Raw genomic sequence first — 139,742 nt, 5'->3', positions numbered from 1 at the left:
CTGCAGTGGAAGTGCAGAGTCCTAACCGCTGGACCAGCAGGGAATTCCCTTAGCTTTCTAATATACTTAGAAGTCACATATATTTCTTTTCGTGTGTGTGTGTGTGTGTGTATTGCTCATGTCCGTTGCCTAGTTTTCTATTTCTATTTCTCTTTTTTATTGCTTTGTAAAAGCTGTTTGTATCCTAGGTAAATCAGGCCTTTGTTATGTGGGTTGAAATATATTTTCTGAATTTCTCCTTTGGCCTTTGATTTTCTTTTTGCATTTTTATGGCAAAAAATATATAACACAAAATTTACCATTTTAAAGTGTACAATTCATTGGCATTAAGTACATTCACAATGTTGTATAATCTTCACCACTATTTATTTCTAGAACTTTTTCATCATCCCAAAGAGAAACTCTGTACCTATTAAACAGTAATTCTCCACTGTCCCTTCCCAACAGCCCTGGTAAACTCTATTCTACTTTTTGTCTTTTTTTAAATATAAATTTATTTATCTTTATTTTTGGCTGTGTTGAGTCTTCGTTGCTGCATGTGGGCTTTCTCTAGTTGAGGCGAGCGGGGGCTACTCTTGGTTGCAGTGCATGGGCTTCTCTTGTTGTGGAGTGCAGGCTCTAGGCATGCAGGCTTCAGTAGTTGTGGCACGTGGGCTCAGTGGTTGTGGCTTGTAGGCTCTAGAGTGCAGGCTCAGTAGTTGTGGTGCATGGGCTTAGTTGTTCCACGGCATGTGGGATCTTCATAGACCAGGGCTTGAACCCGTGTCCCCTGCATTAGCAGGCGGATTCCTAACCACTGCGCCACCAGGGAAGCCCCCTTTTTGTCTTTATGAATTTGCCTATTGTACGTACCTTATATTAGTGTAATTGTACAATATTTGAACTTTTCTGTCTTTTTCATTTAGCATATTTTCAAGATTCATATTTATTGTAGCATATATCAGAATGTTATTCATTTTAATGGCTGAATAATATTCCATTGCATGTATATACCAAATTTATTTATCCATTCATCTGTTGATGGACACTTGGGTCATTTATACCTTTTGGCTATTTTGAATAATGCTGCTGTGAACATTGGTGTACAAGTATCTGTTTGCATCCCTGCTTTCAATTTCTTTGGGAGTGGAGTTTTTGTATCATATGGTAATTCTATGTTTAACTTTCTGAGAAACCACCAAACTATTTCCCCCAGTAGCTGCAAACATTTTTACCTTTCCACCAGCAATGTACAAAAGTTCCAATTTCCTTTTTAAAAAAAACTTATTTAAGCTAAAAAAAACCCCAAACAGTTCACACATTTCTCCCACACCTACTCCCCACCTCTTGAAACCCCTCTTTGCCTCTTGCAACCACCAGTCTGGTCTCTGTATCTGTAAGCTTGGAGATTGTTGTTATTGTTTTCAGATTCCACATATGAGAGAGATCATATGGTATTTGTCTTTCTCTGTATGACTTATTTCACTTAGCATAATGCCCTCGAGATCCATCCATGTTGTTGCAAATTGCAAGATTTCATTCTTTTTAATGACTGAATAATATATATTTCTTTATCCATTCATCCATTGATGGACAGTTACATTGTTTCCATATCTGAGCTATTGTAAATAATGCTGCAATGAACACGGGGGTGCATATATCTTTTCAAATTAGTATTTTTTGTTTTTTGGGGGTAAATACCAGAAGTGGAACTGCTGGATCATATGGTAGTCCTATTTTTAATTTTTTGAGGAACCTCCATACTGTTTTACATAGTGGTTGCATCAATTTACATTCCTACCAGCAGTGCAGAAGTGTTCCCTTTTCTCCACATCTTTGCCAACAATTGTTATTTCTTGGGGTTTTTCTGTGTGTTTGTTTTTTTATTTGTAATAGTCATTTTAACAAGTGTGAGGTGATATCTCATTGTGGTTTTGATTTGCATTTCTGTGATGATTAATGATGTTGATCATCTTTTCATGTACCTGTTGGTCATCTGTATGTCTTCTCTGGAGAAATGTCTTGTTCAGATCTTCTGCCCAGATTTTTTTTTTTTTTTTTTTTTTTTTGCTATTGAGTTGTATGAGTTCTTTGTATTTTTCAGATGTATGATTTGTAATTATTTTCTCCATTCAATAGGATGCCTTTTCATTTTGTTGATAATTTCCTTTGCTGTGCACAAGCTTTTTAGCTTGATGTAGTCCCACTTGTTGATTTTTACCTGTTGATTTTTGCCTTTGTTGCTTTTGCTTTTGCTGTCAGATTCAAAAAATCATCACCAAGACCAATGTCAAGGAGCTTACCACGCATATTTTCTTCTAGATGTTTTATGGTTTCAGGTCTTACGTTTAAGTCTTAACTATTTTGAGTTAATTTTTGTGTATGGTGTAAGATAGTGGTTTAGTTTCCTTCTTTTGCATGTGGCTGTCCAGTTTTCCCAACACCATTTATTGAAGAGACTGTCCTTTCTTCATTGTATATTCTTGTCTCCTTTGTCATAAATTGACTAGAGTTCCAGTTTCTTCACATCCTCACCAACACTTGTTATTTTCCATTTTTTATCATAGCCATCCTAATAAGTATGAAGTTGTATCACATTGTGATTTTGATTTGCATTTCCCTAATGACTAATGATGTGTTGAGCATACTTTCATGTGTTTATTGGCCATTTGTATATATCCTCTTTGAAGAAATATCTATTCAAGCTCTTTGCCCATCTTTTTTTTTTAATATTTATTTATTTGGCTGCGCTGGGTCTCAGTTGCAGCATGCGGGATCTTTGTTGCCATGTGCAAGATCTTTGTTGCAGCATACGAGATCTTTAGTTGCGGCACGCGGGATCTAGTTCCCTGACCAGGGATTGAATCCGGGCCCCCTGCATTGGGAGCCTGGCATCTTAAGCACTGGAGCACCTGGGAGGTCCCTTTGCCCATCTTTGAATTGGGCTGTTTGTTTTTTTGTTCTGAGTTGTGGGAGTTCTTTTTCTATTCTGGATATTATTCCCTTATCAGATATATGATTTGAAAATATTTTCTTACATTCCATACATTATCTTTTCACTTTCTCAATAGTATCCTTTGATGCACAAAAGATTTTAATTTTGATACATTCCAATTATCTATTTTTTGTTGTTGTTGCCTGTGCTTTTGTTGAAAAGCCTGTCAATTTCCTATTGAATCTTCTGGCATCTTGTTGATAATCAATTAACTGTATATGTGAAGGTTTATTTCTGGGCTCTATGTTCTATTCCATTGATCTATATTTCTTTCCTTATGCCAGTACCACACGTCTTGACTACTGTAGCTTTGTAGTAGTTGGTAGTTTTGAAATATGGAGGTGTGAGTCCTCCAACTTTGTTATTTTTTCAAGACTGTTGTGGCCTTCAGGGTCCCTTCAGTTTCCAAATGAATTTTAGGATGGATTTTTCTATTTCTGCAAAAAATTCCATTGGAATTTTGATCAGGATTGTACTGAATCTGTAGATCACTCTTTTCCCTACAACTGTGTGTATGTGTGTATACATACATAGATATATAATTTATTGAGATGATCATGTGATTTTAAACCCTTTATTATGTTAATATCATATATCACATTGATTGATCTGCATATGTTGAACCATCCTTGCATCCCAGGGATAAATCCCACTTGGCCATTGAATATGATCCCTTTAATGTGCTGTCGAAATAAGTTTGCTAGTATTTTATTGGGGATTTTTGCATCCATGTTCATCAGGGATGTTGAGGTCAGGGGATGGAGGTCAGGGGATGGGGCTGAAAGTTCCAATCCTCTAATCACATGGTTGGTTCCCCTGGCTGTCACCTCCCGTCCTGAGGCTATCCAGAAGCCCCGAGCCAACAGTCATCTGGTTTATAGTCTTGTTCAAGTCTTCTGTTTCTGTATTGATCTGACTGGTTGCTTGGCTGATCAAGTTGTCCTTGTTCCTTTTTTCCCCTCTAATTCTAGCTCTTATTTCTAGTCAATGAGTAATAACCCCTATATTAAAAACATGTTTAAACTTATACTTTTTCTGTACATAGCAATAATTATTTAGTACCTATAGTTCTCCCCTCATATTTTTTTCCCACCTCTAATGTTTTTGTAAAATTAGTTGAAATTTTGGTTCTAGGCTTATTAAAATTCTTGGCTACATTATACCTTTTATTTTAGGAATCCTTTTTTTTTTCTCTAAAAAAATTTTTTTAGGAATCCTTTCTTAACAATTGTACAACACTCAAAACCATAATATCAGAAATTATTTATTTTTAGTGTTATTTACTTTTTGAATATTTACATAGTTTCAAATTTTCAAACGTTTTAAGAGGATATACAATTTTAAAATCTCCTTCTCACTCTTGTTCCCAAGCCGTACAGGTTCTCCTTCTAGGAAACAACTAAAGTTATCAGTTTCTTGAGAATCTTTTCAGAGATATTCTATGCATATACAAGCAAACATTCATGGTCTTTCTTTTAATGTTTTTTCTTATCCAAATTATAGCATACCATCCACATGTTCTGAATCTTGCTTTTGTCTTAACGATATATCTTGGACGTCATACCAAATTATGCATTTTTAAACCTTTAATTGTGGAAAATTTCAAACATATACAAAGAAGAGAGAATAGTATAATGAGCCCCCATGAACCCATCACCCATTTCAATGATAATGAACACTCTGTTATAATTGTCTTATTTATCCCTCACATTTATTATTATTAATATTATTATTATTATTATTTTTTTTTTTGCGGTACGCGGGCCTCTCACTGTTGTGGCCTCTCCCGTTGCGGAGCGCAGGCTCCAGAAGCGCAGGCTCAGCGGCCATGGCTCACGGGCCCAGCCGCTCCGCCCAGACCGGGGCACGAACCCATGTCCCCTGCATCGGCAGGCGGGCTCTCAACCACTGCGCCACCAGGGAAGCCCTTAATATTATTATTATTAAAACTTTGCTGGAGTATTTTATTTATTTATTTATTTATTTGTTTGCAGTGCTTGGGCCTCTCACTGTTGTGGCCTCTCCCGTTGCGGAGCGCAGGCTCCGGAAGCGTATGCTCAGCGGCCATGGCTCACGGGCCCAGCCACTCTGAGGCATGTGGGATCTTCCCGGACCGGGACACGAACCTGTGTCCCCTGCATCGGCAGGTGGACTCTCAACCACTGCGCCACCAGGGAAGCCCTGCTGGAGTAATTTAAAGCATATCCTAGACATCATATCATTTCACTTTTAAATATTTTGGCTCATATCTTTAAAAGATAAAGACTTAAATACAACCACAATAACATTATCACACTCAATAAAATGTATAATTTCTCAATGTCATCTAACACCTAGTCTGTATTTAGTTTTCCTTTAGTAGCTCAAAAATGTTTTACTTTGCAGCTGTCAACCTTCAGATTTTTTTAAAATTTATTTATTTATTTATTTGGCTGCTGTTGGGTCTTCGTTGCTGCGTGCAGGCTTTCTCTAGTTGCAGCAAGCAGGGGCTACTCTTTGTTGTGGTGCTCAGGCTTCTCATTGTGGTGGCTTCTCTTGCTGTGGAGCACAGGCTCTAGGTGCGCAGGCTTCAGTAGTTGTGGCATGCAGGCTCAGTAGTTGTGGCTCAGGGGCTCTAGAGCACAGGCTCAGTAGTTGTGGCGCACGGGCTTAGTTGCTCCATGGCATGTGGGATCTTCCCAGACCAGGACTTGAACCTGTGTCCCCTGCATTGGCAGGCGGATTCTTAACCACTGTGCCACCAGGGAAGCCCCATCCTTCAGATATTTTTATTGACAATTTCAGAAGCTCTGCCACTCCCACTCCTTGTTTCCCTTAAGCTCTTTTTCCTATTTGACACTGTTGGCTATTCCTGATAACTTTTAAAGCTATTCTGCATGTTCTTCTGTTCTAAATCCTTCTTTTCTTATTTTTTATTGGCTCCTCTACTTCCTCCTACCTGTACCCTTGAGGCCCAATGTTGAACTCTTCTCTTTTTCTCTAGCTTTCCTTTTCAGGTAACTAATCTACATTACTGTTTCAACTATCACCTTTGCTTGAAACTAATATAATACTGTCAATCAACTATACATCAATCAAAAAATAAACATCACCTTTGTTAATGACTAAAATCTTCATCTCTAGCCCAGGCCTCTCATCCAAACTCCAGTTCTCTATTTCTAACTGCCTACAGGACACTTCTGCATGAAAGCCCTATTGTAAACTCAAACTGAAAATATCTAAAATTGAGCTTACTATTTCCCCCATGCCAAGTAATTCTCTTCATTTCCTCATTTCTGATAATGGATATTTCATTCTCCCTGTTCCTAAGCTTAACATCCTAATTATTTCTAACCTGTGTTTCTCTTTCATTCCCCTTATTCAGTTAGTTACCAAGTTCTGTTGATTCTTTCCTTGTAGTGACTCTAGCTTCTCTCCAGTCTCACTGTTATTCTCCAAAATCTAATCTCGGACCTTCATAGGTAACTTAGCTACCATTTAGCATTATGCTGGAAGTCTTGACCAATGCCATGAAATGAGAAATCAAGATAAGAGGTATAAATACTGGCAAGGCAAAGACAAAACTGTCAGGACTTCCCTGGTGGTGCAGTGGTTAAGACTCCATGCTCCCAATTCAGAGGGCCCGGGGTTGATCCCTGGTCAGGGAACTAGATCCCACATGCATGCCACAACTAAGAAGCCTACATGCTGCAACTAAGGAGCCAGCAAGCTGCAATTAAGGAGCCCACCTGGTGCAACCAAATAAATAAATATTAAGACAAAACTGTCATTATTTCCAGTTGATATGAAAATCCAAGAGAGTCAACTTACAAGTTATTAAACAAAAAAGAAATATTTACATGCAAGATGGCCACTTATAAAATATATCTAAATCAATAACTTTCTATATAAGCAATAACTAAGTAGAAAATGAAATTTCATTCACAACAGTAACAAAAGCTATAAAATATGTAAGAATATAGGCAATGTTCTCTTATATAGGAGAGGATGAAAAAAAAGCACTAAGCATAAAAGAAAGATTTGATTGGACATCATCAAAATTAACTTCTGTTATTTTATTTAAGAAAATGAAAAGGCAAGCCACAGAGTGGGAGAAAATATTCACAATACCTGTGTCTGATAAAGGATTTGTATCCAGAATATATAAAGAGCTTTTACAACTCCAAATAAGAAAACAACCTAATAACAAAATGGGCAAAAGATTTGAACAGACACTACACCACGAAAGATGTATCAATAGCAATTAAGTAAATGAAAAGCTGCTCAAATCATTGGGCATCAGGGAAATGCATGCGAAATACCATTATATATACCCACTAGAATTGCTAAATTAAAAAGACAATACTAAGTGATGGTGAAGATGTGGAGCGCCGGGACTCTCATACATTAGAGTTGTAAATGGTACAACCACTTTACTGTACTATTTGATGATAGTTTTTTAAAATGTTAAACATACAAAGTTAAACATACACCTACCCAATGACCCAACAATTCCACTCTTAGGTATCCGTCAAGAGAAATGAAAACATATGTCCACAAAAAGACTGATTGATGAAAGAAATTTTCAAATATTGAGGTATGGGGAAGTCATTCTGACTTGAGTTAACTTGAATTTTATGCACACAGCCTGTTTGTGGCCTAACAAACATAGATTGTAACTCTGCTTTAATTATTAAAGAAAAGGACGCATTGACCAGAAGTAAACAATGTCCATGTTAAAAATAAAGATTAAATGCCTCCCTTCCTGAGATGCCAATACTGATACTCCTTCCATGATAAGACTCCCTTCCCAGGTGCCAAGGCCAGTACTGACTAGCTGTGCACATGCTGATTTGGGTTTTGGTTTGTTTTTGGAAACCTTGAAAGAATGTATCCATGACTTGTTTGATGTTCTTTGCTCTGACCAGATATAAAATTGTGAAGAAAACCATGCTTATCTTGAGTAGTTCCTCAGGATTATCTGAGAGGCTGTCTTCTGGGCTACAGTCCTCAGTTTGGCTCAAATAAAACTCTTTTCTCTTCCTATTATAGATTATTTATTATTTTCGTCAACAAGACTTATATACAATATTCATAGCAACTTTATCCATAATGGCCCCAAACTAGAAACAAATTGCTATATATCCTTGCAATTGAATGTAACTAAGCAATAAAAGGGAATGAAGTACTGTTATGCCCCACAACACGAATAAATCTCAGAAATATTATGCTGAGAAAATAATCAGCAGCTCATGGTTTTTGAAAACTCAAAATACTTATACAAGTTAAGAAGGTAACTATCAAGCTATCATATACAATGTGATGAAAGAAATTTTCACATATTGAGGTATGACGGCAGTCATTCTGGTTTATACATGATTTAACTTGAATTTTATGCTAGCTAAAACAACCTGCTTGTGGCCTAACAAACATACATTGTATACCTGCTGTAATTATTAAAGAAAAGGGTACACTGACCAGAAATAATGTCCATATTAAAAATAAAGATAAATGCCTCCCTTTTGGGATACCAGTGCTAGTACTCCTTCAATGATAAGACTCCCTTCCCAGGTGCCAGGGCCATAGAGACTCACTGTGTATGTACTGATCTGCTTTTTTTTGAAACTCTGAAGGAATGTATCCCTGACTTGTTTGATGTTCTTTGTTCTGACAAGATATAAAACTGTGCTGAAAACCATGCTTCTCTGGAGCAGTTGCTCAGTTATCTGAGATATCCTATTCCAAAAAAAAAAAAGGACACAAAAGAGTAAATGCTCTATGATTCCATTTATATGAAGTTCTAGAAAGGTATAATTAATCTTCAGTGACAGCAAGCAGAACAGTGGTCCTCTGGGGCTAGGGTTGGTAAGGATTGACTGCAAAGGGGTACAAGGGAACTATTTTGGGGTGATGGAAATGTATGTCTTGATTGTGGTAGTAATTACGTGGTGCATACATTTGTCAGAAGTTATCAAGCTATAAACTTAAAATGAGCTTATTTAGTGGGATATAAATTATACCTCTATATATTTGATTTAAAAAGAAAAAATATAATTTGGCAATAGAAAGGGATGAAATAGTGATATATGCTACATTGTGGATGAAACTCAAGAACATTACACTAAGTGGAAGAAACCAAATACAAAAAGATGATATACTGTGTGATCCCATTCATGTGAAATGGTTAGGAAAGACAACTTTATAGAGACAAGTAGATTAGTGGTTGTTGCCTGGGGGTTGGGAACAGGGAGTGTCTGTAACTGGGCATGAAGGATCTTTTTGGGGTGACAGAAATGTTTTAAAATCAGACATAAAAAAAATTAAAAATTAAAATCAGATTGTGATGATAGTAGCACAATGTTGTAAAGTTACTAAAAATTATTTAATTGTACACTTAAGGTGAATGAATTTATGGTATGTAAATTATATTTCAATAAAGCTGTTTTAAAAAGATAATTGACCATATGGTCCAGCAATCACGCTCCTTGGTGTCTATCCAAATGAGTTGAAAACTTATGTTTGCACAAAAACCTGCACTTAGATGTTTATAGTGCTTTATTCATAATTGCCAAATCTTGGAAGCAACCAAGATGTCCTTCAGTGGGTAGATGGGTAAACTGTGGTACATCCAGACAATGAAATATTATTCAGCACTAAAAAGAAATGAGCTATCAAGCCAGGAAAAGACATGGAGGAATCTCAAATGCACATTACTAAGTGAAAGAAGCCAATCTGAAAAGGCTACATATGGTATGATTCCAACTAAGGCAAAGCTATGGAGACAATAAAAAGGTCAGTAGTTGTCAGATATTGGGGGTAGAGGGGAATGAATAGGTGGACCACAGAGGATTTTTAGGGCAGTGAAACTATTCTGTATGATACTATAATGGTGAATACATGTCATCATACAGTTGTCAAAACTCAGAATGTACACCACCAAGAGTGAACTCTAATGCAAACTATGGACTTTGGGTAGTAATAATGTATCAGTGTAGGTTTATCAATTGTAAAAACTGTACCACTCTAGTGTAGGATGTTGATCATGGGGGAGGTTGTACATGTGAGAGGGCAGGGAATATATGGGAATTCTCTATTTTCAGCTCAATTTTTATTTGAATTTAAAACTACTCTGAAAAATAAACTCTATTTTTAAAAAAGAAGAAATGAGCTATAAAGCCATGAAAAGCCACGGATGAAATTCAAATGCATATTACTAAGTGAAAGAAGCCAATCTGAAAAGGCTAAATATTGATTACAACTATATAACATTCTAGAAAAGGCAAAACCAAGAGACAGTAAAAAGATCAGTGGCTGCCAGGCGTTAGGAGGGAGGGAGGGATGCATAGGCAGGCCACAGAGGATTTTTAGGGCAGTGAAACTATTCTGTATAATACTATAATGGTGAATACGTTTGTTAAAACTCGTAGAATGTACAACTCCAAGAATAAATCCTAAGGTAAACTGTGGACTTTGGATGATAATGATGTGCCAATGTAGGTTTGTTGATTGTAACAGACATATCATGGGAACTCTCTACCTTCCGCTCAATTTTGCTGTGACTCTGAAACTTCTCTAAATAATGCAGTATTAAAAAGTAACTATTTAGGGCTTCCCTGGTGGCACAGTGGTTAAGAATCCGCCTGCCAATGCAGGGGACACAGGTTCGAGCCCTGGTCGGGGAAGATCCCACATACCAGAGAGCAACGAAGCCTGTGCGCCACAACTACTGAGCCTGTGACCTCAAGCCCGTGAGCCACAACTATTGAGCCTGCATGCCACAACTACTGAAGCCGGGGCGCCTAGAGCCTGTGCTTCGCAACAAGAGAAGCCACCGTAATGAGAAGCCCGTGCACCACAACGAAGAGTAGCACTGGCTCGCTGCAACTAGAGAAAGCCCGAGTGCAGCAACGAAGACCCAACGCAGCCAAAAAAATTAAAATTAAAAAAGTAACTGTTTATACAAAAATAATAATGTATCATGAGACAAAAGTATACTTCCATTCTCTCTTCCTGCGGTCCAGGAAGAGAGAATGGATGTATAATAATGTAAGGTTCTTATACTATTTGTGAAGTGGTATAATAACACTTAAAGGTAGACTGATAACTTATACATGTACACTATCAACCTTTAAGCAACCACTAAAATAAAAAAAACAAAGATGTATAGCTAGGGACTTCCCTGATGGTCCAGTGGTTAAGACTCCATGCTTCCAATGCAGGGGGCGTGAGCTTGATCCCTGGTTCGGGAACTAAGATCCCACATGCCGCTCGATGTGGCCAAAAAAAAAGGGGGGGGGTAGCCAATAAGCCAACAAAGGAGATAAAATGGAATAAAAATAATATTGATTAATCCAAAAGAAGGCGGAAAAAGAGAACAAAGAAGAGATGGGGCAAATAGAAAACAAATAGCAAGATGACAGACTCAAACCTAACAATCACAAATCAACAATCACGTTAAATGTAGATTGTCTTAACACCCCAGTTACAGGGTAAAGATGATCAGATTGGGTAAAAAAAAAAGCAAGACCCAACCGTATGCTGGCTACAAAAAATACTCCTTAAATACAAAGACACAAATAGGTTAAAAGTATGTAAAAAAAAAAGATGTACCATGATAACAGTAGTCAGAAGAAAGCTGGAGGGGCTATATTAATATTGGACAAAGTAGATTTCAGCGCAAAGATACCATGAATAAAGAAGGTAATTTCATAATGATAGAGGGGTCAGTTAATGACGAGGACATAACAATTCTAAACACTTGTGCATCTAATATAAGACCTATAAAATACGTGAATCATGGACTTCCCTGGTGGTTCAGTGGTTATGACTCTGCACTTCCACTGCAGGGTGTGTGGGTTTGATCCCTGGTCCGGGAACTAAGATCCCACATGCTGCGTGGCTCAGCCAAAAAAAAAAAAAAAAACAATCCGTGAATCAAAAACTGATAAACTTGCAAAGAGAAATAGACAAATCCACAATTCAAGTCAGAGATTTCAATACTCTTAATAACTGATAGAATGAGTAGGCATAAAATGAGCAAGGATATAGTAGAAGTAAATAACACTATCAACCAAATTGACCTGGTTGACATTTATAGAACAGTCCACCCAATAGCAGCAAAATACCCATTCTTTTCAAGTGTACATGGAGTATTTACCAGGACAGGCTATATTCTAGGCCACAGAACAAGTCTCAATGAATTTGAAAGAATTCAGGTCACACAAAATATGAATAATGGAATTTAAATTACTTATCAATAACAGAAACATATCTGGAAAATCCTCAAATATTTGAAAACTAAATAATCCACTTCTAGACAACACATGGGACAAAGAAGAAATCAAAAAAGAAATTAGAACATATTTTGAACTGAATGAAAATGAAACCACACCATATAATTCATGACATTCTGCTGAAACAATAGTTACAGGGTAATTTTTAAGCACTAAACACCTATATCAGAACAGAAGGAAATCTCAAAACAATAACTTCAGCTTTCACTTCAGTAAAAAGAAGAGCAAATAAAACTCAAAGAACAAAAATAATGAAGATCAAAGTGGAAATCAGTGAGATAGAAAACAAACAATAGAGAAAAATCAACAAAACCATATTCTTGTACACCAGTGTTCATTGCAGCGTTATTCACAATAGTCAAAAGTTGGAAACAGTCCAAATGTCCATCAATAGATGAATAGTAGCTAGAAAAGTCGAATTCATGGAGACAGAAAATAGATTAGAGGTTGGTTTTCAGGGGCTGTGGGAAGAGGGGAATGAACAGCTGTTGCTTAGTGGGTACAGAGTTTCTATTCGGGGTGATGAAAAAGTTTCAGAAATAGACAAGGGTGATGGTTCCACAGCATTGTGAATATACTTAACGCCACTGGATTGTACACTTAAAAATGGTTGAAATGGCAAATTTTGTTACATATATTTACCACTATTTTTAAAAATTAATAATGTAATATATCAAAAACTATTGAATTGTACAATTTGAGTGAATTGTATGGTATGTGAATTTATATCTCAATAAAGCTGTTTAAAAAAGAGTGCATACTGTATGATTTCATTTATATAAAACTCTAGAAAATGCAAACTAATATATGGTGACAGCTACCTTAACTCACTACCACATTTTCTTTTATCGCCTCCGTTTTTTTAAATTTATTTTTATTTTTTATTTTATTTTTTATTGTTGAGTCTTCGTTGCTGCGTGCAGGCTTCCTCTAGTTGTGGCGAGCAGGAGCTACTCTTTTTTAAAAATAATTTATTTATTTATTTATTTTTGGCTGTGTTGGGTCTTCGTTTCTGTGTGAGGGCTTTCTCTAGTTGCGGAGAGCGGGGGCCACTCTTCATCGCGGTGCGTGGGCCTCTCACTATCACGGTCTCTCTTGGTGCAGAGCACAAGCTCCAGAAGTATAGTCTCAGTAGTTGTGGCTCACGGACCTAGTTGCTCCGCGGCATGTGGGATCTTCCCAGACCAGGGCTCGAACCTGTGTCCCCTGTATTGGCAGGCAGATTCTCAAAACGCTGCGCCACCAGGAAAGTCCTCGCCTCCGTTTTTTACTAACACCTTTTCAGTTGCCTGACTGCCTCTTTATGTTAATATTTGTCTTGAGAAGAAAACAGCGGTCTGGGGAGGAGGAGGCGGCCTCACTTTGTCACGGGAAATGTGAAGCTCGGGGACCTCCGAACCGAGGAACTTGGGACCCCAGAGATCCTTGATTACCCAAAGGTGTAGTGTAGAAGCCAGTGACTTGCAGAGCACGCGGTGGGCGCTAGAACTCCATTTCCCAGGAGGTCGCGGGGCACCGGGTGGAGACTGCGTCCGACGACGGGGGCGGGACTCGGTAGCTGCCCGGATGTAGCGCCGAGCCCGCCGAGCCTGCCCAGCCCAGCGAGAGACGCCTCGGAGGGTCCGCCAGCTGCGGTTCAACAGCGCGGGAGGACGACTACTTTGCCGGGTAATCCTTATGGAGAACCACCCCCTAGGAGGCCCCCTCATCCACTCTTTTCTCCTCGAGTCTCCCCACCCCCGGGACGGTTACCTTAGTATATGAACCACTCCTTGGATGGAAGGGATTTGAGAGTGGGATGAGTTGTATGTACAGCCGGGGAGATCAGCTCTTCTTATTTGTGAATCCGACGTGAGGCACCTCTCTGTCCCAGGCTCACGAGTCCATCTGAAGTCCCAGAACCAAGGACCCTCGGTGGAAAGGATGTGAGGGAAGGGCCGAGCGGGCTTGCGGTGGCTATCGATGGGTCACTAGAATTGCATCTCTGGTTAAGTTTCCAAGCGCAGGATAGTCTCCCCTGGCTCCGGGTTGGGGAGTGTTCACATGGCTTCCTTAGCCCTGGGGTGTCTTTGACTGGACTTGAACCAAAAAGTCAGTCTTCAATGTGAAAAAACTTCCCGGATTTAGTAGATAGCTAAGTTGCAGAAAGTAGTAAATAAAAATGAGGATCTTCTGCTGAATTGTTTTAGTTTCAGAAAGTTAGAGTGATTTCAAGTGGGTTTGACTTTTGGAAAGGGTGAGACTTGGGGGGAGAATGTGCTAGAAATAGTAATACTCTGAGCTGCATTCTTGTCTTTACTGCTACTGGGTCTTTTTTTAAAAAAATATTTATTTTTGGCTGCGTTGGGTCTTCGTTGCTGCTCACGGGCTTTCTCTAGTTGCTGGAGCGGGGGCTACTCTTCTTTGGGGTGCGCGAGCTTCTCACTGCAGTGGCTTCTCTTGTTGCGGAGCACGGGCTCTAGGCGCCCCGGTTTAGTTGCTCCGCCACATGTGGGATCTTCTCGGATCAGGGCTCGAACCCGTGCCCCTGCATTGGCAGGCGGATTCTTAACCACTGCGCCACCAGGGAAGTCCAGTTATGGGGTCTTTTATGTTGTGCCTCTAACCTAGGAGAAAAGTGACTGCTGGGAAATGTACATGTGAAGAAGGATGCTTTGTCAGATGAGAATGGAAGATTTAGAAGAAACTGTAATTCCAGGGTTAAAAGTGAATGCCTTCTGAGGTGTTGGTCTCTGCAGCTCCAGGCCTCTTCCAGTTTCCAATCCTAGAGGCATATTTAATGATCTCTGAGCTGAGGTGATGTCTACTTTACAGTGCTACTATGAAGCTTAAATAAGATATGTGAAAGTATTTTACACAATGCCTGTAACAGGCTCTCAGTTTTTAATTTCCCCTTGTTTCCTCATAGCAACTTATTTTTCTCTGGACCATGCTTTACTGTGTATTATTGTTTACCTTTTTATAGAAGTCCTGCCTTTACCCTAAGACTATAAACTTCTATCATCGTTCTTTTTTTTTAACCCTTTTTTTGAGTTCCTCCTAGCAGTGCATTGTGCACAGTAGTGCCTGGGAGAGTGTGTGGATAGTGGTGGTGATGAGGGGAAAGCTGTGGGTGATCTGTAACTGGACAGCATTGTGCCGGATGCTGGAGCTGAACGAAACAAGGTTTTCTCATATTGATGATAAACAGAATATTTGCCTCTCTCTTGTAACTCCTAGCCTTCTCTCAGAGTTCCCAGCCCTTTAAAAAGTATTATTTTTATTTTTATTATTTTTAACCATTTTAAAGTGTACAGTACAGTAACTATATGCACATTTTTGTGCAATAGATCTTTAGAATTTTTTTATCTTGAAAAACTGAAAGGCTATACCCCTTAAACAACTACCCATTTCCCCCTCCCCCAGCCCCTGGCAGCTACCATTCTACTTTCTGTTTCTATGAATTTGACTATTCTAGATACCTCATATAAGTGGAATCATGCAATATTTGGCTTTTTGTGACTGGCTTATTTCACTTAGCATAATGTCTTCAAGGTTCATCCATGTTGTAGTGTATGAAAAGATTTCCTTTTTCTTTTTAAGGCTGAATTATATATATATATATATATATTTTTTCTTTTCTTCTTTATCCATTATCCATTGATGGACATTTAGGTTGCTTCCATCTCTTGGCTATTGTGAATAATGATGCAGTGAACATGGGTGTGCGATTGATTATCTCTTTGAGATCCTGTCTTCAAATCTCTTGGATTATATTTTTTAGTCTTATTTTTAAACTTGTTAAATATGGAGAATTTCAAATATACACACAAGCAGAGAAAATCATATAATGAATATGTGGGCTGAATGAATAAGTCAACTGTATAAAGCACACACACACACACCCCGCTTCTGCTGAACCTTCCCTTTCTTTGAGAGTTTGCTATAGGTGAGGATGTTTGGGTTTTGTTCAGACCTGGGATGTTCTAGGTGCATTTCATCATGTAGGCCTGGTATTTATTATATATACCAGGAGTACTGGTAGACGTAAACAAGTAGAAAAGAGTGTAGATGGCTCTTCCTAGTTATAGAGGTGAGGAGCTGAACTTGGGATGCAAAAGTCTTTGTGCCTAAGAGTTTTGCTGTGGTTTAGCAACCCCCTCAGATGCACTATTGTCCTGAAAGCAGTCACTTTGAGCAGAGACTCTGAATGATACCTAGAGGCGGCTGGGAAGATGAGTTGTACAGGCAGTGATTGCTATCAGAGGCAAAAGAAATTAATCCAAACTGGGAAAGTCAAGGAAGGCTATTCTCAAGGAGTGTGGTGGTGACTTTGCCCTGTTTCCATTGACCTTGTGTGTTTGATCCTCATGCGTATTCCTAGATGGAAAAAGACAGCTATGGTCAGTGAGTCTTCTGGGATGATTGCCTACTAGAGCTGAATCAGGCTCTGGACTTTTAGCTGTGGGACCTGTGCCAAGGAAAGGAAGGTTTCTAGGTGGAATGCCTCACTGGGCAGAGCTGGCTGTGTGAGGAGAGAGCTACCCCTAGCGGGCCTGTGTGAAGCATGCTGAGAAGGCCAACTTTTTTTTACCTTGACCCAAAATGAGCTGTTTTGTTTTGTCTGGTTTTTGTCTATGATATGGACCTAATGTAGACCTTAGCTAATAAGACAGCAGGGTGGGGGAATGTGTCTATTCCCCCACATTCCCAAGATGAGAAACTAATTGATTCTCAAATTTTTTTCCATAATCAAATACATATGATAATATGTCCCCTTTCCTCCATGTTTGGACACTTGAAGTTAATTCGGTGAGGAATGAGTCTGAAATTAGGGTACTAGTTAAGAAGCTAAAGAAAATGGAGTGGGCTTCCCTGGTGGTGCAGTGGTTGAGAGTCCGCCTGCCGATGCAGGGGACACGGGTTCGTGCCCCGGTCCGGGAAGATCCCACATGCCGTGGAGCAGCTGGGCTCGTGAGCCATGGCCGCTGAGCCTGCGCCTCCGGGGCCTGTGCTCCACAACGGGAGAGGCCACAACAGTGAGAGGCCCGAATACTGGAAAAAAAAAAAAAAGAAAGAAAAAAGAAAATGGAGTGCTGTGGAGGCACTGACACAGTAGGGCATTGACAGAATATTAATAAGGGGATACAGACATGGGGGCTCGTAGTAAACATGCTCCTTGGAGATCATCTGTGTTGTACCATTAACTCGCAAATACTTGATTCATGAAGAAATGGACGAGAATACAGTGGTGTTATGACCTGTAGTTTTACTCAGATAAGGTCGGAAGGGGTGAGACCCCCTGGTTTGTCTAGCATTGTACTCACATTATAGAACTTTTGCCTTCCCCGGCAGATTAGTAATTTCTGTGAAGTCATAACTAGCTTCTAACACTTAATGAGTACTTCCTATGTGGCAGGCACTAATAAGTACAGCACATGCATTCTTTCATGTAAGCTTCAGGTTAAAAACTTGTCCGAGTTCACAAAGCTTAGGAAAAGAGAGGACTGGTTTTCGACTCCAGGAGGTCTGACTTCAGTCTGGACCTTTAGCCTCTTCTCTATATGGCTGAGTCTGACTGGCCTACCTTCCTCTCCAATATTATGATGTCACTGTTTTTCAGGAACAGAGTGTTCCTTTGCTGAGTCTATAGCCACAGACCCAAAGTAAGAGATGTGTTTACTTTCGTTTCAACCTTGGGAACCTTCTTTCTATACCAATTGTTTTTGTTTTTTAATTAGTTAACATTTATTTAGCATCTGCTATATTTTAGAACCTTTGATACTGTGTATGCAGACCTTATGACGATACTGCAACATAAATACCTATCTTGTTGGGCTCACAGTCCTTTTTGAGAGTCTGATGACAGCTTTGGATCTTCTTTCCAGAAAAATTTCCTTATGCACATAATATTGCACACAACTGCAGAGGTGGCTTCTAGAATCTACTGAAGCTTATCCTTTAGCAGTCTATGGACTCCATGGTAAGAATTCTTGCCCTCTGCAACCTTTTGCAGCTGACTTTTCCATAGTGTTAAGAGGCCAGGCAAGTGGCGGTGGTGGTGGTGGGGTCTCACCTCCTTTCTTTCTCCTCAGAGAGAAATGTTTATATGGCTTAGGCTCTCTAAATTAACCAGACGTCTGTGAACATTCTTTCTTTCTCTCTTGTCCGTAGGACTTCAAGGGAAGAATGCAGACAATTAAATGTGTGGTTGTGGGAGATGGGGCTGTAGGTAAGACCTGCCTCCTCATCAGTTACACAACAAACGCCTTTCCCGAGGAGTATATCCCTACTGTCTTTGACAACTATAGTGCCCAGACATCTGTGGATGGCCAGATCGTCAGCCTGAACCTGTGGGACACAGCTGGCCAAGAGGAGTATGACCGACTGCGAACACTCTCCTACCCCCAGACCAATATCTTCGTCATTTGTTTTTCCATTGGCAACCCATCTTCTTATGCCAATGTGAGGCATAAGTGGTACCCAGAGGTCTCCCATCATTGCCCCAATGTACCTGTTTTGCTGGTAGGCACCAAGAGGGACCTGCGAAGTGACATTGAGACAGTGAAGAAGCTGAAGGAACAGAGCCTAGTGCCCACAACTCCTCAGCAAGGCACTTCCCTGGCTAAGCAGGTGGGGGCTGTGAAGTATCTGGAATGTTCAGCCCTGATGCAGGATGGAGTCCATGAGGTATTTTCAGAAGCTGTCCGGGCTGTGCTTTACCCTTCTACAAAGAAGAACAGCAAGAAGTGTGTCCTCTTATAGCTTTTGGGGTGCTGCTTGGGGACTGCACCTAAGGAGAATAAGGGGGAATTCCTTTGACAGCATTTAACAATGCCAGCGTGAGCCACTTATCTTGTCCCCTGGAAACCCTAGACTCCAGGTTATTCAGCTTTTGGAGGAACAAAGAGAGGCTAGTTTGCACTTGGCTGCTTTGAAGTTTGGTCTGAACCTTTTGGAGGAAGTTTGAGAGAGTGAGAGTGTGTGTGTCTCTCCTGTCGAAGTGGTAAGAGGAGATGCCACCAAGTGCTGTTCTTTTCTGTCCTGGCCAGGCCACGACTAAGCAGAGCAGCCTAGCACTGTTGTTTGTAGGCTTTTGCTTGGCTGTTTGAAATCTAATTTCAGCGTTCCTGGCTGTGTTTACCATTGAGCAAGTGCCTCACAGAAGGACAAGGTTCTCCAAGTTTTCAAATCATTGCCTTAAGCTTTCTGATATACTAATTTTTGGAAACCATCTTATGTGTGATTCCTGGGTGTTCCCAATGTTGACATGCTCTTTCCATTCTTGAGAGGATATTTTTGCAGTAATGGTTAAGCAGCATTTCTAGAGTTCTGTGAGATGGTAATAGATGTTTCATAAAAGGGTTCTGTGGTCAAATAAGGCAGGAACCAGTGATTTAAATAATGCCGAATAGTTTCTTCTACTGCAGGAAGTTATAACTTTTAATAAGTATGCAATATTTCCCAAACTTATTTCACTGAACTTTTGTTTTCTGGTCCCATGCAACACCTATTAACATCTCTGGGAACACAGTTTCAGAGATGCTGGATTACAAGGGACTGGGAATTCTCATGGCGGAGACTGTGAAAAAAGCTTAATGTGGTCCTGTTCTTTGTGCTGTTTCCCTCTTCATGCCTTTGAGAGGAATGTTTACCAGCCATGGCCTTGTTATTGGTTCCTTTTCCATCCTCAGGAGGTGGGTTTGGCACTTAGTCACGATAGCATATTGGCTGTGGGATCTGATGTTCAGATCTGCTCTTGAATTCTGCTAGCACAATAGGCACGGTGATGTGTAATGAACAGTCCCTCTGAAGAGCTGTGTCTCTGAGGCTTCTGTGTGGCTCTTTTTTCTCTCATCATCCTTCCGCTGGAAGGAAAGACCACTGAAGATTAACCCCCTAAATAAAACCAATGAAACGACCAACGAAATAAAATGTCCTGCCAGTCACTGTCAGGGGGTTCTGTGATTCCCTCTGATATTTCTCTTCTGCTGTCATTCCTCTGAGTCACTATAAAGACCACCTTGCTCTCTTCCTGTTCCTCCTTCCTCTGTGTATCTCCGTGTGTGTGTGTTCAGCCCTGTGTGACTTTTGAGGTTGCTCCAAGAGAGCTGGGGTACGTTGGGTTTCCAGGCCGCAGGGCTGTCGTCGCCCTTGTGCTGGTGGTGCTGGAGTTGCTCAGCCTGCTCTCGGGCTGGAAGGGGTCAGATTGCATATCCCAGCGGGCCTGCTGCTCCTTCTCCCTACTTGTATTTTTGACCTTCTTCATTTGCTATGGAAGGAAACCTTAACTTCTCTACCTGGCAAATAGTGGTTGACAACTCCACTGCGCACATATCCTCTCACCCTGCCAAGATAGCATGGGATTTTTGAGAGTTTGGGAAATGGAGCTAAAAGGAACACATACCTCCCCTTGGGGTGGGTGGAGCGCTGGAGCTTCGCTCTGTGATCACCTTGCTGTTGCTCTTTGATGGGATATGATCAGAGTAACCTCAGGCTAACTGAACCTCCTGGATAGGGTTGCCAGATAAAATACCATAACTTTTTAGTATAAGCATGTTCTGTGCAATATTTGGGACACACTTACACGAAAAAATTATTTGCTGTTTATGTGAAATTCAAATTTAATGGGGGACATCCTGTATTTTTATTTGCCAAATCTGGCAACCCTACTCTTGGAGAACCTGGAACCTGGACGTCAAATATCAAGTATTGATAGAAGACAAAAGGTTATGTAGGGACTTCCCTGGTGGTCCAGTGGGTAAGACTCTGCGCTGCTGATGCAGGGGGCCCAGGTTTGGTCCCTGGTCAGGGAACTAGATCCCACCTGCCACAACTAAGAAGCCCGCCTGCCTCAACTAAGACCAGGTGCAGCCAAAATAAATAAATAAATAAATAAATAAATATTTTCTAAACATGGTTATGTAAATTCTCTATTCTTCCTCCTTTTCTTCTGGTTGCCTTTTCCCTCACGGTGGACTAGTGTTTTGTTTTCTTTTTCCTTCATGACTGTACCCTCCACTTCATATAGTACTTCATTGGTGTATATTTCTACACTGCTGATTGTCTAAAGCTGTGGGGGATTCAGGATGAATACTGTTGTCCAGCGCTTGCCTCCTATCTCAGGTCCAATGTACTGTATCTATTTTCCAGTGTGTGACTCAGGGCCTCCTGGGGGTGGCAGGGATTCTGTATGAGAAGTGAGTTAACTGGAAGAGGGTAAGGGTGGACCTCCTCAACTAAGGCCCAGTAGCACTTTGGAAAGTGGGGCTGCTGTTACCGTAACATGGCCACCGTAGAAGTCAACTGGCTTCTGGGCACTGTGCCCACTGCCCTTGGGTAGAGTCACTGGATTTTCCCAAAGGCAGCCAAATGAAAGTGTATTCCAGTCTCAGGATGTTCTGATTGATGCCACCTTGGGTGCTCACAGGACTTCATGGTTCAAAGGGGTTAGAAACATGGCTGTCACCTGGGTCTCTGGGAACTTTCTATTTAGCTACTGAAATTTTGTAAGTTGGCTTTTAATTTAATAGTGCCTCCTGCTCTCCCTTTGCCTGGCAAATTCCCAAATGTAAGCCTGGGTTTGGTTTGGGCAAATTTGTGTCCTCTAATAAATGGAGGTGTGATCCACAAGTCTGAGAGAGTGGTTTTGTATTGGTCTGATTTAATAGTCTTAAGCATACATTGACATCTTGGTTTTTATACTTGAAAGGAATTTGTATGAAGACTAACATGCTAATATCACTTTCAAATTATTCATAAGGAATAGTAATAAACTTTTCTGATTTTACTGGGTCCATTGCTTTCTAAAAATCAAAGCAATTCCTCATCACCACCCCTTTGCTTTGAGTGGTTTCTAAATGCTTTTCAGCTTGCAAAGGATGAAATAACTATAATTGTCATATTGCACATGGCACCTATGTGTAGCTGTGCTTATTTCTCTACATCAGATAATCAGGGTAAGGAATTGTCTGCCCTGCTAACATTGATTGTCTAGTTCTTGCCCACCCCCTACCTATTCATCCCCAGGATTTAGCTTCATTTCCTGGTTTTCAATAATGACAGACCAGTTAGTTCCCTGTTGGTGATTTTCCTCACTTATTACACTACATTCAGTAAACAGTTATCAAGCTCCTACTGTGTTATAGGCTTGACTGTGCCAGGGGCTGGGTTGTGAAGATAAGATTTATCATTTAATATTTTTTGCCTCTTCCAGTTATCTCAGAAAAGTCTCCTTGCCGTTTGTTATAAAAATGAACTAGGGAATTCCCTGGCGGTCCAGTGGTTAGGACTCTGTGCCTTCACTGCTGAGGGAGTGGGTTCGATCTCCCCCCCAGTCCTGGCTGGCAACTGTAAATAGCGCCGGTACACTAGTAAGTGCACGAGTAAAGAAGTGCAAAACCATGGTTTTTGTTTTTTTAAAAACAGCTTTATTGAGGTATAATTTACATACTGTACAATTCACCCATTTCAAATGTACAATTTAATGATTTTTAGTAAATGTACTGAGTCATGCAACCATCACCAAAATTAAGTTTGAGAACACTTCCATCACCCCAAAGAGATCCCTCATGCGGTTAATCCCCGTTCCTGTCCCCAGCCCTAGGCAACCACTAATCTTTTTCTTTTCTGAACATTTCATATAAACGGAATCAAACAATACATGGGTATCTAACGAAAAAGAAGAGATAAGAACATACTCATTTGCATATATTTGCAAAAAGAAACACAGGAAATACAAATAGCGAATCATGCTGTACACCTGAAACTAATATGTTAATGTCAATTACGCCTCAATTGAAAACGATAATGAACACAGGAAGGATAAACCAGAAATTAACGAAAATAGTTACAGGGAGTGGGTGACAATGGGGCAGAGAGCATAGGCATGGGAGCAAGATTTCTCTGGAAATAGCTTTTTATATTGTTTTGACTTTGAACCACGTAAAAGTTTACATTTTTAAAAAATAAAAATTTTATAAAATTTTTATCCTTTTTATTAAAAAGAACAATAAAAGCAAATCCTAAAGTTGAATACAAACGGAAACAACACAGAGGAAAAAAAAAGATTCACGTAATTTTTAATAAGATATAATATTAGGACAGAAAACTGCAAAGAACTTCTGAACTTAGGTTAATTGTTGGTAGTGGTATTGGTCTTGTAATTCTGAAAAGAGTAATATATTGGTGTTAGGAACCAGTTTTCATTGTAAGAGAAGCAAGATACAAATATGAAATGGGTAACGGCGAGGGAGAACCCTGTGATATTAGATTTGAATCGAAGGTATTACTATAAACTCATTCATTTAAAATTTTTTATCTCCACTGAAAGGGCCTACAAGCTGATGCCGCAGTTTTTTTAAAAAAATATTTATTTATTTATTTGGCTGTGGCGGGTCTCAGTTGCGGCACGCAGGGATCTTCATTGCGGCGTGCGGGATCTTTAGCTGCAGCACGCGAACTCTTAGTTGCCGCATGTGGATCGAACCTGGGCCCCCTGCATTGGGAGGGCGGAGTCTTAGCCGCTGGACCACCAGGGAAGTCCCTATGCCCCAGTTTCTAAACACCATTCCCCACTAAAAGGAACCAGGGCTCCTTGGAGAAATGGCTTATATCAGATCCAGGACAGGGAATGCACAGAGTGAGCCTGGAATATCTTGTGCCAAAAAGCAAGGAAGTGCTCAAAGACTAATTGGGGTCATGTCAAAAGGACACAGGAACCTGAGTGAAGTGGTAACCATTGGACAAATTTGTAACAGTTTGAGGATCAAAAAGGATAATGATGGTGTAAGATTATAACGCATTAAAATAAAAATACAAGAAAGGAGATAAGAAAAGGGAAAGTTCTTTACTGAATAAGTCCAGTTAATAAATGTAGAAGGAATTAAGAATTAGAAAAATCACCCTTTTGCACTCTTCCAATATAATTGATTCAGGCAAGGATCATCGACGGATGCTAAAACCTTTGGGTGCAAGGGCGATAGGGAACAGAATATTCACAGAATTTCAAAGTACCACCCCATAGGTTATTTACTAATACAAAAGGAAAAACGTGCCATAGCGATGGAGAGATCTGGTGGACACCACTTTTTGGAAGTGATCAAATTTAGCATCACCAACATTGGGACAACCTGACATTGTGCCTTCTGATGACCGGTAAGATATTTAATCGGAATCACTTTGAAGAAAAAATTAGACGAATTCAGCATATAGAATATTTTCAAGACAACTTCCCTGGATTCTTCCAAATACGTAGTGTCATGCAACACAAAGAAAAATGCTGGTGGATTCTGGATTGAGACTCTAAAGGGAGATAAACAAATACAATGCATGAACCTTGAGTGGATCCCGGATCGAAATGTAAAATACTCCAATTAGGACAATTGGGGAAATTTAAATACGGACTGTATGTTAAATGATATTGAATTAATGTTAAGTTTTAAAGATGTGCTAATGGTATTGTGGTTGTGTAGAAAAAAGTATATTTTTAGGGGTGAAGAATCACGATATCTGTAACCTACTTTTAAATGGTTCAGGAAAAAAAACCTAGCAAAATGTTAAAATTGTGAATCTAGGTGAAGGGTCGCCTGTTCGTTTTACTTATCTTTTCCTTTCACATTTCCTGAAAAAAAAAAGGGGGGGAGGAAATCCATTTCTAAGGGTAAATGTCAATTCAGAATAACTAACCGCAAAGGTACGTTTGGCACACTGCCAGTTTCTCTTTGGAACGAAACAGTACAGGAGGAGACAACACGGACGAGAAAAACCGGTTCTAATCTTTACTTCCGTGTCCTGTGGCGTGGTTACGTGCAGTTACCAGGACGTAGATCACGTGACCTAGGAAGCACTCTCCCCCAGTGCACTGAGACAGCTCCTACTTAGATAAGTGGAAGGGGGCGGGACCGAACATTTTCTTTGACTAACCGCTTTTCACAGATCCAGCCTCCTGATCGCGTATAGTCCAATCAAAAGCCTCTAGTAAGGTAGTGACACCAATTCCCCTTTCTCGTAGGACTGGCGGCCTTTCCGGTTCTTTTTTTCTTTATTCCGCATCCGGTAAGGCTGGTAGGGTCACTGAACTCTGTGAGTCACTTCTGGGCGACACGGATCTTTACTTCCGGTCTATGGGGCTAAGCAGGGATTTGCTGTCCACCCGCGTAGCGGCTGCCGGCACCGACACCGCCATCATGTCAGACACGGACAGCGACGAAGATTCCGCTGGAGGCGGCCCATTTTCTTTAACCGGTTTCCTTTTCGGCAACATCAATGGAGCCGGGCAGCTGGAGGGGGAAAGCGTCTTGGATGATGTGAGGGGGTGGGCGTGGGGATAGGGCTGGGGGTGGATCGGCTAAGGAAAAGGTGGAGCGAGGAGAGTTGAGTGGTCTTAGGAACCGGAAAAAGAGGGCGATGCGGCCCTCCCTCAGTGAGAGGGCGCACTTAACGTACGCGAAAAGGACCAGAGAAACGGTTGCCATGCTAGTAGATTGTGCAGTAACGGAGAGCGAGGGGGCTCAGTTTGGGCGAGGGTGGAGAAGAGAGGAGAACAGTAGGCAAGCTGTGGGACGTCAGCGGCGCTGACATGGGTGGCGTTGGAGCTAGTTAGATGGAAAAATAGCAGCTTAACCTAGTGAGAGTGCTTTCAAACCTTTGCTACGAGAACCTTGGAGATTCCTGAAACTGCGTTTGTGCCATCGCTGACTAGAAGTGGCTCTAGAGCGAGAGGACAGGACCTGCACCAAAATCACGTGGTTCAGGTCCCAGTTCTTAGAACAGCCAGTGTTCAAACCATCCGGGGAAGACCCCTTCTGGTCCCAGTGCACTTCTTACATAGTTTCCCCACCGTTCACTGACATTCATGAAATAGTTTCTTGTGCCTGACACTCACCTATCTTCATTTAAGTTTGTCTCCTCAAGGAGAAAATAGTGACCAATATTCCTCATTCCCTGCAACACACAATAAAGACAGCAGTTAAGTTCTTGCCTTGCTTTCTCTGATCGGAATGACCACAGTTTCCTCAGCCTTTATTCAGGCAACTGCTGTTCCATTTATTTAGTCTTGGTGGGGGTTGTTTGAATAATCTTTCCTTACATTAGTTTAAAGGATGGTGATGAAATTGGACATGATGTGTTAATAAAGATCTGATCAATGTGGAGTTTAGTGGAAGATGTACTTTACAGTTCTCAGATGTGATGCTGCTTTTAGCACGCTGCCGAGTCGTTTTTCAGATGGATTTATAGCTTTGTCGTGGATCTGGGAAATAAGCCTTGTGGTGTGGGAAACTTAGGTTTAGGTATTGTCTTTGATTCTGGTGCTGTCCCTTTTTCAGGAGTGTAAGAAGCACTTGGCAGGCTTGGGGGCTTTGGGTCTGGGCAGCCTGATCACTGAACTCACAGCAAACGAAGAATTGATTGGGACTGACGGTGCCCTGGTAAATGATGAAGGTGAAGTCTGGGTCATGGGGAGTAAGGTGGGGGAGGAGGCTAGCCATTTACTGTACATGTACTTTTCAATGGGAATTATCTAAGGGAGTGAACGTTTCTTGCTCTTTGTTTAGATCTACCCCCCCCCCTTTTATTTATAGGATGGATCAGGAGTACAGAAGATGCTGTGGACTATTCAGACATTAATGAGGTAGCAGAAGATGAAAGCCGAAGATACCAGCAAACAATGGGGACCTTGCAGCCCCTTTGCCATGCAGGTGATTCTTTGGTGTCATCAGTAAGAGCACTCCAGTACATTTTCTTGCTGTGTAGTCCATTTTGTTTCTGTCCAAGCTTTCTGTCATTGTTTCTGCTCTTTATGTGTTTGCTTCTCTCCCTTTGTCAGCTCAGTTCCAAGTAGCTGCTGTCCTCTTTTGTGTTCTGGGGCAGCGTTACTATACTCAGGCTTTTATTCCTCATACTGGTTAGTCCCAAATTCTTGGTGAATGTCAAATAAGGATGATAATTCTTTTCTCCTTATCATCTGGTATTTGAGTACCTATGGGGTTCACAGTACTGTTTTAGATGCTATTTAAACTCAGTCTTTGCCCTCAAGGAATTGGTAGTTCAAGAAAGATTAAGTATGCTATGTTGTATATAAACGAGCACATGTATTTATAGGCTCAACTTCTGTTAATCACTCACTACTTGTATGCCAACACAGTGCGCTTAATGCTTGCTCACAACATATGTTTTCCTCCCTGGTATAAGGTGCTACATTATAGAATCAAAATGTCAGAGTTTGAAGGGGTTTGAGTGATTATTTATTCTTAACCTCATCATAGATATGGAAACCTGGAACTTCAGAAAACTTTAGTAAAATGTGGAACTTTATCAAAAGTTCAGTAGTTAGCTAGTGGCAGACCTTGACTAATTCAGCATTTCAGTTTATTAGGCATTGAGCAACCGTTATGTGCTATAAACTGTGATAGTAAAGTACAAAGATAATAAAATCCATTTTCTGATTTTTGAGGAGCTCGGCTCTGTGGTCTGGAACCTAGACTTGCTGATCCTAGTTCATTCTTTCCACTGCTCTATGCTACCTTTGACTGTTTGGGATTTTTATATGAAGTTGTTCACCGTTTATTCATTATCCATCTCTTTGAATTAGATTTCAGGCTGCTGAGAAGTATAGATAAAACTTTGGTAAAGAGCTGAACTTAGTTTCTTCAGAGCCAGTTAATAGATTTGGGTGCTTCTTATATAAAGAGAATTAACTGCACCACATACACAAGAAGTAACCTAGAAAAATAGAAGATACAGGCCTTACTTTCAGGGATATTGTTATCATTTGGGAAAGGTGAGGTAAATGAATGCAAAACATAATTATTCATAATAAGAAGACATAAACCAGTTGCCAGCTCATATTTCTGTATAGAGTGTTATACTTAATTTTGAAGGGCTGCCAGACTAACTAAGTCAAATAGCATAACTATTTGTTTGAGCACCCTGGCTTAGGCTGAGCGGGAGGTGGTAGCAGCTCTGATTTTTCAGGGCATGTTGTAATATTCAGTTTTGGATTTGTTGTCTTGGCTAGGGATGGTAAGGAAGAGGATAGGTGGGGAGTTCTTAGTTGGGTTGTGTGAGCTGACCTGGAAAAGGGGGATGCTGTATTTGATAGAGTCTCAGTACTGTGGGAAGCTCATTTCCAAGTTCTCTTGTCCTCTGAGGGTACCTTCCTCTATGCCATTAGCTTCCTCCTTCCATGGCATTGGCCCCTTCACACTGCTTGATTGATAAGGGTGTTTCTTGGAATAATTAGAAGTAGATGGAGGTCATTAGAAGAGGCTTCATGGAGGTGAATTTTGAGCAAGATTTTGAAAGATAAGGTTTGATGAAGCGGACACAGCAGGGTACTGTGGTTTGGAAACATGGCTTGCATAACGGTTTGGAGATAGAAATAAGCAAGTAGTGTGGGGGGAATTGGCCAGCAGGTTTTCTTGGAAGGAGTGGAAAACATACACCAAATAGTAAGAACCAACCATAGAGCAATTTGACAGCACCTTTATGTACGCATTACTTGGGGTTTGCTGCCATAAAGAATTGTAAACTGATATAGATTGTTGAGTAAGAAGTAGGATGGTATAATGAAAAGAAGATGGAATTTGGAGTCAGAATGTCATAGGTTCAAGTCCCAACTCCATATTTAGTTTGACCCTGGGAAAGTTGCTCAGTCTCTGAGGCTTGGATTTCTCATTTGTAATAATCCGTCAGGTTTCTTTCTGCAATAAGTGTATTAATACCTACCTAATTAATAGGACTTTGGTGGGAATTCAAGTTCATTATCACATGGTATGAAAGCACCTACATAGAACAGTGTCATGGTGGATGCTCCATAAATGTTAGTTGTCTTTCCTTCCTAAATGAAAATGAAAAGTGATGCTTGTTGATTTGGGGTTTTGACTAGAAAAAGGGTAAAGGGGAAGACTAACTTGGAGACAGTTCTTGTGGGCTAGAAGTAAAGTTATCAAAAGTTATCAAGGTCTGGAGTAGGGTGACCATTGTGGAAAATGATAGGCAGGGTCAGACTTGAGAGTTGCTGATAAAACATCAGTAGGACTTGGTGAGTGAGGAAGCGTGTTAGAAAGACACTTTGTCGTTAAACCAGGCTTGAATTCTGACTTTGTCACTTAAAACTGTATGACCCTAAGTCACTTCGCTTCTGTATCTCAGAATAATTCCTACTTTGCAGCATTATTGGGAGGATTATAGATAAAATAGCTAAAAGTACATGGCACATAATGAGAGCTCAGTGAATAGAAGTTGCTATAATGACTACTATTAATGATTGATTGGAAAAGGTGTGTTGGGGGTAAGAGATTGATGAAGGAGACAGGAGGCTAAAATCATAAGCTGGGTAAATGAGGATGGAGGTGATATTGATAGTAACAAAAGGGTTGAAGGATATTTCAGTGTGATATGGAATGCAGTTGTTGAATATATGAATGGAAACGCTCTTCAGGCAGCAGAACATGCAGTGCAATTGTAGAGGGGCTAAGTCAGGGCAAGACAACAGATTTGAGTTTAGTCTGGATAAAGGTGATTCTTTAGAAAGGGAATGGAGAGTGTATGGAGGAATAAAAGCAGAGTGTTCAGGACTGAGTATTGAGTGATGCTACTGGTTAAAGGGTAGTGAAAAGAATAACAGACTACAGAAGGTAGACAGAAAAAAAAATTGTCACAGACTTAGGAGGTGAGAAAAAAGTCCAATCTTAAGCTGACAGAGGAAAGAAGAATGTTAAATTCAGTTATGAGATTGAGTAGCATGAAAATAAAGGAACAGGGTTTGACCAGGAGAAGGAGCAAAGGTTTTAAACAGTTCTTGGGAGCTTCCTAAATTCCTGTATGAGATATACATGGTGTTAACAGCACTTGGTGGTATGGTGTCATCTCTTTCTGAAGGCAGAAGCTGTATCTCTTGTGTGTTCTCAAGGCATCTGCCTAGTTCTTTATGTGGTGCTTTAAATTCTTGAATGACAAGGGAGCTCAAGGCTGTTGTGTGACATTCTGGATATTGAGGAGATCACTTTCTTGGTTTTATTAGATTATGATGAGGATGACTATGATGCTGATTGTGAAGACATTGATTGCAAGTTGATGCCTCCTCCACCTCCACCCCCAGGACCAATGAAGAAGGATAAGGACCAGGATGCTATTACTGGTGGTAAGTAGAGACTGTCTATTTTTGTCTAAGGAGCAAGTTCCATTCCTGGTCCAAATTTTTGGCATGCTCATAGGGGGCTATTGAAATTTAGCTGCTAGGAAAGGACACAACTTCTAGAAGTGATTCATACAATTTTCAAATTTCAGTATTAAAGGGAAATTTTACTTTTAAAACATTTGACAACAGTATTTTAACATGCGCTCAAGAAAAGGTAGTTTAGGTCAGTGTGGTTCTCAAATCTGGCTGCCCATCAGAATCACCTTGAGTCTTTTTAAAAAAAATACAGATTTCTGACTCTCACCCTTGGAGAATCTGATTCAGAAGATCTGAGGTAGAGCTCAGGGATTTCAGAGAATTCCCCCAAGTAATTTCTGATGCAACTGATCTGTACTGGTATTTGGAAACTACCTGTTTAGATGACTCTCTTTAAAAGAAATGATTAAATAGGAAGGCATCTAGAATGTGTATAAATCATTTAGAGCCAGCTGTCAGAGTCAGAGATTTCAAATGCAGGGTCTTTAATGATCATCTCACCTATTCCTATGTCTGCAACAGCAGTAAGTAACCCTGTTCTAGGCTAGAAGATTGGGGAAGAGCAGTGTCTTTGATCTCCTGTATTTTGAGGCTTATGTCAACCTAAGTGTCTCCTATTAGAGTTTTAAGCCATTTCCTTTTTAGTCTGCAGGCTAAGTAGCATTTGGTAACTTTATGGCATAGATCTTATTTTATGCTAAATAATTTCATTGTTACCCTGTGGGCTTAAAAAATCTCTCCAGTTTATGGGTCCCTGAATCAGACATAAGGCCTGACTGGTATAAAAGTGTTATGTAATTTTTCTATTGGTCACATTTCTTTAACCTAATATACTTACAGAAAGTAGTAAATGTAGTAATAGTGTTTGTTTTCTCTCATCACAACCCCAGGGTACCGGGTACAAGGTGAGTTGGGGATGGTGGGAGATAATGAGTTGGAATGAGTTTTCTGGGTTGCCTACTAGTAATCTGGGTGCTTGGAACTGTATCCCCTGCCATTGAGCCATGCTTAAGCCTAGAGTGGGTGTTGGCTGAATTTGAGGAAATATGCTCACAGTTACATGCCAAAGGGGTTTCTCTTCCTTGTTGCAGTGTCTGAGGATGGAGAAGGCATCATCTTGCCCTCCATCATTGCCCCTTCCTCTTTGGCCTCAGAGAAAGTGGACTTCAGTAGTTCCTCTGACTCAGAATCTGAGATGGGACCTCAGGAAGCAACACAGGCAGAATCTGAGGATGGAAAGCTGACCCTACCATTGGCTGGGATTATGCAGCATGATGCCACCAAACTGTTGCCGAGTGTCACAGAACTTTTCCCAGAATTTCGCCCTGGGAAGGTACTTTCTATGGAGAATGTCCACATTGCAAACCACTGCTCTCTTGTAGATAGTGAGTTGTGTTGTTAAGATACTGAATATGGAATTGGTAGAATCTAAAGGTTTCCTTTTTTAAAGTTTTGTGCATTCATAGTACATGTGATTTATATAGTTCTCATTAGAAATTGTCCTTTCTGTTTTAAAAGAACTAGTCCAAATTATTAAGGAACACTTTACTTTCTTGGCAGATGTTATAAATCTGAGTTCAGCATTTCTTGATCCCTCCCTCACAGTTGAGTAGAATCCTCAAGGGAGTTTCCAGACTCAGAGCTACTGTTTTCCTATCTGACATTGAGTCTCTGACATAGAAGCACGTTTTGTGTTCTAGGTGTTACGCTTCCTACGTCTTTTTGGACCAGGGAAGAATGTCCCATCTGTTTGGCGGAGCGCTCGGAGAAAGAGGAAGAAGAAGCACCGTGAACTAATACAGGAAGAGCAGATCCAGGAGGTGGAGTGCTCAGTAGAATCAGAAGTCAACCAGAAATCTTTGTGGAACTACGACTACGCTCCACCACCACCTCCAGAGCAGTGTCTCTCTGATGATGAAGTAGGCAAAGTAGAGATCTGGAATTAAGACCTAAGAGGGGAACAAATGAGTTCTCCCTAGCTTATGTCTATATTGAAAATAATACCTTAGCAGGCAGTGTCCTGTGCTTATTATCATTAAGTAATCACGATTTCAATCCCAGTGGCTGTCCTTTCCCTGTCGTAATAGAAAAGTATTGGGGGCAGGCAGATGGTGATACACTGATGAGTAGGAAAGTTGAATGATAGAGTATGCCATGATATACCTCCATTGCTTACATTCGAACTCCAGTCCTGTTCAAGAATCATCCTTATGGCTCCTCTAAGTTCCCTGCCTGCCTGTTAACTCCCTGTAGCCTTAGGGCATCTGGGATCAGGATATCTTCCTCCCCTTCTACTTTATTCTGTTATAGATCACAATGATGGCTCCTGTGGAGTCCAAGTTTTCCCAGTCAACTGGAGATACAGACAAAGTGACAGACACCAAACCAAGAGTGGCTGAGTGGCGTTATGGTCCTGCTAGACTGTGGTATGATATGCTGGGTGTTCCTGAAGATGGCAGTGGGTTTGACTATGGCTTCAAACTAAGAAAGATGGAACTTGAACCTGTGATGAAATGTAGAATGATGGAGGTAAGTAACACTGGTGTGTAAGAAAGGAATCACTGTGCCCAGAGCCCCATCAGTTTTACTTTACTTTTCAACTGGGGAGACACTGGGTAGGGTTTCCTTGGTGGGAGATTGAGGTGTCCAAGCCTTTTGTTTGGTGTGGTATATCACCCTGGCAACTTGGCCCCACTGCAAGGATTCTGTTTGTGAGATGAGTGCTGCGCCAGACTAGGAGTGGGAGGAGGCAGATACCCCTTTGTTATCAGGTTCTTCTCTCAAGTCAGGGACCACATTTGATGTATCTGTTGTGGCATTTGGAGTGGGAACTCTGACGAGTGACCATTCAGGGATTTGTTGTTCCTCTCCTACTTGTGTAGGACTTCAGGAAACTTGAGGAAAGCAGTGGCACTGATCTTCTGGCTGATGAAAACTTCCTGATGGTGACACAGCTGCATTGGGAGGATGATATCATCTGGGATGGGGAGGATGTCAAACACAAAGGGACAAAACCACAGCGTGCAAGCTTGGCAGGCTGGCTTCCTTCCAGCATGACTAGGAATGCCATGGCTTACAATGTTCAACAAGGTATGCATCTATACCCTCTGTGTCCAGCACAAACTGTCCTTTATCTCAGTCATCTTAAGTAGGCTTAGCTGTGATCTTGGCTGCTGAGGGACAGTGACATGTTTTGGATCTGAGCCCTGATTCTAGTCTGTAATGTTTTGTTTTACACTGTTAATGAGCTACGTTGGACTCTGATTTCTCATTAGAAAAATGTGAAAACTAGTTTGAAGTTAAAGATCTTTCTGAACTGTAACAGTGCTTTTATCTTTATAGTCTACTTTTGTTTCCAAAGGCCCTTTATCTTTATCTTTCTAGAATTTGCTTTTTTCCTCCTTAAATACACGTGGACACTCAAAAAAAGGTATGCTATGCTTAATGTAGAAAACTTTGAAGATACAGTACAGTGTCAAAAATCACTGGTAATCCTACCATCTAGAGACTATCAGCTTTAACTTTTTGGTGTATTTTTCTTTCAGTTTTCTGTCTTGGGTGTGTATGTAGCTGAGCTCATTCCTATAGGTACAATTTTACATGTTGTGCTTTTCACGTAATGTAATATTATTTTACATCATTTAAAGCTCTTCATAAAAATATTTAATGACATGGGAAACTCATTTTAAATGGAAAAAAAACAGATATGAAGTCACATATTTGATACCCTGTTTGCATAAGTGAAAAAGAAAAACACACTATAAAACAGAAAGTTTACTAAAAGGGAATATACTATGGGATTCACAGTGGTTCCTTCTAGTTTATAAGATGACAAACAGCTTCGCAGTTTTCTTTATACCTTTCCTGTATTTTCCAAATTTTCTTGAGTTAATCTGGATTTCTTTTATAATTCAGAGGAAAACCAAAAATGTCTTAAAGAAATCTTTTTTTTTCTTTTTCCTTCCCTTCTATCTAAACATTTTATTAGTTACATAGCAGTCATACATGGATGTTTTCATAATTTACCAATAATTATTGTATTTTAAATGTAATATATTTTACTATATTTATTGGTAGCATATTTTACCATATCATTTATTACCATAATTTATTTAATCAGTCTGTTATTAAACATTTAGCTGTTTAAATTTTGACTATTATAAAAAAACATTGCAGTGAACATTTTTGTCTGCAACATTTTTTTAAATACACTCTATCCACTAGATTCCTTTTCAGTAGCCACATGGGTAACTACTAGCATTTGCTCCTTTCCCCTTTGCTAGAGTTGAAGGGGGCATAAATGTTTTGTTTGTTATTGTTTCCTCATGTTTTGACTAGGTTTTGCAGCAACCTTGGATGATGACAAACCTTGGTACTCCATTTTTCCCATTGACAATGAAGAGCTAGTGTATGGACGCTGGGAGGACAATATCATTTGGGATGCTCAGGCCATGCCCCGGCTCTTGGAGCCTCCTGTTTTGACACTTGATCCCAATGATGAGAACCTCATTTTGGGTATGGTACTGGCTGGGTCAGTGTTTCTCCTCCATAATTGACAGCTTGCTCTGCTAATGTTGGGGGCAGGAGCAAATCAGAAGGGTTGGGAAGATCAAGACTAGAAGCTTCTTGATAGCAGTTTGAGACAGCAGAGTTGTGGCTGTCAGTTTCTAGTATTTGTGTATTGTTTAGGGAAAACTCATAAGGTAGGAATGTTGGAAAATAGTACCTTGGAGATGTCAGGAGTGTAGTTTGGTTAGAGTTGATTATGGACTAGAAGTGGTCTGGAGAAGGATGAGAAATCTGGTTAGGAATTGCAAAGGTGTCAGTAGGAAAGGTGAATCTTCAGGGATAACAACTCCAGGGTGACTTGTTTCCTCAGAAATTCCAGATGAAAAGGAAGAGGCTACTTCTAACTCCCCCTCCAAGGAGAGTAAGAAGGAATCATCTCTGAAGAAGAGTCGAATTCTGTTAGGGAAAACAGGAGTCATCAAGGAGGAACCACAGCAGGTCTGTGAAGGGAAAAGGGGTTTGGTGTTTAGAAGAACAAAAAAAGGTAATGGAGAAGGGTAGTCTGACTCAAGTTTGATGATCTATTATTAGAACATGTCTCAGCCAGAAGTGAAAGATCCATGGAATCTCTCCAATGATGAATATTACTACCCTAAGCAACAGGGTCTTCGAGGCACCTTTGGAGGAAATATTATCCAGGTAAAAGTAGCATTTTTTCTGTGGTGAATGGGAACCACTGCTTTCTTCTGATGGAGGGTATGGGTAAATCTTGCTTAGGCTGGAGTTTAATTTGAACCCTTACATTTCTGTCTTAGCACTCAATTCCTGCTGTGGAATTACGGCAGCCCTTCTTTCCCACCCACATGGGGCCCATTAAACTACGGCAGTTCCATCGCCCACCTCTGAAGAAGTACTCTTTTGGGGCACTATCTCAGCCAGGTCCCCACTCAGTCCAGCCCTTGCTAAAGCACATCAAAAAGAAGGCTAAGGTATGATTGAATCTTGGTTAGAAAAAAAACAGCTATAAAAGACATTGAAGTACAAATGGGGGAGATGGACTGGATATTAGATGATACTAGAAAATTATTTATTTTCTTAGATGTGATAGAATGTTATTGTGGTTATTTAGGAGAATGTCCTTATTCTTGGGAGATGCATGTGAAAATGCAGTGAAGTGCCATGATAACTGAAACTTTGAAAAACGGTTCAGCAAAATCTACTGAGAGATAGTTACAGATAAAACAAATATGGCAAAATATAAAGTTACATTAAGTGGTGGGATAATAGGTGTTCATAGTTTTGACTTTATGTTTGAAAATTTTTGTAATGAAATTGGAAAAAAAAAGGCAAGTAAAAGTTTTTGATGTCTCAGTGAACAACATCACTCTGTAATTATTGTCCTGTCAGTAGCTGTACTGTATTGTCTTTGTTCTCGGCAGATGAGAGAACAAGAGAGGCAAGCTTCAGGTGGTGGAGAGATGTTTTTCATGCGCACACCTCAGGACCTCACAGGCAAAGATGGAGATCTTATTCTTGCAGAATATAGTGAGGAAAATGGACCATTAATGATGCAGGTTGGCATGGCAACCAAGATTAAAAACTACTATAAGCGGGTGAGTCTGCTCAGAAAATCTTTGTTGTTAGTATAGCTGTAGTTAAATATCCAGTGATCATATGTGAACGTGTATTTTGTTATTTTATACTAGAAATTTATTGGGAGAAAGGAATGATATCCATTTTGCAGGTAGTACTATTAGTATAAAATGCTATGCTCATGAAATACTTTGTGTAGACTTATTGATTATATTCTGGGATAGTAACTGAGTCTGCTGCATTCCTTATAGAAACCTGGAAAAGATCCTGGAGCCCCAGATTGTAAATATGGAGAAACTGTTTACTGCCATACATCTCCTTTTCTAGGCTCACTCCATCCTGGACAATTACTGCAGGTGAGGAATTATTTCCTGTTGTAACTCTTTCCTAAGGAAATTGACAGATGAGGAGCTAGTCAGCCCAGAAAGGACCAATTCTAGTTGATTGAGATACTATTTATACATCAAGTATGGGAAAGAGCAATATAAACTAAAAATGATTATAATCCAAAAAATTTTTGCATCTTTTTATTGAAACTGGCTCCTTATGTTATTCAGTAAGTTAAATTTGAAATAGTTTTTTGAAAATACATAATGATAAGAAGTCTAGAAACATCTGGGTGGCATAGGGAGGTCAACCTGGGATTAATAATTTACTGTAGGGACTTCCCTGGTGGTCCAGTGGTTAAGACTTCACCTTCCAATGCAGGGGGTGCAGGTTCGGTCCCTGGTTGGGGAGCTAAGATCCCACATGCCTCGGGGCCAAAAAACCAAAACATAAAACAGAAGCAACATGGTAACAAATTCAATAAAGGCTTTAAAAATGGTCCACATTAAAAGAAAATCTTAAAAAAATTTACTATAGTTAATTTATGAATGTTTAATTTGTATGTGTAAGATGGGTATGTTTTGATTATATTAGTTGTGGTCATTTTGAGTATTGAATCACCCTGAACTGTGCTACTTACAGTCCCCAGCTGTAGTGAAATGGTTTTTCCCCCTCTTTGTTCTGATGATTATAGAGATGCTCTCTGGTAACCTAGCTTTTACATATTTTGTTAAGGGAAGGTACAGATGTCCACAAATGATGTGAGGAAATCTTTAGCACTCTTCTACCTTGTTTCCCCCCAACTCCCACCCCACTTCATTTCTCTTGGCAATCTTAACCATTTTATCTGCTCTTGTACCTACTTTATTCCATTGTTTCTATTGCTTATCCTCTTAAAGCATCTACAAAGCACATTTTTGTTTTATCCTTTACATCTGTAGTCCATTTCCCACCAGATTTTGAGTATCACCTTCATACTGTTCCTGGAGTTCCTATCCCTGTAACTTTCTATTGAGATTTTCTACCAGTCCATCCCCTTCTTTTGTGGCTACTTTTGTAGTCTCTCAGAGAGATCCTTTTTTACCTTCCCCTGTAGCTCTTTTTCACATTTAGCATTTTCTTTCCATACCTATCTATTGAAGATCCTCCCTCTTTCTACTTTTCTGATTTTTTTGAGAAGTCTTTCCTTAGAATCACAGGTTCTTGTGATAGTTGATCCTCATCTGGCTGCTACTTAAACAAGCTCAAATGTTTCTGTCCTGCATGTTTAGTCTGTCTTTTCTAGCACACTTTCTAATTCATTAGTTGTTTTTGTTGTTTTCTTTTTTTATTAATTTACTTAACAAATGTTTTGATCTCACATATTATGTCAAGGGCTATGCTAGGTCTAGGGCAGTAGTATGGTACTTGTTAGTTTATAAACTGATTTTCATATGCAGTCTTTATAGCAATCATGTGAGGTATAGGCGTTTTAAATATCTCTGTTTTATAGATGAGGTAAATTAAGCTCATAGATATTAAGTAATTTATGTGATATCATACAGTGAGTAGCAGAGCCAGTGTCATCTGAATCCAAATCCTGTAGTTTCCCCACTACTGACTCTTAAAAGTAGCCAGTGGGTAAAAAAATTATCTGTCTAATCCCATTTGATATTCCACGTTATAATTTGTTTACGTTATTCGATAGACCTTAGATGGCATAATGGGGATAGAGAACAAACAAGCTTGATTTTCCTTTCTCATTAGTTTACTAAATTTCCAGGGTTTCTCTGTATATAACTTTTGTGTTTTTATTTTTGTTAGGCATTTGAGAACAATCTTTTTCGTGCTCCAATTTATCTTCATAAGATGCCAGAAACTGACTTCCTTATCATTCGCACAAGACAAGGTTACTATATTCGGGAGTTAGTGGACATTTTTGTGGTTGGACAGCAGTGCCCCTTGTTTGAAGTCCCTGGGCCCAATTCCAAAAGGGCCAATACACATATTCGAGACTTTCTCCAGGTAAGAATGAGAGGATAGGGAGGGGGTCTGGGTGTACGTTAAAGGATATGTGGATTTGGGGGCACACCAGGAAAGATCAAAACACATAGGGGATTAGCAGGGGAAGGGGCCCAGGGGAGGACTTTTATCCTTACTTTGCCAAATTAAAAAAAAATTCGGTTTGTTGGGCAGGTTTTTATTTACCGCCTGTTCTGGAAGAGTAAAGATCGGCCACGGCGGATCCGAATGGAAGATATAAAAAAAGCCTTTCCATCCCATTCAGAAAGCAGCATCCGGAAGAGGCTAAAGCTCTGCGCTGACTTCAAACGCACAGGTTATCAGTTGTGACTGATTATATGTCATCTCTGCCTCTCTCCAAGAAAGGAATTAGGGCTTCCAGTTAAAAGGATAAACATACAGTTAATAAAATAGAAAAAAAATAATAAAGTCATCAAAAGGAGGTAGCAAATCTTCTAATTATGGAGGCTCTGATTACTATTTAATTTTTTTATTTTTTGCTATTTAATCTTGCCTGTCAGGAAATTCAGTGTGATTGTTGGATGTCTACATGAGATATAGGAAACCTAGCAGCAGGGCTTTTCTTTGCTGGACAGTCAGGCTAACTGTGGCTAGGCCTGATACCTTCTAGGACATTGCCTAGTTCAGTCTTGTTTTGCTATCCCTGTTGCTGTCAATGAAAGGGCCTTTGGAATTCAGAATGGTCTCATTTTCTCTATCTTTTCTAGGCATGGACTCAAACTGGTGGGTGCTGAAGTCTGATTTTCGTTTACCAACTGAGGAGGAGATCAGGGCTATGGTGTCTCCAGAGCAGTGCTGTGCTTATTACAGCATGATAGCTGCAGAGCAGCGGCTGAAGGTGAACACCTTCCTCTTAGGCACTACTTATGCCTATGGTTTTTTTTCAGAGAGATGAGGATGAAGACTTTTCTCACTGGCTTACAAATGGTGGTTACTAGATTATTACCAATTATTTATAAAGTCAAACTGTATGATGTACTCTGTGTACATCAGTTCTGGGGTACACTGCATTGTAGCTAAATACCAGTGGGAAGGCTTAGTGAGGGACTTAGGGCATGTTGTTTTGCTTTAAAAACGGTTGCTCATTCATTTGGGGGGTATTTTTTTGTTTTTGGTGGGTGGTGGTTTTAATCTCTGTTCTTTGTAAGACAGGTGTGTTAGCAGGGAAAGTACTTAGTTGTTTTCCATAGCCTTCCAGGTGGGCAGAGATGATGATGGTGCTGGACATGTGGTTTAGAGAAGCATCATGTCCTTACCAGGCCAAAATAGGAAAGATCTAGCTGGGGTGGGATAGCACAACTCTGTCCCACTGAGTTAATGAGCATCTCTATTCCGCTTCCTTATGGGCCTTAACTATCCACATGTATTAGCCTAAGGATGTAGAATGGTGATAAGTATGCCTAAGACTTTACAGAATCCATTCTCTATGCAAAATGGGCTTTGGTGTTCTGTACTTGGTATTCAGTGAAACTTGGGCTTTGTCTTACGTATGGATTTGTCCTCTTCCAGGATGCTGGCTATGGTGAGAAGTCCTTTTTTGCTCCAGAAGAGGAAAATGAGGAAGATTTCCAGATGAAGATTGATGATGAGGTACGGCTTTAATCTTTATTAGTACATCCCATTTATCCTTTTTTAAAAAAAACAGCTTTATTGAGATGATTGACATACAATAAACGGCACATGTTTAAAGTGTACTATTTGGTACGTTTTGTTTTATGTTTATACCTGTGAAATTGTCGTGACAAGATAATGAGTGTATCTGTCACCCCCACAAGTTTCTTTGTGCCTCTTTGAAATCCCTTTCTCTGCTCTCCTCCTTTCTCTCTACCCTCCCTGTCCCTTGACAACCACTGATGTGCTTCCTGTCACTATAGATTAGTTAGCACATTTTAGAATTTTAGATAAATGGAATCATACAGTTACATGTACTCTTTGTTTTTTAATTGTGGTAAAATACATGTAACACAAAATTTACCATGTTAACCTTTAAGTGTGTAGTCAGTAGTGTTAAGTACATTCACATTGTTATACAACCAATCTCCAGAACTCTTTTCATCTTGCAAAACTGAAACTCTATTACCCATTAAACAGTAATTCCCTGTTTTTCCCTCCCCCAGCCCCTGGCAACCACCATTTTACTTTCTGTCCCTATGAATTTTACTACTTTAGGTACTTCACCTAAGTGGAATCATACAGTATTTGTTTTTATATCACTGATTTATTTCATCTGGGATAATATTCTTAAGGTTCATTCAGCATGTATCAGAATTTCCTTTGCTTTTTTTTTAGAGAGAGTTTTTGTTTTGTTTTTTATTATCTTTGGCTGTGTTGGGTCTTTGTTGCTGCACGCGGGCTTTCTCTAGTTGTAGCGAGCGGGGGCTACTCTTTGTTGCAGAGCGCGGGCTTCTCATTGCGGTGGCTTCTCTTGTTGTGGAGCATGGCCTCTAAGCACGCGGACTTCAGTAGTTGTGGTGCATGGGCTCTAGAGCGCAGGCTCAGTGGTTGTGGTGCACGGGCTTAGTTGCTCCATGGCATGTGGGATTGTCCCGGACCAGGGCTCGAACCCGTGTCCCCTGTATTGGCAGGCAGATTCTTAACCACTGCACCACCAGGGAAGCCCTTCCTTCCTTTTTAAGGCTGAATAATATTCTGTGATATATATATATATACACACACACATATACCATGGAATACTATTTTGGTTATGCATTCATCCATTGATGGACATTTGCATTGTTTCCACCTCTTGGCTGTTGTGAATAGTGCTGCTATGAACATGGGTGTGCAAGTATCTCTTCAAGACCTTGCTTTCAATTCTTTTGCGTATATACCCAGAAATGGAATTACTGGATCATATGGTAATTTTATTTTTATCAGTAGTTTTTTGAGGAACCTCCATAATGTTTTTCAAAGCATCTGCACTGTTTTACATTTATATCAATGGTGTATAAGAGTTCCAACATCCCCACACTTTCATCAGCATTTGTTATTTACTGTTTTTTTGATAAGTAGTTATCTCAATGGGTGTGAGGTGGTATCTTAGTGTGGTTTTGATTTGCATTTCCCTGATGATTAGTGTCTTTTCATGTGCTTGTTGGCCGTTTGTATGCCTTATTTTGATAAATGTCTGTTCAAGCCCTTTGCCCATTTTTGAATTGGGTTGTTTGCTTTTTGTGGTTGAGTTGCAGGAGTTTATATATTCTGGGTGTTAACCTCTTTTCAGATATATGTTATGCAGATATTTTCTCCCATAGGTTGCTTTTCACTCGGTTGGTTGTGTCCTTTGTTACTGAGAAATTTTAAATTTTGATGTAGTCCAGTTTACCTAATTTTACTTTTGTCGCTTGTGCTTTTGGTTCCGTATCCAGGAGATCATTGCCAAATCCAGTGTCGGGAAGCTTTTCCCCGTCTTTTCTTCTAAGAGTTTTACATTGTTAGTTCTTACATTTCAGTGTTTGTCCCATTTTGAGTTAATTTTTGTATATGGTGTAAAGTAGAGGTCCACCTTCATTATTTTGTATGTGGGTATTCTGTTTTCCCAGCAGCATTTATTGAAAGTATAATTTTTTTTATTGTCTGTGTTCTTCACTCTAATTATGTTGAGATTCATCCAGGTGGTTGTGTGTATTAATAGTTTGTTCCTTTTATTGCTGCATAGTATACCACAGTATGGATGTACCACAGTTTGTTTAATCACCTGTCAAAGGGCATTTTGGTTGTTCCCAGTTTTTGGTTATTATGAATAAAGTGGCTTTAAATATCCTTGTATAAATCTTTTTATGGACATACATTTTTTTGGGGGGGTTAAATACCTAGAAGTGAAATTGCTGGGTTGTATGGTAACTGTTTTACCTTTGGAGGAACTGCCAGACTTTTCCACAGTGGCTGCACCATCTACATTCCTGCTAGCAGTGTATGAGGGTTCCAGTTTTCCAACATCCTTATCAACACTTGTTATTTTCTATTTATTATTATTACTATTATTATTATTGCCCGCCTATAGTATGAAGTGGTCTGTCATTGCAGTTTTAATTTGCATTTCCCTGATAGCTAAAGATGTTGAGCATCTTTCTATGTGCTTATTTGTCATCCTGTTATCTTCTTTGGTTTAGGGCCTGTATCTCTTTTGCCCATTTTTATTTTTAATTAGTTGTTTGTTTTCTTCTAAAGTTTTGAGAGTTCTTTATGTATTCTAGGTCCGAGTTCTTTATCAGGTATGTGATTTACAAAGATTTTTCTCCCAATCTGAGGCTTGTGTTTTAATTGTCTTAGCAGTGTCTTATGAAGATCTGAAGTCTAACTTGTAAATCTTCTCCTTTGTTGCTTGTGGTTTTGGTGTTGTATGTAAGATATTTTAATCTAACTCAGGGTTGCAAAGTTTTTTTCTTATATTTTTTCTAAAGGTTTTATTGTTTTAGATCTTATGGTTAGATTCATTTTGAGTTAATTTTTGTTTAGGGTGCAAAGTGTAGATTAAGGTTCATTTTTGTGCATATGAATGTCCAGTTATTCTAGTACCATTTGTCAAAAAATTAAATGATCTTTTAAAACAAAAATTTGGTCATATCATTCTCTTGCCCAAAGACTTCCTTTGGGTCCTCATTTCTTTTAGGAAGAAATCCTTAACATGATTCATAAGGCTCTACATGATTTTGGTCTTGTAATACAGCTCTCACCTCCTCTCATCTGTCACTGCCCATCTTATACTCTAAGCTCCAGACATACTGAAGTTCATTCAGTTCCCTTAATTTCTTTTTGCTGTCTTCTAGGATTTTGCAACTGCTATTCCTTCTGCCTAGAATGTTTTCTCTCCACTCCTCTGTCATCTGACCTTTATCTACAAGTTATATTCTCCTGGAAGCTTTCCCCGACTCTTGCCCTCACTCCCACCCTTCATTCAGATTGGATCACCATCCTTTCCTTGTGTACATACAGCACTTTTTACTTTCCTATCATGGCACTGATCATGCAGTATTGAGAAAGTAGTGCTTGACATGTGGTAGATATTCCATAAATATTTGTTAAATGAGTGAATGATTGTCAGGTCAGGCAGAGTGACCAAAGAAGCATTGTTGTACTATTCTTTTGAGGTTGGAGTTAACAATGAGTGGATGTCTAAGAATTTCCAAAATTAAAGATTCTGTTGAATGTCCTTCAAGATTGAATCTCGAGTAGAAAATTGCCCTCTTTCTAGCTAATAATATATACTCTTGACTGGTCTGTTTGGACAAGCACATTCCCCTTGTCTTAACTGCCTGATTATTTAATGGGGTCAATGAACACTATTCAGGGTCCCAGGAGAGGACAGGCCTTTTTGACCAAACCAGTGACAGAGGTAGAATACACTTTGATTTATTGCTACTGGGATTGGGGCCAGTTCTTTTGTAAAGCATGTTTATCATCTAATTGTGAGAGTCATTCTGAAGAAGACGTTTGAGCAATTGGGCAATCAAATGTGGTCATCAATCTAACTTAACTCTTTGAGCATCGTGAAGGTGGGGGCAACACTGTCTTTGAGAACTCTCAGTCAAACCCAAGGGATATGGGGCTGAAGGGGGTACCACTGTTCCACATATTCCTACTTATACTGACTGAGATCTTGGCCTCTACTATCATGATTTAAGTACCATAGGAAAGAACAGCAGGCTGAGTACTGGGCAGCTTTATGTAACTATTGATCTCTGTGGACAGTTTAAGAAAGTATCAAATTGTACATTATTGTAATTATTCCCACCTTCTAAGTATGGCTAGACATAGAGCAAATGTTTCCCACCACCCTTTGAATCTTTTTCTATACCTCAGGTTCGCACTGCTCCTTGGAACACCACAAGGGCCTTCATTGCTGCCATGAAGGGCAAGTGTCTCTTAGAGGTGACTGGGGTGGCAGATCCCACAGGGTGTGGTGAAGGATTCTCCTATGTGAAGATTCCAAACAAACCAACACAGCAGAAGGTGAGACTGTCTGAATTTCTAAAGGTTAAAAATCAAGGGAGGAAGAAATAGAGGTTAAGGAATGGAGATGAATGGATGGGGATCTGGAAAGCCATTAAAATGTTGACAGGATGACTTAAATGCCTACTATAAAGAGTTCAACTTACTAGTATTCTCTCTTGTTTTGTTTCTGAGGTAGGATGATAAGGAGCCTCAGCCAGTGAAGAAGACAGTGACAGGAACAGATGCAGACCTCCGTCGCCTTTCACTAAAAAATGCCAAGCAACTTCTACGTAAATTTGGCGTGCCTGAGGAAGAGGTGGGTGTGGAAGAAGAAGACTTACAGGCTCCTAGAGGCTTTGTATAGAGAGGGAAAAGCTTGGAGGCAGATGTTAGGAGCTAATCTGGAGAATTTTGTAGGGTAGGTTGTGGTAAACTGGATCTTAGATACTTTTTCAGGAGTTAGCTTTCCCAAAGCTTTCTGTTTAATCTGCTTTGGGCGATTTCATTGTTGTTGTGTTTTTTGTTTTTTGGGTTTTTTTTGTTTTTTTGGTCTAACTCTATAACCGTGTACCCTGGTTTGTCCTTTGAAATTCCTGAATGATTTGTGTGTGTGTGTGTCTCTTGTAGATAAAAAAGTTGTCCCGCTGGGAAGTGATCGATGTAGTACGCACAATGTCAACAGAACAGGCCCGCTCCGGAGAGGGGCCCATGAGTAAATTTGCCCGTGGATCAAGGTTTTCTGTGGCTGAGCATCAAGAGCGTTACAAAGAGGAATGTCAGCGCATCTTTGACCTGCAGAACAAGTGTGTTGTTTTAGTGCTGTAGAAAATCCAAGCTGGAAAGGGGAGGGGTCCCAGACATTATTTTACAGTGAAGAGAAGGTCACCTAATAAAGTGACTAGTGGTCAGGTATCTGAGATTTCAGGGTCGTGTCTATTCATAATACTGCTGGAGTACCTACTCCCTTCAAAGCAGCTTGGCAAAGGTTTTAAATGGCAAGAACTGCTAGGTTCCATGGCAAATTTTGTGGCCTACTCAGGCCTGGCAGCCATTATAGTGGTGATAGGCAACAGTAGGCTTAGTGGTTAGAGGATGGTAATGCCCTATTAAAAATGACCAATGTACTTTTTCCAGGAATTGTGAAAGAGTTGCAGTACTATTTCATATTTTGAACTTGCCTTGTGACTAAATTTCTGGGAAAACTTTGTAGAACTTCTCTGTTCAGGGTCCCATGTCTTAGTGGGTTTTTTTTTTCTTAATGGGTTTTGAATATTTCTTTTTTAAGGTTGATTTCTCAATTTCCTACTCTTGCCTAAACTAAAACTGTATTTCTTCAGTTGTTTTACACATTTATGTTTCCCTCTTCTTAACATTGATTTTTCTTTTTAGGGTTTTGTCATCAACTGAAATCTTATCAACTGACACAGATAGCAGCTCAGCTGAAGACAGTGACTTTGAGGAGATGGGAAAGAACATCGAGAACATGTTGCAGAATAAGAAAACCAGCTCTCAGCTGTCACGTGAGCGGGAGGAGCAGGAGCGGAAGGAACTGCAGCGGATGCTACTGGGTGAGGGTAGTGACTTCACAGACAGACAGACAAGAAAAAGAAAGATGGAGAAAGTGTAAATAACCACGCTAATAACTGAGGTAAAGCTGGAGGCAGAAGAAGTAGGGGATGAGTGTAGAAAAGCCTATAGATGAGGTAGAGAGATTCTGCAAACTGGACTCTAGGTTTATCTGTGGGGCACAAATTGAAGAGATGTTGCCAGTCCACTACTGCCTCTGTCCGTATTAGGCCTGGCCAAGCCAGGGCTATCAGTGCTATACATCAATTCAGTTTTCTGGGCATTCATCCTAGAGGGTAAGAGTTTTTGATACAGAGTCTGTGGATGAATTGGGGGGGTTGTTCATGAACCCTCTGAAATCACATGTACAATTCTGTGCACATGTGCCTTTTCTGAGAAGATCCATGGCTTTCAGAAGATTTTCAAAGGAGTCTTAGACCCTAAAAAGTTTAAAATCACCAACCCAAAATTGCATAAGTTGACGGTGGGGATGAGAAAGGCCTAAACTGGTTTGGGATTTGGTCACTGGGAATGAAAAGAGGAGAAAAATCAAAGGGACTTTAAGATTTCACTCTTGCTTGCTAGAAAGATGGTGGTACCATTGATTAAAGTAGTAAATTTCAGAAAAAGAAGCAGGTTTGAGAAGGAAAGGTTTAATATGTGGTGTTTGAGGTCCCCATGATACTCCCAGTATAGATGTCAAGCAGGCAATTGAAAACTTGGATGTAGATACTGAGAGAGAGGATAAAGGCTGAAGATGAAGGTTTAAATGACTATTTTCACTCACAGTAGTCTTTCCTTTGTTTCCTCTCTGTAAAAGCTTTGTGTAATTCTGTTGTTCTGGCTACTTTGTAAAGATGTGATAAAGCCTTTCCTCGAGTGTGGTCCTGGACCAGCAGTATCTACATCACATAGGAGCTTGTTAGAAATGCAGCATCTCAGGTCTCACCCCAAACCTACTGAATTAGAATCTGTATTTTAACAAGATCCTCAGATGATTCCTATTCATTCATATTAAAAGTTTGAGAAGCATACTCTAGGCCTTGAGACTCTGAATTTTTTCTGTGGTGCCATCTTTTTCGCTTGGGTGCTTTTCTATAATGTGACCATCAACTTCTTCCTGCTTGGACTTTCTTCTTGCGCTGTTGTTCAGAGGAATCAGAATACAGCTACTGCTCTTCTGTCCCCTATATAACAAACGTGTTTCTTTGAGATTCTTTCAGAACTTTCTGTACTTACAAAAATGAGAACACTGACAGTGGTAAAATGAAGTCAGGAAAGGACAACTCTGTGTATTCTTGGGGCTGGTGGTGACTGATGCTTTTTGTAGAAACATAGTTCTGTGGCATGTTGAGCTTCAGTGTCTCCACTTAACCCCAAGAAAATGGCCATTTGGGTGGTAGGGGGAATTTGTGGAAATCTTTTTCTGCCTTGCAGCAGCAGGCTCAGCAGCATCAGGAAACAATCACAGAGATGATGACACAGCTTCTGTGACTAGCCTTAACTCTTCTGCCACTGGCCGTTGTCTCAAGATTTATCGCACGTTTCGCGATGAAGAGGGGAAAGAATATGTTCGCTGTGAGACCGTCCGAAAGCCAGCTGTCATTGATGCCTATGTGCGTATACGGACCACAAAAGATGAGGAATTCATGTGAGTTTGACTCCCTCCCCACTTTCCAGTGTGTTAAGGAGAATGATAATGATGGGGAAGGGAGTGGGGGTGGATGCTTGAGTTTTTATATTTTTAATTTTTAAAAAATTTTTTGAATATTCTTTTTTTTCACACACACTGTATTTTATTTATTTATTTACTATTTAACATCTTTATTGGAGTATAATTGCTTTACAATGGTGTGTTAGTTTCTGCTTTACAACAAAGTGAATCAGTTATACATATACATTGTATTTTATTTTTACAAGAGATAAACTGACACTAAGCATTGTAAATGAATGACCACACAAAAGCAACAATGATTGCAATTACCAAACACAAAACACACTCATACTATGTCATAATATTGACATTCAGTCCAGTAATCCTCCACTGTAACAGCTCCTTTACTTTGCAGTGAAAATTGATTTGTATATTTTTTGCCTCTGAGTCCTTGTGGGATTTTTTTTGGGGGGATTTTCTTTTTATTCAAACAGAAAGTCACAAAAATTATAATCATCCTCATCAGTTCACTCAGTCCCATGTAATTAATTTTTTTCATCTTGATCTTTTTTTCAATATTTATTTATTTGTTTGTTTATTTATGGCTGCATTGTTTTTTTTAACCTCTTTATTGGAGTATAATTGCTTTACAATGGTGTGTTAGTTTCTGCTTTACAACAAAGTGAATCAGTTATACATATACATATGTTCCCATATCTCTTCCCTCTTGCGTCTCCCTCCCTCCCACCCTCCCGATCCCACCCCTCTAGGTGGTCACAAAGCACCGAGCTGATCTCCCTGTGCCATGTGGCTGCTTCCCACTAGCTATCCACACTACATTTGGTAGTGTATATATGTCCATGCCACTCTCTCACTTCGTCACAGTTTACCCTTCCCCCTCCCCATATCCTTAAGGCCTTGCTCTAGTAGGTCTGTGTTTTATTCCTGTCCTACTCCTAGGCTCTTCATGACATTTTTTTCTTAGATTTCATATATATGTGTTAGCATACGATATTTGTTTTTCTCCTTCTGACTTACTTCACTCTGTATGACAGACTCCTGAATGGATAAAGAAGATGTGGCACATATATACAATGCAATATTACTCAGCCATAAAATAAATGAAACTGAGTTACTTGTAGTGAGGTGGATGGACCTGCATTGGGTTTTTGTTGCTGCACGCAGGCTTTCTCTAGTTGTGGCGAGCAGGGCCTACTCTTCGTTGCAGTGCACGGGCTTCTCATTGTTGTGGCTTCTCTTGTTGCGGAGCTTGGGCTCTAGGCGCGCAGGCTTCAGTAGCTGTAGCACACGGGCTCAGTAGTTGTGGCTCGCGGGCTCTAGAGCTCAGGCTCAATAGTTGTGGCGCACAGGCTTAGTTGCTCCATGGCATGTGGGATCTTCCCAGGCCAGGACTTGAACCCGTGTCCCTTGCATTGGCAGGCAGACTCTTAACCACTGTGCCACCAGGGAAGCCCCATCTTGATCTTTTATTAGCGCTTTTATGAATTCATCAGTTTTCCGTTAGAGTTCTGAAAATGCTTATTCATTCAGTTCAGCAGTATAGTCAGTTACCAGAAACGTGTACTTGTCAGAGTCTTTTCCGTGAATTCCTTGAAGATGAAACCCTTTTATAGGAACACTTTTGCAAAAGCATCAGAGTATACCCAGAACTGTCTGTAAATGACAAAAGACTTAAAAATGACCACAGTTAAAGATTTGATCAAAGTTCATAATACTGCAATTGACAAGGAAATTTAGTTATTTCTGAGATATACATTTAAAAATAACTAGAATTATGAATTATAACATTATAACAGAACATATAAGATTTTTAGAAATTTCATGTAATGTCTGAAACATTTATATTAACATATTTCCGTACAAATAACCCAAAGAAAGTTTAGTATTAGTTGTTTTTTTTTTTTTTTTTTTTTTTTTTTTTTTTTTTTTGGTGTTACGCGGGCCTCTCACTGTTGTGGCCTCTCCCGTTGCGGGGCACAGGCTCCGGACGCGCAGGCTCAGCGGCCATGGCTCACGGGCCCAGCCGCTCCGCGGCATGTGGGATCTTCCCGTACCGGGGCACGAACCCGTATCCCCTGCATCGGCAGGCGGGCTCCCAACCACTGCGCCACCAGGGAAGCCCTAGTTGTTTTTTTTGTTTGTTTGTTTGTCTGTGTCTCAACTTCTGCCCTGCAAACCAGTTCATCTGTACCATTTTGCTAGGTTCCACATACAAGTGTTAATATACAATATTTGTCTTTCTCTTTCTGACTTACTTCACTCTGTATGACAGTCTCTAGATCCATTTATGTCTCAACAAATGACTCAATTTCATTCCTTTCTATGGCTGAGTAATATTCCATTGTATATATGTACCACAACTTCTTTATCCATTCATCTGTTGATAGGCATTTAGGTTGCTTCCATGACCTGGCTATTGTAAATAGTGCTGCAGTGAACATTGGGGTGCATGTGTCTTTTTGCATTATGGTTTTCTCTGGGTCTATGCCCAACAGTGGGATTGCTGGATCATATGGTAATTCTATTTTTCATTTTTTAAGGAACCTCCATACTGTTCTCCATAGTGGCTGTATCAGTTTACATTCCCAGCAACAGTGCAAGAGGGTTACCTTTTCTCCACAGGCTCTCCAGCATTTGTTGTTTGTAGATTTTCTGATGATGCCCATTCTAACTGGTGTGAGGTGATACCTCATTGTAGTTTTTTTGTTTGTTTGTTTGTTTGCTTTGCGGTAGGTGGGCCTCTCACTGTTGTGGCCTCTCCCGTTGCAGAGCACAGGCTCCGGACGTGCAGGCTCAGTGGCCATGGCTCACGGGCCCAGCCGCTCCGCGGCACGTGGGATCCTCCTGGACCAGGGCACGAACCTGTGTCCCCTGCATCGGCAGGCAGACTCTCAACCACTGCGCCACCAGGGAAGCCCCCTCATTGTAGTTTTGATTTGCATTTTTCTAATAATTAGTGATGTTGAGCAGCTTTTCATGTACTTCTTGGCCATCTGTATGTCTTCTTTGGAGAAATGTCTGTTTAGGTCTTCTGCCCATTTTTGGATTGGGATGTTTGTTTCTTTAATATTGAGCTGCGTGAGCTGTTTATATATTTTGGCGACTAATCCTTTGTCCGTTGACTCATTTGCAAATATTTTCTCCCATTCTGAGGGTTGTCTTTTCGTCTTGTTTATGGTTTCCTTTGCTGTGCAAAAGCTTGGAAGTTTCATTAGGTCCCATTTGTTTATTTTTGGTTTTATTTCCATTACTCTAGGAGGTGGATGTAAAAAGATCTTGCTGTGATTTATGTCAGTGTTCTTCCTATGTTTTCCTCTAAGAGATTTATAGTGTCCGGTCTTAGATTTAGGTCTCGAATCCATTTTGAGTTTATTTTTGTGTATGGTGTTAGGGAGTGTTCTAATTTCATTCTTTTACATGTAGCTGTCCAGTTTTCCCAGCACCACTTATTGAAGAGACTGTCTTTTCTCCATTGTATATCTTTGCGTCCTTTGTCATAGATTAGTTGACCATAGGTGCTTGGGTTTATCTCTGGGCTTTCTTTCTTGTTCCATTGATCTATGTTTCTATTTCTGTGCCAGTACCATATTGTCTTGATTACTGTAGCTTTGTAGTATAGTCTGAAGTCAGGGTGTCTGATTCCTCCAGCTCTGTTTTTTTCCCTCAAGATTGCTTTGGACATTTGGTGTGTTTTGTGTCTCCATACAAATTTTAAAATGATTTGTTCTAGTTCTGTAAAAAATGCCATAAGGATTGCGTTGAATCTGTAGATTGCTTTGGGTACTGTAGTCATTTTCACAATATTGATTCTGCCAATCCAAGAACATGGTATATTTCTCCATCTGTTGGTATCATCTTTAATTTCTTTCATCAGTGTCTTATAGTTTTGTGCATACAGGTGTTTTGTCTCCCTAGGTAGGTTTATTCCTACGTATTTTATTCTTTTTGTTGCAGTGGTAAATGGGAGTGTTTCCATACTTTCTCTTTCAGATTTTTGATCATTAGTGTATAGGAATGCAATAGATTTCTGTGCATTAATTTTGTATCCTGCTACTTTACCAAATTCATTGATTAGCTCTAGTAGTTTTCTGGTGGCATCTTTAGGATTCTCTATGTATAGCATCTGCAAACAGTGACAGTTTTACTTCTTCTTTTCCTATTTGTATTCCTTATATTTCTTTTTCTTCTCTGATTGCCGTAGCTAGGACTTCAAAACTATGTTGAATAATAGTGGTGAGAGTGGGCATGCTTGTCTTGTTCCTGATCTTAGAGGAAATGATTTCAGTTTTTCACCATTGAGAATGATGTTTGCTGTGGGTTTGTCGTATATGGCCTTTATTATGTTGAGGTAGGTTCCCTTTAAGCCCACTTTCTGGAGAGTTTTTATCATAAATGGGTGTTGAATTTTGTCAAAAGCTTTTTCTGCATCTATTGAGATGATCATATGGTTTTTATTCTTCAATTTGTTAATATGGTGTATCACATTGATTGATTTGCGTATATTGAAGAATCCTTGCATCCCTGGGATAAATCCCACTTGATCATGGTGTATGATCCTTCTAATGTGTTGTTGGATTCTGTTTGCTTGTATTTTGTTGGGGATTTTTGCATCTATATTCATCAGTGATATTGGTGTGTAATTTTCTTTTTTTTGGTAGTATCTTTGTCTGGTTTTGCTATCAGGGTGATGGTGGCCTCATAAAATGAGTTTGGGAGTGTTCCTTCCTCTGCAATTTTTTGAAGAGTTTGAGAAGAATGAGTGTTAGCTCTTCTCTAAATGGTTGATAGAATTCACCTGTGAAGCCATCTGGTCCTGAACTTTTGTTTGTTGGAAGATTTTTAATTACAGTTTCAATTTCAATGTTTGTGATTGGTCTGTTCATATTTTCTGTTTCTTCTTGGTTCAGTCTTGGAAGGTTATACCTTTCTAAGAATTTGTCCATTTCTTCCAAGTTGTCCATTTTATTGGCAGAGTTGCTTGTAGTAGTCTCTTAGGATGCTTTGTATTTCTGCGGTGTCTGTTGTAGCTTCTCCTTTTTCATTTCTAATTTTATTGATTTGAGTCCCCTCCCTCTTTTTCTTGATGAGTCTGGCTAATGGTTTATCAATTTTGTTTATCTTCTCAAAGAACCAGCTTTTAGTTTTATTGATCTTTGCTATTGTTTTCTTTGTTTCTATTTCATTTATTTCTGCTCTGATCTTTATGATTTCTTTCATTCTGCTAACTTTGGATTTTGTTTGTTCTTCTTTCTCTAGTTCCTTTAGGTGTAAGGTTAGACTGTTTACTTGAGATTTTTCTTGTTTCTTGAGGTAGGCTTGTATAGCTATAAACTTCCCTTTTAGAAGTGCTTTTGCTGCATCCTATAGGTTTTGGATCGTCGTGTTTTCACTGTCATTTGTCTCTAGGTATTTTTTGATTTCCTCTTTGATTTCTTCAGTGATCTCTTGGTTATTTAGTAATGTATTGTTTAGCCTCCATGTGTTTGTGTTTTTTACGTTTTTCCCCTGTAATTCATTTCTAATCTCATAGTGTTGTGGTCAGAAAAGATGCTTGATATGATTTCAATTTTCTTAAATTTACTGAGGCTTGATTTGTGACCCAAGATGTGATCTATCCTGGAGAATGTTCCGTGCGCACTTGAGAAGAAAGTGTAATCTGCTGTTTTTGGATGGAATGTCTTATAAATATCAATTAAATCTACCTGGTCTATTGTGTCATTTAAACCTTCTGTTTCTTTGTTTATTTTCATTTTGGTTGATCTGTCTATTGGTGTAAGTGAGGTGTTAAAGTCCCCCACTATTATTGTGTTACTGTCGATTTCCTCTTTTATAGCTATTAGCAGTTGCCTTATGTATTGAGGTGCTCCTATGTTGGGTGCATATATATTTATAATTGTTATGTCTTCTTCTTGGATTGATCCCTTGATCATTATGTACTGTTCTTCCTTGTCTCCTGTAACATTCTTTATTTTAAAGTCTATTTTTTTCTGATATGAGTTAGCTACTCCAGCTTTCTTTTGATTTCCATTTGCATGGAATATCTTTTTCCATCCCCTCACTTTCAGTCTGTATGTGTCCCTAGGTCTGAAGTGGGTCTCTTGTAGACAGCATATATATGGGTCTTGTTTTTGTATCCATTCAGCAAACCTGTGTCTTTTGGTTGGAGCATTTAATCCATTCACATTCAAGGTAATTATCAATATGTATGTTCCTATGACCATTTTCTTAATTGTTTTGGGTTTGTTTTTGTAGGTCCTTTTCTTCTCTTGTGTTTCCCACTTGGAGAAGTTCCTTTAGCATTTGTTGTAGAGCTTGTTTGGTGGTGCGGAATTCTCTTAGCTTTTGCTTGTCTGTAAAACTTTTGATTTCTCCATCGAATCTGCATGAGATCCTTGCTGTGTAGAGTAATCTTGGTTGTAGGTTCTTCCCTTTCATCACTTTAAGTATATCATGCCACTCCCTTCTGGCTTGTAGAGTTTCTGCTGAAAAAGCAGCTGTTAACCTTATGGGAGTTCCCTTGTATGTTAGTTGTTGTTTTTCCCTTGCTGCTTTCAAGAATTTTTCTTTGTCTTTAATTTTTGCCAGTTTGATTACTATGTGTCTCGGCATGTGTCTCCTTGGGTTTATCCTGTATGGGACTCACTGCGCTTCCAGGACTTGGGTGGCTATTTCCTTTCCCATGTTAGGGAAGTTTTCGACTATAATCTCTTCAAATATTTTCTCGTGTCCTTTCTCTCTCTCTCCTCCTTCTGGGACCCCTATAATGCGAATGTTGTTGTGTTTAATGTTGTCCCAGAGGTCTCTTAGGCTGTCTTCATTTCTTTTCATTCTTTTTTCTTTATTCTGTTCTGCAGCAGTGAATTCCACCATTCTGTCTTCCAGGTCACTTATCCGTTCTTCTGCCTCAGTCATTCTGCTATTGATTCCTTCTAGTGTAGTTTTCATTTCAGTTATTGTATTCATCTCTGTTTGTTTGTTCTTTAATTCTTCTAGGTCTTTGTTAAACATTTCTTGCATCTTCTCGATCTTTGCCTCCATTCTTTTTTCTAGGTCCTGGATCATCTTCACTGTCGTTATTCTGAATTCTTTTTCTGGAAGGTTGCCTATCTCCACTTCATTTAGTTGTTTTTTCTGGGGTTTTATCTTGTTCCTTCATCTGGTATATAGCCCTCTGCCTTTTCATTTTGTCTATCTTTCTGTGAATGTGGTTTTTGTTCCACCGGCTGCAGGATTGTAGTTCTTCCTTCTGCTGTCTGCCCTTTGGTGGATGAGGCTATCTAAGAGGCTTGATGGGAGGGAGTGGTGGTGGGTAGAGCTGACTGTTGCTCTGGTGGGCAGAGCTCAGTAAAACTTTAATCCACTTGACTGTTGATGGGTGGGGCTGTGTTCACGCCCAGTTGGTTGTTTGGCCTGAGGCAACCCAACAGTGGAGCCTACCTGGGTTCTTTGGTGGGGCTAATGACAGACTCTGGGGGGAGGGCTCATGCCAAGGAGTACTTCCCAGAACTTCTGCTGCCAGTGTCCTTGTCCCCACGGTGAGCCACAGCCCCCCCTCCCCCCGATCTCCGACTCTGCAGGAGACCCTCCAACACTAGCAGGTAGGTCTGGTTCGGTCTCCCCTGGGGTCACTGCTCCTTCCCCTGGGTCCCATTGCACACACTACTTTGTGTGTGCCCTCCAAGAGTGGAGTCTCTGTTTCCCCCAGTCCTTTCGAAGTCCTGCAGTCAATTCCCACTAGGCTTCAAAGTCTGATTCTCTAGGAATTCCTCCTCCTGTTGCCAGACCCCCAGGTTGGGAAGCCTGATGTGAGGGCTCATAACCTTCACTCCAGTGGGTAGACTTCTGTGGTATAAGTGTTCACCAGTCTATGAGTCACCCACCCACCATTTGTGGGATTTGATTTTACTGTGATTGCGCCCCTCCTACCGTCTCATTGTGGCTTCTTCTTTGTCTTTGGATGTGGGGTATCTTTTTTGTGAGTTCCAGTGTCTTCCTGTCGATGATTGTCCAGCAGCAGCTAGTTGTGATTCTGGTGTTCTTGCAAGAGGGAGTGAGAGCACATCCTTTTACTCCGCCATCTTGGTTCCTCCTGATGCTTGAGTTTTAGTGACAGGATTCTGCACAGTTGTCCCTGGAATGCTGTGTTAATTGGGAACCATTTTGCCTTTAGAATTTTGGGTTTGAACAAAGCCAAATCACAGGGAGAATTCCAAATTTGCTGCAAAATAAAGGCATGTTTTTAGTTCCAGTGGGTCCTTTGTGTTTTCATTGGTTGGTTGGCAAAAATCTTAGGGACTCCTCAGGGCTTCTCATTCTGAGAGGTGCCTCTCTGCACGTGGAAGAATAATGAGCTGGGTAGATGGGGATGCCAGGTAGCCCCTTTTGTTTCATTTGTTTGTTTGTTTCATTCGTGATGGATTACTTTAGTTCTGAGATGTATGCTATCAGGACAGTCTTGGTTTAAGTTTGCTTATGGATCTGTGATTTTTTTTCCCCATTATTTAGTCGTAAATTTGCCCTTTTTGATGAACAGCATCGAGAAGAGATGCGAAAAGAACGGCGGAGGATTCAAGAGCAACTGAGGCGGCTTAAGCGAAACCAGGAAAAGGAGAAGCTTAAGGGTCCTCCTGAGAAGAAGCCCAAAAAAATGAAGGAGCGTCCTGACCTAAAAGTAAGTATATGAGGTGTGATCATAACTAAGAAAGCATACCTTTTCCCTTAGCTTTTGGCATCCTCCCTTACTGGGAATGAGGGCAGTATTGTGGAAAACTAGTTTGAATTGATGTGGCCATTTGGGTGTTATTAGTACTATTGTGACTGGTACTGACAACACCAGACTTGATCTGGTGTCATTGGGTGTCATTTATACTTCATCCGTTGGAAATATTTTCTGTAAGTTGAGATAGGTGTGGTGGATTCTTTTTAACATGTACATGTATGTACATATATGAACATATCTTGTTTTTAAATTGCATGTATTAAAATAAGCAACAGAAAAAAAACATACAGTACAGGTTGCTTTGTATAACTTACGTGGGATTCCAGATATTACTGTGCAGTGTAACTGTAACGTGCATCACAAAATGAGGCAACTGTGGTACAGTGGAAAGAGCCATGGACTCAGAAACAGAAGATCTGGGTTCAGGTTCTTGTTCTGCCATTTAGTAGCTCTGTGATTGTAACCTCTCCAAACCTGTTTTCTCTTCTATAAAATGATACCTGTCTCACACTGGTATTGTATTAAAGTATATAATGCATGGGAAGCACTTTATAAACTGTAAAATTCTCAACAAATGTGAACTGCTATTAACACATACTGAGGTCATTAAGTATTTTAATGTTTCTTTCCTCTGTGTGATATTATATAAGTATTGTATGATACAGTATTGATCCATTTTACAGATGAAACGGAGGGCAGTTGCCAAAGTAAAATGGAGACATGGGTGTTTTTTTGGTTTTTGGGGGTTTTTTTGCCACACTGCACGGGTTGTGGGATCTTAGTTCCCTGACAAGGGGTTGAACCCAGGCCCTCTGCAATGAGAGCACAGAGTCCTAACCACTGGACCACCAGGGAATTCCCAGAGACTTGGTATTATTAAGCCTTTTCCTTGAGGCTGGGAATACACCCATGCTGGCTGCCTGTGAGGCTGAATGCAGCCTTGAGCTTCCAATAGCCCTTCTTAGGCATATTTAATATTTTCATAGTTTACAACTTAAATTGGGGGTAGAAATCCTCTCCCTTTTCTCCCTTACTTGGTTTTTAAAGTAATGTTCGGTCTCTGGATTTCATTTTGTTTTTAATGTGTCATTTCCATACATGCACTTTTGTCCAGTGCCTTCTGGTTGAAAGGCATATAACAATTCTGTTAGAATAAAAGTTCTGGGCCTGCCTTTGTTTCTCTTTTACCGTCTATATATTTCTTAAAGCTGACACGAAGAAGCCTGCTTACCTCTGACATGTTGATACTTTCCTTTTGCAGCTGAAATGTGGGGCTTGTGGTGCCATTGGGCACATGAGAACAAACAAATTCTGCCCCCTTTATTATCAAACAAATGCTCCACCTTCCAACCCTGTTGCCATGACAGAGGAGCAGGAGGAAGAGTTGGAAAAGACAGTCATTCATAATGATAATGAAGAACTTATCAAGGTTGAAGGGACCAAGATTGTCTTAGGGAAACAGCTAATTGAGAGGTAAGAGATAGCAGGTGGGAGAGATCTGTTGGAGGTTGGTGATATCGATGGGTGGCAGGGGTGGATGTGGTGTGTTCTCTGAAGTGCAACTGAGGACATAGGAACTTTGTTGGATTTTCCTCACTAATTGTTGCCAGTAATGAAAATTAGTCTTGTGAAGCACTCATTAAGCTCCACCACTTGCCCTTGGGCATGCTACCTAACTTTTCTGAGTCTTAGTTTCCTTATTTACAAAATAAAATCACCCTTACAACAGTAGTTATGAAGGTAAAATGAGGGAGACTGTATAAAAAATGTAGTATAGTGCCTGGCATATAGTAGATGCCCTTCCTATTCTACTTCCAGGCACTTGTAATATTTGTAAGGTCCCTGATCTCAGATGTTCTGATAACGGACCATCCAGAAAGATTAAGGAGACAAACTATGCTTATATTTATCTGTCTCTTGCCCTCAGATAATTTGATAATCAAGTAGAAACGTTTTTAAATAAAAAAAATTCTCCCCTAAATTTTTAGTTTGAAAATTGCAAACCTACAGAAAAGCTGAAGGAATAATAAAGTTTGTTGTTCCTCTAAATTCACCAGCTGTTAACATTTTTCACATTTGTTTCATCTTTATATATCTAAAACATTTTCTTTCTGCTGAAACATTTGGAAGTTTTAGGCATCATGGCATTTCACTCAGATTCTTTAGCACTCATCTTCTAAGAATAAAGACGTGGCAAACATGATACTATTACTACATGTAAGAAAATTAACATTAATTGAGTAGGATCTAATATTCAGTCCTTGATTCAAATTTCCCCAGTTGTCTCAATGTCCTTTATTGCCTGCCCCTCACCCCCCTTCAGGATCCAATTCCAGTTCAAACATTAAGTATTTTGAGTCTCTCTTAATCTAGAACTGTCCTCCCCACCTTTTTGGTTTTCATGACTTTGAATGTTTTGAAGAGTCTAGGCCAGTGGTCTCATAAAATATTCCACATTCTGGATTTGTCTGTTTTCGCATTGATTATATTCAGAGTAAATGTCTTTGGCAACATTACAACATAGGTGGTATCATGTACTTACTGCACCACATCAGGAAGCAGATAACATCAGATTTTCTCAGTATTTTGATTATCTTATTAAAGTGTTAATCCCCACATTCCTCTATAATAAAGGTATGTTTTTTTCATTGTAATTAATATGTGGGTGAATATCCTGGGTTTTTAAAAATTTTTTTTTTTTTGGCTGTGTTGTGTCTCTTGCTGCACGTGGGCTTTCTCTAGTTGTGGCAAGTGGGAGCTACTCTTCATTTCAGTGCGTGGGCTTCTTCTTGCAGTGGCTTCTCTTATTGCGGAGCACGGGCTCTAGGCGTGCAGGCTTCTTCATTAGTTGCAGCATGTGGGATCAGTAGTTGTGGCACGTGGGCTTCAGTAGTTGTGGCGGTCAGGCTCAGTAGTAGTTGTGACTCGTGGGCTTAGTTGCTCTGCAGCATGTGGGATCTTCCTGGACCAGGGATCAAACCCATGTCCCCTGCATTGACAGACGGATTCTTAACTACTGCACCACCAGGGAAGTCCCTTTTTTTTTTCCAGGAGCTTGAAACAACATCAATTTATTATCTCACAGTTTCTGTGGGTCAGGAGTCTGGGCACAGCTCAACTGGGTCCTCTGCTCAGAGGCTGCCTTCAAGGTGTCACTAGGGACTGTGGTCTATCCTGCTAACAATCTTTCTCTCAACAGTTTTAACATCCATTGATGATCATTACCTGATAACTCAGTTATTACATTGGGGGTTGCTTAATGGTGGTTTTTCTAACTCTTTTCATTCTTTCTACGTTAACTGGCATTCTGTAAAGAGCTTCCCCCTCCCTTTTTTATTTGGGTATTACTATAGATTCTGAATTTTTTTCTTTTGGAAACTTTAATATATTAAAATCTATTAACATCATTATTAATTTTTTTTGTGTGTGTGGTACGTGGGCCTCTCACTGTTGTGGCCTCTCCTGTTGTGGAGCACAGGCTCCGGACGCGCAGGCTCAGCGGCCATGGCTCACGGGCCTAGCCGCTCCACGGCATGTGGGATCTTCCCGGACCGGGGCATGAACCCGTGTCCCCTGCATTGGCAGGTGGACTGTCAACCACTGTGCCACCAGGGAAGCCCATCATTATTAATTTTGATGGCCAGATTGTCCCAAATTTGATCCCTTCAAGCCTGACCTGTGTCCTTTTGAAATGACTATAAATTTTGAAAACTTCTTTGCTTTTTGGCACGAGATTTTCCAGGCTGTCCTTGAAATTTCCCTGTCCCAGACCCAGAATCAGGAACTCAGGGAGTCCTGATTCCTTTTATTGGGGAATAGCATTTAGAAACCAATATCTAGGTGTTAGGTATGCTCATTGCCACTGAGATGTCATTGCTTCTAGGCTCTTAGTAGGCAGAACTAGGAAATATACATATATTGTAAATCACAACTTCATATCAATACCTCCAATTCAAATTGTACCTACAGCTTCTTCCTCATTTTCCTCCATTTCATATTTGTATCCATTCTTTGGTTCCCAACATCTTGCTCTGTCCTATGATATATACAAAATAGTTTGAGAATTACAGTATCAATACTACTACCAACAACAAATCTGTACAGTAGGTTCAAGGTGTTTTCTGTAATTTGTTGTCCTTGGATTATATGCCACTGAAGTTGTACAGTCAGGGTATTATATTCAAAATATATTTGAATTCTTTTTTGAGTATATAATTTTTAATTAATTTGATATGCAGTTATATTCATTTGTTTCTGTTTAGATTTGAGGGTTGTTTTCCATCCTCATTAATTTAATTTATCAATATCTATAGTAGTCGTGTCTTGAAGCACATTAGAAAAGGAAAATGTATCTTGATCCGATATGATGGAAGGGAAAAAGGTGGATGGGCTTTTAATGATTGAGGGAGACTCAAATTAGTTTTTCTTTTCAAACCTGCTTTAATTTCTTCCTTGTTTCTATTCTGAGTAAGTTAAATTTCCTAGCCCTTTAACCCAAAGATAGAGTGTTGGAGCTGGGAGGATTCTTGAAATTCCTTTAGCCTAGTCCCCTTATCTTCCAAATAGGAAACTGAGGTGAAGTTGTGGCTTGCCTAGTTCTTTATTAATTTGGAGATCCTATGAGGCCTTGCCTGATCTGAGCCTTAGAATGTGGATGTCTGGCCTTTGGTTTGGCTTTTTCCTCCCCAGGCTCATGCTCAGGTACTTTGGACTTTTTCATTGTAGTTGCTTTTTTTCTGGGGACTAGAAATAGAGACTGCACACTATGAAAGTGTTATTGATTGCAGTGCAGATGAGGTTCGCAGAAAATCTCTGGTTCTCAAGTTCCCTAAGCAGCAACTTCCTCCCAAGAAGAAACGGCGAGTTGGAACCACTGTTCACTGTGACTATTTGAATGTGAGTATTGGCATTGCTGCTTTCTGACCAGATAGGGTTCTCATTAATTCCCCCAGCCCTCTAAGCCATGGCCCTGATATAGCCTTAGATTCTCCCTTTGGCCTTGCCCTGAGAATTACGTGTACTGTTCATTACAGGGTTTCCACAATATATATGTACTGTGTTTATTTTTTTTTTAATCTAAAGAAGCATTCTGGTTTCTTGTTTTTCCTTAGAGACCTCATAAGTCCATTCACCGGCGCCGGACAGACCCCATGGTGACATTGTCATCCATTTTGGAGTCTATCATCAATGACATGAGAGATCTTCCAAATGTGAGTTCATTGCATTCAGATTTACAGTATGGATGGCAAGGCTGTTCTTTGTGATTTCAGATAGATGGCAGTAGAGTACAGTCCTAGGAACCTGGAACTCCTAATTCTTTGGGATATAGTTTTTCATTTATTTTTTAACAGTTTAGTAGAGGAAACAGACCTGCTCCATCTAGAGAGATTCCTTTGAGAGTTGATGGCCAGGTAGAGACAGGTAAGATGTGAGAGTCTTCAGGAATTGGTCTGGCAATTATTCTTTGCTCATGGATGGTGCTGGCTCTTGTTTGCACAGACGTACCCTTTCCACACTCCAGTCAATGCAAAGGTTGTAAAGGACTACTACAAAATTATCACCCGACCAATGGACTTACAAACGCTCCGTGAAAATGTGCGTAAACGCCTCTACCCATCTCGGGAAGAGTTCAGAGAACATTTGGAGCTAATTGTGAAAAATAGTGCAACCTACAATGGTAAGAATCACCTGTTCTTTGACTGCAAAGGTCACCTTTCAGGTCCTTATTTATCCCTTACTAGTCCTAAATTTAGACTAGATTGGACTGACTGAAAGGACCTACAATGTATTAGTGCATTTTGGGGTTATGAAAATCAGGTAATATACATTTTAATCACTTAATAAGTATTGCTTCTTTTTATTCGCACTTTTTTATGTATCCTCTAGAACATTTAGAGAATCTGTTGAAATGAAACAATTGCATGAGAAGCAGTGGGAGATAGGAGTGAGCCTAAGTAAATAGAAGGGAGAGGCATTCAGTGTGGATGGAACCCTCGCAGAATATATGCTTATTGACCATATTTGTCTTTGATTTTGTCTACAAATCTGTTATAGGGGCTGTTATATGTCTACTTTGCTCAAAAGCTGGAAAGGCAAGGAGGAAGAAATCTTTTTTTCTGAGTCTTAAAGAGTTCAAGAAACAGTATAGCTTCTGCATGTAGAGGATAAAGTTTTCTGGTTTCCAGTTGTATCCTTAGTGTAGGGATTAAGGTTACATATAGAGTATGAGCTATGGCTCTGCCTCTTACTAATTGAGTTACCTTAGACAACTTATTTAACCTCTCATAGCCTCTTCAGTTTTCTTACCTGTACACATGGGACAATAGTAGTACCTAGATTTTAATGTTTCACAAGCAGGCCTGACCCATTTATCTAGTCTCATCTCCAGTGACTGGCTCCCAGACCTACTACAGATAGAGACTCCTGCTATGCTCAGTGTTGTAGTTAACTAAATATCCTATACCATGTCTTCATGCCTTTGTACAGTCTTTGCCCTTTGTCTGGAGTGCCCTTTATTCCATTTCCATTCATATTTCCAGACCAACTCATATCATCTCTTCATGAAGACTTATTCAGATTGCCCAAAGTACCCATTTTTTCAATCCTCTGTGCCCCCCAACACAATTAAATCAAGTTTTATAGCTCTTATGTGTTATATATAATTGTTTATATATCTGATTTTCCCATCACTTTGTGACCTCCTAGAGAGACTATTCATCTTTGTATTCCGAGGGCCTAGCAGAGTACCAGACACATACAAAGGAAGAATAAATTTATTAGTCCCAACTATCATTCAAGGTGACAAGGATAAATGCATAAACAAAAATCAGCTTGGAAGGGGAATGGGAAGGTAAGAGTTGACTTTGAAAATACAGAGCTTGAGGTATTTGTGGGTCATTTAGGTGGCAGTGTTCGTAAGAATTTGGAAATTTAAGTTATGACTTTCTCCACATCCCCCTCTAACTCAATCTTCCTTCTTCCTCATACCCAAATGCTGATAATAGTGATGATAGTAATAGTGCCACCATTGCTAGTATTGCTGTCCATCTAGTTGTACAACCTAGAAATGTTGGCCATTGTTATTCCACTCTCCCTGCCCTATACTCATAGATCACTAAGTTGCATAAATTGTACCTTCTAAATTTTGCTGAAATACATCCCCTTCCTTTTGGTCTCCATTGCTATTATCTTAGTTGAAGCCCTTGTCGTCTCTTGTTTGCCCTCTTGCAATAGCTTCCAGACTTCCTGCTGCTTGCCGTAATCCTTCACACTGTTGACAGGGTATTTTTTTCTGATACACAAATTTGAAAAATTACTCTCTAGCTTAAAATCTCCAGTACCTTTGTATCTCCTATGAGACCATTGTAATATGTCCCTTCTTGCCTTTCCAAGTTCCATTTCCTATTTCTCCTCCACACATACCTACCTGTATTCCAGTTGTACCAAACTACTTGTGATTCCTGTTGTGAAATGTATTGTTTCATGTTTCCATGAATTTGCTTACTTAACACGTTTTTGCATACTTTTTCCTCCCTCTGGAATGTTTTTCAACCCTACTGTCTACCTGATAGACTTCTCTTGTTTAATAACACTGCTCGATTGTCATTCACAACAAGCCTTCCCTACTCCCTGGTACTCAGATTTAATTGTTGTAAAACACCTTAAAACATGTTGCAACCCCTCCATAGTTCATACTAATCAGTGTATTCCTCTATTTGCACTTACACTCACTTTTTAAAAACTTTATTATGGAAATTGTTAGGCATATACAAAAATAGAAAGTAAATAAACTTCAGTGCACCTATCCACCCAGTTCCACAATCACCAGCATATATGGCCAGTCTTGTTCATTGTTTAGCCTATATTTCCAGACATCATATCATTTCACTTGTAGATACTTCAAGCACTTACACCCTGTCATGCAATGCTTTATTTTCATGTCATTTTCTTTGACTAAACCAAGAACTCTCTAAGGTAGGGACTGTGTCTTATTTTCCCTTTATTCTCAACATTTAACACATCACAGACAGTCATTAAACAGTTGTTGAATGAATAAACAAATCCCCGTTAATTAATAAGTAGTTGAGAAAAGAGCTGAGTTTTAGGCTCTGGGGAGCACTTACACGAAAGAATTGACAGAGGAAGATAAGAGAGTATACCGAAAGGAAGTAACCAGAATTACTGTTCTTTTACATGAAAATGTTTTTACTATCCCTATGATGAGCTTAAATTAGGGTAGCCATAAGCAGGGAATGTAGAAGATAGTTGGAGGATTCTGTGAAGCTCTTGTTGTGGATTTCAGGGAAACTAAAGTAATAGTCTGAGGTGGGGTGGAGATTCTTTTCTGACAAAGGCTTTGGATTAGCCGTATGTTGGGTGGACATCACAAACCATGAGTTCTGCAAACAAAAATTGCAGTCACAAATTTTGTATGCTGAGTATGGAAAGATTATAAATCATTCATTGGTCTCCTTAGCCATTCTTAAACAAATTGTCATTCCCCATCCATAGTTTTGTTTTCAAGGTATTAAAGGCAGCAAGCAGTATCAGCAGTAGTACCGCTATGTATAGATATACACAAATAAGGGAGAGAGTTAAAATTATAGTTTATTCATCCATATTGTACATCTGCTATGTGTTAGGCACTGAAAAATGGAGATAAGACTGATACATCTGTCTAACCCAGCAGCTAGGCTGGTGCCTGGCACATATTAGGTGATTAAGTAAATGAGTTAAAAGTCTAGAGAGGTGTTGGTAGCTCTTGCCTCCCATTTTTAGTGGTCCCATCTCTTTTATTGTTCCTCTGTAATCTAGGGCCGAAGCACTCATTGACCCAGATCTCTCAATCCATGCTGGATCTCTGTGATGAAAAACTTAAAGAGGTAAGACATTTAAAATGAGAGAAAAGCAGTAGAATGAAGCTGGCAGGTACCAGTATTGAGGAAGTAGGGAATGTAACAGAAGGAAGAGTAGAGAAATGAGGGAGTAGCAGGTCTTTTGTATGTTAGAGTCTGGAGGGGACCTTAGAAATCATGTAGTCTAATCCCTCCCTTTTGTAGATGGAAAAACTGAAGTCCGTAGAAGAAACAAATTTGTCTTGGGCATCATGGCTATTAAATAGTAGGACTACAATTAAAATATAAAATCCACATAACTCTTAGGAAATTGACTTCCTAGGAAGTCAGCTGAAGCTAAGAGACTGTTTTGGCAGGGAGAAATTTTAATTTTTAAAAGATAATCTATCTGTATTTCATCTTCTTAACAACAAAAAATGGTACCTTAATAGGCTTAAAAATATAAGTATGATGATGTTAATATTGAAGTAGAAATTTCCTAAAAGAGGATAACCAAATGGCCAGTAAACATGAAAAGATTCTCAACTTGATTGATCATTGGGGAGATACAAATTTAAACCATGATTAGTTAACACTGCATACCTCCCTTAGAAAGACTAAAATTTAAAAAGACTTAAAAAACAAAAGACTGAGTTTTAGTGGGTGAGGATGTGGGGCAGTTGACACACAAACTTTTTCCTAGTACAGTCTAAAATGAATTTATTGGGTTAGATTCCCTTACACAAAAGTCACTACTCAACAATAATGTGTTCAGTGTTTTCAGCGATAGCAAAAGAAGTCTGATATTAAAACTTAATTTGGTGAAGATGTTTTTGTTGTGGGAGCTAAGCTGTTGATGCCCAGGGATGTATATTTTTGATGATCTGCAAGAATAGAAGATAGAATACCTAAAGGAATTGGTCAGTACATCTCTTTCAATCCTTTTACTGGAATATTATTTCTCTTATCTGGACTTTTTGTCTGGAACTAAATAGGCCACAGTTCAAAGTTAGACTTTTTGTGACAAGGGCAATAGACAACTGAACCTTAAATTATCCTTAATACTCTATGGTGATTATACCTCAGGGAAACCTCTGCCTTTCCTTTGCTTTGTTTCATGTCAGAAAGAAGACAAATTGGCTCGTTTAGAGAAAGCTATCAACCCCTTGCTGGATGATGATGACCAAGTGGCATTTTCTTTTATTCTGGACAACATTGTCACCCAGAAAATGATGGCAGTTCCAGATGTAAGTGGTCTCTGTGTTAAATATTGTGAAGATAGTACAGGAGAGAGGAAAGGGTGAAAGGATGTGTGCATGTGTATGTATGTTGGGGAGTCTGGAGTGTGGTGTTTGTCAATTCAAACTGGTATATAATTTTTAAAAGAAACCTTTTTGCTCTATGAGTGCATTATCATTGAAGTCAAAGAGGCCAGGAATCTGTGATATAGAGAGGTTCTTTATACCTGTTGTTGACATTCAGTATTTTAATGCTCCTGAATAGCCCTGGAGAGAAATTAGGATGCCAGCTAATGGGAGGTTTTGGATTTAGAGGTGCTTCTTAACAAATGAGAGTTTGATAATTACCCAGCATTTGTTGTCATTTTATTTATTTATTTTTGACTACGTTGGGTCTTTGTTGCTGCGTGTGGGCTTTCTCTAGTTGCGGTGAGCGGGGGCTACTCTTCGTTGCAGTGTGCAGGCTTCTCATTGTGGTGGCTTCTCTCGTGGAGCACAGGCTCTAGGCCTGCGGGCTTCAGCAGTTGTGGCACACGGGCTCAGTAGTTGTGGCGCTCAGGCCCTAGAGTGCAAGCTCAGTACTTGTGGCTCACGGGCTTAGTTGCTCTGAGGCATGTGGGATCTTCCCAGACCAGGGCTCGAACCCATGTCCCCTGCATTGGCAGGCAGATTCTTAACCACTGTGCCACCAGGGAAGTCCCACATTTGTTGTTTTTTTGTTTCATATTTTGTCTTGCAACTTTATGGCAGGGGTACCATGTTGATTCTATGTATCATTTTGTTGTAACGATCCTCCCTAGGGAATCCTGAACTGAGTTTCCTTTTGTGTTGTAGGCATATGTTGTGTATGCAGTAAAGCCGTAAACCAGCGGTCCCCAATCTTTTTGGCATCAGGGACCGGTTTTGTGGAAGACAATTTTTCCATGGATGGTGGGTGGGGGATGGTTTCAGGATGATTCAAGCACATTACATTTATTGTGCACTTTATGTCTATTATTATTACATTGTAATGTATAATGAAATAATTACACAACTCACCATGATGCAGAATCAGTGGGAGGCCTGAGCTTGTTTTCACTTGCCACTCACTGATAGGGTTTTGATATACATCTGCAAGCAATTGATTTATTATGGTCTCTGTGCAGTCAAACCTCTCTGCTAATTATCGTTAATTATCATCTGCTAATCTGTATTTGCAGCCACTCCCCAGCGCTAGCATCATCACCTCAACTCCACCCCAGATCATCAGGCATTAGATTCTCATAAGGAGCACGCAACCTAGATCCCTCACATGCACAGTTCACAGTAGGGTTCATGCTCCTGTGAGAATCTAATGCCACTGCTGATCTGACAGGAGTTGAGCTCAGGCAGTAATGAGAGCGATGGGGAGCGGCTGTAAATACAGATGAAGCTTCACTCGCTCGTTCACCTGCCCACCGCTCACCTCTTGCTGTGCGGCCCAGTTCTTAACAGACCACGGGCCAGTAGTGGTCCATGGCCCAGCAGTTGGGGGACCCCTGCTATAAACCATCTGCATGGGACAAGACCCTACCAGGGCACATGAACCCATAAAGGAATCCCCTTAAATTATATGCAGAGTTTTGTATGATTATGTGTCTTTCTGGGAAAAGGGTCCATAGCTTTTGTTGGAGTCTTAAGAATATTTGTGACCCAGTGAAGTTTGAGAATCTCTGGTATGAAGAACGGTTTCCATTTAATTTCTCATGTTTTCTTTTTGCTAGTCTTGGCCATTTCATCACCCAGTTAATAAGAAGTTTGTTCCAGATTATTACAAAGTGATTGTCAGTCCAATGGATTTAGAGACCATACGTAAGGTGAGTGATTTGGTCTAAAATGTCTTTTGGGAATCAAGTAACTTTGTGTATCTGAGTCCCTGATTCTTTTAATCACAGAATATCTCCAAGCACAAGTATCAGAGTCGGGAGAGCTTTCTAGACGATGTCAACCTTATTCTGGCCAACAGTGTTAAATACAATGGTGGGTATTTCTCCTTTTTTTCTCTTTCCATCAATATATCCATCCAACATTAGTTAGTATTATTAAAATTTAAGTGCATAAAGCAGCCTTGAGCAATGATAGCAGAATCAGTCATGTGACTTACTCTGCATTTTTCTTAAACAAGCACATACTTTAGTGTGTTCTGTAAAGCTTGCTAATAACATTTAATGATGAAAAAACAACGTATATTTATTTTCTAAACTTTGGAAAGCACCAAAAAATGAGATGAGAATAAAAATCAAATGGATATTACTTTGGGCCATCACTGCTTTCCATAAGATGTGAAAACTCACCTATGCCCCAGGCCCTTAGATGGAGCTTAGGGAAATGTGTTAAATATAGACCATGGTGTGCTTCCTCAGAGCATGGAGTTTTTGCTCAATATATGAAATGATTGAATAATATATCTCAGGTGCTGTGCTAGCTACTTAATCTACCAGTGGGAAAGACATCATTGTCCTCATGTCAATGAAGAGAAACAGTTAAAATGTAGCTTGGTAAGGGCTATATTAGAAGGATGTACAAAGTGCCCTAGAGGAGAGGAAGGAACACCTTCACCTAAGGGTTAGGGAAGGCTTCATAAACAAGTTATTACAGTTCAGTTTTGAATGGCTCACTTAAGTAAACATCAGTTGAGCACCTAATTTGTGCTGGCACTGATAGATGTTACAAATATAAAGTCAAATTAGATATGTTCTCTACCTCCAAATTGGTTGTAGTTTAGTTGGGAAAACAAAAAAGAAAAATTACAGAACTTAAGTATTATGCTAGATGTATTCACAGAGTGCCAAAGGAAAACAGAAACAGGATATCTAAATCAGAGTGGGATTAGAGAAAACTTTCTGGAAGAGAGTTTTCTTAAGCTGAGTTCTAAAGTATCAATGGAGTTTGCTAACCAAAAAGTGAGGAGAAAGCATTCTAGGCAGGGAGAACAGCAATATATGAAGGCACAGAGACCTGAAATTACATCTTGGGTTTAAGAAACAAGTTACTGGGGGGCTTCCCTGGTGGCGCTAGTGGTTGAGAATCCGCCTGCGGATGCAGGGGACACGGGTTCGTGCCCCGGTTCGGGAAGATCCCACATGCTGGGGAGCGGCTGGGCCCGTGAGCCATGGCTGCTGGGCCTGTGCGTATGGAGCCTGTGCTCCGCAACGGGAGAGGCCACAACAGTGAGAGGCCTGCATACCACCAAAAAAAAAAAAATACAAGTTACTGGGGTTGCTGTTAAGTGTACATGTTGATGAATGACTGGTTATATATAGAGAAGTAGACAGGTGTCAAATCATAAGAGGGCCTAGTGTATGCCATATGTCATACTTAAAAGCTTTTACATTATCCTAAATGGAAAAACATTGAAAGAATTAGGCAGCAAAATGACAATCCCAAATAACTCCTGAAGCAAAACAGAAGAGGGAGCTAAGGGCATTTGAGAGAATTGCCTAGCATACTTAGGTCTCAGCTAAAAATCCACCTGATTGTATGACTTTTCTCCACAATGTTCAGGAACCCAAGTAGTATGACTGTTAAGTTTGCCAGGTAGAAGGGACAGAGAATTAGAAAGAGGGAGTGATGGAGGGAGCAACCAGAACGACAGATGAGGAAATGGGTATTCTGGGTATAGAGAATAGAATATCATGGAGGAATGAAAGAACAGGGTAAGTTCAAGGAACTGTACTTGACTAGAACCTGTATATTTCATTAAGAGAAGTGGTAGGAAGGCTTCCCTGGTGGCGCAGTGGTTGAGAATCCGCCTGCCAATGCAGGGGACACGGGTTTGATCCCTGGTCCGGGAAGATCCCACATGCCACAGAGCAACTAAGCCCGTGCGCCACAACTACTGAGCCTGTGCTCTAGAGCCCGTGAGCCACAACTACTGAAGTCCACACGCCTAGAGCCCGTGCTCTGCAACAAGAGAAGCCACCACAATGAGAAGCCCGCACACTGCAATGAAGAGTAGCCTCCTCTCACCGCAACTGGAGAAAAGCCTACGCACAGCAGCGAAGACCCAACACAGCCAAAAATAAATAAATTAAATAAATAAAATTTTTTTTAAAAAGAGAAGTTGTAGGAGATGAGCCTTCCATTTTTGTTCCATCTGGGTTGCATTAAAAGAATCTCCATCGTCCCTTGTGCCCTTCTTATTGCTGATTGGAAAGTACAAATGACCTCTGTCAGGTCATTTATTTCTCCATTATTGTCTCCTGAACACACCTAAAGCTAATTAGCCAAAATTCTGGTAATAGAAGTTGGCAGGCTCACAGGTGTCTAAAAATGAGTATAACAAGTAATAAGCAAGAGTGTTACAGAGGATGCTTGGCCTGGTAATGGCTGCCTGAAGATAGAGGGCAGATTTATGAGGAGCTTATGTAAGGCAACAAGAAAAACCCAGAAGATGCTAATTGAAATGAGAAGAGGGCAGATGGACAAATCACAGAAGACAAAAATTAAATACCAAATGAAAATGAATATTCAGTTGTACCTAGTAATCAAAGAAATGCAAATTGAAACAGACTTTTTTTTGCCTATTAGATGAGCTCAATTTCTCTTTTTTTTTCAATTTCTTTTTTAATGGAAGTATTCAAAATGCTAGTGAGACAGGTACTGTCACATATGCTGTTGGCAGTGTAACATTGTTAGACACTTTTAGAAAGCTCTTTGACAGCATTGAGACTTAAAAATAGTTAAATGAACAGACTTTATAGTCAGGTAGACTTGAATTTGAATATTGGCCCCACCACTTCATAGCATTGTGACTTTGGACAAGTAACTTAGACTCTGCTTTCTTTTCTGTAAAATGAGGAAAATAATAATACCCTCCTCAGAGGGCTATCGTGAGCATTAAATAAAATAATGCATGTAAGTGCTTAGCACGTGGTAGGATAATCTATCCTAATCAGAGATATAGACAAAGCTGTTCATGATAATGTCATTTATATTAATTAGAAATAACCTGAACGGTTAATGTAAAGAGAATGACTAGTTATTGTGCCACCTGTATGGTGGATTGCTGTGTAAAGATTGAAAGCTTATTTTAAAAACTAAAGACAGGGCTTCCCTGGTGGCGCAGTGGTTGGGAGTCCACCTGCCGATGCAGGGGGCGCGGGTTCGTGCCCCGGTCCAGGAGGATCCCACGTGCTGCGGAGCGGCTGGGCCCGTGAGCCATGGCCGCTGAGCCTGTGCTCCGCGACGGGAGAGGCCACAGCAGTGAGAGGCCCGCGTACCAAAAAAAAAAAAAAAAAAAAAACTAAAGACAGTGCTCACTTCGGCAGCACATATACTAAAATTGGAATGATACAGTGAAGATTAGCATGGCTCGTGTGCAAGGATGACATGCAAATTCATGAAGTGTTCCATATTTTTTTGTTATACAGCAGAAACTAACACACCATTGTAAAGCAATTATACTCCAGTAAAGGTGTTAAAAAAAAACTAATGACAAAAGTGCTTAGAATGTTAAGTGAGAAAAACAGAACACATAACTTTATGTCATCTCAGTTATGCTTTTAAGAAAAGATACATAGAAAAAAGACGTGCTGGTGATAAGTGATTATTTCTGAGATGTAAGGTTACGGTTGTCTTCATTTTCATCTTTTGTATGTTTTCCAAGTTTTCTGCTGGTATGGAAGGCAGGAAACTCTTTCATGAGGTGATTTTTGGGCTAAATTTTGAAGGATGATGATTATTGTAGCTAATTCTTTAGTGAGCACCTGCTGTGCCAGGCATATAGTCAAGTGGAGAAGTGTGGGAAAGAAGTTCCAGGTAGATAGTGCAAATGCTAAAAAGATGAGAGTGCCTTGGATAGGGCAGTGCAAATAGTTGAGTTTGGCTAGGGTGCAAAATGGGAGCTAGTTTTGGTGTTAAGAGATTAGTTTTTAAAGTTAGATGGGGCCAAGTCATGAAAGGCGTAGTATGCCTTTAAAAAGACAGACCACCGTAACAGGTATTTTAGTAAGGTCATTCTGGAAGCTATCTGAAGAATTGATAGGAGGGGAAATGAAATATGGCAACCAGTAAAGAAACTGTTGACAACAGTCCAAGTTAAAAGTACTGAGAGCTTGAACTAAGTTAAGTAGCAATAAGACTGGAAAGATGGGGACAGATGGTAGAGATATTGAGGAAGTAGGATTGATACCTTCATAAATGGTTGGAAGTTGAGGGTATGGGTAAAGGACAGGGAGAATTCAAAATGATGCTAAGTACTCTTATGCTCTTGGTGAGAACATAAATAAGTACAAACTTTTTAGAGGACTATAAATGTGTATTCCCTTTGACTAAAAGTAAGTTCATCTCAAAGGAATACTCCACACAGGTTTGCAAAGGCATACGTACAAATGTACATATGTTTGTAATTGCAACATTGCTTGTAATTGCAAAAATATAGGAGCATTCTAAATATCCAACAATAGGAAATTAGTTAAATTATGGTACGTCTATATGATGGAATACTGTTTAGCCATCAGAATGGTAGATTAGCTAACAAAGCTGTACCTTACATATGCTGATATCAAAATATATCCAAGATATGTACTGTTGAAAACTAGATCACTCAACAGTATTTACAGAAGGAGTTGCAAATTCAAATCCTATGGAGGCCAGACAGGTAACATAAATGAGTAAAACAGGCTCAGTAGGAATGGATGAACTAGAGAGCACATCCCCCATCTAAAGGGCTCAGTCACTATTTTGTTCAGTTGTTGTCATAGAGTAGGATTACTAAAGGGAGAGGTGGAGGATAATCTTCACTTTATACTTTTTTGTACTTAGGTGTTTGAATTTTTTTAATTGAGCATGAAATACTTTTGTAATTAAAAATAAAGAAATTTCCATTTTTTGGAAGGATGGATAAATCATATGACATTCAGAATTCTGACTTGGGCAAACTGGTGGTGCCATTGACTAATACAGTTGTCTCTTGATATCTGCAGGGGATTGGTTCCGTGACTCCCATGGATACCAAAATCTGCAGATGCTCAAGTCACTTATATAAAATGGCATAGTATTTGCATATAACCTACACACATCCTCCCATATACTTTAAATCATCTCTAGATTACCTATAATACCCAGTACAATGTAAATGCTGTGTAAGTAGTTATAAATACAATGTAAATAGTTGCCAGTGTGCAGAAAAATGAAGTTTTGCTCTTTGGAACTTTCTGAAAATTTTTTTTGCAAATATTTTCAACCTACGGTTGGTTGATTTCCATGGTTGCAGAACCTGTGGATACAGAGGGCTGACTATAATAGGAAATATAGGAGGAGTGGTTTCGGAGAAAAGTGGTAGAGTTCAATTTGGGCTATGTTGTATTAAGGTAGGACATCCAAGTGAAGACTTTCAGTAGGTAGTTAGCTATATAGAGGTCCAAAGCTCAGAAGAGAAGTCTGTACTATTTGTACATATGGATATTTTTTTCAAATCATCAGCATATAAAAATATAAGTAGATGAGCTCAAATAGGGAGTAGGGTACATTCCTTGAACCCCCTGATGCTGTAGGTGAACTATGGTTGTATGTTTTTCAGACCATAGCTTTTATCATATTATCAAAGTTGTATGTGACCCAAAATAGTTAAGAACCACTATTAAGAGAGAATGTAAGATGAGAATATACCCAACAAATACCAAATCAACATTTAAGGGATCAGGTGGAGAATACTGAGGAGTGACCAGAATGAAAGAAGGAAAACCAGAAGAGAGTAATGTCCTGGAAACCAAGAGAAGAGGAAAATGGCCAACAGGTCAAGTGCTACGGAGAAGACCAAAGAGAACGGTCATTAGAAGAGCTATTTCAGTGCAGTGGTAGAATCAAAAGCCCCCAGACTACAGAGGATATAAATGAGTGAGAATTAAGTGGAGACTGAAATTTGCCCGTGAAGGGAAGACAGAAGACTGTAATCAGTGTTTTGGAGGGGATGAAGGCAGTTGGACAGAGGGGATGTTTGTATAGGTGAAAGAGAAGAAAATTAAGATTATAAGATAGGATCCCTATGTGAATGGGAATATAAACATTGAGAAAGTTTCTGCCCAGTAGCCTCTCATTTTCTCTGCAAAGTAGCAAATGGGGTCTTTTGCTAAGAGTGGGTGAGGTGGTGGGAGAGAGAATTTGAAGAGAAATGTAGATAAGGGTTTGAATTATCTGTTGTAGGAAATTTGCGAAGGAGCTGACTTAGAGACATTTCAGAAATATTGAGCAGTCTTTGAGGGTCCAGCTGAAGTTGGAAATCATTCATTTTTATAACAACGTCAATTGGCACAGTTGGGTAACTTGTCAGTGCTTATCAAACCACATGAGGAAACAAGGCAGATGGTAGAATTGATTCAGGATTGGGATTTTGTTTCTGGATGTGTCGCAAAGATCGGGAATTGACAGTGTTAGCAAGAAAAAAAAAATTGATGGTTGAGCTTCTCAAACTTTGTCACCAAAGGTCCCTTTATAGCAGAGGATTATGACTATATAGCCTCTAGTTTGGGGGGAGTATCCCAAAGCAGCTCTACAAAAGCTTGAAATTTCTTTGGCAATTCATGTTTTATCTTTTAAATTTATATTGATTTTGTATTAGGCGAAATCTTTGTACTTTAACATGTTTCAAATTTCTTACCAAATTATTTTATAGCCTCCCCTCCCCCACCCTCACCTCCATCTTCAAGTAAAACTGCTGATGAAGAAAGAGAAAATGACAGTGATCCTATAGCTTTCTTCAGTATACTGCTACACATTGCCTTAGTTTTTGAACTAAAGCCAGGAGAGGCTTGATAGAGACAGGAGTTAATAGGGATGCAAGTTTCCTTGAGATCAGAGCGAGAGAATGAAAAAACTGGACAGATACAAGACTGTGATAAGGAAGTGTAGGATATTAGCATTGAAACTTCCAGAGGCGAAGCAGTTTTTAGTAAAGACAACATTCTGGATATAGTCGTGGATATGTTTGGCTGAAGTGGAGGTGCGAACCATTGGCATGAAGATTTGCAAGGATTTTGTATGGGTGGTACATGTGAACATTAGAGTAACCCACCATGATGGGGAGGGATTTGGAGCCAAGAAGATTGTGCCAGGTGTGCAAGTCCTTGGTGAATGTGAGTAGGTTAATGATGGTGAGTAAAGGTGAAGAGCAAAGATCTCAGACTCAAGCGGCCTATAGGGGCCAGGCAAGTAATGTAAATGAGTGAGGTGGCCCAGGTGTGGATTGTGGTAAACCGGAAGAGTATATATTCCATCTAAAGAGGCTTGTACTTTACTACATCTGATTGTTTTCCTAAGGAGATGAGAATACAGTGTCACTAGGTATCTTAATTTTTCAGGAGAAGCTGAAAATCTGGATTTGTGTGTGTATAACATTTCCTAATTTTTACATATTTGCAAATAGTTAAAAAAAAATTTTTTAACTGTGCAAGCCAAATAAAAACATCTATCTGCAAGCCAAATGTGGCTCCATGGCAGCTGGTTTTCAACCTCTGGCATAGTAGAGAAAAAGCCTCAAAGTAGGAGGGATTTTTTTCTTTTCCCCAAGGGGAAGTAAATAATAATTTGGTAGCAGCAGTGGACAGCCTGGAAGGCTCTCTTCCCCCCATCCTTAACCAGTGGGTGAGAGTGTAAGAAACCTCTGAATAGGGCTATAAGGGTAAGTGGTGTCATGAGATAAGAAATGTCACATTTTTTATACTAAAAAGACACCCATCATGGAGTTGAAGGCACATATGAGATGTTTCCTACCATCAGGTACTATACACAAAATAATACTTTTGTTTAAAACTGTGTTGGTTTGGCCAGATACGAACCTGCCTCTGTTTCTAATTAACAGTAACAAAGTCCATGTGGAATCTATTCCCTGCTTTAAAAATTTTATTTCAAAACATTTTACTAACCAAAATTAGTAGAATGGTATCTCTAGTTAACATTATTTTGACTATTTCCATTCAGATCCTTCATACATAATATCACACTGCATAGTGGCGTATTTCCATAGCATTTTATATACCTTCATTGACTTATCCCGTATTACCATGTATATGACACATGAGCTATATTGTACATAGCTAGAATGCTTAACACGAAGGTTATCATCGGGCAGCAAGTGGAAGATGAGTAATACTCCAGATGAAACTGCATCTGGAAGTATGCAGTACACATTGGAGGACACAGTCTTGTACTTGAGGTGGTGGTGATGGACTGCACACTGATACTAGAGTAGGCCTTTAGACCTTCCAGATACCACATAGGTACTGAATCAACCTCAGAGCCTCTGTTCATGTTCAAATTACATTTGAAGGAACATTAATAATCAAGGAAACCCAAAACTTGGGATTGGAACTATTTGCAATAGTCTTAAAAGGCACACAACATTCCATGTCAGTGAGAGAGTCATACAGATAAAGAAATCCTGTCTGAAAAACACAGCCCACATTTTTTTACTGGTCTTAACAAAGCCACAAAGTCTTAAGTAGTTGGCAGAGGCCTTAATACTTAACGTTTGATTTAAATTTAAGGTAAACTGCATAGTCTGTACCAATAGATGATGCCAAGCTATTCATGACGAAATCCCTTTTCCCAAAGAATTTCCTAGCAGGTTCCTTCTCCAGTGTTCTTCAAACCAAAAGGTCAACTCCAAGAAGAAGCCATCTTACCTACAATAAGTAGATGATATATCATAAAATCTGAGCTCCTGACGTTTTAGAATGCTCAGTGGGACCCTACAGTCTAGATTACATAAAAAATAAATTTACCCAAAAAAATCTCTAGGGTAGTTTTTTCCTACACTTTTGTTTGAGTAATTCCCAGCCCTGTATGAGCTCTAATAGTTGTTCTGCTTATAGGACTCTTTCCGGAGTTTCATCATGTACATGTGCAGCTTAGTATTCAGCTGAAGACTCAAGAGAGCCTTTCTGGAGATCTTAGGTTATTTTTCTGTGGAGTTCTCTTCTCTCCAGATCTGTCCTGCAGTTTACAGTTGTTTTAGCCTCCTCAGACTCCACTATCTGGCTCTATGGCCTAGCGAGACTGCTGTGCTTTTCTTGGGTTCGGCAGAAAGCTAAGGACAGTTGTAGGGCTCACTTCCTTTACTTCCTTTCTCTCAAGAATCACAGTCCTATACTTCCTGGTTGGAAAGAGTTGTTTCATATGTTTTTTCCAGTTTTCTGGTTACAGTGGGAAGACTAGTCCAATAGCAGTTATTCTATCATGCCCAGAGGTCTTTTAGGTTTATGGTATTTTCTGACATATAGAAACTTCATTTTATATAGTTATATTTATCAGTCTTTGCCTTTATAATTTCTGTGTTTGTTATAATGGTGTAAGAGACCTTCCATACCCCCAAGGTATCCAACTGTATTTTTTTCTAATACATAGAACATTTTAAACATTTGAATGTTTATTGATTTTTAAAAATAGAATCTAAGGTATAGGTAAATATCTAACTTACTTTCTCTTCCAAAGGATTAGCCAAGTGTCCAAGTTGTATTTATGGAATAGTCTATCCTTTTCTACATTAGTACAAAATACCACCTTTATCATATACTTAATTCGTATATATATTCTTTTTGTGTGTGTGTGGTACGCGGGCCTCTCACTGTTGTGGCCTCTCCAGTTGCGGACCACAGGCTCCGGACGCGCAGGCCCAGCGGCCATGGCTCACAGGCCCAGCCGCTCTGCGGCATGTGGCATCTTCCCGGACCGGGGCACGAACCGGCATCCCCTGCATCGGCAGGCGGACTCTCAACCACTGTGCCACCAGGGAAGCCCCCGTATATATATTCTTGAACCTATTTTGGAGCTTTCTATTTTGTTTTATGTGTTTGTTTATCCAATCTGCACTGTTAACCACCAGATAGTATCACTGTGATCATCATTCAGACTTTATCATTTTAAATTCCTCTGCTAGACTGTCTTCACCCAAGTATCCTAAATACACTCTAGAATCATTTTTGTTAGATTCTATCTTGTCCATAAATAGGTAGGTAGGTAGATAATATTGACATTTTAATTTGTGGATTAATTTGAAGAGAGTGTATATCTTTATAATAATATGTTTCTTCATCTAGGAGCTCGTTTCTTCACATTTTCTTTTACCTCCCGCAACAAAGACTTCTAGGTTTTTTGTATAATTTCTAGGCATCTTTTGTTTATTTCTATATGTTTTATAGTTTTTGTTGCTATTGAGCATCTACTTTTTTTCTTGTTGAGTTTTTCCCTAGTTAATTAATTAATTAATTAATTTTGGCTGTGTTGGGTCTTCATTGCTGCACGTGGACTTTCTCTAGTTGAAACGAGCAGGGGCTACTCTTCATTGTGGTGCACGGACTTCTCATTGCAGTGGCTTCTCTCGTTGCAGAGCACGGGCTCTAGGTGCATGGGCTTCAGTAGTTGCAGTGCGTGGGCTCAGTAGTCGTGGCGCATGGGCTTAGTTGCTCCACGGCATGTGGGATCTTCCCAGACTAGGAATTGAACCCCTTTCCCCTGCATTGGCAGGTGGATTCTTAACCACTGTGCCACCAGGGAAATCCCTATTCCTAGTTAATTTAAGTTTTGCTACTGTTGTACATGTGCTCCCCGCCCTCAATGTGATTTATTAAATCTAAAGGTTTCAATCAGTTTGAAGAATATTATTGTTCGTAGGTTAATATAATGCTTAAAGTATTTCTGTATGCTAGTTTCTAAGTCTGTCCTTAAGTTTAGCCATTAATAAATATTAAGGTTCTTTCTTTTTTTCTGTCAGTGACTCTCCTTAGACTGGGGCCAAGGTATAAGTATTCCTACATACAGGTTAAGTCTCTCACATCATTGAAGAGAATAAAATCTCTTTTGATCATAAAAATGGTAAAATCTACACAACATAAAAATTTACCTTTTTTAAGCATTTTTAAGTTTATAATTCAGTGGCATTAAGCACACTCACAGTGTTGTGCAACCATCACCACTATCCATTTCCAGAACCTTTTCATCATCCCAGACAGAAACTCAGTACCCATTAAACAGTAACCACATTCTCCCATTCCCCCAGTTCTTGGTAACCTCTATTCTTTCTGTCTGTGAATTTGCCTCTTCTAGGTACCTCATATGAATGGAATCATACAGTACATAGAATATTTGTCCTTTTGTGTCTGGCTTGTATTTCATTTTGCATAATGTTTCCAAGGTTCAACCATCCATGTTATAGCATGGATGAGGATTTCTTTTTTTTTTCTTCTCTTTTCTTTTATTTTTAAACGAATATGTAACGTCTTTCTCCTATTCTTTACCTGCCATTCATGCCTCACTTAGCTTTAATCTGGTTCTACCCTGCCCGGCATACCAAGTAAACAGTATTACATAATTGCCTGGTATAGTGGGCACTTTTCAAGTCCTTATCTTTTTTTTTTTTTTTTTTTTTTTTTTGGTATGCGGGCCTCTCACTGTTGTGGCCTCTCCCGTTGCGGAGCACAGGCTCCGGACACGCAGGCTCAGCGGCCATGGCTCACAGGCCCAGCTGCTCCGCGGCATGTGGGATCTTCCCAGACCGGGGCACGAACCCATGTCCCCTGCATCGGCAGGCGGACTCTCAACCACTGCACCACCAGGGAAGCCCTCAAGTCCTTATCTTGACCTCACCCCAGTATTTGACATTACTGACCATTTCTTCCTTGAAACTGTAGTATGATTGACTTCATAACAACTTTCAGCTCTTACTTTCCTCCTACCTCTTTGACCATTCCTTTTCAGTCTCCTTTACTGAATATTCTTCTGCCTGTTCCTACAACTTTAATTACTACCTCTTCCCTGATGACTCTCATCTCTATTCTGGGGAAAGATTTATGTATATCCCAACCACCTGCTGAACATTTCCTGTTGGATGTCCCAGTGGAACTTGAAACATGCTTCAAACTGAGTGTTCTTCCAACCTTTCTCTATTCCAGTTTTCTCCCTCTGTCCTTTACTTGACTCCTTTACTGTTTTCAATCTGGGTTGAATGGGGTACTAGCGTCACTGAGTAGCTACATCTGGAAACCTCAAGAGTTATTTTTGATTCTTTCCCTTGAATAAATCCCCAACTTCCAGCATATCACTAAAACCCTTATTATATTTTGCCTAGATTATTACAATAAGTAGTCACCTGGCCAGTGTCCTAGCCTTTAGACTTATCTCTTTCTAACCTATCATTCACATTCCTGTCAGATAGACCTCTTTAATAATTCATACTTACAAAAAGGTCAAACAACACAGAAATAGATAGAATTAAATATTAAAGCTTCTTCCGGGGACACTGCTTTGGGGAAGATCCCCAGTGTTCTCCTGACTTGCTGCAAGTGGTAAATCCATCCTTCTGAAAAAAAAAAAAAAAAAAGCTTGTTCCTGCCCTCCCGCTCCTGTCTCCCATAGTTTTATTCCCTAGAGGTAACAGTTTGGTGTATATCCACCTATACTTATACAAAACATATTAAGTAATTACACAAATAGTTTTTAACTTTTGGGGTTTTTTTTTTACAAAAATTGTCATTTTTATAGATAATTATTCTGTAATTTGCTCTCTTTGCTCATGAATATATCCTGATCCTCATTTTTAAGCTTCCATTTTGAAATAATTTTAGACTCAAGAAATTACAAAAATAGTGTAGAGTCCTATATACCCTTCACCTACCTTCCTCCAATGGTGACATCTTACATAGCTGTGGTTCAGTATCAAAATCAGGAAATTGATATTGATGCATTACCATTAACTAGATTACAGACCTTATTCAGTTTGCACCTTTAAAAAAATCTATATTCATTTGTGCATGTGTATAGTTTTATGCAGTTTTATGCCATCGCACCACCACCACCACCACCATCAAGGTTTAGAACTGGTCTGTCATCACAGAAGAACTCCCTGAGACTACCCCTCTGCATCCATGTCCCTCCATGTGCACCCACTGTTCTCCTTGTTCCCTGGCAACCTCTTTGCTCTTCTCCATCTTTATAGTTTTGAAACTTGAGCATGTTATATAAATAATAATATAATATTTTTGAGATTGATTTTTTTCACTAAATATAATTCTCTTGAGATCCATCAAAATTATTTTATGTGTCAGTAGTTCATTTTTTAAATTGTTGAGTAGTGTTCATCTCACTAGAGTTTGTTCAACCATTCAGTCATTGAAAGACATTCAGTTTTCCAGTATTTTGCTCTTATGAATAAAGCTGCTGTGAATATTAGTATACAGGATTTTGTGTGAATATAAATTTTCATTTCTCTGGGATAAATGCTTAAGAATATGATGGTAAATGTATGTGTGATTTTGTGAGAAACTGCTGTACTCTTCCAGAGTGCCCATACCATTTTGCATTCCCACCAACAATTATGAATCATCATTTCTCTGCAGTATTTAGTATTACCACTATTTTTAAAAATTGTATCCATTCATCTATCTCATTGTGTTTTTACTTTTCATTCCCCTAATGGCTGTTGATGTTATACATCTTTTCATGTGATTATTTGCCATTCATATATTTTCTTTGGTGAAGCGTCTGTTCATTTCTTTGCCCTGGTTTTAATTGCATTGCTTTCTTATGATTAATGAGTTTTGAGGGTTCTTTATATATTCTAGGTACATCCTTTATTAGATACATGATTTTTTTTTTTTTTGGCTGTGTTGGGTCTGTGTTGCTTCTCATGGGCTTTCTCTAGTTGGGGCAAGTGGGGGCTACTCTTTCTAACGGTGTGCGGGCTTCTCATTGCAGTGGCTTCTCGTTGGTGGAGCACAGGCTCTAGGCTCACGGGCTTCAGTAGTTGTGGCACGCAGGCTCAGTAGTTGTGGCTCACGAGCTCTAGAGCACAGGCTCAGTACTTGTGGTGCATGGGCTTAGTTGCTTCACAGCATGTGGGGTCTTCCTACCACCAGGAAAGTCCCTAGATATATGATTTACAAAGATTTTTTTCTAGCCTGTGTCTTTTCTTTTCAGTCTTTTGCTTTGAAAGAGCATAAATGTTTAATTTTGATGAAATCCAATTTATCAATTTTTTCTTTTTGGACTGTGCTTCTGGTATGTCTCTGAGAAGTCTTTGCTTAACCCAAGGTCGCAAAGGTTTTCCCTTATTGTTGTACATTTAAATCCATGATCTGGGCTTCACTGGTGGCGCAGTGGTTGAGCATCCGCCTGCTCATGCAGGGGACATGGGTTCGTGCCCCTGTCTGGGAGGATCCCACATGCCTCGGAGCGGCTGGGCCCGTGAGTCGTGGCCGCTGAGCCTGCGCATCTGGAGCCTGTGCTCCGCAACGGGAGAGGCCACAACGGTGAGAGGCCCATGTACTGCAAAAAAATAATAATAAATAAATCCATGATCCATTTTTTAAAATTTTATTTATTTATTTTTTTGGCTGCATTGGGTCTTCATTGCTGCATGCTGGCTTTTTCTAGTTGTGGCGAGCGGGGGCTACTCTTTGTTGCGGTGTGTGGGTTTCTCATTGCAGTGGCTTCTCTTGTTGCAGAGCACAGGCTCTAGGCACACGGGCTTCAGTAGTTGTGGCTCATGGGCTCTAGAGTGCAGGCTCAGTAGTTGTGGTGCACGGGCTTAGTTGCTCCACGGCATGTGGGAACTTCCCGACCAGGGCTTGAACCCGTGTCCCCTGCATTGGCAGGCAGATTCTTAACCACTGTGCCACCAGGGAAGCCCCATGATCCATTTTGAATTTATTTTTATATATGGCATGAGATTTAGGTTGAGGTTCATTTTCTTTTTGCCTGTGGATGTTCAATTGTTCCATTATTGTTTGTTGACAACTGTTCTTACTCCAGTGAGTTGCTGTGAGCACCTTTGTAAAAAATCAGTTAAATGTGTGGGTCTGTTTCTGGGTTTACTTTGTTCTGCTGACCTATGTATCTGTCCCTGTGCACATTGCCATGATTACTGTAGCTATGTAGTAAGTCCTGTCATCAGGTAGAATGATTCCTTTCACCTTATTCTTTTTCTAAATTGTTTTCTTATTCTTTTGCCTTTCCACGTAAATTTTAGAAGAATCTTGTCTGTATCTACAAAAGAGTCTTGCTGGGATTTTGATAGGAATTAAATTAAACCTATAGATCAATTTGGGGAGAGTTGACATCTTTACTGATCCTGTCTTATTGTTAGTACATAGAGATCTCTATCATTCTTTTTAATGTATTCCATAGCATAAATATATATATATCATAATTGATATCCTTGAACATTTGTAGGAATATTTTTGTAGGAAATTTTGATAGATGTTCTAAAATTGTGTTCCAAAAGGGCTGTACCTGTTTATAATAAAAATAACAGTGAAGGAGAATACCTGTTTCCCTGCATCCTGTCCAACACTGGAGATTATCAGTGTTTTAAAATCTTTGCCAAATTATTTCTGTAAAATTCAAGTATATAACTTAAACTAAAATTTTCCATCATAAAAAAGTTACATGTGCATTAAAAAAAAATCAAACCATATAGAATTGTATATAGTGAAAAGGAAAAATCTCCCTGTCCTTCCCCTTTACCCACCCCATTCTCCAGAGTAGTGTTAGTTTTGGTGTGAAGCATTCTGGGCCTTTTTCTGTATACACCGTATACTTTTTCTTTTTTTGACAAATGAAAGCATATATTCTGTTCTATAATTTTCTTTTTTCAGTTGACATTATATTATGGACAATTTTTCATTCATCTAAGTATGTGATATTGTTTAAGTAAAATCTGTTCATATGTGACTCAAACAGGCAAAAGAGTGAACTGAATATCATTTTGAATGTTTCTGGAAAAAAAATCTAAATTTGATTTCTACTTTGCTTTTAAAAATACCGTGGCTGCTTGCTATGGAGAACAGTATGGAGGTTCCTTAAAAAAAATCTAAAAATAGAGTTAACATATGATCCAGCAGTTCCACTCCTGGGCATTTATCTGGAAAAGATGAAAACTCTTAACTCAAAAAGATACATGCAAGGGGACTTCCCTGGTGGTCCAGTGGTTAAGACTCCATGCTTCCACTGCAGGGAGCACGAGTTCAGTCCCTTGTTGGGGAACTAAGATCCCATATGCTGCATGGCATGGCGAGGAAAAAAAAGATACATGCACCCCAATGTTTATAGCAGCATTATTTACAATAGCCAAGACATGGAAGCAATGCCCATCAACAGATGAATGGGTAAAGAAGATGTAATATATATATACACACATACATACACACAATTGAATATTATTCAGCCATAAAAAAGAATGAAGTAATGCCATTTGTAGCAACATGGGATGGACCTGGAGATTATCATATTAAATGTAGTAAGTCAGATAGAGAAAGACAAATATCGTATGATATCACTTATATGTGGGATCTAAAAAGATACAAAAGAACTTATTTACAAAACAGAAATAGACTCACAGACATAGGTAAAACAAATTTACAATTACCAAAGGGGGAAGGTAGGGGGAGGGATAAATGAGGAGTTTGGGATTAACAGATACACACTACTGTATATAAAATAGATAATCAACAAGGACCTACTACATAGTACAGGGAACTATATTCAATATCTTGTAATAATCTATAATGAAAAAGAATCTGAAAAGAATAGATATATATAGATGTATAATGGAATCACTGCTGTACACCTGAAACTGTCACAACATTGTAAATCAACTGTACTTCAATTTAAAAAAATACTGTGGCTGCTACTATGTATAAAAAGTGTACAATGATATATTGTATGGCACAGGGAATACAGCCAATATTTTATAATTAAATGGAGTATAATCGATAAAAATTTTGAATTACTATGTTGTACATCTGAAACTAATATATGTCAACTGTACCTCAATAAAATGTGTGTGTGTATATATATATATAAATAAATACTGTGGCTGAAGTAGAGGGAGATTGCCCAGTGATAATTGTCTTTTGACATTTCATTTCTGTGAGAATACTGGTTTGTTGTTCAAGAATTCATTATCTGCTTAAGTTTGACAGGGAATAGACATAAGTTACTAGCCCTCTTCTCTTATGTACTGTATTGAGCTAGTAAATAGTGATATAGCAATCTGTTACAAGGCATCATCTCACTGAAAGTCCTGTACTTATGGTGAATGAGATATTATAATATGTTAGAAAATAAATATACACCAGAAAGTGCTAAGGCTACAACAAAGCCCACATTTCCAAAAACAGCATTTGGGAAAATAAAAATTATTTATTAAAAGAAAAAGGAGATATAGAAAAATAGGCTTTCTGTCAGCCTGGGAGTTTCTGTAATGTATTGTCAAGGCAGTGTATTTCCTGTGGTGCCAGGAGAAACAAAACAAAAGCTTTATTACCATGAAGGATATAAATCAATGTTAACTTCCCCGTGTTTAAGCTATTAGTTGGCATCATGTAGAGTTAGGTGAAGAGTATGGAAAGAAAAATGGGCACAGAAAGAAAAATGGCCTAAATCTAATAAGTGATTGCTGTAAGCTCCATGGAGGCAGGAACCATGTCTGTCTCATATCCCCAGTGTGTAGGATAATGCTTGGCACATAGTAAACACTCAGTAAATATCTGTTGAATGAACTAACTGCCAAAGAAAGAGGTGCAGTACAAAGAAAAAGTGAAGAGTGGCGCTGTAGAAGCTCGGGCTTAGAGAATTTCAAGGAAAAGAAGTGAACGTTAATTGCATATGTAACATAGCACTTCTAGGGTTGAGTCTGAAAAACGTTGAGTGGATTTAGCAGTTAGCATATCACTGTTGACCTGATGAAAACAGTTTCAAAGAAGTGTTCTTTAACACTGCCTCATTCTCTGACACAGTTGCTACTTTTTCTATGATCCCTTAGTGCTTGGTATGTTATTGAAATTATAAGTTTGTGTATATTTATCTTCCATGAAGCCATGAAAGGGCATCAAGGACAAGGACTTATCTCTTGTTTTTTGTTTTGTTCTGTTTTTTATTTTTGTATCTTTGTATCATCAGAGCCTAGCACTATACCTGGCTTACAGTAAGTACTTAAAAATGAAGAGTTAGGCTGTTATAAATTTTATTCTACAAGAAAAGGTGTTTTGAATTGTCTATATTGTTATTTTTCTGATTGTTGTAGAAATATGAGATGAGTGTGTTTAGCTAAGGCTATATGTGTATTTTTTAAGTTGCTAAATGGAATGGTCCATTTGGGGGAAAAAAGTATTTTAACGTTTTGGGGGACTTTTAATGAGGTAGATCCTGAATGTAAATCCTACCCATGCCCAGTGAGATTTATTACTCCAGTTCCCCTCTGGATTTTCTAGCTTCTTGAGTTTCTAGTCCAGATTCTGAGTAAAGTTCTGTTACAGTGGTCAAACCTCTTATCTTGGAAGCTAAACATCTTAATTTGCATTTGATCTACGTCATACCTAATGTAAAGAGCCTAACTAAGTCTGAAAGGTTAGATTCACTTCTCTTTTTACCTTTTCTGGAACTAGTTTGAGATAAATATCTAAGAATTGGGAGAGCCCAGGCTCATCTTTTTTGGGATCTGTGGACTATGCATAATTGAATTTAGTAATTCTAGTTTCTTTAGGAATTAGCTGTGCAGATTTTTCCTTTTTTCTTTTTAAATCTGGCACTGATTTTTTTAAAGCTTTCTACTGCTACTGAGGTTTTATTTTTTAATTTTAATGATTCACATTGCAACACATGCATATCCCCCACATCGTTCACTGTCAGGATAATAATTTATGCTTGTTTTGGCTCAGTGCTCATCTTCTTAGGAGGAAGGTTATTTTTAGTATTTGTGGAAATGTTCTCAAGGGAAATAGGAGCTTAGGAGTGATCACAAACCTCCTTCTCTTGGTTGTGCAGGACTGCTCACCAACTCAACTGGTATTTTTCTCTGAAACCTTTTAGATAGCAGTAATACTTGTTTTCCCTCTCTAACTAGAACCACAAAGCTTGTAACTTTCTTTTCTCCTGACATTACTGAAGAGGGAAATTAACTTAGAAATGACAAAAGGAATTTTCTTTGATTTTGTTGGAATATCAACTTTCCAAAGCTGTCATTGGAATGAATTATCACTATTTAAGGACATTTGATTTGAATTGCATGTGATTCTGCCAATCCTTATGAATGAGGCAAAGTATAAATATACATATATTTATTTGATATTTGCAGTTGCTTTGCCATGATTTACTAAATAAGGAGAGAGAAGAAAAACAAAATATATTCAGAAAAACGTTTCTTTTTGCAAATGGGTCACTTGTTCTCCTGTAGGGCACAGTGATAATTCATAGACAGTTTTATCTTTCACATTCATTTTCATGTCATCCTGGAAATTACTCTTCATAAATTCTGGTTTTCTGTATAGTAATCCTTTAGGGACTGGGAAATTGGAATTCAGTTTCTGCCTCCTCTTTTTCCCCCCACAATAGCCACAGTATCTTTATTATTCCCACAGAGGCCCTGTTGTCTGTGTATGTCTTTTCACTGGATGACTCTTTTCTTCATAAGCTGTGAAACTTAAGGCTGATCATCCTACTTTTATTTGTTTATTTATTTATTTATTTATTTTTGGCTGCATTGAGTCTTCATTGCTGTGCACAGGCTTTCTCTAGTTGAGGCGAGCGGGGGCTACTCTTCATTGCGGTGCACGGGCTTCTCACTGTGGTGGCTTCTCATTGCGGAGCACGGGCTCTAGGCACGCAGGCTTCAGTAGTTGTGACACGCGGGCTCAGTAGTTGTGGCTCACAAGCTCTAGAGCACAGGCTCAGTAGTTGTGGCGCACAGGCTTAGCTGCTACGCGACATGTGGGGTCTTCCTGGACCAGGGCTTGAACCCGTGTCCCCTGCATTGGCAGGTGGATTCTCAACCATTGCACCACCAGGGAAGCCCTGTTCATCCTACTTTTAATAAGCACCTGATTGCTGCAGAATATAGAGCAATATTTTTAGCATTATGGAGATGGTTATGGACTCCTTTGAGAATCTGATGGAAAACTATGGGTCTTCTACTCAGAAAAATATGTATTATATACAGAATTCTGTTTACAGTTTCAGGAGGTTCATGGATCTCTCTCATTACCACTCCATCCAAGAATTTCTGGTATAGGGACTTTCCTGGTGGCATAGTGGTTGAGAATCTGCCTGCAAATGCAGGGGACATGGGTTCAAGCCCTGGTCCAGGAAGACCACACATGCCATGGAGCAGCTAAGCCCATGCACCACAACTACTGAGCCTGTGCTCTAGAGCTCGCGAGCCACAACTACTGAGCCCGCGTGCCACAACTACTGAAGCCTGCGTGCCTAGAGCCTGTGTTCCGCAATGAGAAGCCACTGCAATGAGAAGCCCACGCACCACAACAAAGAGTAGCCCCCACTCACCACCCGTGTGCAGCAACAAAGACCCAACAACGAAGACCCAGTGCAGCCATAAATAAATAAATAAATGAACAAACAAAGAAAGAATTTCTGGTATAGGTAGGGTTAAGAAAGCATCTGTGTATTTTTATCCTTTTTTGGTGGTGTTAACAGTGGTTGGCCAACTCCACCACCATCTTTCATCCAAAATATTATATACTTCAATGCCACTTTGCATATAGTAGAGTTAATAGAGTTAAATAGCTGAAACCCTTGTAGCTCTTGAGAGCGTGGACTGTCAAAAACTGAGAACAGGGCTTCCCTGGTGGCGCTGTGGTTGAGAATTCGCCTGCCGATGCAGGGGACACGGGTTCGTGCCCCAGTCCGGGAAGATCCCACATGCCGCAGAGCGGCTGGGCCCGTGAGCCATGGCCGCTGAGCCTGTGCGTCCGGAGCCTGTGCTCCGCAATGGGAGAGACCACAACAGTGAGAGGCCCGCGTACCACAGAAAACAAACAAACAAACAAACAAAAAACTGAGAACAGACACAGCTAGTAATCAAAACACAGAGAAGTATCTCAGCTGTATAAGTAAGTGTATTTTTTTATATTCTGGGGACTTTATTAGTGGGTATTTTATTTTTTTAGGGTTTTTTAATATAAATTTATTTATTTTATTTATTTATATTTGGCTGCATTGGGTCTTCATTACTGCACATGGGCTCTCTCTAGTTGCAGTGAGCGGGGGATGCTCTTCATTGTGGTGCATGGGCTTCTCATTGCAGTAGTTTCTCTTGTTACGGAGCACGGGCTGTAGGCGCACGGGCTTCAGTAGTTGTAGCTTGCAGGCTCTAGAGCTCAGGCTCAGTAGTTGTGGCGCACAGGCTTAGTTGCTCCGCGGCATGTGGGATCTTCCCAGACCAGGGCTCAAACCTGTGTCCCGTGAATTGGCAGGCAGATTCTTAACCACTGCGCCACCAGGGAAGCCCGTGGGTATTTCTTTAGAGTTGTGTGTTGCAAAGAAAATGGGCGACGAAGAGGTCACATCTTTTAAATGGTTTAAAGTAAGAGAAAACTTTGCAAATGTATAAAACTAATTTTCCTTGTATTATGAGAGCATTGAGATATTGAAAGGGTTGGTTTATGTTTAGGTTTCAAAACTGAAGAATTGAATTCTTAATCTATAGGCTGGAATTTGAGCAATGAGTCAGGTAGGTAGGTATAACAGCCAGGATACTGCAATAAGCTGATGTTGTACTGGCTTGGTGAAGGAGGGCTCTAACCTGTATGCAGCCTGTTTTCTCGAACATCATGCATTTCTATCAACATGAAAGCTTGTCTGATAACTTTTGCAGTCTGTCTCCATCAGTACTTCGAGGACCAACCTACTGGTGGCCCTAGAAGATTAGAACTCAGAAACTTCAGCTTCGGTCTTCTTATCACTCAAACTGTTCTTGACTGTGAGCCAGCTCTGGCTGTCTTTACACATGTCCTGAATATCTTTTGGTTGACTGTGTTTTCTTTCTGGTTTGTGTTTGGCACAGTCAGCTTGTGTGAGGACACAACTTTACTTATCTTTTATAAAGAATAGATGACCTGGGACTTCCCTGGTCACTCACTGGTTAAGAATCCACCTGCCAATGCAGGGGACACAGGTTCGTGCCCTGGTCCGGAAAGAAAGATCCCACATGCCGCGGAGCAACTAAGCCTGTGCTCCACAACTACTGAGCCTGTGCCCTAGAGCCCACAAGCCACAACTACTGAGCCCAAGTGCCACAATTACTGAAGCCCGCACGCCTAAAGCTCGTGCTCTACAACAAGAGAAGCCATGTCAATGAGAAGCCTGCGCACCGCAACGAAGAGAGCAGCCCCCTGCTCACCGCAGCTAGAGAAAAGCCCGCGTGCAGCAACAAAGACCCAACACAGACATAAATAAATAAATAAATAAATAAATAAATAAATAAATAAATAAATAAACGAGGAAATAAACAGATGACCTATGCTTGTGAGAGATTTTAATGAAGGAGACTTATTTGTATAATAGCTTGCAATAATCAGAGTAGTTAAGGCACGAAAACTTCACATGTGGTATATTTTTTATGCTTTACATCCTGATAAATAGATTTAATTCAAGCATCACCTCCTCTGTGAAGCCTTTCCTAATTCTGCTTTCCTTCTTACATCCCAGAATTGGCCAGTTCCTCCTCTATGCCTCTACTGAGCCCTGTATAGATTTTTTCACTGCATTGTATTGCCCCATTTGTTTATAGTCTATCTCACTGTGCTAGACCATAACTTCTTGAGGATATGGTGTATATCTTACTCCTTTCTGTGTTTAGTGCCTGGCGCCTAGAAGATACTCAAAAATGTTTTATGAATGAGTAGGTGAATGAACAGTATGTTAAAGAATATTATAAAGCACTTAAGGGTAGGGAATAAAAACTCAGATGCCTTTAGGGTCCAGGTGTAAATGAGTTAAGCAGACCTGGTAGGGACCAGGGTAACCTGGGAAACAGATGCCTTATCTAAAAGGGACAGCTGCTATTCAGATCCAGCCCATCGGTGCATTATGAGAATGCTAACCCTGTGTTACCATGTCTTTTACTTTTTTAAGGGAAGCCAGACATTTGGGTTTTTATGTGAAATCTCTTGATTGATGAATGTTGCCAGCTAAGATTTGTTTAACTTTTTATTGAGGTATAGTTTACGCACAAAAAAGTGTATATATTGAGTGTACAGCTCAATCCATTTTCACAAACTGAAGTGATTTTTTTTAATTGAAGTATAATTGACCTACAACAGTATGTTAGTTCCAGGTGTACAATACAATGATTTGACATTTCTGCACATTATGAAATGATCACCACCTGAACTGCTATTTTTTGTGAGCCAAGTAAAACTGGATTGACCTGCAAACCACGAGTTTGCAACTTGTGACAAAAACTGGGGAGCTGTGTAGTTTGGTTAAGAATCACCTAATAGATTAAATTATCTTAAAGAGACACATCAGGCAAATGCAGTGTGTGGACCTTATTTGGATTATGATTCCAAAAAAAATCAAATGTAAAAGAACATTTGTAAAACAGTTGGGGAAATTTGAATGTTGACTGGCTGTTTAATAATATTAAAGAATTATTGTTAACTATTTTAGCTGTAATACAGTTGTGGTTTTTTTAAAATAGACTTTATTTTTTAGAGCAGTTTAGAGCAAAATTGAGCAGAAGGTACAGAGAGTTCCCATATACCCTGTTCCCCTACACATGCTCAGCCTCCCCTGTTATCAACGTCCCCCACTAAGGTGGTACATTTGTTACAATCAGTGAACCTACATTGACACATCATTATCACCCAAAGTCCATAATTTACATTAGGGTTCACTCTGGGTATTGTACATTATATGGGTTTTGACAGATGTTTAGTGACATGTATCTACCATTATAGTGTCATACAGTTATTTTTTTAAAGAGTCCTTAAAGACACATACTGAACAATTTATGGATGAAATGAAATGCTGGAATTTGCTTCAGAATAATTTGGGAAGTGTCAAAGTTGGTGTAAATGAAACAGGATTGACCATGTATTGAAAATCATTGACACTGAGTAATGGGTACATGGGAGTTCATTTTATTAGTGTCTGTTTTTGTATGTGTTTGAAATTTTCCACCTCCAAAAGTAGAGCAAGAGTCCAAGTTAAAACTGAAGCATGATTCTTTGGATCTAGGATAATGGGACACTACCGCTGGTGACAGAATGTAAATTTCTGGAACTGAAGTCTACAAAGGTAATGGCATTCTCTTTTCATTTTTAGGGCCTGAAAGTCAGTATACCAAGACTGCTCAGGAGATTGTGAACGTCTGTTACCAGACACTGACTGAGGTAAGTGGTAAAGAGGAGGTCCCCTTAGGATCTAGCTTTCTGGAATCCCTTTATTCCTTAGAGTGATGAGGAGGCCTTCTCTGCCTATCCTGTTTTAAAATGTAATATCCCACCCCAAACCTCAACCCACATCCCTTATTTCCTTCCCTGCTTTATTTTCTTACCTAGCACTAAATGTTTTTAATAAACTATGTAATTATTTACTTTAATTGCCATATGTGTCCTGCCACTAGAATAGAAGCTCCTCGAAGACAGGGATTTTCATTTGCTCTTTTTACAACTTTTGTATCCCCAGTGTCTAAAACAAATATTGAATGAATTCACTAATTTTCTTTATTTCTCAGTATGATGAGCATTTGACTCAACTTGAGAAGGATATTTGCACAGCTAAAGAAGCAGCTTTGGAGGAAGCAGAATTAGAAAGCTTGGACCCAATGACCCCAGGGCCTTATACACCTCAGGTGAGTCTGAGGACTAGAAGCCTCCTCTTACAGTTTTCTTTTTGGTTTGGGAACTTGGGAGCATGTTAACAGATGTATTTACTGAGATACCCTTCTTCTCTGTCCTTCCTCTTCATATGCCTTTCGTGTGCTTTCTTGTCTTCTCAAAGGCTAAGGTGAGTGAGGGCCGTGGGTCTTGGTAGCCTTGTTGAATCCAGAAGAGACAGATATGGGATGAATGAATGGGGTGGGGTCTTAGTTGTTTAGGCAGTATTTAGGAATACCAGATTCCTGACTGCCATGGCCAGAGGCATTCTCTTGAGTCTCTGGGGCTCCCTTGCCTCATGCATTGGGGTTCTAGGACATCCCTAGATTATAGACATGGGCCACATTGTTCCTGTGCCTTATAGATGCCTACTTACTTATTCCCTCTGAGATATCTCAGTGTAGCTCAGATGTCACCCATTTTCCTGAATTGACTCGCTCTCCCCGTAAATGAAGACAGGTAATGTTTTATAATGTTCTTAAATTTTCATGTGAAAGACTAGAGAGCAAGATTAATAAGAAATTTTTAGTCTTTCTGATCTGACCCTTGAATATACTAAGAGTCTTTTTCATCTATACTATACTCTTAGAGGGCTGGTATGTTTGAAAAATAAGACTTACCAGAATATAACTGTATTGGAGGCACTATGGTAAAGTGGAAAGTACATGAAGGTTGGTATAAAACAGTCCTGGGTTTGAGTCTTAGCTCTGCTGCTATCTAGCTTTGTGAGCTTGGGAAGTTAACCCCTCTAATCCAGTTTCCATTTCTCTAAAATGTACTTTTCAAGATTGTTGTAAACATTAAACAAGGTCATTTGCCCAGCACATAGTAGACATTAAGGAAATGTTTATTTCCTTATCTGTATGAAAGTCACCTACAGGGTTCTCAGAGGCCCTTTCAAATTTAACCAAATATTCTAATGCGTATTTCTCCCAGTTCCCACTGGAAAATGTTTTTCCATTCTGCTCAGGTTTCACTCTGAACTAATAATGCAACCTGTGTGATCTCTGTTGGATAGTTGCTGTCTATATCTCATTCATGCACTCTCCCTATCTATCTTTTACTCTCTCTTTCACCCCAAAACCTAGGCCACTGAGGGGCCAAGTATAAAGAGCCCTAAGATACTTCTTCCAGGCCCAGAACAAGGAAAGGCTCTTGGAGTGTGTGGGCAGATTGGGTCAGGGGGTCTCGGGTGAGTGATGTTGCCCAGGAAGGTCCTATTTGCTTATAGGCCCACAGCTCCCACAAGACCCTTTGTGGTAAGTTAAAGCCTGGGTTTTAGCCATCATTCCCCAAGAGAGTCTTAACTACTGAGTGGCGTGTGGTTTGCTCTGCTCTATGACAGCCTAAGGCTAGCCCTTCGGTGAGTCAGAGCCTTAGACCCAGAAGCCATCTTCCTTTCTTCCCTTGCCCTCCCACACTATCTCAAATGGCAGAGGAAAACATGGCAACTGTTCTTCCTCCAGAGCAGTAACTGTTGTTTTGGGCAGTTAAGAGGATCTCCTATGAGGAGTATGGTGTAGGTATTGCCTCTTCATTATTCCAGTTCACTCTCTCATCATTGCCTTCACTCATATATACATGTTTTAAATTAGTAAGCCCAGTGCATTACTTCTAAACCTGAGGAAGATGCACATGAGTGATTATCCTTACTCATTACTACTCTCAAACCCAAATGCTATTAAAGTGTGTTTGTGTAAGTTTAACCTGTCATAATACAATTTTGTTGTGTAGAAACATGACAGTAATCGTACTTTACTTCCAGCTCTAAATGGTGGTCATCAATAATGTATTTTCACTCAACTATTTCTGCCCAGCTTGTATTGCACGTTACATTCAGCTTAACACTTTCTCTAAAATTGCTTGCTTTACATTTTCCCACATAGCATTTAATTCCCTGATTTTCTCTTTTGTTCCACAACTAGTTTATTTGCAGTGTAATGCTTTGAATTCTGTTTTGCCTCTCTTTCTTCAAAACCCTGTTCCCAGTCAGCCTTGTTTGTTTGCTTTAAAAACAACAAAACCAACAACAAAGTAACACATGTGGTTTTTTTTGTTGATAAAAGTAACATGTTCATTGAGACACATTGGAAAATATACAGAATAAATAAGTTACCTAAAATCAAGTCCACCAGTCAGAAAGAACCAACCACTGTGAACATTTTGGTGTGTTTCAAATCTGTAATGCATGTATGTGTGCCTTTATAGACGCTTTTTTTTTTTTTTTTTTTTTTTTTTTTTTTTTTTGCGGTATGCGGACCTCTCACTGTTGTGGCCTCTCCCATTGCGGAGCACAGGCTCTGGATGCGCAGGCTCAGCAGCCATGGCTCATGGGCCCAGCCGCTCCACAGCATATGGGATCTTCCCGGACCAGGGCATGAACCCGTGTCCCCTGCATCAGCAGGCGGACTCTCAACCACTGCGCCACCAGGGAAGCCCTAGACACATTTTTAAAGTGAAATTGGTCATTAGGATTTTGTGTCTTGTTTTTGCTTCACATTATATCATGAGCATTTTATTTCATTAAATAGTCTTTGAAAACATTTTTTAATAGCCACATAATATTTCTACCCTCAGCCAGCTTTTTAGAGAACGCTTTCCTACTTTTCTAGCCTGTTCTTTTTTAGTCCCTCCTGCCCTCCTTTCACTGAATGGTCCATTTGTTAAATCCCTGTTCTCTTCAGGAGAGGGAAGAAGGAGGGAAGCTATAATTTGTTGACTACCAAGCATTGGGTAAGGAGCATATACACATCTCTTAATTCTCCCAAACGACCTTGTGAGGTAGACGTTATCATCCGTGTTTCACAGTTGAGGAAATAAAGGCTTAGAGAAATTAAGTAATTTGTTAAAGTTACTCAGCTAGCAAATGGTAGAGCCAGGACTCAAACCCAGGGCCATTTACTCCAAAGTCCATGTTTTTTCACCATGCCATTTTGCCTTGTAGCATCCTCTGGTGAGCTCATAAGCTCTTACCCCATTTCATGCTCTGGTTGGAACTGAAATTTCTTTATCGCATTTTCTATTAGATGTCTCTAAACCAAACAATCCAAATGGCACTGGTATGAAGCCCTGGGCCTAAAAACAATAAGACAAGGCTTAGAAGAAATTAGGTTATTGACCATAAAGGCTGTTAGGACATAGAATTGTCCCATAGCTTTGATGCTTTTCTGCTTCAGGCTTCTGATCATATACATCAGATGCCTCTCTGCTAGAATGAGTAACATTTGTGAGATTCCCAAAAACCTGTCCATAAAACTATGTCAAAACTATGTTTTCTCTTTAAATGGATTGTTCTGCATGACCTTTTTCTGCAGTGAATGCTCTAAAGGGGAGTTCTCTGTATTTCTTGCTCCCTTTACTAAATAGAAGCTAAGTTGTATGATTTGTGCCACAGCCTCCTGATTTGTATGATACCAACACATCCCTCAGTATGTCTCGAGATGCCTCTGTATTTCAAGATGAGAGCAATATGTCTGTCCTGGATATTCCCACTGCCACTCCAGAAAAGCAGGTGACACAGGTAGGATGTTATTTTTCTCTTTGTGAGATTGGTAGTATGCTTGGGGGTAGGGGATGGGGGAGTAATGGTGGTGATGTGTGGACATGTGTCAAGGATGATGATTGGACCCCTTGGCCCTGGGAATGAAGGCCTGGAAATGTGATTTCAAGGTGGGACAGTGGCAGGTCTCATGACTGGCATTGTCTTCTGTCTGTCACCATGGGCAGAGTCAGACACAGCAGAACTTAAGGGAAGGTACAAGTGTGAAAAGTGTGTGAGGCATCACAGCAGCCTGACAGGTGACTAGAAAGACCAACTGCATTCAGAGACAGAGTTCAAAATAATTGCCCTGCTACTTCACTGTATATGAGTTATCTAAATTAAAGTTATTTTTTAAATTAAGTTTTTTAAATTGGCCTTTTCTAGAGGTATCAACAGATACTCCTGATCTGAAGCCAGAAATCTTATCAGCTGATCTCAGTCAGGGTTCCACTGGAGAGTGCAAAATCCAGGAGGGTTTTTCTGTCCGAAAGAGTCCAACACAAGCTAGGGAAAGCTTGGTTTAGAAAGGAGTCTCCTTGTGATGATACGGCAATAGTAGACCAAGGCCTTCCTGTTCTTTGGGTTTTTGTTTTTTTTTAACCCTACCTGTGATTTCCAAAGAATGAATGGGGGAAAATGCACATGCCTTGAGCTGTGTAAACAGCCCCCACTAGCTGTGGGGTTGGCTGGGATATCAGGGAGGAGTATCGGTCCTGAGTGAGAGCCCTTGGTTAACTCCTCCTACTGGCACGTCCCTCAATGATGTGCTATTTGTGTTCCTTACTCAGATGCGCCAGGGCCGAGGTAGGCTGGGCGAGGAAGACTCTGATGTAGATATTGAAGGGTATGATGATGAGGAGGAGGATGGGAAACCTAAGACTCCAGCCCCAGTGAGTATGCTTACAGAAAGCTTATGGTTACATTATACCCTTATATGGTAGGAGCCCCATTAGTACAGGACAGGCCAAATCCCCAGGCGCTCTCAGAAGGTCTCCATAGTGAGGCCCAATCTGACTTTAAGAACCAGCTAAACAAATCTATCCACCAAAATCATGTAACTTCTTGTAAGGCAGCAAGTGGGGGTGCGGCTGGTGGTAGCTTCTGGTCTTTTACTTGGTCGATTAATGGGACTTTGATCCTCAACTCTTCTCATTTAGGAAGGTGAAGATGCAGATGGTGATCTTGCAGATGAAGAGGAGGGAACTGTGCAACAACCTCAAGCCAGTGTCCTGTATGAGGATTTGCTTATGTCTGAAGGAGAAGATGATGAGGAAGATGCCGGGAGTGATGAAGAAGGAGATAACCCTTTCTCTGGTATGCAGCTCACCATGGCACCCTCAGGACTTGGGAGGAAGCTCTGGGCCACATATGCTGTTATCATAAACTGCTCTTTTATTGAAGTCCCATTAATAGACCTCAGGGTACTGAGCACTTACTCAGGCTGATCAAAATCATTAGTCTTAGAAGAGGTGAAAAAATACAACACAGGAGTTACAAAAGATGACAGTCAAAAAGGCAATGCCAAAGCAGCAGTTTTGATTTGAATACTTGATAAAAACGAGATAGAAGTGTTATATGTGGCAATAGGAAAGGAAAATGAAGAAAAAAGATCCTGCTTTGGGATTTTTTTGTGGATTAATGACAATGGCAGGGGATGAGTATAGGAGATGTTGGTGGGGAAAAGAACAGATAGATAGCACTGAAATGGAAAAAGGAAATGATTTTTTAATTCTCTTTCCAAACTACAGATCTTGTCAATGTTGACCCTAGGCAATCCTCTGAGGTGAGGAGTCCAAGCAAGATGCGTCTGTAGATGCATGGGATTAACTAGTTCTGGAAGACTAAGCCAAAGATGTTAATTCTTTGTCAAACTTATCTAAGGATCTGTCTCTTTTCACAGCTATCCAGCTGAGTGAAAGTGGAAGTGACTCCGATGTGGGATCTGGTGGGATAAGACCCAAACAGCCCCGCATGCTTCAGGAGAACACAAGGATGGGCATGGAAAATGAAGAAAGCATGATGTCCTATGAGGGAGACGGTGGGGAGGCTTCTCATGGTTTGGAGGATAGCAACATCAGGTAATCAGTAGCAACACGCTACAGGGCTGTGGCATCAGTGCCCAGCTATGATGTCAGAGGGCCCAGCATCAGATTACTTTCATCCATCAAACATTTCCTGAGCACCTACTAGGGCCAGGCACTGTGCTAGGCCCTTGGGGATACACAGAGGAGCAAGACATCCTGCCCTTGAGGAGCAAGACATATCCTGCCCTTGAGGAGCTCACAGTCTAGTGGAAGAGACTGATACAACATAATTATTACAAATACAGTGTGATAAGAGCTACATAGCATAGGTTAAGTACAAAGTGCCAAGTCACCACTGAGGAGGGAGTATCTCTCTCTGCTTGGAGTAATCAGGGAAAGTGTCCCAGATGAGGGAACATTTGAACTGGGCCTTACAGGATGAATAGGAGTCTACTAAGTAGATAAGTGGCAGCAGGTGAGGAGATCCTTAGAGATGGAACAGTATGTTCAAAGGCACAGAAATATAGCAAAGTAAATTCCAGACAGAAGGGAGATTGCTGGGCGTTGTGACTCTAGAAGTAGCAAGGGATTATACTGTAGAGGACCTTAACTGGTATGCTAAGACATTTGGATTGTGGTTAATGGGAATCATCACTTTAAGGAAAAGAAAGTAACATCGAATTTGTGTGTTAAATAACTCTAGAGCAGTGATAAGGAATTCAGCTAGAATCTGTTAGGAGTGGAAGAAAGGGAAGGGACATATTCAAGAGCTGTTCAGAGGGTAGATCAATTGGATTTAGGAGGTAAGGGGATTAGATATATAATGAATGGGAATGTCACTGAGAGAAGAAAGAGGAAAAACAGGTATTAGATGGAGTGGGAAAGGAGGCAAAAAATGAATTTGTCTGTGGACATGTTGGATTTAAGGTACGTATGATACATCTAACCCACAGGTATCCAGCAAGCAGTTAAGAGTCTGTTCATCCAGCAAATGTTTACAAGTACAAAAGCAAGGATGTTGTCCTTGCTTCAAGGAGTTCAGTCTAGTGGGAAATCTAAAACAGGCAAACAGATGATGATCACAGTGTAACAAGAAAAGTGCTGTGATAGGCAACGACAGGATTTTTCTGGGACTTGGGTAGGAGTGGAGTAGGGGAGCTGGTTAGAGAAACTGAGCTGAATCAGAATGGAATCAGCTAAATGAAAAAGAAAGTGAAGGACATTCCAGAGACTAAGAACAAGCACGTATGATGACACAGAGACATGAAACACTTCTAGAGAATGCAAGTAGCTCAGTGTGGCTGGAGGTTTTGATCATGATCCGTGTAATAGAGACAGTTTAAAGAAGTAGGTAAGGACCAAATCATGAAGGGCCTGACAATTTGGGGCAGACATTGAATGAGCATAGTATGATCAGATCTGTATTTTGGAAAGGTTGCTCTGTGCCCCAAAAGAAAGATGGGCAAAAGCCATGAATTAACAGTTTACAAAAGAAATGCAAATGGCCAATAACTATATGAAAAATTAGCTTCCCTAAGAATCAAAGAAATTCAATAAAACAATGAAATGTAATTTTTTTACCTATAAGATGGGCAAAGATTAAAATGAATGATAATGCCCAATGTTGGAAAAGGCATGAGGAAAAAGACATTCTGAAATGACTGGTTGGTAATGTAAATCGAAAGGGGTAGGTGAGAGAGATACAGCAATTTATCATTATAAATCAGAAACTTAAAAAGCGTGCATCCCCTTTGGCCCCCATATTCCATATCTAGGAAGTTATTCCATGGGAACAATAAAATACCTTCATCAAGATGTTTGTACAAGGATGTTTATCACAGCATTGTTTCTAATAGTGGGAAAATTGAAGACAGCTTAAATGTTCTAGTGAGAGACTGTGAAATAAATCCTGTTACAGCCATACAGTGGAATACCATGCAGCTATTAAAATGATGCTATAGATGTATGTTTATTGACATGGAAAGATGTTCATTATAAACATTAGTGAAAAAGCAGATTCCTGAAGAGTATATAGAGTATTCCAATTTTGTAAATAAAAAGAAAATGTTTAAGCATCAAAGTGAAGTGCATAGAAAAAAATTTGGAAGGTCATATACCAAAAGATTATCTCTGGGTGGTAGAGTTATTGGTGTTTTTTTTTCTGGTGTATATTCTAATTTTTTAACCAGTGAACGTGCATTACTTGTGGTTTTTTTAAAGTAAAATTAAGAATAAACAAACAAACAAAAATAAACAGCACTCTGGCAGAAATGTGAAGAATTAATTGGGGGAGAGCAAGACTGGAGGCATGAAGACTGATTTCAGTGGCGCAGGCGGCCAGTGGTCACAAAGGACTAAGCCAAGGCAGGCAGAATAGGGCTGGAAAGGAGGGGATAGAGACAAGATATATTGAAAAGGTAGAATCTTCAGGACAATTGACTAATTGTATATGTAGATGAGTGAAGCTGTAAGTGGCAGATGAAACTATGAGGCTCTCAGAGCATTTATGGTCATGTAAGCTGGCAGTGTGTTGTTCAGGTGTAGGGGAGTTTCTTTCATTCAGATTCTTGCGTATATGAAGCTGGCAAGTTGATGTTTTTGAATAGGATCATTTTTCTCTCAGGGACCTGTAGAACAGTCCAGAACCGTCATTTTAGTGTCCAGGGGAGGTGAGATGGGCTGATCCCTTGGTGGCACCAAAAACGGGACTGGTCAGCTAGAGGATGGTGTCCGAGCTTGAGAGATGACATGTTTCTCTTCTCAGTTATGGGAGCTATGAGGAGCCTGATCCCAAGTCGAACACCCAAGACACAAGCTTCAGCAGCATCGGTGGGTATGAGGTATCAGAGGAGGAAGAAGATGAGGAGGAGGAAGAGCAGCGCTCTGGGCCGAGCGTACTAAGCCAGGTCCACCTGTCAGAGGACGAGGAGGACAGTGAGGATTTCCACTCCATTGCTGGGGACAGTGACTTGGACTCTGATGAATGAGGCTTCCTTTGGGCCTCCTTGGTCAGCCTTCCCTGTTCTCCAGCCTAGGTGGTTCACCTTTCCCCCATTTGTTTATATTTGTACAGTGTCTGATCTTGAAATCACCAGATTAACTAGTACCGTAGCCTTTAAAAATTAGTAAGTAAGTAAATGATAAAAAATCACCTCTCCTGATCTTCCTGGGGCAGTGCCACCCTTTGATTTAAAACCAAGCAACCCCCTTCCCCCTACCACTAACAGAGAGCAATCTTCTTCCCCAGTGCCCCCTTTAACTCCATTTATTGCTCTTAGTATCATTCTTTCCTGGGGAAAGAAGAGAAATCATGGAAGAACTAATAACTTTATGTCCTCTTGATGTATTAGAAAATTTCCAAGCATGGTATCATCTCAGTTTTCTAATTTGCAGGCTGGAACAGGGGACAGCCCCTCTGCTGGGACAGAGAATTTGATTCTGGTGGACTCTATGCCACACTAAAAGCATAAACCTCTTGGACAAACTGAACTGCCCATTATTTTATTATTTATTTGATTATACAATGCCTTGTTCCTAAATGGATTGGAGGCAAATAACTATAAATCTTTGAAACAGCCTATATGTCAGAAATGGTATGTTGCCATGTAAATGTGTTCTGTCCCTACCCCCCAGGGGAAATGGTAGGGAAATGGTAAGTTCCTTAGGGCAAAGACTGTCTTCTGTTTCTTTTCATGCTGAGGATAAGGTTCTGTGCAGAGTAGGTACTCAGTAAATGTTCCTAGAATCATAAAATCCTCAACAGATTCGTTACTGAGCATCTGCTCCATGGTAAGCATTCCATCAAAACCTTGGGATGCAAAATTAAATAAGACGCATTCCTTTCACTGAACAATATCACCATCAAGTTGGGGGAGGGGGAGTGGAATTCAAGACATGTTAATAAATCATTACAGTACTTTGAGATAAGTGCAATTAAGAAGCTAGCTATAAAGTATAGGGGAAAATAGAAGAGTGATCATGTCTGAAAAAGTCAGGGAAGTCTTCTTAGAGGTAATTTTTAAGCTGATTGTTGAAGAATTAGTAGGAGCTTGCCAGATGGAAAAATCCAGGCAGAGTGTAACATGAAGTGAAAAGGCCGAACTCCAGAAATGGCAGAGTGTGTTCCTAGTTTGTTTGTTTGTTTGTTTGTTTGTTTGTACCTGCCTTGTTCCAGAAAGGATTTAAGGTGGTTTATGTTCCAGTCCCTCAAATGCTGGAACGGCTAGAGATGAGACTGAAAGATGGATAGGAAGCATATCGTCAAGAGCTTTGAATTTGATACTAATGCATATGAATTCTATATTATGAGAAATGAGGCACTCTAGTGGAGTGATATAATCAGATTTGTGTTTTAGAAATTTTCTGTATATTAAATGAAAAAAAATTGAACAATCATGTAACAAGTGTGATACCGTTTTTGTAAATGACAAAACCCATGTGTGTGTATTTATATGTGTTTATATATGTGTATATGTGCAAAGGAAAAAGTCTGAAAGGATATACACAAAACTGTTCACAGTGATAACCTCTGGGGAGTGGGATTAGAGGGGAGGGGGCTATATGCTTGTGTGTATAATGGGTGGGGTATTGTGCTTTTATTTCTGTATTTGAATTTTTTACAATAATGTATTATTTTTGTAATAAAAAAATCAAAAAAATTCCAGCACTAGTGCGGAGAGTGGTTTGGAGGGTGGCAAATCTAGTTCAAGTATGGGGTAGTGGAGCCTGAACTAGGGCTGTGGCATTAAGATGGGGAGGAGGGGGATGAATTTGAGAGCTGTTTAGGGGATAGAATCAATAGGACTTGATGACCAATTGGCATTTGGGAATGGAGGAGGAAGAATGAAAGGTAGCTTCCAGAATTTTGGTTTAGCTTGATTGGGTGGGTACATGGTATTCATTCATTCATTCAGCATTTATCGAGCCACCTATTTTTATCAAGTAGTCTGCTAGATGCTGATACAGACATTAAGATACAGTTTATGATGGCAGGGCACTTAAGGTCTAGAATGAGTGGTAGACATATAAATATAAATAAGTTTAATAAGAAATGATCATTGCAATAAATATTTACAAAGTTTCATGTTGATAAGGAGTTGACCAACTGTGCTTATGAAATAAGGATAAGCCTTCATAGAGGGGAACCCTTCAGATAGATCATGAAGAGTAGGGAGGAGTTTGCCGGGGGGTGGGGGGCAGTGCGGGGGAGGTATTCTAGGCAAAGGGAACAGAATGCTTAGGGGCATGAAAGTACATGGTCTGTTCATGGAACAACAAGTAGTTCTGGATGGATGGAATATAGGAAACATGTAGTGTAGTGATTACAAGGCTCAGGATCAAATGCTCATCTTAGAGAGATCACTGGCACGGTGTGAAAAATGGATGGGCTGGGGAGGGGTGTTGCCAGATGAGAGATGATGGAGACTTAAACTGGCTGAGGCATTGGCAGTAGGGGTGAGATGAGAGGCACCTCTTGGTGACTGATTGGATAATGCAAAGTAAAAAAAAAAGTGGAATCTAGGTTTCTGACTTAGGTGATTGGGTAAATGGTGATGGCCATTCATTGAACAGATTGAGGGTGGAAGGTAGGAGAAATAGCTAAGTTCGGTTGGGAGCATGTGTTTAAACTATGATAGGTAGAAAGCTTAGGATTTGTGCAAACTTGGGAGTAGGTGAGATCACACAGGAAGACTGTGACTGTGACTCTGTGTAGTCAGAAGAGTATGGAGGGCAGAATGCTGGTATAGACCAATTTTTAGGGGTGGTCAGAAATAGAAGGAAAACTTGAAGAATGATATTTCTTAAACCAAGGAAGGAGTTTTAAAGGAAAAAAAGGAAAAGACTTAGCATATATACCACAGAGAAGTAAAGTAAAATAAAGCCTGAGAGCCTTTGGGTTTGGCAACTAGGAGGTCCCTGGTGACCTTAGCTAGCAAGAGAGTGAGATTAGAAGCCAGCCAGCAGGAGGGTGAGGGACAGATGGAAGATGAGGAAGTGACAAGAGAGATCATAGACTACTCTTTCTAGAAGCTAGGCTATGAGGAATAAAAGAGGGGGAGAGTCTTAAGATGGAAAAAAAATAGGGACTTCCCTGGCTGTCCAGTGGTTAAGACTGCGATTCCACTGCAGGGGCCACAGGTTTGATTCCTGGTCAGAGAATTAAGGCCCTGCAGCCAAAAATTTTAAAAAAAGACGGAAGATAAATAAGTACGCTTACATAGGCTTAAGGTAGAAAGCAATAGAGAAGGAGGGGTTGGAAAAAAGCAAGAGAAGATAATTGTTGGAAAGACCTCGGTGAAAACAGGAAGGAATGTTAGCATAGATAGCATTTCCTCCTATAGGGGAAGAGATTCCCCCACCCCCAGACAAAGGAAGGACGGATTTGGAGTTACAGATCAGCATATAGATGAGGGAGATAGAAAGTTGGAGGAGTTCACACTTCATAGCTTCAGTTTCCTCTGTGGAATAGGTAAAATCATCCTTGTGAGAAAAGTGAAAATGGATGGGAGCGCGAATAAAAGTGTTGAACTGCTGAGAGAGAGAATGAAAAACGGGAAACCTGCTAAATGTCCATTAGTAGCAGAGAGGTTGAATTACGGTACGTCCAATAAAAAAATATGCAACTGTTGAAAAAGAATGAGGAAAATCTTTATGTGCTAATATGGAAAGATATTCTTGAAGAAATAAGTCTTAAAATAGTAGGTGGCATTTAATTTCATTTGTTTAGGAGACAAAGGGAGGTAAATCCATATTTGCATATTCACAGAGAAGATTTGGCATGTCCCTTCAAACGGTTAACACCTCTAGGAGTGAGGTAGGGTTGGGGAGGGGTGCATTCTTTTCACTGTAAACCCTTCTATTAATGTTGAGGTGTTTCTTGGTATTTTTTTAATGGTCATGAGGGAAATGGGAGCTGGAGCTGACATGGGATCCATAAAAGGATTGTTATAGGTGTTCAATGCACAAATGAGGTTAAAGGCTGTTTATCTAAAATGGTACCGATTTACTTTATTGTGTGATTTTTCTTCAAAGGTCCTCAGCAACACAGCTGTCATGGTGTAGAAGCAGAAAAGGTAAAGCAGTTTGCATGTGACTATAAATAGTTAGGGATGGTTAAAGCATGGTGCATATGGAAGGGGCTGGCAAAAGCTGAAACTAGAATTAGCCAGGGTCCAGATCATGGAGAGCTCTATATGCTTTGCTAAAGAATCTGGACATAATCCTAAAGGCAGTAGGAATCTATTGAAGGATTTGGATTACTTTAGCTGCAATTTGGGCTATGGACTATAGAACAGGACTGGAGATGGTTGTGGCAGTCTTTTAAGCAAGATATGAGTCAGTTGTGAAGCAAGAACAGTGGGCAAAGATTTGAGAGAATTGAGGAAGTAGGATCTACAAGTGATTGATTAAATGTGGGGGATATTTAGTCAAATGTTGATTGAGCCTAGTGGGTGCCAGGCATTATTCTTCGTGCTCTGAATACAGCAGTGAATAAAACATTCCCCCTTCCCTCAAAGAGTTTAGGATCTAGTGGGGGAGGAAGACAAACAAGTGAATGAGAGTGAGAGGTACTCCGAAGACAAAACAAAGTGATGTGAGAGGGTATGGGGTGAGGCTTCTAACTTAATGGTCAAGGAAGACATTGCTGAGTAGCTCTCATTGGTATATAAATATTCATGTATTACTGTGATAAAACATTTTTTTTAATTTGAAAAAGTAAGCAATGAAGGAACCACAAAAGGTAGTTTAAAAGACTGGCCATAGAAGTATGAGAAAACCAGGATAGTTTTTAGGGAAGCCAAAGGAGAATTTCAGAGGATGGAATGGTCAGCAATGTCCAGTATTTGCAGAAAGGTCAGTCACATAAGGACTGATATATGTCATTTGGACTTGGCAGTTGGTGAGCCTAATGAAAATAGTTTCTTTGGAATGGTGGATGCAGAAACCAGATGGCAAGTGGGTTTAAGAATTGAACTGAATGTGAAGTAGAAACAGAGCTTGATTTGATTAAATAATAGCTATCATTCACTGTGCCAGCTTCTCTGTGCAGAGAGCTCTTCTTACCTGACCTCATTTAATCCTGAACCATCTATGAGATCAGTATTATTCCCATTTTACAAATGAGGAAACTTCCTCAGGAGCACCAAGGGTAAAAGAGATTAGCCTTGGCCTAGAGAATGGCCATCTTTAAATTAAGACCAAGAAGATGGGTATTGGATATAGAGAGGCAGTAGGAAGGAAACCATGACTCTGGGCATTGTGGACCATGGTAAGGAGTTTTGTCTATATTTTAAAAGTAGTGGGAAAGTTTTCAGTGGGAGTGGGGTGGAGCCTGAGAAGGTAACCTCAGGATTGTGTTTCCAAAACACCAGTTCCATATCAGTGTAAAAATAGACAAATTTTTTCCTATTGGTAGTTTAATCTTCTTTGGCAATTCCAGGGTCTTAGGTATTACAGTGTTTGCCTAAATATAATAATCTAATTTGTTTCCCTCTGACTTTGAAGATAAACCACTGGTGTACTTGTACTGATTCCCAGGCCCCAGTTCAACCTTCTTGAGTCAGAATGTCTGGGGAAGACTGGTGGTTTGTATATTTTACAGAGGACCCAAGTGATTTTCTTTTTTTTTGGCCATGCCACACAACTTGTGGGATATTAGTTCCCCGAACAGGGAGGGATTGAACCCGTGCCCTTGGCAGTGAAAGTGCAGAATCCTAACCATTGGACTGCCAGGGAATTCCCTAAGTGATTCTCATCTGAGAAGTTTGCGAAACTCTGATTCAGCAACATTCCCAAATTAATGCTATCCTCTGTATCAGCTGTTGTTGCCAAAATCTTAGCTCTCTGTGCACCAGTGCCAAAAAGAAATATGGAGACAGAGTGATGGAGGAGAAAAAAAGAGTGGCTTTATTTCTTTGCCAGGCAAAGGGGAACACAGTAGGCTAGTGCCTCAAGAACTGTGCCCCCCCCTTCACTGGAGAATAGGGAGAAGTTGTATAGTCTGGGGTAGTTGTCAGAGGCATGTGATAAGGATCAAGGCAGTAACACTCTTGCATTCTTCTTTCTTCTGCAGAGTTTCAAAAGGGTGGGGTTGCTGACAAGATTAGGGTGTGTGCAGGGTCCCCTAATCTCCTGAGCTTCTCTGGTCACTTTCATCTTGCCTCAGGTGGTTTTATGGCTGCTCCTCCCTTGATTAGCAACTGTTCAGGTCTGCCCTTTGGAACTTGGGGAAGGTCATGGAGGCTGGAGTCTTGCTTACAAGAAATGGGGGACAAAAAGGCCTCCCTGCCCAGGAGCCCCAGAGGGCCCTGGTCGGCATCGGTCCCTCCCTTTTCTTTGATATTCCTCAATCTTGAGGAGGACAGATGTTGGAAAAGAAAAGCGAACAATCGTTTTGGATAGAGATGTTAATCGTAAACTGGGCAGAGGAACTCAGCTTTAGGGGGACTCGGTTTTCATCCCCACTTCAGCTGTATCTTTCCCCAAATCTTTTAGGGAATGGGGCCACAACAGCTTTAACTACTTCTTGTTGAGCTGGGGCGTATTCCTGCCTAAATTTGTGGGAATAGATAACGAATTAGAAATATTTGAGTTCCAAGTCCTGGAGTCTTATGTGATTAAGATCTCAATCCCTTGTTTTGCCATTTTGGTGTAGCAGACCCAGTTAGAAGTAAGAGGAGTGACAACTAGAACTTTAGTAGAGCAGGTTTCATTTCTTTGGGAATTCAGGGGAGTAAGTCTGAAGCCCAGTCTGGAACCGGCACTTCAGAGAGACTTATTGTAGCCAGTTGTTTCCAAACCATTCCCTGTATGGGGAAAACCTATCAAGGCAATCCTGAAGACCCAGAAATAGGAAGCTGGCCACATGTCTAGCAGTTAGAATTATCGAAAGAAGCAGCATATGAATCTATAGGTAGAAGGTATGAGAAAGGATAAGAAGACAGAACTTTCATTCCACTTGTCGGAACAAATACTTAAAAGTTTCCCAAAGCGTGAGATGTCTGCTTCTCAGGAGTCTGCGCTGGCAGTAGGCAGGCTTGGCTGGTCAATAGCTGGTAATCTTCTTACTCTGGTATGATGTACCCAAGGTTTTACCCTATCTAATTTTAGAGAGGCGTGAGTAGTAAGAAGAACGTCCTAAGATAAGATCCCTTTCATTTTTTTCTTCAGGCTGCTGCTGCTGCTCAGGTCATTGCTCTTTTTCATACTTCAGCAGCACCCCCGTCTCCCGCTTTGAAGGGATGTAAGAGAGCTTCCAGGTGAGGGGGAGATGAGCCAGGTCGAGGATCTCTGGCAAGCTGTCTACTTCTGATGTCGTCGTCTTCTCGCCCTGGTGTGAGTGTAGTTTCTCCTTTGTTTGAGCATTGTTTTGAGGTGACTTTGAGGTCAGCCATCCTCTCTATAGGCCACTCCAGTGCAGGGGGCCCTTTGTGAGTGGAAATTAATCGAAGAGTCAATTCCCTTCAGTTTCAGAGAGTCAATTCCCTTCAGTTTCGCTGTGCATAAGCTAGTTAAGAGTACCTGAAAAAGGTCCTTCTGTCCAGGTTGGAGATAGTCTTTTAAATCATGTCTTTTCCAGTATGCATAATCCCCTGGTTGCAGTTCATGGGGCATCTGACCTTCATCCAAAGAAATTACTGAGATAAGCTTCAGAAACAAACTTAGAGTATCCTTTAACAATTCAATTAAACTTTACATTAATGTAACATAACAGCAAAGAACTATGTGGGAGATGAGTCTTAGCAATTACAGATCTCCATTAACAAAACTGGGATTTAACATTCATTAAAAAATCTTTTTCTCTCTAAAATTACTGTCTTTTCTACTAAATGTAACCAAATTAAGACTAAATGGTTTGCAAAATAAGTGTGGTCTCAATAAACTTGGTTTGATGATTTATATAACTGTAATTGATCCTATAGACTTTTTTACTTGCTGAAACTTATAAGGAATCTCAGACTGGACTTTCAAAGGACCTCTCAGGGCTAGGAAAGTCACACCAAGGGTTTATCACAGATTCCCCACGCCCCCGTGCCCCCGTGCCCCTGTACCCCGTGCCCCTGTGCGCCACCCCGTACGAGGGCCTCTCACTGTTGTGGCCTCTCCCATTGTGGAGCACAGGCTCCGGAGGAGCAGGCTCAGCGGCCATGGCTCACGGGCCTAGCGGCTCCGCTCCACAGCATGTGGGATCTTCCTGAACCGGGGCACGAACCCATGTCCCCTACATCGGCAGGCGGACTCTCAACCACTGCACCACCAGGGAAGCCCTATCACAGATTTTTGCCAAACAGATGTAGGTGAATTTCCTCCCTTTTCGAGGTCTCCAAAATACCTTGGGATTTCTGTAACCGCTAGTGAGGTAGCCTTCCTAATTTATCTGATAAAGCTGCAGGGAACCTAAGAGTTTCCAGTCTCTGGAGGGAGCAGATAGAGAGATAAGATAAATGTTTCAATTCTGCTTACAAAAAAGTATAATTTACCAAATTTCTGTAAGTTATAATGAGTTTGAGGGGAAGGTTTCCTTATACCTGGAAAACACAGATTTAAACCGGTAATTTTTTCAGATAGAAACCATAAAAATAACCATATTCACCAGTTCACTCCGTCCTATATAACTAATCCTTTTTTGGTTAACAACTTTCTGAGGCCATCAGGTTTTCCATTAGAATTCTTCAATTTCTTACCCAGCTCAGCATTATGGTCTGAAAGTCAGAAACTTGTATATATCCAAAAGTCCTTTCTATAAATCTTCTTGAAGGGGAAACATTTTTTGCAAAAGCATTAGATTGAAACCGTAAGTGTCTATAATGACAAAAGACTTAAGAAGGCACGTTTATTAAGGAACGTCCATACTGTTCTCCATAGTGGCTGTATCAATTTACATTCCCACCAGCAGTGCAAGAGTGTTCCCTTTTCTCAACACCCTCTCCAGCATTTATTGTTTCTAGATGTTTTAATGATGGCCATTCTGACTGGTGTGAGATGATATCTCATTGTAGTTTTGATTTGGGCATATACCCTGAGAAAACCGTAATTCAAAAAGAGTCATGGGGCTTCCCTGGTGGCGCAGTGGTTGAGAGTCCGCCTGCCAATGCAGGGAACACCGGTTCGTGCCCCAGTCCAGGAGGATCCCACATGCCGCGGAGCGGCTGGGCCCGTGAGCCATGGCCACTGAGCCTGCGCGTCCGGAGCCTGTGCTCCACAATGGGAGAGGCCACAACACTGAGAGGCCTGCGTACCACAAAAAAAAAAAAAGAAAAAAGAGAGTCATGTACCAAAATGTTCATTGCAGCTCTATTTACAGTAGCCAGAAGATGGAAGCAACCTAAGTGTCCATCATCGGATGAATGGATAAAGAAGATGTGGCACATATATACAATGGAATATTACTCAGCCATAAAAAGGAACGAAATTGAATTATTTGTAGTGAGGTGGGGGGACCTAGAGTCTGTCATATAGGGTGAAGTAAGTCAGAAGGAGAAAAACAAATACCATATGCTAACACATATATATGGAACCTAAGAAAAAAATAGGTCATGAAGAACCTAGGGGTAAGATGGGAATAAAGACAGACCTACTAGAGAATGGACTTGAGGATATGGGGAGGGGGAAGGGTAAGCTGTGACAAAGTGAGAGAGTGGCATGGACATATGTACACTACCAAACGTAAAATAGATAGCTGGTGGGAAGCAGCTGCATAGCACAGGGAGATCAGCTCGGTGCTTTGTGACCACCTAGAGGGGTGGGATAGGGAGGGAGGGAGACGCAAGAGGGAAGAGATATGGGGACATATGTATATGTATAACTGATTCACTTTGTTACAAAGCAGAAACTAACACACCATTGTAAAGCAATTATACTCCAATAAAGATGTTCTTAAAAAGGCACGTTTAAAATAAAATCTGATTACAATGCCATTGACAAAGTAACTTGGTTACTATTGTGACATACAACACTTTAAGATAATAACTAGAATTATGACTGATAACATTTTATTACCAGGACATATCAGATCTTTATGAAGTCCATATAATTTCTAGGATATCTATATTCATAACATTTACCATGCAATATAACCTAAGAAGATTTATTACTCATTTGACAATACTTCCCATGTAATTTAATATACCAAATGAACCTGATTAGTATCTCTTTTGGGGATGTTTCAGGGCCCTTTGAAGCATCCCAAAGTTACCTAGAGGTTGAAGAAACTTTATTACTATTTGATTTGGGAATATAAGGGCTTAGAACACTCAGTCAGAAAGGATCATAGGCCACTGTGAAACAATTGTTGTTCACCCAGCCAAAGTAACAAAAGATTTCAAAGGCAAATACAGAATTGATCACTTAAAAGGTCAAGAAACTTAAAATCTGTTATCAACGGCAGTTCAACATTTTAAGAAAACTTGTCTTAACAGAGAGGAAAGTCAAATTTAAGTTTTGCACCCACTTACTTTTTTTTTTCTGGTACGAGGGTCTCTCACTGTTGCGGCTTCCCCTGCTGCGGAGCACAGGCTCTGGATGCGCAGGCCCAGCGGCCATGGCTCATGGGCCTAGCCGCTCCGTGGCATGTGAGATGCTCCAGGACCGAGGCACGAACCCGTGTCCCCCACATTGGCAGGTGGACTCTCAACCACTGCGCCATCAGGGAAGCCCGCACCCACTTAGTTTTAAAATTCATTTACTCACAGTTATTTTAACCTTAGTCCTGATCACGGACAAATTTTCTCGGGGTCCACTTCTCACAAAACTTTTTATCACTTTCTGTATCCATCATTTTATTTTCCATTTGAAAATAGCCAGCCCTAAGTCAGACCTACTTCCTTTTCCCTCAGTAAAATCTAATTCCATTCCTCATACCTTCTTTACTGAAAACATACATCCTACTTTCCTATTGTTTACTGAAATCTTATTATTTCTGTTAGCTTTAATTACATGTTTAAATTAGAATCCGTATCTCTTAAGATCTTAATATCTTGTGAAAACTATGAAGTAAGCAATTATGAACTGTCCTTTACATTAGCATTTTGTAGAATGATGAACATAAATACCAGTGATAATTTTAAAAAAAAACATTTGCTTTCTGATAGAGCACATCTCAGGATGGCACCAACATATTCATTAAGTTCTAAATATCTTTAGTTTCTCTGTAAGAGGAAGCCAGTGTTCAGTAATTAATGTTTCAGTATCTTTTTTTTTTTTTTTTCTTTTTGCGGTATGAGGGCCTCTCAGTGTTGTGGTCTCTCCCGTTGCGGAGCACAGGCTCCGGACGCACAGGCTCAGCAGCCATGGCTCACGGGCCCAGCCGCTCCGCGGCATGTGGGATCTTCCCAGACCGGGGCACAAACCCGTGTCCCCTGCATCAGCAGGCAGGCTCTCAACCATTGCGCCACCAGGGAAGCCCTGTTTCAGTATCTTATTTTATTTGGGAATGACCTAGCTATTCAGTAAACTTCCATCACTTAATTTAGTGCAACTCTAGACTTTCTTTCAGGTTACCAAAATCTGGAGAGACTCTTTTAGATAGACATTTCTAAAGCACAATCATTCTTAATAGAATTTATCTAAAGGCTCTTATCTCATTTACATTTTCTTTCCTTAAAAGTTTCTTCACCTTGAACTGGGCCACTGCCCACTTTTTTTCTTTTATTTCTGTTAAGAGGGCCTCTCACTGTTGTGGCCTCTCCCGTTGCAGAGCCTGTGGCCATGGCTCACGGGCCCAGCCGCTCCTTGGCATGTGGGATCTTCCCGGACCGGGGCACAAACCCATGTCCCCTGCGTTGGCAGGCGGACTCTCAACCACTGTGCCACCAGGGAAGTCCCCACTGCCCACTTTTTGATCTTTGATGGTCGGCCTTGGAACGGTCATGGTGCTGGTGGGTGTGTCACTTAGCTTGCTGATGTGTTACAGTGAGTGTACACTGAGGCTCAAGGTCTAGTGGAAGTCAACTCGTCTGCCATCTTGGACCTGTTTGGTTCTAATCAGTTTATATCATGTCCTCGGGGTATGTCATTTCTTTAAAGTTTGTGCCCTGCCCCCCCTTCCCTCCTATTTCATTCCTCCCTCAGAGATTTTACTCCCATATTCTTATGGGAAGCAGAGAGGGGTGACCGTCTTCTGTAACTGCTTCAAGGCTGAGTAGGGGCATTGACCCTGCCTGTCGGGAGTAAAAATCTCTGGAAGCCTGACCTAGGGGTCCCAGGGACAGGACAGTTACTTGTCTTAAGTCAGTATGGGCCTCGTATAGCCATCATCTTGATGTGGAACTGCTTCCATAGCCTTTCTATGAATCTGCTTGCTGATGAAGCGGTTTTTGTAACAACATCAGAGTACAAAAGTATCTATAAATGACAAAAGACTTAAAAGGCATGATTAAACATCTGAGTACAGTGTAATTGATAAACTTGGTTACAGTAACCAGAATTACAAATGATTACATTAAACTTAACATACCAAAAAATCCTAGTTGAATGTTTCTCTTTAAGATACCTCAGGTGTCCTCTAAAGTATCCCAAAGTTAGCTGGAAATCAAAAAAAACTTTAAGGTTTGATACTTGGGAAGTTTGTCAAAAAGTTTTAAAACACTTGGTCAAATAAGATCATCAGTCACTGTGAGACAATACTTATTTCTTAAACCAAAGTAGCAAGAGCGAAGGGTAAGCTGGGACGAAGTGAGAGAGTGGCAAGGACATATATACACTACCAAATGTAAAATAGATAGCTAGTGGGAAGCAGCCGCATAGCACAGGGAGATCAGCTCCGTGCTTTGTGACCACCTAGAGGGGTGGGATAGGGAGGGTGGGAGGGAGGGAGACGCAAGAGGGAAGAGATATGGGAACATATGTATATGTATAACTGATTCACTTTGTTGTAAAGCAGAAACTAACACACCATTGTAAAACAGTTATACTCCAATAAAGATGTTTTTAAAAAAGCAAATACAAATCACTTAAAGGCAAAGAAACTCACACAATCTGTTGTCAAAAGCAGCATTTCAAGAATACTTTGGAGGGAGAAACCAAATCCAGTCTTGGTCTAGCCCATTCATGTTGAAATCCATGTACCCAACTAAATTTAGTCCAATCTTAGAAAATCCTGATCATGTATCACTCTTTTCAGTATTTTTCATTCTTCACACATTTTTTAATGCTTTTTAAAAATTAATTTATTTTTGACTGCGTTGGGTCTTCGTTGCTGCGCGTGGGCTTTCTGTAGTTGTGGGAGCGGGGGCTACTCTTTGTTGAGGTGCGCTGGCTTCTCATTGCAGTGGCTTCTCTTGTTGCGGAGCACAGGCTCTAGGCATGCGGACTTCAGTCGTTGTGGCTCTAGAGCGCAGGCTCAGTAGTTGTGGCACATGGGCTTAGTTGCTCCACGGCATGTGGGATCTTCCCGGACTGGGGAATGAACCCGTGTCCCGTGCATCGCACCATGTGGGATCTTCCCAGACTGGGGAACGAACCCGTGTCCCCTGCATCGGCAGGCGGACTCTCAACCACTGTGCCACCAGGGAAGCCCTTAACCCTTTTTACTAGTGTTTACAGAAGAAAAGACACTTAAGATTTCTATTTATCCTTGACAAGTCAAATTCTAAATTACTTTACCCTTTTTAAAATTTCCAGTTTAAAAAGATGGCAGAGGTAAGTGTTCCTGAGAAGACCAGATAGGAATTTGCATCTCAATGGTACAGGCAAGTTCCTCCTAGGATGACTTTGTTTCTCTTTTCTTTAATATTTATAAGCCTCTTAAGATAAATAGGGAAGGTTTGGGGAGTGGTAAAAGAGATTGGTGGGTTTTGGATTATTTTTGGAGCCACACCTCTGGTCCTGTAAAGACTACATTTGTAAACAAGGACAGTTTTGTTTTCTTTTTCAAAGAATTGGGTGACTACCGCAATGATATTGAGGGACTGACATACCCATTCACCCATGTTGGAAAGTTTTACTTTTCCTCATTTAGCTTAGGGGAGAAGGCCTCTTCCAAAATTCCTATCAGGTTCTGAATATCAGCTATGGTTAGTTTAGTTAGACCAGTGGCCTCCTATTTTGGTCATCTATTTACAAACATTTTTTGAGGATCTTCCCTACGTTTAAGAAATTGGTACCTTATATTTAGACACTATATAACCCTTTTACTTAATAATCACCGGCTGGATATCTTTGGCCAAGCCGGTAACCTCGATATTCCACGTTCCAGGGTCTACTAAGGCTTATCAGAACAATCTGAAGGAGTAAGGGAATGTGCAGAAGTGGTGGGGGGGGCTTTTTTCCTCCCTGAGCCAGGAGAGTTTTTCTGATTCCTCAGGCTTTCAATTATAGGAGAAAGTCCTGTACATAAGGGAACCTCAGTCCATTTTACCATCCTGTGGGAATAAAGATCTAATTGTAAGAGACCCATTTTTAGGCCATTTTTCTTTTTCATTGGACCATAGCTATAGGTTGACCAGTCATTCAAATTTTTTTCTAAGGGGCTCCCAGGTGGGGGTGGAACCTTAGAGGAAGCGCTTCCCATTCTAGCTTGAGCAGTTAGTAACATGTCTGTGTGCTCAAACCAAAGTAACCAAACGAACCCAAACCTTGCCAACTGGAAGCCACACTCAAAATTTTAAAAAAACGCAAAGAGATGCCCAGAAATCAAAAACCAAATGGCAGGGCTTCCCTGGTGGCGCAGTGGTTGAGAATCCGCCTGCCGATGCAGGAGACACGGGTTCGTGCCCTGGTCCGGGAAGATCCCACATGCCGCGGAGCAACTAAGCCCGTGAGCCATGGCCGCTAGGCCTGCGCGTCTGGAGCCTGTGCTCCGCAACGGGAGAGGCCACAACAGTGAGAGGCCCGCATACCGCAAAAAAAAAAAAAAACCAAATGGCAAAAATGCCCCAAATGTGACTTCCCAGTCCCACTAGACCTGTGACCTTTGTCCAAAGTGGTGCCTTACAAATGGAATTTCCCTTCACAGGGAGAACTCCCCAAACTGGAACCGAAGTTCCCCAAAAGAACAAAGTCAAAAAGGCCATGGTGTGCACTCCAGGGGACTTACCAAATTGCTGGCAGGTTTGTTGCGATGTACCAAACGCCCTCTTTCTGATCCTCCAAGAGTTAATGTCTTCTCAGAGTAGATGTCTGGGCTGATGCGGAGAAGGGAGAAGGAAGGTGTCCTCAAGGCAAAGAAAACCTCTCCCCCGATCTCCGCCAAAGCCATGGAGTTCTGCAGCTGAGACAGAGGGTCGGGTGTGATCGGGGCAGGGCCCTATGGCAGGGGAACCCTGGCGATCTGGCCTCAGATAAATCCTCCAACCCTCTGCTCTCCCTGGGGAGGGTGGCGTGGAGAGAAATCCCTGAGCAACCGATTAAGCCGAGGGCCCTACAGGGCCTCCTGCCCATGAGTCAATCCCGGATGAGCCCCCACATTTGTTGCCAAAATCTTGGCTCTCTGTGCAGCAATGCCAAACAGAAATATGGAGACAGTGTTATGGAGGAGAGAGTGTGGCTTGCTTTCTTTGCCAGGCAAAGGGGAACACAGTAGGCTAGCACCTCAAGAACTGTGCCCCCCTTCACTGGGGAATAGGGAGAGGTTATATAGTCAGGGGTAGTGGTCAGAGGTATGTGATAAGGATCAAGGCAGTAACAGTCTTGCATTCTTTTTTCTTCTGCAAAGTTTCAAAAGGGTAGGGTTGCTGACAAGATTAGGGTGTATGCAGGGTCTCCTAATCTCCTGAGCTTCTCTGGTCCCATTAGTTTTGCCTCAGGCCCTTGATTAGCAACTGTTCAGGTCTGCCCTTTGGAACTCAGAGAAGGTCATGGAGGCTGGAGTCTTGCCTACAAGAAATGGGGGACAAAAAGGCCTCCCTGCCCAGGAGCCCCAGAGGTCCCTGCTCAGCATCACTGTTCTTCAACAAGCATTACATCAAAATGGGAATAGGGGTTGCTTATTGTAAATTTAAATTCCTGGGTTTGGAATGTGCATTTTTAACACGCACATCTATAATTCTGATGCAGATATTCCTTAAAATAATACTAGCAACAATATTCATAATAATCCTTTGGTAAACATAAGTACTTTAGAAGAAATATAGAATCACAATTTTTAAATTATCAGGTATATAGTATTACAAATTTATCCTTTGCTTTTTGGTTCATAGTAACTTAATATTCAAGGTTTTTAAAAATAATAAATTACCCTTAATGTTATGCATTCAATCTTATTTATAAATGTCATACATAAACTGACAAATTACATATAAATTATAAATTCTGCAAGTTGGTTTAAATAGATGTAAGACTTTAAAAATCATTTATTTAAAACTGCCTGTACAGGTTTGGATTTTCCACATTTTGGGATCTCAGAATGCAGTGTTTTCAATCAGGTGCACATTACAGCTTTTCAACTTTTAAAAATACCCACTCATCCTGATTTACAGTAAAATAAAAATGTGTACTTATATCCTGTGTTTATGACTCTCTCACACAGTACAAATAAGAACTTGTATCAACCAAAAATTTGACTGAGTTAACTATAAGAAGTGGTCAAATAACAGAGTAAGCAGAATTAAATTACATTTTAGTAGGTGAAGGGTATATCATATCAATGCTCACAAGTTTATTCATTTTTCCTGTGTTTCCTTCTTATGAAATATGGAATACTATAAAGGGAGGAAACAGCTATATGGGAAAACTTGGGAGCACATTTATTTGCTCTAGTTCCCAAAACTAGAGACATAGTTAAATACTTAGGAAGGAAAAAGAACTTATCAATGAAAAATGAAGGTTGGTAGGGTGCCAAATATATTTTGCTTCAGTTTTCACAACTGTATCAGAAGAAAGTATATTAGAAGCTGTTTATTTTAGATAACTCACTTCCTAAATTCCTTTATCCTAAATATTGACAGTCTGCCTATCTTTTAAAATAACATCAGCTTAGTGCTGGGCACATATTATGACCCTGAAGGCAAGAGTTTAAACCAGTCTTATTTGTTTCTTTGTTTCTTCCCCAAATACACTGGGAGTTAAGATGAGCATTCATTAGTAAACAAATGTTCTAGATTCTGGGAGAGGGGGGACAAGGTGGATCTAGATTCTGGTGGTGGGAAGGTCACCAGAGTCTGGGAGGAGGGTTTTTTTTAAAGCCTCCCAAGTGATAGGGAGACCGGTCTCACCCCCCGCCAGCCCCGTCCTTCCCCAATCCCTGATTTAGACAATTTGATGAAGTTTCCCCGATATTACATTACAAAAATTCGTAGGTTTCAATACTTAAATTTAAAACTAATGGATTTCTTATCAATGAGGAATTTTCAGCCTTTACCTTTGTTCTCTATCAAACAGCTCTCAGTCTATCAAACAGTGGTTAAAAATAATGGATCTTGGGCTTCCCTGGTGGCGCAGTGGTTGAGAATCCGCCTGCCGATGCAGGAGACACGGGTTCGTGCCCCGGTCCGGGAAGATCCCACATGCCGCGGAGCAACTAAGCCCGTGAGCCATGGCCGCTGAGCCTGCGCGTCCGGAGCCTGTGCTCCGCAAAGGGAGAGGCCACAACAGTGAGAGGCCCGCATACCGCAAAAAAAAATAATAATAATAATAATGGATCTTACCCTGTTTGGGGATATGGACAATTTTGAAAATATAGTAAAAGCTGTGATATAAATACACATAAAGTTTTTTGTTTGTTTGTTTTTTGCGGTATGCGGGCCTCTCACTGTTCTGGCCTCTCCCGTTGCGGAGCACAGGCTCCGGACGCGCAGGCTCAGTGGCCATGGCTCATGGGCCCAGCCGCTCCGCGGCATGTGGGATCTTCCCAGACCGGGGCACGAACCCGTGTCCCCTGCATCGGCAGGCAGACTCTCAACCACTGCGCCACCAGGGAAGCCCAAGTTTTTTTATTTTTAAAAAATTTTTTTAAAAAATTTATTTTATAGTGGAGCATAGCTGATTAACAATGTTGTGTTAGTTTCAGGTGTACAACATAGTTATACATGTATCTATTCTTTTTCAAGTTCTTTTCCCATTTAGGTTATTACAGAGTCATTTTTTTAAAAATTTCTTTTTTTAAAAATTTTTGGCTGCGTTGGGTCTTCGTTGTGGCATGCAGGCTTTCTCTAGTTGTGATGAGCGGGGGCTACTCTTCATTGTGGTGCACGGGTTTCTCATTGCGGTGGCTTCTCTTGTTGCGGAGCATGGGCTCTACGTGTGTGGAGTTCAGTAGTTGTGGCACACAGGCTCAGTAGTGGTGGCTAGCGGGCTCTAGAGCACAGGCTCAGTAGTTGTGGCGCACGGGCTGAGTTGCTCTGCGGCATGTGGGAACTTCCCGAACCAGAGCTTGAACCCGTGCCCCCTGCATTGGCAGGCGGATTGTTAACCACTGTGCCACCAGGGAAGTCCCTATTAGAGTATTGAGCAGAATTCCGTGTGCTATACGGGGGGTCCTTGTTGGTTATCTATTTTAAATATAGTGGTGTGTACATAAGTTTTGTATATAATATCAGGTGCTTATTAGACTCCTGGTTAAGAAAGTAATTTAAAAAGAAGTGTAGTCTGAGGTTTAACGTAACTTTCTCTCCAAAGATGTCTAAGTTGCAAACAGTAGAGCATAATTTAAATACTCCTAAATCTTTAGACAAAATCATAAGCAAGTTACAGGCTTGATAGCCAATTTACAATAGAGAGAAAAGTTGGGACAACACTTTTTCATTCTCTTGAGGTAAATTTATCAGTTGTTTCACTTCCTCCAACCTTGTGATTGCCAGCTGTAACTCCAGATTCCAGTAGAATCTCTTTGTGGACTATGAGGAAAAATATTTCAACAGAAACCCAGATTTCAGATCCAAGTGTCTTAGAAACAGTGTAGTGTGTGGTGGTTTGAAATACAGGCTTAAGTATCATGTATACTTATGTATAACAGCTTACTAGCAATTAACTAACATTGCTTCCTTAGCTATCTGACAGAGTTGTAGTGAGAGTTAAATGAGATAGTGCCTATGAAGTGCTCAGCACACTGCCTGGCACATGGTTTACACCCAGTAAATGTTAGCTGTGGTTATTATCTCTTCTGAATAAACAATAGATCACACATTTAGACCAATTTAAGTTATTCTAGCTCCTTAAAGTGAAACCTCGATCTTAATGTGAAATTGCAAAATATTCCAGACTAAGTAGAAATCCTCAGGAAGGGAGGGTTTGTCAGAATTACTTGAGAGACATTTTCAAACTCCCATTCCCTGTTAATCTTCTCCCACCACATGGAGAGTTGCTTCCATTCTCACCCACAGTTTTATTATCCCCTTGGCTGAAAATCAGTGCCTTGGTGAGTCACTATTACGGATGAGAATCTACATAGGTAGTGGGGAAAGCTTCAGAACCATGTATTGACTTCATCTCCCTTTCTGGCAGGGCCAGAAAACAGCTTTTCCGTTTACTTGACTCTCCTTTATTTAAAACAAACAACTCTTTATGACACAGTCAAATAAAAGTAAAACACAAATATCTGACGGCTCTAGACAGCTCCAAGTATTGTAATAAAGCCAAATTATTGCAGATATGAAAAAAGCATAAGAATTTGTCCACCACTGACTATTGTAATTTAAATATTTTAGCTTTTCTTCCAAGTTACTTGATGTGTTTCTGAAATTCAAGTTTAGAATAAAAGCTTGGCCACACGGCTTGCAGGATCTTAGTTCCCTGACCAGGGATTGAATTCGGGCTGAGGCAGTGAAAGTGCCGAGTCCTAACCACTGGACAGCCAGGGAATTCCCAAAACTTGGGGTTTTAAAAGTTTTGCTTCTCATTTCTTTTTTTTTTTTTAACTTTAGAATCAAATTGTAAGTTATGAGATTTAACTCTCAGATCACCAAGCAAGTATGGCTTCTCCTAACTCTGAGCAATAAATATCAGACTGGGCAGAATTTTTTTGCCAGAAAATATAATATAAATTCTTTAAAAAGGTAAGACAAGAAATTTCTTGCAACTAAATCAGAAGTTGTTCTTTTGACTCCATCCTAGCATGATGATTTTTTAAATTATTATTTCAAAGTAAGTTATTACATAGTAATATATCCATTCAATTTATACACATTTCATGTACCAGTTTAGTCAATTAATTTCTAGTTTCAAGGGCTCCTCATTTTATAACACAAATTCTAAGCTTTTCCATGAAAACCTCTAATTATTAAAATTTCAAGCACTTAAACTGCTTTTGATTCAGTGGGAGCTGTGTAAAGAGGACAGCCTGGCGCTTTCCCTAGGTGTCCTGTCTTAACATAGGTAGTGCCCAAGACTTAGAAGATAATCTCTCAATATACAGGTAAAAGAGGCTATACTGCCCTGTCCCCTCCCCCCAGTACTCATTACAAAATCTTCTGTTCTCCAACATATGCTACCGTTGTGCATTTTGCCAGGGACGTATTTACTTGCCTAGTCTGTAATATGCTGCTTCACAGCCTAGAGACAGTTCAGAGATGCTCCTGTGTGTGATTTACAAAATAAACCAGATGACTTAATGACATTGTTTTCAAATGAAGATAATATGTCCTAATGCCTAGGAACATGCCTTTTAAGTCAGACTCCTATGGCTCTTTAGGCAAGTCCCCTGGGCGTTAAGTTTCCTCATCTGTGAATGTAGGATAATCGTAAAGATTAAATGAAAAATACATTGTGAAGTGCTTAGAATAATGTCTGGCACATAGTAAGCACTCAGTATGTGTTAACTCTCATTTTATTGTTACAAATAATAATGAGTAGAAGAGAGGTGGTCCTTCTTTCCTTGTTCTAATTCCACAGCTTATCAGTTCCTAAATCACAATCTATCAGTGTTGCAGTTCAAGTAGGAAAGCACTGCACGGTGGTAAAACAGTGAATGCAAAACTGTTGGGAGGTAATCCGTCCACTCAGGGAAGACCAGTTGGCCACCCAGTTAGTTGACCAGTGGTAGCATTCATCCCAGCCCATGGTCTCTGCCTCACCAATCAGAAGCTGTGTCTAAACCTTAAAGCAAACTGATGTATAAACATTTACTAATTTGTTAATCAGCAATGAGAAATTTAACAAATAGGCAAGTACTCATATTTGCTCATTAGCACATTCTCTGCAAGTTGACAAGTCTACACGAGAAGACATTGTAATCAGAATGTTGCTTAGTGAGGAGACAATCAGAACCAGGGCAGTAAGTTGGATTTTACCTTTAAATTTTTACTATGGAAAATTCCAAACATACTTAAAAGTAGAGGTGTATAATGAACCCTCATGAACCCCTCATATAGCTATTTTGCCATTCTTTCATCTATCCCTCCCCCTTTTCTTGGAGAGATGCTGTAGTTTTTTTTTTTTTTTTTTTTTTGTGGTATGTGGGCCTCTCCCGTTGCAGAGCACAGGCTCCAGACACGCAGGCCCAGCAGCAAAGGCTCACGGGCCTAGCCGCTCCGCGGCATGTGGGATCCTCCTGGACCGGGGCACGAACCCACGTCCCCTGCATCGGCAGGCGGACTCTCAGCCACTGCGCCACCAGGGAAGCCTGGTGCTGTAGTATTTTAAAGTAAATCCCAGACATCATATTTTGTCAGAAAATTCATTATGTAGCTCTTACGGATAAAACTTTAAAAACTCCTCTACCTTTATCACATACCAAAAATGACAATAATCACGGGACTTCCCTGGCAGTCTAGTGGTTAAGACTCCAAGATTCCATTGCAGGGGTCACGGGTTCGATCCCTGGTCAGGGAACTAAGGTCCCTCATACTGCATGGCGCAGCCCCCCCAAAAAAATCCCGTTATACTATCTAATACCCCATCTATGTACAAATGTCCCCATTGTCTCAAAAAAAGGTATACATTTGGCTTGTTGAAATCAGAATTCAAACATTATATTTGGTTCACACCTTTTAAGTCCTTTATAGTCTTTAACAGTTCCACCTCTCTTTTTTAAAAAATAAATTTATTTATTTATTTTTGGCTGTGTTGGGTCTTCATTACTGCATACAGGGTTTCTCTAGCTGTGGAGAGCGGGGGCTATTCTTTGCGGTGTGCGGGCTTCTCATTGCAGTAGCTTCTCTTGATTCAGAGCATGGGCTCTAGGCGTGCCGGCTTTAGTAGTTGTGGCTCGCAGGCTCTAGAGCACAGACTCAGTAGTTGTGGCACACGGGCTTAGTTGCTCCGCGGCATGTGGGATCTTCCTGGACCAGGGCTCGAACTTGTGACCCCTGCATTGGCAGGCGGATTCTTAACCACTGTGCCACCAGGGAAGTCCATCTCTCTCTTTTTTTAATGGCATTTGTTGTTGAGAAAACCAGGTCACTTTGACTTTCTCCTAGTATGGCTGACTGCATCCCCAAGAGTCTTCTATTCCCTGTATATCCTGTAAACGGGAAGTTAGACCAGGAGGCTTGATTAGAGTCAAGTTCAGAATGTTTTTATTTTCGAGGGAGGGGGAGGAACAAGTTGTTTCATAACTGATGGTGTGTGCTTCCTGTTGCATCACATCAGGAGGCACATGATTATCTGGTTGTTACACAGGCCGATTTGAATGGCTGGGATCAAGCTGTCATAACCTCATGTACCCATCTTCTGTATAGGGATGGATTTGATACCAGAACATCCTCCTAGACAGTGCTGGGGAATATTGATGACTTTGGCCTCTACCTTGGACTCTCGTATCTGATGACTTGTGGACTATCCTTGTTCTGTTAATATCCCATTTCGTCAGATAGAGTTCAGTAGGGCTTCCCTGGTAGCACAGTGGTTAAGAATCTGCCTGCCAATGCAGGGGACACGGGTTCGAGCCCTGGTCTGGGAAGATTACACATGCCATGGAGCAACTAAGCCTGAGCACCACAACTGCTGAGCCTGCGCTCTAGAGCCTGTGCTCCACAACAAGAGAAGCCACCGCAACGAGAGACCCACGCACCGCAACGAAGAGTAGCCCCCACTTGACGCAACTAAAGAAAGCCTGTATATTTGCTAAAATAAAAGCTACTTACCTACTGGAACAATCCATCCTGTGCTTACCCCAAATCAACTTAATTGAATTTGGAGTATTAAAAATTTTGTAGGTCCCTTCCACAGATGGCTTGTTTTAGATCCCTTACATTTTTCCTATATTGATTTTTAAATAATAAAATAGTTCATGTGTATAAAAGAATATAATGGGGGGTAGGGGAGAGAGGGATTGGGAGTTTGGGATTAGCAGATGCACACTATAGAGAATGGATAAACAAGGTCCTACTGTATAGCACAGGGAACTATCTTCAATATCCTGTGATAAACCATCATGGAAAAGAATATAAAAAAGAATATATATCTGTATAGCTGAATCACTTTGCTGTACAGCAGAAATTAACACAACATTGTAAATCAACTATACTTCAATAAAATAAACTTTAAAAATGAATATAATGGATGGGGACTTCCCTGGTGGCTCAGTGGTTAAGAATCTGCCTGCCAACACAGGGGACATGGGTTCAATCCCTGGTCCTGGAAGATACCACATGCTGCGGAGCAGCTAAGCCTGTGCACCACAACTACTGAGCCTGTGCTCTAGAGCCCGCGAGCCACAACTACTGAAGCCCACGTGCCCTAGAGCCCCTGCGCCGCAACTACTGAAGCTCGCGTGCTCTAGCACCCACGTGCTGCAACTATTGTGGGCTCCACAACGAGAGAAGCCACCGCAGTGAGAAGCCCGCACACCGCAATGAAGAGTAGCCCCCACTCACTGCAACTAAAAGCCCACGTGCAGCAAGGAAGACCCAATGCAGCCAAATAAATAAAAATTAAGCCAAATAAATAAAAATTTAAAAAATAAAATAAAACTGTTCAAAATTAAATATTTTTAAAAGAATATAATGGATGTACTAGATGTAAAGAATAATAAAACCATTAAATGTGTACCTACCACATAAGAAATTATATTTTTCTTCTTCAGTAGTTTTATGTTGAAAGAACTTTGGATTTACAGTAGAGTTTCAAATATAGTACAGACAGGTGCCCTATACCCTTATCTGACTTCCCCTAATGTTAACATCTTAATCTGGTGCATTTATCAAAACTAAGAAATTAGCATTGGTACAGTTCTATTAACCAAACTAGAGACTCTGTTCAAATTTCACTAGGTTTTTCACCTATGTCCTTTTTCTATTCCAGGATCCAATCCAGGATACCACGTTGCATTTAATCATTATGTCTCTTTAGTCTCCTCCAGTCTGTGAAAGTTTCTTGGTCTTTCCTTGTCTCTCATGACCTTGATGCTTTGGAAGAGTATTGGTCCAGTATTTTGTAGAATGGCCCTCAATTTGGGTTTGTCTGATATTTTTCTCATTTTCCTGGTGGTATGCATGTGGGCGAAGAAGACCACAGCCTGAAGTGCCTTTCTCATCACATCATACCAGGTGGTGCACAGAATATCAGCATGACTTATCATGGTTGATGTTAACCTTAATCACTTGGTTAAGGAGCTGTCTGCCAGGTTTCTCCACTATAAAATTACTAGTTCTCCTTTTCCATGTACTGTTCCTTAGAAGCAAGTCACTGACTCTAGTTCACACTCAAGATGAGGGGAAATTAAGTTCCATCTCCTAGAGCAAGAAGTAGCAAAGAAGTTTTGAACATAAGTTAAAGCCACCAAAGTAAATAATGAACTTTTGATAGACTCCTTACATTTTTTTTAACCAGCAATATGAGTTTATTTAGGAATGGCAGAGGAATAGCAATTAAGGACATGCCAACTATAGCAAACGATAGGCAACTCCAGAGACCAAGGGGAGGAATGTTATTTTACAGAGGAAAAAGGGAAGTTGGGAAAGCCTGCTTTGTACGAAAGTCCATTGAAGGTGTTGACCGTAGAAATAAAACAGCCAATTATTTTACCAGAAAAATGGGTTCATTCAGGAATAACAGAGAATTGCAATTTGGGATAACTTTGCTATAGAAGAACTACAGGCAAGTCTGCCAGGCTCCTTATATTTTGACTCCTCTTAATTTTATTATTACTACCAATATTGCCTGCAGTATCCACCAACTACTTCCTATTTCTTCATCCATGAGGTTATTATGAATTTGTCATTGCCTTCTTGAAAGCTATAGGTATTTGTACAGCAGTTTCCCAGGCTTGTCTGATTATCATAATTACCTGGGGTAACTATACAAGTTTCCCAGCCCCTCCTCTACAATATGGTTCAGTTTAACTGGGATGTGGGCTTGGAAACGAGCTTTAAAGCATCCCAGGTGATTCTTATTATGAGACCAAGTTTGAGAAACACTGGCTTACAGCATTTCTCTCTTCTCCCTGTTTTGCAATAAACATCGACACAAAACTTACTATTCTTTATGTTTATAGTTTCCTTATTTATATAGTTTCCTTATTTCCTTTTTCAAATTTAGGAAATTTGTATTTTCCCATCTCCCACAGAGTAAGGACATTTGAATGTAAATGACAAGAAATATTTCCAGCTGGGAAAGGGCAGGTGGTCTCCCAACTCTTTCCCTCTATTTTTGGTCTCTTCTTCCCCTTTCCCTTTTGTACTTGAAGCCTCTACTGCTTTTGTAAAAAGGGCAGAAGTTTTTCTTTAGGAGTTTATCTCTTCTTATTTCTTCTAAACCTGAGGGGTTTCAGTAAGGATGCTATTCATTTTTGTTATCCTGCTTCCATAATAATAATTTCAGTAACTACCATTTGCCAGATAGCATGCTTTATGTATTAGTGTGAACAATATGGAAAACATTTTTTGTAGGTCAAAATGATTGAATGTTGGTGATTTAATATGGTTCAACCTAATATATTATCCAATTTTTTTTTTTTTTTTTTTGGCTGAGTTGGGTCTTCCTTTCTGCACCCGGGCTTTCTCTAGTTGCAGCGAGCAGGGGCTAGTCTTAGTTGTGGTGCACAGGCTTCTCATTGCAGTGGCTTCTCTAGATGTGGAGCATGGGCTCTAGGCACTCAGGCTTCAGTAGTTGTGGCACACAGGCTCTGTAGTTGCAGCACGTGGGCCCTAGAGTGTGCAGGCTTCAGCAGTTGTGGTGCACAGGCTCACTAGTTGTGGCTCGTGGGCTCTAGAGCACAGGCTCAGTAGTTGTGGCACACGGGCTTAGTTTCTCTGCGGCATGTGGGATCTTCCCGGACCAAGGCTTGAACCTGTGTCCCCTGCATTGCCAGGTGGATTCTTAACCACTGCACCACCAGGGAAGTCCAACCTAATACATTATCTTCTTTAATCCTCACAGTAACCCTCAGGGTTGGTGGTAGTATGCACATTTTTACAGATGGGAAAACTGAAGATCAGAATAATTAGGCAACTTTGCTAAAGTCACGTATTTATAAACGGTAAAGCCAGGATTTGGATACAGGGCTATCTGTTTCTGAAACCCATGTTTTTGAACACAATACTGCTTTAAAGAAAATGTTATGATGAGGGTATGATAAAGCAGGCACTGACACACTGTGTGTGGGAGTGTAACTCAGTACAATTTTGCTGAAAGCTATTTGACACTGCATCAAGAGCCTTAAGAATTTTCATCCTTTGCATCTAGTAACTCCAGTTTAAAAACATTATCCCAAGGGAATAATCAGAGATGAACATGAAGATTTATGTAAAATACTCTCATCGAAGCATTCTTTTTTTTTTCTTTTTTTTTTTTTGCGGTACGCGGGCCTCCCACCGCTGTGGCCTCCCCGTTGCAGAGCACAGGCTCCGGACACACAGGCTCAGTGGCCATGGCTCACGGGCCCAGCCGCTCCGTGGCACATGGGACCCTCCTGGGCCGGGGCACGAACCTGTGTCCCCTGCATCAGCAGGCAGACTCTCAACCACTGCACCACCAGGGAAGCCCAGCATTCTACTTTTAATATAAAAAATTGGAGGGAGTTCCCCAGTGGCCTAGTGGTTAGGATTCCAGACTTTTACTGCCATGGCCTGGGTTCATTTCCTGGTCAGGGAACTGAGATCCCACAAGCCACGTGGCACAGCAAAAAAATTTAAAAATGGAAACCATGAGTGTTTGACAATATGGAATTAAATTAAGATACAGCCACAAGATAGACAGGGGACATGGAACAATGCTCATGATACAATGTCAGATGAGACAAACAGTATACAAAATTAAGTATGACCACATTTTTTGTTAAAAAAATAAGTATAGAAAAAGTCTGGAAGGAAATACAGGAAAATTGTAACACTGGTTATATCCGCACAGTGGCATGAAGAGTGATTTTCATTTTATTTTAAAAATTTTTCCATAGAGGGCTTCCCTGGTGGTGCAGTGTTTTTGTTTTCGTTTTTTTTAAAATATTTATTGATTAACAAATATTTATTGAGTGTATATGGTGTACTGCTATAAAGTGAATGTTTTTTTTTTTAATTTAAAGTATTTTATTTTTGGCTGCATTGGGTCTTTGTTGCTGCACGCGGGCTTTTCTCTAGTTGCAGTGAGCGGAGGCTACTGTTCCTTGTGATGTGTGGGCTTCTCATTGCAGTAGCTTCTCTTGTTGCAGAGCATGGGCTCTAGGTGTGCAGGCTTCAGTAGTTACTGCACGCGGGCTTAGTTGCTCCGCGGCATGTGGGATCTCCTGGGACCGGGGCTTGAACCCATGTCCCCTGTATTGGCAGGCGGATTCTTAACCACTGCGCTGCAACTACTGAGCCTGTGCTTGAGAGACCACGAGCCACAGCTACTGAGCTGGCATGCCACAACTACTGAAGCCCGTGTGCCTAGAGCCCGTGCTCCACAACAAGAGAAGCCACCGCAATGAGAAGCCCGCACACCACAACAAAGAGTAGCCCCTACTCGCTGCCCCGCACACCACAACAAAGAGTAGCCCCTACTCGCTGCAACTAGAGAAAGCCTGTGTGCAGTAACAAAGACCCAATGCAGCAATAAATAAATAAATAAATTTTATTTTTAAAAAAAGAAATTTATAAAAAAAATTTTCTTCTATAGAGAATTTTCTATAACAAACATATATTACTTTCATCATAAAAATGCTGAAAATAAGTTTTGTTACAAGAAAAAAGTCATTTATAATCTTACTATGCCAACATAATAACTGTTTTCATTTTTGCATATTATCTCCCAGTCTTCGTTCCCATAGTTGCATCATTTTACCTGATAGCAGTCATGGTGTACAAAATATGTTTTTTAAACTTTTTAAAATTATTATTTAAAAAAATAAAAAAATAAAAGTTATTATTTAAATATTATTGTTCATTGTAGAAAATTAATATAGATAGGCAAAAAGAGGGAAAAACAAACCTGTAATCCCACCACCAAAGAAAATCACTGTTAACTTGTTTTGTGTATAGCTAGCTTCCAGGCCTTTACACACTTGTGTATATATAATGTATACCAAGATTAGATCATACTTGCACATACCGTTTTTTAATGACTGTGTAATGGTTTATTGAATTTACCCTTACTTATTTAACCATTTCCCTATTATTGTGTCATTAGATTGTTTCCTTACCATTTTTAGATAATTCAACAATTAACATTTCATACATATAGCTTTTACTTTTTTATATAGGTATGTATGTATTTATTTATTTATTGGCTGTGTTGGGTCTTAGTTGCAGCACACGGGATCTTTCGTTGCGGTGTGTGGGCTTCTCTCCAGTTGTGGTGTGTGGGCTCCAGAGCATGGGGGCTCGGTAGTTGCGGCGCACAGGCTCTCTAGTTGTGGCACGCAGGCTCAACAGTTGCAGCACGTTGACTTAGTTGCCCCGTGGCATGTGGGACCTTAGTTCCCCGACCAGGGATCTGACCCATGTCCCCTGCATTGGAAGGTGGATTCTTGACCACTGGACCACCAGAGAAGTCCCATGCATATAGCTTTTACTTCTGTTGAATTGTTTCTCTAGCATCAGTTCGTGAGTGTGGAATTATTAGGCCAGTGGTTAAAAACAATTCTATAAAGTTGCTATCTATGTAACACATGGTCAAAAAATCAGAAGAGCTCATAATTAATAGCAACTTCCCTACCCACACTTCCCTTTTCTTCTCCACTCACTTTCCCCAAAACAACCACTTTTATCTGTTACAAAGGTATTTGTGGGTTTTGATATGTAATGTCACATTGCTTTCCAAAAGTTTGTACCCATCCTATGTGAACATACTAATTTCACTACAACTTTGTCAACTTTACATGTTATTTAAAAGTTGTTTTTGCCTATTTTCATTCATTCAGTAACCATTCCAGCATCTACTACAGGAGACAACTGAGGTTATGAAGAAGAATGATACAGCATCTGCTCTGATGCATCACAGGAAGCCAGATTGACAGGAGAAGCAAAACCCGAGAGTACAGTACAGTGTGATCAATGCAGTGGAAGCATGTGAAAGGGAAAGGGAAAGTTGAGAGGAAAAAGTAATCAATTTTGCAAGTTATGGGCCAGTGATGAGGGTGAAGAAAAGCTTTACAGTTCAAAGGACCTTTGAGGACTTCCCTGGTGGCGCAGTGGTTGAGAGTATGCCTGCCGATACAGGAGACATGGGTTTGTGCCCCGGTCCAGGAGGATCCCACGTGCCACGGAGCGGCTGGGCCCATGAGCCATGGCCACTGAGCCTGCGTGTCTGGAGCCTGTGCTCCACAACGGGAGAGGCCACAACAGTGAGAGGCCTGCGTACCACAAAAAAACAAAACAAACAAACAAACAAACAAACAAAAAAAAACCTTTGAGCTGAATTTGAATGGCTACTGAGGGGTTGGCAGGTGAGGTGGGGTGAGGATATTCTAGACAGATAGTACATATCCAAAAGCCAGAGCCTAGAATCAGCGTCAAATGTTTGCAGAGCTGCAAGTAGTCCAGCAGAATTGGAGCATTGGGCCTGTGGGGAGGGAAAGTGAGGGTAGGGGAAAGGCAAGGAAGGCAGAATAGATTATGAAACAGATCCCACAAGGGGTTGTAGACCAAGGTGAGGAATTTGGACTTTATCTTGATGGACAATGAAGAATGTGAAGGATGTGATTCGATTTGGTTTGGTTTTAAAGAGATTAACTCTGGGGCTTCCCTGGTGGCGCAGTGGTTGAGAATCCGCCTGCCGATGCAGGGGACGTGGGTTCGTGCCCCGGTCCGGGAGGATCCCACATGCCGCGGAGCGGCTGGGCCCGTGAGCCATGGCCGCTGAGCCTGCGCGTCCGGAGCCTGTGCTCCGCAACGGGAGAGGCCACAGCAGTGAGAGGCCCGCATACCACAAAAAAAAAAAAAAAAAAAAAAAAAAAAAAAGAGATTAACTCTGGCTTCATTCTAGTGAATGTGTTAGAGAAGAGGCCAGGCTGGAGGAAAGGGTACCTGTTACAAGGCAATTGCATTCGTTCAGGTGAGAAGTGTTGTGGACTTCAACTAGAGCAATGATATTTGGGTTGGAGTAGATGGCATAGATTTGGGAGATGTTTAGGAGGTAGACTCAACCATGCTTGGTGACTAATTTTTAGAGGGGCAAGAAATAAGGAGGCTTATAGGACTCAGTCAATAAATCTTTATAGTGTGCCTATTATGTGCCAGGCACTGTTCTAGACTCTGTGGATGTAGCAGTGAAAAACATGGAAATAAATCTCTGTTCTCATGGAATTTATACCTGAGTGGAAGAGACAATAAACAAGGAAACACAAACTGTGTTAGAAATAAGAAGGTGGTATATTAGTCATTGTGGCCAGGTCAGGGTGGCTGTGGACCTACTTTAGATAAGATAGACAGCAGAAGTCTCTAATGAGGAGATGACATTTTAACTAAGGCTTGAAGATGAGAAAGAGCTAGCCTTGCATTGAGCCACAGGAAAATCATCCTAGGTAGAGGGAACAGCAAGAACAACGGCTCTGAGGCAGAAAAGAGGTTGGTGTATTGGAGGAACTGAAGTGTTGCTAAAGCAACTCAGAATGTAATGACCAAAGGGGAGAGTGGAATTCTTCCAGGTTTTTGTCTTGGGCAGCTAGGGGTGGGGGTGGAGAATAATAGAGGAGTAACTTAAAAGAAGGAATAGGCTTTGGGTTGAGGTAGATAAGGAGTTGTGTCATGCTTGGTGATATGTCTGTAAGACATCCAAGTGGAGATGTTCAGGAAGTAATTGGAAATAATGGAGCTTAGGAGAGAGGCCATGTTGTTGTGTCATTAGCCTATGGGTGGCAGATGAAGTTATGGAAATGAGATCAGGGCCAAGGGCAGAACTCTGGGGAAAAGATCCAACATTTAACGGGTGACCAAAGGTAGGGGAGTCAGCAAGGTGATTGCAAAAGAACAGTCAGCAAGTGTGTAATCCAGAAGTTAGAGGGGGAAGAGAATGTGAGGAATGAATGAATAATCAGTCTTTCTCTTTCTTCTTTCTTTTTTCCTTCCTCCCTTCCTCCCTTCCTCCCTTCCTCCCTTCCTCCCTTCCTTCCTCCCTCCCTCCCTCCCTCCCTCCCTCCCTTCCTTCCTTCCTTCCTTCCTTCCTTCCTTTCTTTCTCTTTCCCATCAGAAGATGGTTTTTGGTTATTTTTTTGGCTATGAGGCTTGTGGGATCTTAGTTCCCCAACCAAGGATTGAACCCAGGCCCTTGGCAGTGAAAGCACAGAGTTCTAATCACTGGACCGCCAGGGAATTCCCAATAATCAGTATTTAAAATGCATCAGAGAAGTCAAGTAAGAACTGAAAAGTACCCATGATCATACTCTCTGACTCAGCAATTCAACCCCAGCTGTGAGCACTAGAAAGATTCTTGCAGAAATGTACCAGAAAGTATGTACAAGAGTTCAGGAGTGTTCATAGCAGCACTGATCTTAATAGCAAAAAGCTGGAAACAGTTCAAATGTCCTTCAGCAGGACATTTGGCTTAATGAATTGCAGTATCATCATAAAATGGAAAACTATACATTGGTGAAAATGAATATGTAAAGCTACAATATCAACATGGATAAATCCCACAAACACAATCTACAGAAAGGTCAAGTTCAGAAAAATTCATACGGTGTGATTCTATGTATGTTAAGTTCAAAAACACAGGTGAGAAAGAAATAAAGAAAAGCAGAATCCCTGCGGGCAGTTATATGTTGTGGGAAAGGAGAGGAATGCAATGCAGAAGGGCATACAGAGGGCTTCAGAAGCTCTGGTAATGTTCTGTTTCTGAAGCTGATTGGTGGGTTACATGAGTGTTCATTTTATTATTCTTTAAATCACACACATGTATGATTTTATTATTTATATGATTTAAATAATTAAATCATGAGTATGTATATATTGTTTTGTATTTGTGAAATGTTTCATAAAAATTTTTAGGCTAAGAAATAATGATTGGAAGGTGAGAAAGCTAGGCTGTGAAGGGAAGGAGAATAATAGTAATAACTAGAGGGAGAAATGGGATCATCAGAAGATTTTTTTTTTTTTTTTTTTTTTTTTTTTTTTTGCGGTACGCGGGCCTCTCACTGTTGTGGCCTCTCCCGTTGCGGAGCACAGGCTCCAGACGCGCAGCCTCAGCGGCCATGGCTCACGGGCCCAGCTGCTCCACGGCATGTGGGATCTTCCCAGACCGGGGAATGAACCTGTGTCCCCTGCCTCGGCAGGCGGACTCTCAACCACTGCGCCACCAGGGAAGCCCAGAAGATTTTTTTAATACTTGTAAGATATGAGCACATTTACAGGCTTCTTTCATTCATTCAACAAAAATTTGTTGATACCAGCTAGGTACAGGGTACTATGTTGGGCCTTGGAGTACAGAGATACATTTATTCAATTATGTAGTTACTGTTCATCTAAGAGCTAGAAATCATTAATTAATTTACTCATTCAACAAATATTTATTGAGCGAGTGAATACTCTGTGCCAGGCAGTGATCTAAGTGCTGGGAATACAGCACTGAACAAAATAAAACAAAATAAACTTTATATAGGAGGGGGACTTCCCTGGTGGTCCAGTGGCTGAGACTCTGCACTCCCAATGCAGGGGGGCCTGGGTTCGATTCCTGGTCAGGGAACTAGATCCCACATGCCACAGCTAAGACCCCGCATGCCACAACTAAGACCCAACACAGCCAAATAAAGAAATAATAAATAAATAAATAAATAAATAAAGTATGTGGGAGGATGTGCATAGGTTGTATGCAAATAAGGGACTTGAGCATCCAGGAATTTTGGTGTGTGTGTGTGGGTGTCCTGGAGCCAATCCCCCCGCCTCACTGAAGATATTGAGGGATGACTGTATATGAACGGTGGTGATAAGTACATGAGAAAACAAGTAAGGTAAGGGTATAGAGAGGGAGTTGGGGGGGTGAGTTATTAGACTGTTCAGGGAAGGCCTTTCTGAGAGGGTGACATTTGAGCAGAGAACTTAATGAAGTGAGGAAATAAATCATGTGGATATCTGGGGGAAGATCATTCCAGGCAGAGAGAACAGCAAGTACAAGGATGCCGAGACAGTTGAGGTGCTTGGCATGTTAGAGGAACAGCAAGGAGGCCATCATGTCTGCTGCAGCATAAACAAGGGGAGAGTGGAAGGCGATGAGGTCAGAGAGGTTTCCAGGTGCCAGATTATGTAACTCCTTGTGGCATAGGGAGCCATTAGAAGGTTTTAGGCTTGGAGTGACATGATTTTTATTTCTGTTTTTTAAGGGATCTCTTAGGCTTTGTGGTAAATACTAGGGGGCAATGGTGGAAGCAGAGAGACTAGTTAGTAGGCAATTGTATTAATCCAGGCAAGAGATGGTGGTGGCTTGGATGAGGTTGGTAGTAATGGAGATGGTGAGAAGTGGTTAAAAGTAGGGATGTATTCTGAAGGTAGAACCAACAGGATTTGCTGATGGATTGCATGTGAGGTATGAAATAAAGAGAGGAGTCAGGGATGACTCCCAAGCCTGAGAGACTAGAAGGCTGGAGATGCTATTTGGTGAAATGGAGAACATTGAGAGAAAAGAAGGTTTGAAGGGAAAAATAGAGTTCCGTTTTTGACATACTAGGTTGAGGTGCCATTTAGACAACCAAGTGGAGATGTTGAATAAGCACTTGGCTATATGAGTCTGGAGTTGAGGGGAGTGGTTGGGGCTAGAGATATGAATTTGGGAATCATCACTATGTAGATGGTGTTTAAAGCCACGGGATTAGGAGAGATGGCCTAAGAATTGAGTACAAAGAAGAGAAGAGATTAAAGGACTTAATCTTGAGGTTCTCCAACAAATACAGGGGCCAGGGAGATGCAGAGGACTCATTAAAGGAAGCCAAGAAGGAACAGACTGTGAAGTAAGAAGAAAATTAGGGGATGGGAGTACAGTTCCTAGAAGCCAAGTGAAAAGAATTTTAAAAAAGGAAGTCATCTAGAGATTATCCTACTAAGTAAAGTAGGTCAGACAGAGAAAGACAAATAGCATATGATATCTCTTATATGTAGAAGCTAAAAAAATGATGCAAATGAACTTATTTACAAAACAGAAATAGACTCACAGACATAGAAAACAACATTATGGTTACCAAAGGGGAAAGGGCGGGGAGGGATAAATTAGGAGTTTGGGATTAGCAGATACAAACTACTATATATAAAATAGATAAACACCAAGGGCCTACTGTATAGTACAGGGAACTATATTCAATATCTTGTAATAAACCATAATGGAAAAGAATAAGAAAAAGAACATATATATGTATATATATATATATATATATATATATATATATATATATATATCTGAATCACATTGCTGTATGCCAGAAACTAACACAACATTGTAAATCAACTATACTTCAGTAAGAAAAATAGTAAATCATGATCAGCTATATAAAATGCTGCTGAGAGTTCCAGCAGGATGATGCCTGAGAACTGAGGCAGAATGGATTTGACAAAATGAAGGTAATTGTGTTATTGACAAGAACAGTTTCTGTGGAGTGGTGGTAGTGAAAGCCTAGTTAAAGTTGGTTTAAGAGAAAATCGGTGGTGAGAAGTGGAGACAGTGAGTATGGATACTTAAGGAGTTTTGCTATTAAGGGGAGCAGAGAAAGGAGACAGTATCTCAAGGGGGATGTGAGGATCTAGAATTGTGTGTGTACGTGTGTGTGTGTTAGATGGGAGGTATATTTCTTTTTACACTTAATTATTGTGAATGTCTCTCTACACACACGCACCTCATTCTTTTTTAATTGACATTTTCATTGAGGTAAATGTAACAAATAACAGTGATCTCTTGCACATTTTGCCCAGTTTCTCCCAATGGTAACATTTTGCAAACCTATAGTATAGTATATCACAACCAGGATATTGACATTGATGCAACCCAGTAATCTTTTTCAGATTTCTCCAGTTTGCCTCATTATTTTTTTTAATAAATTTATTTATTTATTTATTTATTTATCTTTGGCTGCATTGGGTCTTTGTTGCTGCCCGCGGGCTTTCTCTAATTGTGGTGAGTGGGGGCTACTCTTCGTTGCGGTGCACGGGCTTCTCATTGCGGTGGCTTCTCTTGTTGCAGAGCACAGGCTCTAGGCACGCGGGCTCAGTAGTTGTGGCTCACAGGCTCCAGAGCACAGGCTCAGTAGTTATAGCACACAGGCTTAGTTGCTCCGTGGCATGTGGGATCTTCCCAGACCAGGGCTCTAACCCGTGCCCCCTGTGGGCAGATTCTTAACCACTGCGCCACCAGGGAAGCCCTGCCTCATAATTTTTTAACAACCTATTGATAGAAACTTTTTAAAAATATTTATTTATTTATTTATTTATTTGGCTACACCAGGTCTTAGTTGTGGCATGTGAACTCTTAGTTGCGGCATGCATGTGAGATCTAGTTCCCTGACCACGGATCAAACCCAGGCCCCCTGCATTGAGAGTGTGGAGTCTTAACCACTGGACTGCCAGGGAACTCCCTGGTAGACATCTAATTTTCCAGTTTTTTGCTCTTAGCAATGCTTGAGTTTCCTGGACTCTATTCTGTTCTGTTTAATCTTTCTGTTTATTTCTAGACCACTATAAAACTTTTAATTACTATGCATTTACTTATACCTGGTGGGTCAGATGGCCTTATTATTCATCCTTTAAAGTATTTTCTTTGGCTGCTGTGGAAGATAGATGGCCTCCAGTGATCCCCATCTCCTGGTATTCATGCCTTTGTATAGTCCCCTTCTCTTGAGTGTGGGCTGGACCTTGTGACTTAACAAATAGAATACAGCAAAGGTGATGGCAAAGGTAATGGGTCGTTGCTTCCAAGACTAAGTTACAAAAGACCATGACTTCCATCTTGCTGGCACTCTCTCGCTCTCTCTTGCTTGCTTGCTCTAAGGAAACCAGCTGCCATGTTGTGAGCTTCCTTGTGGAGGGGCCAAAATGGCAAGTAACTGAGACCCTCAGTGCAGCAGCCCACAAGGAACTGAATCCTGCTAACAACCACCGAGTGAATGTGAAAGTAGATCTTGAGATGGATGCAGTCCTGGCCGACACTTTGATTGAAGCCCTGTGAGAGACCCTGACCTGTAAAACTTAGGTAAGCAGTGCCAAGTTTCCTGACCCATAGGAGACAGTGAGATGATAAATGTATGGTTTGGGTTTTATTCTTTTCTATTTTTTTTCCTTTCTTTGTTTTATTTTTTAATAAATGTATGGTTTTGTTTTAACTTCTTAATTCGAGTTAACTGTAGATTCACAGACAGTTGTTATAAAAAAAATGTAATACAGAGATCCCAACACCCTTCACCCAGTTTCTCCCAGTGGAAACATCTTGCATAACTATAGTGCACTGCACAACCGGGAAACTGACATGGATACAATTCATAGACCTTATCATAGCACCAGCTTTCCATATGCTAACCTCTGTGTTTGTATGTGTGTCTTTAGTTCTGTGCAGTTTCATCACATGTGTAGATTTGTGCAACCACCACCACTGTCAAAAAGAGCAGTTCCATCTCAGGATGGCTCATACTACCCTTTTATTGCCCCTGAGCATAGAATTTTAGGTTAGCAGGGTTTTTTTTCTTTCAATACTTTAAAGATGTTGCTCAGCTGACTTCTGGTTTACATCGTTTCTCACGAGAAACCTGTTGTCATTTTTATCTTTATTCTTCTATACATAACATATCTTTTTTCTCTGCCCGCTTTTAAGATTTTTCTCTTTGTCACCGGTTGTAAACAATGTGATTATGATGTGCTGTGGCATGCGTGGGGTGTTTTTTGTGTTTTTGTTTTGTTTTGTTTTGTTTTGTTTTGGGGTACGCGGGCCTCTCACTGTTGTGGCTTCTCCCATTGTGGAGCACAGGCTCAGGACGCACAGGCTCAGCGGCCATGGCTCACGGACCCAGGTGCTCCACGGCATGTGGGATCTTCCCGGACCGGGGCACGAACCCGTGTCCCCTGCATCGGCAGGCAGACTCTCAACCACTGCGCCACCAGGGAAGCCCTGTGTGTTTTTTTAATTGTGGTTAACATACATACATAAAATGTGCCGTTTTAACCATTTTACGTGTACAATTTACTGGCATTAACTACATTCACAATGTTGTGCATACATCACCACTATTTCCAGTACCCTTTATCACCCTGAACAGAAACTTTGTACCCATTCAGCAATAACCCCTATTTCCTCCTTCCCCCTTCCCTGGTAACCTCTATTCTACTTTCTGTCTTTATGAATTTGACCACTCTGAATATCTCATATGACTGGAATCATACAGTATTTGTCCATTTGTGATTGGCTTCTTTCACTTGGCATAATGTCTTCAAGGTTCATCCATGTGTAGCATGTATGAGAACTGCATTCTTTTTTTTAAATAAAGTTATTTATTTTATTTATTTTTATTTTTGGCTGCATTGGGTCTTTGTTGCTGTGTGTGG

At 40.3% G+C, this 139,742-nt stretch overlaps 1 protein-coding gene, 1 non-coding gene and 1 pseudogene across 19 annotated transcripts; all 3 read left to right on the top strand.

Annotated features, from left to right (window-relative positions):
* The first annotated feature begins 13,812 nt into the window (after positions 1 to 13,812).
* Positions 13,813 to 21,140, top strand: LOC131748374 (rho-related GTP-binding protein RhoG-like; annotated as a pseudogene).
* A 4,160-nt stretch (positions 21,141 to 25,300) lies between these two features.
* On the top strand, positions 25,301 to 109,916 carry TAF1 (TATA-box binding protein associated factor 1). Of its 18 annotated transcripts, XR_010838747.1 has the most exons (41): positions 25,333 to 25,532; positions 26,553 to 26,667; positions 26,808 to 26,924; positions 30,251 to 30,370; positions 31,495 to 31,736; positions 32,104 to 32,322; positions 32,714 to 32,932; positions 33,286 to 33,493; positions 34,742 to 34,918; positions 35,283 to 35,410; positions 35,504 to 35,611; positions 35,728 to 35,901; positions 36,352 to 36,525; positions 36,757 to 36,861; positions 38,636 to 38,836; positions 39,008 to 39,149; positions 39,562 to 39,692; positions 40,364 to 40,444; positions 44,657 to 44,806; positions 44,985 to 45,104; positions 45,416 to 45,591; positions 46,178 to 46,356; positions 47,792 to 48,005; positions 56,535 to 56,700; positions 58,010 to 58,221; positions 61,536 to 61,644; positions 61,860 to 61,958; positions 62,248 to 62,425; positions 63,454 to 63,598; positions 65,563 to 65,630; positions 66,707 to 66,829; positions 68,563 to 68,655; positions 68,734 to 68,818; positions 92,894 to 92,961; positions 93,306 to 93,422; positions 96,842 to 96,967; positions 97,777 to 97,878; positions 98,146 to 98,302; positions 98,889 to 99,066; positions 106,045 to 106,085; positions 109,183 to 109,916. XR_010838747.1 is itself a non-coding variant. In XM_067024069.1 (40 exons), the coding sequence occupies exons 1-40, from the start codon at positions 25,350 to 25,352 to the stop codon at positions 109,257 to 109,259; spliced, it is 5,619 nt and encodes a 1,872-aa protein (XP_066880170.1). In that variant the 5' UTR covers positions 25,333 to 25,349; the 3' UTR covers positions 109,260 to 109,916. The 18 variants fall into 18 exon arrangements, 15 of the variants coding, with proteins under 15 accessions (XP_066880171.1, XP_058906343.1, XP_066880170.1 ...); XR_010838746.1 differs by lacking the exon at positions 97,777 to 97,878; XM_067024069.1 differs by lacking the exon at positions 63,454 to 63,598 and having other exon boundaries at positions 31,558 to 31,736.
* Positions 72,093 to 72,199, top strand: LOC131749119 (U6 spliceosomal RNA). Its single transcript, XR_009333227.1, has one exon. It is a non-coding gene; the product is annotated as a U6 spliceosomal RNA (small nuclear RNA).
* Positions 109,917 to 139,742: the final 29,826 nt, after the last annotated feature.

The sequence above is a fragment of the Kogia breviceps genome, chromosome X (assembly GCF_026419965.1).
Source record: "Kogia breviceps isolate mKogBre1 chromosome X, mKogBre1 haplotype 1, whole genome shotgun sequence".
Taxonomy (NCBI): Eukaryota; Metazoa; Chordata; class Mammalia; order Artiodactyla; family Physeteridae; genus Kogia; species Kogia breviceps.
The sequence above is the reverse complement of the archived record's forward strand: the minus strand, read 5'-3'. Positions and strand labels throughout refer to the sequence as shown.

Coding starts and splice junctions, on each gene's coding strand:
- TAF1 (XM_059050360.2), top strand. CDS start 25,350: ATGGGGCTAAGCAGGGATTTGCTGTCCACCCGCGTAGCGGCTGCCGGC. Junction 61,645..61,859: donor TTCACTGTGACTATTTGAAT/GTGAGTATTGGC, acceptor GTTTTTCCTTAG/AGACCTCATAAGTCCATTCA. Junction 97,879..98,145: donor AACCTAAGACTCCAGCCCCA/GTGAGTATGCTT, acceptor CTTCTCATTTAG/GAAGGTGAAGATGCAGATGG.